A 125,039-nucleotide genomic window follows, 5' to 3' on the forward strand; every position below is an offset into this window, starting at 1 on the left:
GTGAAGGAAAATTTAAGGTAAAGGATAGAACTAGACTTCATTTTATCTGCTTTTGTTGATAGTAGGCAGTAGACTATGGAGTAAAGCAGAAGAGATGCAAAATGATTGCAGGCATGAATGTAAAATAAAATGTAGGGATAAAGAATTATCCTGAGGGATGTAATAGACAGGGCTCTTAAGTATTGGTAACGCATGAGCTGCTGAAAGAATGATATGTGTTTTGACTGTTTTGACTTCATGTTATTTTGTTAGTTGTCTAAAATTTTAAAGTATGATATGAAATTCAGGTAAAATCCTGAAAATTCAGAAAAATGGAAAGAAATATTTCTAAGCCAGAAGACAACAAAAGAAAAACAAGGACTTGCTGGAAAAACCACAATAGAAAAAGTACACTTCTTTCATGCAATTGCTTTACTCTGTTCATCATCCTTTTCTTGTTCTCTCTGGTACCGCATTGCTCTCTTTTTGGAGTTGTTAAGTCCGTCTGTTAAGTGAAATTTTAACTCTTTAAGTATAATTTTCATTGATATGCTAGTATGCTACTTTTATTTATTATCTGGAAATAGCTTCACTTCTGTCCACTTTTTGCAAAGGATTGCTTGGTAGTTGGTTTCCATTATTCGATCAGGCAAAACCATGGGGTTGACTGCAACTAAGCTTTGGCGATTCAAAGTACCATATAACATAAACATATTGATTGTGTAAAGATTTGAGTTTGGTCCTCCAGTGAGCAACTGTGAGAATAGAATTTCTGCAATGATACAACGGTAAGTTATTCAGATGATCCCCTGTTTCAATTTCTTTCAGTGAGGTGTGCATTGGACAGCCTTGTTTATTCAATAAAACTTTGTTGGCCTTCAAATTTTCATGCTCAAGTCCTCATGTTGGACGGCCTTCTCTTGTCATTCATGATGCTCAAGAAAATGCTATGATAAAGACCTTCTGAGTCATCACCATAATACAGCATAAATAGATTTATCGCAATGTAAACCACCAGCAGCCCATCACTACTCCAGACCGGAATGCTATGATGATAAAAGCTTTTCCGACACCCTTCCTTGCCTCCAGAGTTATTCTGGCATTTGCAAATGTTGCAATTTTCATCCCAGAAAACCATAAACCAAGGAGGTCCAAGAAGGACACAATGCTAAAGGTGGCATTGGCAAGAGCAGGTTTGCAATACTTGTCCTTGCTGTAGGTGCACGGCTGGCTCTTTGTGCCAAAGCCCTCCACAGAACCAAAGAAGAGGAAGATCAGGACAGTAAACACGACCACGAAAATTCCAATATACTGCTACTCCTGGAGAAGGAATGAAGTAGCTCATGTTCACAAAGACGTAAATATCACCAGTAGCATATTAAACACCGTCAACCTAAAACGAGCAGATAGACTAAACTAATTGCTCCATGGCCCAACGAAGAAGCTCTGTGCCTCTGTGCAATCAAAATTTAGACAATTTGATCATGCTACTACATCCTCACCCACCTTTTTTTTTACCTCTTCTAGCTTTCTCGTAACTACTAAAGTTTGAAGAGCATGGGTCATGAACTACAGGAAACTCGACTGTCAGATGTAACACAAGTATTAAAAATGCGTTAAGAAGCAGGCATGAATGCCTCTAAAATTACACATTCACACAAGTTGGATGCAAAAGAAAGGAAACAATGAAACGCGACAAGTATAATATCCTGAAATTGTCGAAGTCGCTGAAACAAAACACTACGAAAGGTAATCTCACTACTTCTTCTTTAACAAATTACCCTGATAAGTAATAATAATGCTGCAGTATTAACACTAAAATTCTACCTTTCCCCACTTAAACCTCACCTTCCGGGATGGCATTTTGGATTTCCGCGCACTTGAGGACCCTCTTCCTCCTCCTCCTCGATGAGATAATCGGTGTACCCTTTCTTGCCTCTACTGCTCACCGGCGCCGCGGCCTTCTCCGACGAAAGCTTCACCCTGACTACCAGAAGCACCTCCGCCATTGCCAGACCTCGCCGGCAGTCGCGAGGGTTCTAAGGGTTAACGCGCTTCGATACGTCGACGGTGCTCGTCCGTAAACGGTTTAAATAGAGAGAAGACGAGAAACGACAAAGACTAGATGTGGTCAAAGAGAGGACAAAGGAGTAAAAAATGTATTAATAAATTTGTTGAGGGGGTTAAATGGATAAATCCTCTCAACCTTATAATTTGTTAAAAGCTTTGTGACGAAGGTGCGTTGTGATTGATTGCACGGGAAGATGATGGATGGCACGTTTCAATATCTGGTTGGTTAAAGAGGAGAGGAGTAGGTTAAGCGCAGTGATCCGAGGATTTTAACGGAACAGAGGATTAAAATGAGGTAATAAATAATAACTAGAGCCACTACCAACCGTTTCCTCTGACTTAAAAAAAAGTTTAAGAGATGTTATTATAAAAAAAATTTGTTTTGATTTTACTTAATGGCTCAATTTGATTGATAGTTAAGTGGTGCATTGGCTTAGAAGAGCAGATGCTACGATAGTTTGAAATAGATCTCGATGATATCTAGTTTAGAGTTCAGAGTTCAACGATGGATATTACTTAAAGTTTACACTAGTTAGCTTATTAAATAGGCTAAAATTTGGTGAGCCTAAGTATCATTGAGGCTTGGTTTTTCGGAGCCCATATATAGCTTTAAAATAATGATGTAATAAACGGATAGAGTTTGGATAGGGTATTTTAAGATGGACGACTTGATTTGATTGATAGTTACACGGTGTATTGGCTTAAAAGAGTAGATGCGATAGTTTAGAGTAGATCTCGATAGTATTTAGTTTAGAGTTTAGAGTTCAACGATGAATATTACTTCACGTTTAAACTAGTCTACTTATTAAATGTGCTATATTTTGGTGAGATTAAGTACCGAGGTTGGGCTTTCCGAGCCCATATATAGCTTTAAAAAAATAATGTAGTAAATGGACAGAGTTTGGATAAGACTAAGCAGACGGTGGGTGTTTCTGAGAAATTCTTTTGCAGGAGTGGGACGGACGGCTGCGATGGGATCTTGGGATCATGAAGTCAGAGAAAAAGCTGACGTGGGAGACGAGAGGAGGTGATGCGTTTGTCGTCGTCACCCAGATTGCTAAATTATTTTGCATTTCCAGTTTTCAGTTTTTAATTTCTCTATTTTTTTTTTAATTTATCCACACCATTAGGTTAAATGAGTCAAATAATAGCAGAAAATAAAATTTGCACTCCTATGATTAAAAAATAATTCAAATCGTCTCCCTAACCTATATATAAATACCTGATAATTGTTAAATTTAACATTAAAAAAATTAAATTAAAATTTTCTGTTAGACAACAGCTATTTAGGAAAATATATATATATATATATATTTTTATATCAACTTTATTCACTTTATGTGTAGACATTAGAAATATTTAAAAATAAATAAATATATTGAGCAAAAATGATAAAATTTTAACGGAAAAGAAAAATACTTTATGATGAGAGAGAGAGAGAGAGGAAGAGAGGTTCTTATAATACTAAAGATATGGTTCTCTCCTTGGTGACATATATACTCGTCACATTTCTCACATCGAGAGACTAGACTAAGAGAATTTCTCTTCTCTCTTTTCTCTTTTCTTGTTGTAAAGGGAGGGAATCTAAACGTCCTACGCTTGTGCAAGCCTTTACCCTTATTTTCCTTTGGAGAAAATATACTACCTTTTAGCACGACTTAGTTGTTTTGCCGTAGATTGCCAATTAATTCTATTAGCATTATTTGCTCAAATAATGTTAGTACTCCAAGTGTATGATATTATTAGATAATTAACCAGTAATTATATTTATACGTTATGCCTTGAGACTTGCAAGACAAATACTGGACTAAAGTTTGTCCTCCGTTACAGTTAACCAAGGACTTTGCTCAAGTTCAAAGAAGGAACCACTGATAGAGGGCAAGGACATAGACTTCTTTAAATTCTTGTGAGAAATCACTGTCACAATGTATCCTTTTAGTTTAAGGATGCCACTTCTTGTGGTTGGATCGTTGGTAAGAGCATTGTGATGGTAGCAAGGAAAAGATCTCATATAATCTGCCTTTAATACTTATCACTCTAAGGAAAAATTCATTAAATGTCAACCCCTATGTCATTGTCTGATAGGACTAAAACTCATCTTATGTTCCGCATTGACTAGTAGAGCTTAGTATCTGACTCTAAGCCTAGATTAAAAAGCACTATGGAAACCTAAAAAGTAGCAGACAGGCATAGAAGCATGAAAGAAATGCATTGTTAAGTCATAGTAGAACAATGATTAATAATGTAAAGGCTACCCGAAGTAACAAAGGAGTTTTGCAACCTCACTGGAACTGAATTGAAACTATAAGAATGAGATTGAGAAACAAGAATATAAAAATCAAATTATATGGAATGGAGGGGAATCCTTTAGGAACCTAAATGCTGATTCTAACAATCAAAGCTCACAAGACAAATGCATCAGTACAGACGAAATTTCATCAAGCATCGGACCATTGTCACGCCATTCTCAAAATCATCCGGTTGCAATTTATACCTACCACAAAGTGAAGCATTCTGCTTTCATGCACCACAAAAGAAAGGGCATGAAAGAACACAATGACAACATACAGAAGGGAAGAGAGAAAGATATAATGAGAATAGATGATAGAGAAAATTTACCATTTAATGGAACTGTACCTCAACGGAAATATTTTAAATTGTTCAAAGGAACACATCAAAAATTTGGTTCCCCTTCATCCTCACTGCTTCTCGTGATTTATAAACTATATTAATTAATTGGTTAGATAGCATCACCCAAATCAAACTAATGCAACACAGATTGGCTTTACCGGTACAAAACTGCCAATGTTTGTCCTTGAATAAGAAGGCGATGTGAACCAGGATGTGGACATGAAGAAGCTTTGATTCACTTTGTCATTGGTGCATCTTACTGCCATAATCTGATGCACTAGCTTTAAGCAATCAATCTTTCACTTGCTTTATAATAAATCATTTTCTGTACATAGAACAGCATGTATGCTTGCGACATCCTCACAGTATTCTCATCAACATGTGTTATCCAAGCATCATCACATTTATACCAGTGATTGTTAAGCCTGATATAAGTTATGTAATGGCCAGCATCCAATCTGCCACTATGAGTAATCACTGCAAATACTTCAAATTCTGATGATAGCTCAGTAGCTGCATCTGAATCATCACCATCAAAGGAAAATATACGATTACCGAATCTGCTTCTCAAGATAGAGGATGACAGGTAAGGTGCCATGTCAAGAGAAAATGGAAATTGCAAAAAGCGGTTGACCTTCTTTGACATTTTCTTGATTGATGAATGCTCAAATCTTTTAATGTGAAAGCAGGTAACTAACGGAAGCCTCCTAATGGACATCTGTTTCAGGGACTCTTGCCTTTCTTTACAGCGTTGGCAGAAGAATTTTTGTTCAGAATCCAATCTCTCAGGCCTCGTGAAGCGCTCCAAACATCTCATGAGTGTAGATACTCCACAACTTAGGCTCGGCAAGTCCTTCTCCCCATTGCGTAAATGTAACTTTGATGTAGTACCATTGATAGAATTTTGGCCAGAATCCAGGTCTAACGAGATGTCCACACATGGATCATATGTGGTGGATGTGAAACCACAAATTGTGCAAGTAACATCAGATCTCAAGATACCAGAAAATACCTTATGGGCAATGCAACAGCCTCCATGGCCTATTACCAGCATAAGCGCAAGAAGTTAGAAAAGAGAACATTCATAGGGGACTAATATTCTATTTATATAAAGAATTGCCTTAGACAATAAACATCAAAAGTTAAAACCATATTAGAAGTTATACAGAGTTCAAGACATTCAATTATGTACAAAATGGAAGACAAGAAATTACAAATCTATCGTTTCAGTGTATATATGAGGAAATAATTGTGTTACAAGGTATTCTCTAACCATACCACAATATATCACCAAGGAGCTTCCAACAAATAAAAGGTCATTCACCTGCTTAATGAAAAACAAGTGCAGGAATACGAAATAATTTAACTCAAATCAGATAAAGCTGACAAATGACCTCAGATCATCTGTCTAATAGTTTATCTGATGGAAAAATCATAATAAGATTTTATCATCTTCCAGAAATAATCTGTAGATCCTAGCAAACTGCAAAAAAGGGATCATAAGACAAGTTGGTGAGTTACCAACAGAAAAAGAAAACATCATCCACAAGATAGAAAAATGTAGCAACCTTAGAGCATATTGAGATGTGTGTGTGTATATATACATACATGCATACTTATGTATGGTGACTAGGCATGATTTATCAGAAAAATCCTTTCAGAAAAATTTGAACTTGTATATATATCCATGGTTTGGCCGAGAGCAGGTCCAAAAGCAATGCTGAAACTCACTCATTCAACGCTAAAACTAATCAGACTGTGTTGGTTTCAACCCTAGTTTCGAGCCACTAGGATGAAACCAATTCTTTTTGGTTGAAAAGTTTCCTTCTTCTTAGGGGTAAAAAATGAAACCGACTGAAACTGGAAGTTTGAAACTTCTATAATACAAAGACTCTGTTAACGATGCAGGTTAATTTTTCTGATAACAGTAGAAAATCCAAAAGTTAATAGGATCAGTCGGTAAGCTCAGTCACAAAGTATTCTCTGCTGGGCAGTTAAAATACACAAAGGATCTGCAAGCTAAACGAAATGGATTAGAAAGAGCAGACTACCTGCATTCTGTGATCTTTGTCGGTCTTCCACAATGTTTTCATGGATTCGATCAAGAATGGAGATGAAGAATTCGTGTGCATCCTGTTGCTCGTAGCTTGCAAGGTTTGTTGCATGCTGCCACCAACTGTAGAGCTATCCCGTTATCAGAAGCAGAGATCATATAAAGGTACATGATCATGTAACAAGAAACAAAACATACATAGTCCAATATAATTCATAAGACAACAAGGAATCCGGGATTATGCATTCTTCTCCAATTAAATGCAAAAATGTCAACTTGGAAATCACTGTAATGCAAATTTGCAGATCAATTCATAACATCAAACTGGAAATCGGTGATATGCAAATTAGTTGGTCTTTCCTCGCAGTATTAAAACTCATAATTGCATGTCAGAAAAGAAGAGTCATTGGAACAAAACTAGATAGGAACCAGAGATGTTTTCCCTAATGTACTAAGAGATCCGTAACATTACAGATTGGCTGACGACTCCATCAAACCTCTTGTGCATATAACAAGTTGTAGTTATTGAGGAATTCTACTTTCATTTGATGCAAGCACAATTCGTTAACTCCAAGACCATTGGTCACAATCATGAATTGTAACAAGATCCTACTAATGGAAGGCATGAGTTTGAAAATTGCTGATGTCAAATCAAGACATTAAAATTCTTGGGCTTTGATAGTTCCATCTACAGAGAAAAATGTAAGAAGAAACCCAAAGGCATCACCAAAACAAACCATGAAGATAGTTCCATATTCTGTAAATAATAATAAAACCTTGAATTTGACCAGTTTAGACATGGAATCCAACTGACAATAGCATTAATCTCAAATAAGTAAACAAAAGCCTAGTTATTTTTTCCCCATAAACAGAGGTTGAATTCTCTTACAAGCCAGCACTTAAAAAATGATAACTTCCCATAGAAGCAATAGAAACAAATTAAAGTTCGTTTAAGTCACTCAGTAGTACAGTAATTATTAACCTACCAAAAGATTAACGAAAGAGCTAAACTGACCTATAGAGGAACTTGGCAGGGCTATACGGAGAGCGGTCGCCGGAGAAGACAGCCGAGTACATGGCATCAAGGTCGCAAGCCAAGCAAATCCCTGCATTGTCACCACCCCCACCCCCATCAACAATCTTCTTCTTCTTCGTTCTCTGCTTACAAACCAATCGATTATGCCGATCGCTCAAGAAGTAGTTCCGCAATGGAGGCGCGTGGAGCAGCGCCTGCAGCACCGAGTTCATAAAACAAGTATTCCCCAAATTATTCAATCCCCTAAGCCCACATGGCGGCGATTCGATTGTGATCGGGCTGGATCCGTGACACACGGCAGCTTTCTCCGCTGGATCAGGCGACCAGGGGCGGAACTCGACCCGGCGGCGGCGCCTCTTTGCTCGCGGAGGAGCGGAGGAAGAGAAGGAGTGGGAGAGGAGGACGGCGGCGTCGAATTCGGCGTCATAGATCTGGTCGTGGCAGGCGCAGCAGAAGAGCTCGGCGCGGTGGACGTCGACGGCGATCTCGTGCCCGGAGGCAGCGTGTGAAGGAGCGTGGGTGGCACAGGACACAGCGGCGCAGGATAAGCAGGCATAGAGGCGAGAGGAGGAGGAAGAGGAGGAGCAAGGAGAGCAGATGGGGATCTCTAAGGGGTCACGTAGGATCTCCGCGCGGCCGAGAGGGAGGGGGCGGAGGCAGCGGCGGAGGTGGCGGAAGGATGCGGCGGAGCGATAGGCAGCGAGGTGGGAGCACGGCGGAGGAGCGGTGGATGCCGCGGAGGAGGAGGAGGTGGAGGTAGAGGTGGAAGAAGACATGGAGGCTCGTCGGGGATTTCGAGGCGGAGGTGGTGGGAGGAGGAGGAGGAGAAAGGAGGAGGAGGAAGGGTAAAAGAATGAATTAGATCCGGACCGGAGAGAAGAGGTTGAACCGGACCGGACTTAACCCGAGGTTCGATCGCTTTGATCGTTGTTGTGTCCCGATCGAGCCGAGAAGACTCGCTTTATTAATTAGTCTTTCTCTTTTTACAGATCACCATCAATATTGTCGGTTATCGTGAATAAGGCCAACTCATATTTAATTAGGTTAGATTTATTTTCCTAATTCGAATTATAACTCGGTATGAGAGTATCCCATATTCTCATGCGTCATTAATTTCTTCTTTTTGGTTCTTTTATTTTTTTGCAAATAAGCACCTCAAAAATACTTTACACTCATTATCAAAATTATCCTTCCTTCTTCATATTTGCGAATTGACCCCTTTTTTGCAATAAGATAAGGTACAGAGGCGATAAAACCACTTTTGCAAATCGACTACTCACTCCTTCAGCCAAATAAAAGCCCAGATAGGCAAATATAAATGCACAATGAACAAAACATGTATCTTTCGGGATATTTACACAAAATAAACCCCTCTAATTTTAAAATAGTATAAATAAACCCTTATGCACATCTCTTATATTATTATATAAATTATATATTTTTTATTATACAAAAAATATGCATCTAGTTTGAAAAATTAATATATCTTGAAACAAGAATAATCTAAGAAAATTATCTACATCATCAAGCATTTAAGACAAGTACCAGAAATCAAATAAAAATTGAGGGAAAAGAATTAATGAATCCTTTTATCTGAGGTCCTTTACAAAAACAACAAGAAAAGAAAAGAAAAGAAAGACGAACCAACTTATGTTCCTCCCGAACTTCACAAAATATTAGCGAAAGAGATAAGATCGTTGCATTAACGACCACTTCGACTTCCTAATTCAAGACCAAAAATTGACTGTGTACAAAGAATTCCAATATCATTGGATTTGATTCAAACTGCTACAAACCCAAAAAGCGCGAAACTCGATCTGAAAGGTTAGCTATGACAAACCCTGCAAATACCTGTAACAAGATAAAATATAGACCATGGAAAAGCATTAGCATATGATCTATTGAGAATATGAAAAGCTAAAAGAACTGCAAACAGACCAGGAGTACAAGGGGTGCTACTGTATAGATCTTTCCATGTCACTTGTTAGTAAACTACATCGGGAAATGGAAATTATAAATCTAACTGAACATGCAAGAACCAAATTAGATACCCATTTGAAAAGAATATGATTCACCACAGGAATCTGAAGAAGCAGTAGTTATCTAGTCAGCTACGTGGCTATCCTTTTTATGATCAAAGTTATTTAGTAATTCAAAATCAAGCCAGCATTAATTTGCAGTAAGCTGAACCTGCAAGAAGGAATAGGAAATGAACCTGAAATAGATCTTGCATCAAGAAAGTTGGGCACAAAAACTAATGGACTAGGAACCTAATTAGACACCCATTAGGACGGCACTAGATTCTCTCTATTATACTACCTGATTCATCACTTCATCACATGCAAATTCATTAGGTGCAGCTAATTAAATTTGAAACAGCCGCATTTTCTTGGATAAACATGAAATCAAACTTCCAGTCAGATGCTGCATACTGTTGGACAGTGAAATTCTCCAATATGGATTCGACAAAAAATAGTTGCCTCAGAAAATATTTCACTAATGATGGAATGAAAGGTATCCTTTTATCCTTTTATATACATTTAACTCTTAGGCTTCACAGCTACATTTGTTCAAGACTGCTGAATTGATGATATCAGCTAGTAGCCGGAAGTGCTAACCTCAAGAACTACATGCAGCCAACTGCAAGAAAAAAAGCAGACTATTTCCAGTATAAAGGGGATTTAGACAAGCTTGGAGGTCTTAATGATAAAGTTTATCTTGGAGATTTCAATCCTGAAGTATAGCTTCATGCATTATTTGCAAAGCATTGTTCCATCTCATATCAACATCTTGTGATTGATGCATAACAAATGAACCCTACATGAAGCTGACAAACAAGTAATAAAATGTATAACATAATAGAATCACCTGAGTTGAACCAAGAATGTATACTGCTGAATAGTGACGACCATGAATGACCATATCAGCAACCATGGCAAGAGGTATCGTAAGGGACATGCCTAAGGTGGCGACCAATGGAGTAGTCCAAACAACACAAAGAGCCCTGTGAGTCATACAACATCTTAATTAGATGAAATATTTGCATGAAACTGTAGATATTTGAATCTGTTTCATGCATACCAGAAGTAATCTGAGAGTACACTGCCAATAAAGCCATTAGCTAGCACTACTTCATCCATTTTAGCAGAGTGCGGTATTGTGAATTTGGGCTCGATCCCTAATGCAGTCAAGGGCCACACTGAAAGAAAGGGAGAAGTAAATCATATAGAGAGTTCATAAAACTAAGATTATGAAACATCTTGGCCCATTTATACTAGCATGTTTCCGAGTGGATCATATTATGCAATTGACTGGTGCTAAATGATATCTTTGAAATGGCTACACTATACTTGTATAAATAACTGGCTGAAGATTATCAAAGAAAACAGAGGTTTTCAGTCTTTTGGAGTTACTGTAAGGGGATACAATTTGTGTCTGTAAATGTTGCATCTTTGTACCTATTTGCTGGAAGAAAATAGGACAAATATGATCAGAGGGAGAGAAAATGGTCTGGGTAGCACTATATCTAACTAAAAGGGCAAGTTTCTGATGATATATTTTGTGCAGAGAGAACTTCATTTATTAGGAAAGTAGATCAGGATATCAAAGTGGGGGGCAAGGTGGATATACATATATCCCCTAAACTATCATGTGCTGTGGGAGCAAAATGTCAGTTTGTTGCATGTATGTATCTAGAGAATAAGTCACAATTCTCTGTGTCCAAATATTTTATTGCTTAACTATATCTCATTACCTAGAGGATCAATGCTTAGTATTGCTTCACTATATCTCATTGCCTAGACAACATGAAACTCATTCACAGAAGACCTTCAGACCTTTAAGAAGTGCATATATTCAGAACGAAAAATAATTTTGATAAATGAATTTCTGATTTACTTTGTATCTGTAAAACTGCAAAAGAACGAAAGTAGCACTGATTCTAGACCAATCAATTCTATATATGTGACAGAGTAGCACAGCATGTAAAGCTGCGATAAGAACAGCATTTCCTTCTAGAATCCATTCATGCCGTCCATGACATAGACATCAATCTCCAACTCGGAATACTAATATTCCTTATGCTATTTGATAGTATAATTAACAGCTGAGCACAGAAGAAGAATATAAAGTTTTAGAGCCTTACCAAGCCACCAGAGAGCTACAAGAGTGAAAAGTCCAACATATCCAAAAAGCTTTTGAACATCAACCCTTTCTCCTTCCTCTCCTGCTAATTTTTTGAGAAGCACTGCAATGAAATCAAAAGAAGTAATTAATGCTAAACAATCTACACAATGCGCTGACCTTATCTAAAGTAAGAAAAAAATGAATGCAACAGTAAAGGTGACGACCAACCAGTAAAAAGACCATATGACATCGCAGATAGAACACCAAAGAGATCGCCAACAAGAGTCCGCTTTCCATTCCTGCAGAATATATAATTGTTGCAGTCTTGCTGAAGTTTAAATTTCACAATTGCAAAAAGTAAAGCCGGTAGAGTACTTAGATATGATCAATGGAAAAAGAAGAAATATAAGTTCCACAAGAGAGCGTAAAATTGAACAGCTTCATTGTTGAATCATAAGCAACCATATCGATTAAAGAATTATTCCAAAGTTAGCAGAATAACAAAATATATATGCGACAAGCTTACCCAGAAGAGCTTAGCTCTGACTCATCTGATGCCCAAGTCTTGCCCATAGTTGTCATAGCAACACCAGCCATACTGACCAAAACTGCAATGATTTTTGCTGCATTTATGGAGTCCTGACCCAGAAGTACTCCGATAAAGAGAGTAAAGAGTCCTGAAGTTGAAGATAGTACAGTGGTACTTGCAACACTAGTTCTTGCAAGTGCTGCATTTGATAGATACTGCATCCATCCATCACAAGAGATAAGTAAGAAGTCATATCTTGTTCGACAACTAGAAGTTGCATAATTGAGATATTCATCAATGAATATTCTAACTTCATCATGCTTAAAACATCACCAAGAAAACAAAGACATAAAAACAGTCTATAAGGATCCTTTGACACATAAAGCTTACAATTACATATTTCAAAAAATCTAGCTGCAATAGGAATATTAAGCTTCAAATGTATAGGAACTTAACACAAAAGTATGAATAACAACTGATGAGAAAAGTTGGTCTAGAAATGCTAAAAAGTAATTACAACTGAAAAATGTGTAGAATGGACAGTATCTTTCAACAGCACTCTGACCTATGTATCCAGATGAGAAATACCAATTCACATAGGATAAACAAAATAACTTCTCTCAACTAAGAAAAAATCTATGCTAGGTATATAGATATGTGACATTAGAACCAAACCTCTGTGACAAACCATATGGGGGCAAGATAGAGCGCACATTTTGCAATTTCCCAAGTGGAAAGTGCCAGATTTTCTTTCAGTAGATTAGGAACATCCTCTTCTCGTGCAGAAAGGTCTGCTTCACTGTCTTTTTTAGTTAGAGGGGTCAGTGATTCCAATTCCAACATTTTCTGCACCTCGCTGTGCTTTAAAGGAGAGTCAATTCCAGAAGAAGTTTTGTTGATCAGTTTTGAAATGCCACGACTTCTAGAATTCCTTCTGAATAATACACACAACCAATCCTTTAGAAATGCTAAAGGCAGATAAACAACCATAAGTGAGGCTCCCAAATATGTCACTGCAAAGGGCTGTTTGTAGTCTGTGAATATACCCTGTACAATAGTTGTAAAGTTAGAGATTATTTGATAAATAACCGCAAATCTGCCAATATAGGAAAGAAATGAGCTCATGAAATTTTAATAATCTATTGAGCCAGTACAATTAAACATGGGCATGATTATGATGTTGAATATGTAAAAAGGTCTCTTATGATCAGTCAAAAGAAAAGAACCATGTACTACTTGGTGATCAATCGATACAGGCTGCCAACTATATTGATGGGTTTAGGAAGAGAGAGATACTTAGAGCTCTCTAACATATGAATCTTGTGCTTATCTCATTCCATAAATCAAGCCATGCTCAATATGGTTTGGTATTTATTTATCTAAGGTATAACTGTTCACTCATTACCCAATATTCATATGTAGTTTGGCTAGTGTTTAATGTAACAAATGTTGCACAAGCAAAGCAAATTATGATCTTAATTACGGGGGGCTAACTCATAAAACCTAACTATTCTTGAATTTAGAGGGAAAGAGTATCCTTTCTTTCCTTTTTTTTTTTTTCTCTTTGGTTCTTTTCTTTGTATTGTCAATGAAATAATACAAGGTCCAAACCTAGAATGAGTTTGGAGAGAAGAGAGGAAGGGAGGAGAGGATTTTGGTCAAAGGTATATTTGCTTGATTTTTGAAAAAGGGGGCCATATCCCTATTTATACAAAGTCACCATGTATCTAGATAAATAAATAATATATAAATCTAATGACTCTAATAGTTAATTATCTTTTTCTTCTTCAGATTTGCTCCTTCTTATCCTGTTGCCTTTATTAGAATCATCAACCTCTTGGCTTGACTTCTTTTTTCTTCTCAGACAGTTCTCTGTTTACGCTTTGCCTCTCCTCCTGTTTTGTCTTCCTCTTCCTGTTCTTCAGTGACACCATCTCCTTCTAATCTATTTGGTACTTCATATTTAATGCTTCAGGTGCAGTTTAAGGCTTCAAGCAGGACAAAGTCTTTGTAATGAAATAAGTGTAAAGAATTGATGAATATACTCTTTATCCAATATTTGAGTTCTTCCCCAGCTCTCTCTCTTATTTGTCAAATCAAGTATACCACAAAATCCAAATAAGGTTAAGTTACTAAGAAAACAGGTGATATTTAGCTAACATTTTCAGCTATCTATGCCATTATCATATACCCATTTCCAATGTATCACATGTAAAGTATAGCCAATATATATACCAAAAGTTATATGGTTTCGCATATACTATAGCAATATATTTATTTACTACCACTTTTCTATCGTGCCCTATACTCATTTTATACAATTATAATTTCATTATGCTAATACTGGGTCCATTCATATTGGCATGCAGCTTGGTGTTTTCAATTCATAATCAATCAAAACTGTCATATCTAATTCCTCCAAGATTCTAACTTGAAAACAATGCCATCAAAGAGTAACAGCATTAGTGCATGAAAAAACTTTGTACTGTTGCATTAGCATTTCAAGTTCCTTGAATTCTTAACTAACTCAAAGTTTTGAATTTTAGTTTAACAGATCATCTATTTCATAGTTTGGTTCCACGAATAAGCACTAACAAGGCAACTTAGTTAACCAAATTCCTTATAGTCTTCAAAGATAAACAAATAGGCAATACATTCAAAATAAGTATGACAGATATTATTCTTTCCTCGTTGCAACTTCTGGTGACAGATGACACTCACAACTACCAATTTCATCCTTCCAAAAGCTTCACAGTCATGAGTCACTTTCAACTCCCTTTACATTATTTCCCTATTTCCACTTATTGGCACCATTCCACACATCAAGAAAGCACCCTCAAAAGAATTGACAGAAATTTAACCTAAGATTGGTGACCTGACGACAGAGATCTTCAATTTCATGCTCATACAGGCAAGAAGCAAATCTTGAGAGTTCCTCAAACAAGGCAAGAATCCCATAAAACGATTGCTTCAGCTATAGCAAGACAAATTCATCTCTCACTAGATTCACCCCCTCTCCTGAATCTAAACAAATTACCATGGCAACTCTAAATTAATCGATGAGATGTATCAAAGTTCTAAGCTTTAAACATCAGGCTGTCACCCTCGGCACGATACAGCAAAAAAATTACAACCAAAATATCAAGATTTCAAGAAGGAAAAGAAAATAAAGAAAAACAACGCACCTGCGTGACCTCGGCGGAGGTGACCCAGATCACCACAACCGCCCCAATGAGGAGCAAGCCGACCTTATACCTCCAACTCATCTCCTCCACCGATCCAAGAAGACCCGAACCAAGAAACCCCACGAAAAATCTCCCCTCCCACAGAAGACGCCCCAGAACCCAAGATCACCGAGATCGCGCCGCGACCCACCGCCGACTCCTCCCGTCCCCTCGCCGAGATCCCATTTCTCTTCTCTCCAGAGAGAGGAGAAGGGTAGATGGGGAAAAAAAAAAAGGGTCACCTTTGAATCCTTTGATCAGAGGAATTCGGTAAAGAAAACGAAGAAATTTTACCGAGCAAGCAATCGGTTCGCTCGGGGTTTTCAAGAAATTGGACGTTTTCGGTAGCAGCTAATCAAAGCTCGCATCTTTTTTAATGCTGGGGGGAATTGGAATTGTCAATGCTAATTGATGCTAAGTTTTGCTGGAGAGCGATGGCATTGTTCTCCTATCAATGCCAACCTTTACGACTAGGATGTGGGAATGATGACAATGGATATGATATTAGATTGTTTCGTTGGGCCAACTTGGCTTGTTTGGAAATGGATTTGTTAATGATTTAATCCTCTTGGAGAGCTCCTCCTAATCAAGGAGTGGTGGAAGGTCAAACATCACCTAGTCTAAGTTAATGGAAATTTACTAACAAAAAAAGAAACACTTGAAAGAGTGTTTTATATTATGTGATGTTAGTCTCACTTAACTGATAGTTACCATATAAATAATGAGTAATATTTGACTATGTATGCATAGTTATCATAATAGCCTTTTAAGTAAGTTGACCTCATTCCATTTACTTTTTGAGCATCGTTGCCTCCTCTGTTAAAGGATTTTACTGTTTAGTTTTAAAAGTAATAGAATATTTCCTATATCATTAGTTATTATCGATTTAAAATTAATCCAGGGCGGTTTTCAGCAATGAAAATAAAAAATATAAAGATGAAATAATAATTAACTATATGATCATATAGAATGTTAATAAAAAGTATGGTGTAAACTTTAATATATATATATATATATATATATAAGTGAAGGAAAATAAATTTATTTTGTTTAAAAGTAGGTTTGTTAATTAAACTCCATGAATATGGCTCACAATAATGTTAGAGTCGGTACAACAGTGCTAACAAGGGTTGGTTTTAGGTGTGGGTCAATTTAATATAGGTCGATTCTATTCTATGTATGTCAACATATTAATTATATATATATATATATATATTTGATAACTCTAATTGCGCTCTCTATATTCTCATTTTAATGTGATTGGAGCCGTATTGTTACACATCAACGTTCTAATAACAATAGAAACAGCGTGTTAGATTAGGTGTCCAATTTGGCTAGTTTGTGAATCAATTTGTTGATATTTTAATTCCATTGGAGTTCTTATTCTAGTGATTAAGAATTGGGGGAAATTAGAAACTAAACAACTATAATTTTTTATAGGAGATGGAAAGGTATTCATTATGGAGAAAGTGCAACTTCATCTATAAAATTGAAGGAGAAACAGAAGGTTTTTAAGTCATCTACTATTAGGTCGGCTTTGGTAATCAAGGCAAGCCCCACATTGATAGAGAGGGTGTTTGGAAAACTAAGCATCCATTAATTCAAAGGGAAGGCAATGAAGGTGAGATTTTGGGTACTTTTTAAGACCTACTCATAAATTAATCTCTCTTCCTATCTATCTATGCTCAAAATGCATGTCCATTGATGCATCATCCATCTCACAAGTTAAACTGCTCATCTTCTATCATTCATTATAGGATCTAATATATATAATATAATAGGAAGAAAAAAAAGAGAGAGAGAGATTTATGAGAAATATCCCACCAAATGGTTATATGTCATTTTATTATCTTTGATGTTAGTTCTTGAGTTGAAGAGAGATAATTAAACCCTATAAATTATTAGTTATTTTTTTTAATTTTATTTTAACATATTGACTCTTTCGTTTATAAAAAATAATTCTAAATGCATCTTCGGTAACACGTCAGTATGTATCAATATATATATAAATGAGTATAAATTCAAAAGATCTTAGTGCAATTATTCCTTAAAAACAAACCTCAAATATTTACTTAAGTTAATCTACTTTGCTCTCATTATTTTAAAAAACATTAAAATAGGCTCTATTGGGTAGGTTAAATTAACTCAAGGAATTTCTGACATATTAAAAGTAAAATAAAATAAAGAGGCAGAATGAAAGGTATTAAAGAAACGGATAATTTCCCCAAATACACCTCTAAACTATTATTATTATTTTTGAAGGTTCATATAATTATTTTTTTATCTTAGTTTAAGGGGATATACATGAATACTCTTCTTAATTCAAGGGGATATATATAAGTAATGAAAAAGAATTATAATTCAGAGATCTAAGTAAAATTATTTCTTTATATTTTTAATAGTCAAAGTGCTTAGAGAATCCAAAGACGATAAGACTCCATGAGACCAAGCCATTGAATGTGCCTCGGGATCCAAAAAAGCTATGATATCCGAGAAGAACGAAAGCTGGAGACTTTGGAAGAAGGATTCACTTTTTTGGATCCCGAGAGGCTAAGGAGATCAAAATAAAGTATTTGATGCATTAAAGTGATGGTAAGCTGGTCAAGCAATTTGCATGCAGAGATGGAACCCTAGAGATATAAAAATATGATATTAAAGCTAAGTTGCATCGTAATTATACATTATTAGCTCATCAGTAAAATATCTAAAAAAGAGCTCATTTTTCCTCTAATTAAAATTCGCATATAATACCATACTTTTTTAATAAAATTATGTTTTACGCTCTATATTTTTACTATTTATCAATCGTGTCCTATAATTTGACGAATATGTGCAGAAAATATATTGGGTTAGATTTGAACTAATATCGTGAGAATATCTAATTAAGTAAAAATATTTTATTCATAAAATAACTAAAATATCCTTAGTGTGACTTGGTTGATGGTATTTTTATAATTCTTTTAGTACAGTATAAAATCACATTAGTTTTTCTCCTTCCTATTTTTCAGCATGTATCTTATTACTTATTATTTATCTACGGAGGAGGAGAAGATATATTTAAAGACATGATATATATTATTAATTTATTATCTAATATCTTAAACTTTGGGTTAACGGAATATCTAATAACACTGAGTCTTAATAGAACAAGGAGAAAAAATAATCAATCTTAAACAGTTTTCATATATACCTCTATGAATAAACTAGGGATATGCCACAATAATTTAACAGGATAAAATAGTGGTCTTAATCATCTATGCTATGATAGAAATGAACATTGCTAGAATCATAGTCACAATGGAACTTAGTCTCCACATTAAATATATGCATATAGACTAATTCTAATCATAACACACTTAATGTAATTGTCCTTACAAGAAATTCTACCATATCTGCATGGGGATTATATACCTGGACCACTTGAGCTAGAAGTTGACACCAATTTCTCTAGTATTTCATGAGTGCCAATAAATGTTTCCTAAAATTCGAAATTAATTTTCAAACTTTTATTTGGTATGGGATCTTTTAATATATTAGAGTTGTATACTTTTTATTATTTCAGAGAAGTGAAAACTTAATAGCGTCTTAGTTAAACCGGCAACGTTGGAATTTAAATAACGGTACACTTATTTAATATAAAACTCCTTTTAACTATTTGAATACTATGTCACTAGTATTTAAGAGTTGTACGCTTGTTTACACTTCAAGAAAAAGAATGACAGTGCATCTCAGCTCAAGTAATGTGTGAGTTCAAAGCAAAGTAGCAATCTGGACAATGACTTCCTTAGACTTTGCTCACAATAGAAGGTTGCTGAGTACTTGCTTACCATATAAATCTTACAAATTTATAAGTACAAAAAAGAAGAAGATGAACCTTTAAAAATTATATTTTCTTATTATATAACCAGAAGAATACTTGCTCAATGCATGCTGCTGCTCAGATTATCCAATATCATAGTGAAAAAGGCCAACAAAGTTAGAACTATGTACTCTATGTTTCATGCACTACAGGACTAGTGGTTGGTGAGGTAGTGATCAAGGAAAAGAATAACATCTATCTCCAGAGCAACTACTCCAAAGCTATAGATGTCTGACTCTTTACAAGAGCCTTTCCTGTTGCATTTTATTATAGGTACCACATCTGAAGTCATATATATTAGATACTCATAAGCTACGATTTCAACCATTGCAAAGGAATCAAAGTGTTGGCATTTTTTGTGTCACCTGAACTCAGATATTCTACATACCATAATCTAGGATTTTGTACCTCTCTCTCCACCTGAGGAGCCTCTCCTTGCTGTAGAGGTGCTCATCCAGGCTTCCATTGGCCATGAACTCAGAGACCAGCAAGAGATACCTCTTCTTGAGTTACCTTCCCAATGTTTTTAATTCCAAATCTCGGGTAATTAAATCCCCAGTAGCGTGTTGTGATGTAGAATTTTTCAAGAATTTATTAAAACTATGGGTTAATAATTATCATTGTTTTTCATATATATTCTTCCAAGTTTGTAGTTTACTTATTTATCTTTATCCATATTACCTTTATTAAATCCTTTTAGGTCGGATTTGAGTAGAACCTATTTCCCTCTTAATTAATCTATCAAAACTCAAAATTAACCTCTCTTTCGTTGCATCCTCTTATTTGTGCGTCATTATTTCAAATTGCCTTCTTTAAATAAAAAACTGTATAAACTAAATTAATGCTCCAATTTTATAGTATGCTTCAAAAGCCTATATGAGTAAGACCGTGATATCATTAGTCTGAGTTGGCCCAATTGATCCATACTAATATCTGGAAGCTTGCTACTTGAGCTGGCATCTCTACCTTGTTCCTTAGCATCGAGGCCATTGACTACTGAGTTAATAAATCCCAATCAACGTAAATGTTACGTAGTCCAACCTCCTAATTAGTGTCTATCTATTTCTGTCGCTAATTTGGTTTTAAACCCAATTCTATAAAGCCAACCTTCTCGCCTAAGCAACTAACTCATCGAAATAGGTGCCACCCATGAGTCGTTCGTCTAAGTGTCTAACCTTTTTGATCGTAATCTAAGCTCAAAACAAAACTAACCCCAGAAAGTTTTCCTAAAAGAGAAAAGAAAATATTTAGTCAGCTTAGTTTACTCTTTTTTAGTACTGAGATCCAGTAGTTTGTTGTATCTGGAGATATAGTTTCCGAGTCTATCTCAAATAAGTGAACACGTGGCAGTTTGCAGGTGAACTAGCAGACAGAGATCCACGTTCAAAGTTCGAGCTCTTCATAAGAAGAAGGAAGAAGAAGAAGAAGAAGAAGAAGAAGAAGAAGAAGAAGAAGAAGAAGAAGAAGAAGAAGAAGAAGAAGAAGAAGAAGAAGAAGAAGAAGAAGGAAGAAGAAGGAAGAAGAAGATGGAAGGCATCAGTCGGTTTCCCTCCATTACGCCTCTTCTCCTCCTATTCATCCTCCTCATCCCCTTCCTTCTCTTTGATCAGAGAAGCATCCATCAATTCCAAAGCTTCTTTGAAGACTTAGCCAATAATAACACTACCGAGTCTACCTCTACTTCTGTTCCTCTACAAGACCATCAAGAGCCAAAGCTGATCCCAAATAAAAGAGTAAGTAGAATAACTAAGGATTGGCATTTCTACGACGAATTAGCTTCCATACTATTGAGTTAATTACGTGATTTACTTTTGGATAGGCAAAGACTGGTTCTATCGAAGTAGGTCTCGCCAAGGCTCGATCCAACATCCGAAGAGCGATCGCCTTGCGCAACTACTCCTCCGGCAAGGAGGAGGATTTCATCCCCAGGGGCATCGTCTACCGCAACGCCTACGCATTTCATCAGTCAGTTAAAATTAGTTCTTTCTTTTTATATCACTCTTAAAGAGTACTTAAGTTGATAAAGAACGGTAATTTTATTTTTTAATTTTACTCAGGAGTTATATTGAGATGGAGAAGAGGTTCAAGATTTGGGTGTATAAGGAAGGAGAGCCGCCGATAGTCCACGGGGGGCCGGGCGGGAACATCTACGCCATCGAAGGGCACTTCATCAGCGAGATAGAAGACGAGAGTAACACCTTCATCGCTCGCCGGCCGGAAGAAGCTCACGCCTTCTTCCTCCCTTTCAGCGTAGTTAACATCGTGGAATACGTCTACAAGCCTAACGTAAAAGACTACTGGGGGCCGTTGAAGCGCTTGATCGCCGACTACGTCGACGTCGTCGCCGAGAAGTACCCCTTCTGGAACAGAAGCAGTGGAGCTGATCACTTCATGGTTTCTTGCCATGATTGGGTAGGCGTGCTAGGATTATATTAGATTTCAAACGGAGAATATTTCTATGCTTGTTAAATTAAACTTTTTAACTCGTGGTTAAAAATCTTAGGCTCCACATCTATCAAAAGGGAAGGCCGAGCTCTACAAGAACTCAATCCGAGTAATCTGCAACGCAAACACTTCCGAAGGATTCAAGCTCAGAAAGGACGTCACCCTCCCCGAGGTGCACCTCCCGGACGGACGGCTCTCGCAGCCGGTCCGGCACAACCCCACCGCGCAACGCACCATCCTCGCCTTCTTCGCCGGCGGCTCGCACGGCTACATACGACAGATACTCCTCCGCCAGTGGAAAGGAAAGGATCAAGAAGTGGTCGTCCACGAGTACCTGCCAAAAGGCCAAGACTACAGCGAGTACATGAGCCTGGCCAAGTTCTGCCTCTGCCCCAGCGGGTACGAGGTCGCGAGTCCGAGGATCGTCGAATCGATATTCATGGGGTGCGTCCCCGTGATCATATCCGTGAACTATCCACTGCCGTTCGGAGACGTGTTGGATTGGAGTAAGTTCTCCGTGCAGATTCCGGTGGAGAGGATACCGGAGATCAAGAGTATACTCAAAGGGATACCGGAGACGAGGTATAGGACGTTGCAGAAGAGAGTGATGCAGGTGCAAAGGCATTTCGTGCTCAATAGACCGGCCAAGAGATTTGACGTGATTCATATGATAATGCACTCCATTTGGCTGAGGAGATTAAATCTTAGGTTGCCCTATTGACCTAACTAGTAGAGATTAAATCTTAGCTAGGTTGCCATTAGCTAATGATGTGAATGTGAATCAGGTAAAAATAAATTAAGCTACCCTAAATTAATTATGGAACTAGATCTCTATCAATCCGTTGTTGTGTATAGTTTCCTATGTATTTAGAAGTAAATGCTAAAGAGTAAAGTGGTTGGTAATTTGATATTATGTTAGCTAACTCAGTACATAGATGTTCTTGTTGGGAGCCGACTAACGAAAACAAGAAGAAGAAAAAAAAAACACCACAAATTAAAAACAAAACTTTCTTATTTTCAACCTAAACTCAAGAACACCATTCCATTATTTCTGGTAACATTCATCATCCTGAATATGATACTAATATTCCATCCCTAATGTGAATATTGAACAAAAATAGAAACTATATACATATGCACTACTTTAATACTCTTGTGAGTTCACAAAGGTAGGGCTTTAATTTGTTTTACTAATTTTGGGGCTCTATTTGTTGATAACAGAAAGAGATGGAGGCAAAGCATAGGGTGGGTGTTATCTGTAATTTCCTCCAACTTTAAAAAAAAACAAATAAATTATTACAAATAGTATTAGAAAGAGCGCAGGCTTGATGGCATATTTCCAAGTCAGCCGTCTCTCACCGTTGGCAAACTCGTAGATTTCCCTAAACTCCGTGGCCAGGCATTAACTCGAATCTATAGCCTTCGACCTTTTTAATTAGTTTATTAAAAATGCTTTCCTTCTCTCCCAGTCGCTCCCTCGCTTGTACATATCAAACAGCACAAATACTCTCTCTCTCTCTCTCTCTCTCTCTCTCTCTCTCTCTCCTCGAATATGTGTGTGAAACTTGCAGAAAGAACCAAATGAATACTTTAATTTAGTATAAAATACACATATACTCATATCCTTCGTCTCCTATGCTTCATTACTCCATCACAAGATGGACTGCGGCTCCTTTGAGTCATCTCACCGTTCCCTTCCCTACCTCCTCCTCGCCGCCACCTCGCTCTTCCTCCTCATCGTCTACTGCAGCGTCGCCTCGCCGCCGTTTTCCGCATCCGCAGCCTCCTCCTCCGGCCTAGTCGCCGTCCGAAAACAATCGTCCTCCAGCGTCCTCGCCGGAGTCCAGGTAGCGTCGTCTTCGTTAATTTGATTCTATCGACTCGAGAGCACAAGTGTGCAGAGTATATACATTGGATTCTAATTCCTGTGTGGATATAATACTGATCCAGAACGAAGAACAGGAGGTGGGTAAGAAGAAGAGAAGAAGAAGAGCAGAAGAAGAGCTCGCGAGGGCACGTGTCGCAATCAGAAGGGCGGCGGCGGCGGCGGCGGCAGCCGGTTCCCACCGGGGGAACGGATCGGACCATGATCCGTTTCACGGAGAAGACGTGCCCCTAGCTGCTAACGTCTACCGGAATCCCGCCGCCTTCTTCCAGTACGTACGCCTCCTACCTCATAACGCACCCAATTAATTAATTTAGTAATATTTGTTTTTCTTCGTGTAAAAAAGAAAGAAAAGTAAATAAATATTAAGGAGCTCAAAATGGCTCCTCCGAATTCGTCCGACGGGGATGAATGAGAGGATTACACGTGTGATGATTAAAAGGGTACGGTGTGGATGGACTGTTACTTTGCACGCGCATAGGCTTCCAGCATACTCTTAGCCCGGCCCAGTAGGCAATCATGGCCCTTTATGTGGTTCGAACCCTATAAATTTCACTATTTACAAAATAACTTGAATATAAGGGGTGAAATGTAAACTTTTCTACTGTCACGTTGGTGTCTTAAATCGGAGCCAAATTGGTAGTTAGATGCACTAATAATTGGATTAGGTCATGAGTTAGGTCGAATAAAATTAGTAAGAGCAGCTGGGGCAGCTTATTAGTGATAGCAACTAGTTAATTAACTCATTTCTGTGGCACTTTTATGTGAAAAATCATAGGGTATACAACCATAATTTAGAATTTAGTATAAACAAGTGAAGCTATTCTCCATGTCATTATTTGTACAATTCGTGCTGCCTTAAGTGCTACTCAAAGTTATCTTCTATGCAGTAAGAAGTCAGAGATAAAGAGCTCAACTATTATTGCAAGTTTTAATGTCCTTCCACTACATGGTTAAATTTAAATGAGAAACAAGAAAGGCAGACCACCGTAGGTCCTACTAACTCATGATTATAATCTCACTGTGGTATATTTGTTAGCAAACCTATACATCTGGAAGAGAGAGAGATAATTCTTTTATCTAAGTTGTAATTAGATTCATAATTTAATAGAAGGAAACTAATATGGGAGAGAGAGCTAGGGACTTATTTGATGAGCATTATATATAACGTCTAAGAAGCATTATGGAGCCGTTTGGCTTCATGTACTTTTAAAAAGTGTATCTAGACATATAAAGTGCAATATAAAGATCAATGTTTTTGTTTATGAATCTTATGAAATATCTTTTTGTAAGGACTAAGCTGGATTCATATGCTGTATTTTAGCATCACTTTAACCTTTAAAGGTTGGAATAAGAAGAAAGAAAGATATACAACTTTTTGTTTATATTAGTTCTCATTTAATTTAATCAGAAACAATGACAATTAAGCTCATCTTTGGTGTTAGTTAGTTGAGTTTTCGACAAAAATAGTCTTGTTTTAATTTATTTTTACCGGAATAAACTAATCTTCAAACTTATTACTAAATGTGGTCTAATTTACTATATCTCTAAAAAACGCTAAGTTAATCAGCGTTTTATCTTTAAATAAAAATGCTAGTCGGTTCAACGTTTTGTCTTGTTCTAATACGTTGAACTGATCAACTTTTTCTATATATAAATTTCTTTAACTTAAACTTCTGGCAGTTAAGAAAAAAAATTATTTTGTGACAAAAACTCTGAAACCGATTAGCGTTTTTGAAAATATTGAATAGTTTAGAGTTTGTTAGGGCTACAGTAAATTAAATCATATTTAGTAATAAATTTAATAGATAGTCTCGAAAAGAAAGATAAAAAAAGAGGTGTAGTTTGGCTAAAAACTCGTAATTAGTCAACCAAACTCAATGCGTATATCCTGCATGCATGCAGGAGCTACGTGGAGATGGAGAAGCGGTTCAAGGTCTACGTGTACGAGGAAGGCGAGCCGCCATTGGTCCACGGTGGCCCGTGCAAGAACATCTACACGACGGAGGGCCGGTTCATCGAGGAGCTCGAGCTGATGCGGCCGGGCAGAGGTGGGGTCCGCACGTGGGACCCGGACAGGGCCCACGCCTTCTTCTTGCCGTTTAGCGTGACGGAGATGGTGCACTTCATATATAAGCCCCTGAGCTACGATAAGCAGCCGTTGAAGCTATTCGTCGCCGACTACGTGAACGTCGTGGCTTCCAAGCACCCGTTTTGGAACCGCAGTGGTGGGGCTGACCATTTCATGCTCTCTTGCCACGACTGGGTAAGTCAACTATATACACTTTGTTACTTTTAATTCACCTGTGAGGTAATTAAGATAATTATACTCTGTTAATTTATTTATTATCTTACAAAAAATTCTTAAACTAAGCCAACTTTATATATAAAAAAAAAACTTGGGTCACAATAGGTCAACTTCAATCACACCACCCTCCAAGTTCGGGATTTGAATTCTCAAGCTCTTAGTTTGGGGTAGGATCTCAATATATTGTACTAGTACTCCAGCCTATTTGCTTTAAAAGATTAACCTGATAATGAACAATGATTTAAATCCTCTAATTTATGGTTTAAATTGTGTACCTTAATTACTATTTGCAAATCACTCAACATATATTTTTCTCTTAAAAGTTATCAATTATATACATCTGACAACTTAAGTTATTAGATTAGGAGGGGCATGGATTAAGACTGCATCAACGTTTACGTGTAGCATTGATGCATGAGAGTTTATAGATATATATAATATATACAGATACAACTCCCCTGTTGGTTAATAAATGTAAATCTAATTAACTATTGCTCTAATGGCAGGGCCCCGATGCCTCAGGAGGCCACCCCGCCCTCTACGCCACCTCCATCCGCGCCCTCTGTAACGCCAACACCTCGGAGGGCTTCCGCCCGTCGAAGGACGTCAGCATCCCGGAGATCAACCTCCTCACTGGCGACATCCCCCTCCAGCTCCTCTCCCCTCCCTTCGCCATCCCGGGCCTCTCCGCCCGCCCCTTCCTCGCTTTCTTCGCTGGCGGCCTCCACGGCCCCGTCCGTCGTCTCCTACTTCGCCACTTCAAGGGCCGGGACCCGGCTCACTTCCCGGTCTTCGAGTACCTCCCCCCCGGCCTCGACTACTACTCCTTCATGCTCCGTTCCCGCTTCTGCCTCTGCCCGAGCGGCTACGAGGTGGCGAGCCCGCGCGTCGTGGAGGCCATATACGCGGAGTGCGTGCCGGTGATCATATCGGAAGGGTACGCGCTACCGTTCGGGGACGTGCTGAGGTGGGAGGCGTTCTCGGTGGCCGTGGAGGTGGCGGAGGTGGCACGGCTGAGGGAGGTGTTGGAGGGGATAGGGGAGGAGGAGGTGAGGAGGTTGAGGGAGGGGGTGAGGGCGGTTAAGCGCCATTTTGTTTTCAATCAGCCAGCCGAGAGGTTCGACGTGTTTCATATGATACTGCACTCGGTTTGGCTCCGAAGGCTCAATGTTAAAATCTAGTTGATACTCATAGTTTCTTTTCTCTTCTTGCGTGGACTTTTTGTTACGATTCTCTTACTCTTTATTTATTTGAATATATGACAGAAAAGAAGAAGATTATTTCCTTCCAAAACCCATAATCTAAGTAATTTTCTCTTAAAGCTTTCTTTCATAAGATTTGCACTCTCCATAAATATAGAATAAGAAGGATTAATTTGAAAATAAAATTACTTTTATTTTTATTTTGTATATAATTAATAAGATTTTTCGTTTAAAGGAAAAAAGAAAATGACGAATCAAAATTACGGAAATAGCCCCAATCATTTCCCATCCTCGTGTTCGACTTAGCATCCATAACGGGCCTCGTTCCAACGGTCCAAATTAAGACCCGGCCCATTTTAACCCCAGAAGGCTTTAAAATGGTACGGCCTTGTAACTCCAGCATTGTAACATTATTAGGTTGGAACTGAGGTAGGTCCCACCGACACCTAAGCCCTAAGACCTCTAACTAATAAAGCTCCCCTACCTCACAATCTAAATCAATTCAAGTTTGATACTTTTAAATTAGTATATGAAAAAATATATATCTTTCTATTCGTTGAATGTGTGCTAAAATTAACAATTCTTATTGATGATATGGTCATCCTAATTCTACAAATAAACAAAAGGCTAATTTTTCCTTCTCCCCACCTTATGTTTATCTACCTTTGAAGCCCAAAACGTTGGTCCTGGTGGGCCTGGGCCTACTGTACCAGTAATGCATGCTTCGCTAGCTGGGTTGGACCATTTGTGTTGTTATAGGTTGGTACTAATCTAACTTGGGCCCATTTTATTTTCTTTTTCTTTTTCTTCTTTCTAAATAACCACCTATATTTCACCCTATTGATATAATAAATATATTTTTATCGATATTATCATAGAAGTATTAAAAATTTATCTAGTGATTTTTTTTCCTATAATTACAATTCAACCCCTACATTTTAGACGGGAGAGATGCAATGGAAAAGAGCAGGACGAACAAGACGATGATCTTATCGAGCCAACGAGCTCATTCGACACACACACCTAACTCGCACCCAAAGAGGGAAAAGAAAAGAAAAAAAGGGAATAAAATAAATAAATAAATAAATAAATAAAGAGAATAGGGAAGGATGCTAGGAGCAGGAGAGAAACGAGAGAGGAGTGTGGGTGATGAGAAACTTGGTCCGTATCATCAAAGTCGTGCAACCTCCCCACCCCCTCTCTTCCCCCAAATAACCTCACCCCACAACACACACACAGACACCGTCCTCCTCTCCGCCCCCCCCCCCCCCTCTCTCTCTCTCTCTCTCCCTCCCCATTCGCAATCTAGATGAACTCCCAATCCCGACCACATTGGCACCGTCATTAGAGATTGGGTAACACGCACCATCTTCCTATACCCCTCCCCCCAATCCGATGAAGCCCAATCATCCCCCCTCCGACCCTTCTCCTTCTTCTTCTTCCTCGTCCGACCCCGACGGAGGTGGGGCCGTCGTCATAGAGCGCCGCGGGGACCACTCCGCCGTTTGCCGGTGGTCCGTACCAGGCTTCCCCCGCATCCGATCCCACGCGCTGTACAGCCGATACTTCGACGTCGGCGGCTTCGACTGCCGCCTCATCGTCTACCCTAAAGGCGACTCCCAGGCCCTCCCTGGATACCTCTCCGTGTACCTCCAGATCGTCGACCCCAAGAGCGGCTCCTCCTCGTCGTCGTCCTCCCGCTGGGACCGCTTCGCGAGCTACCGCCTCGCCGTATCCAACCACCTCGACGACTCCAAGTCCGTCGCTCGCGAGTCCTGGCATCGCTTCTCCTCCAAGAAGAAGTCCCACGGATGGTGCGACTTCATCCCCTTCGCCTCCGTCCTCGACCCCCGCTCTGGGTTTTTGGCCTCGCCGCACGACTCCCTCCTCGTCGCCGCCGACATCCTCCTCCTCCACGAGTCCGTCTCCTTCTCCCGCGACGGCGGCGGCGGGGGGGAGCCCGACGTCCTCGGGGGAAAGTTCACCTGGAAGGTGCATAATTTCGGTCTTTTCCGGGAGATGATTCGGAACCAGAAGATCATGAGCCCGGTGTTCCCGGCAGGCGATTGCAGTTTAAGGATCAGCGTGTACCAGAGCGCCGTAGCTGGGGTGGAGTACCTTTCTATGTGTCTCGAGAGCAAGGACACCGAGAAGGCCGCGCCGGAGCGCAGCTGCTGGTGCCTGTTCCGGATGTCTGTGCTCAGCCAGCGGCCTGGGGGCAGCCATGTGCACAGGGACTCGTATGGGAGGTTCGCCGCCGAGAATAAGGGTGGGGATAATACTAGCCTAGGATGGAACGATTACATGCGGATGGCCGACTTCACGGCGGTAGATTCAGGGTTCCTCATGGATGATACCGCTGTTTTCAGTGCGTCATTCCATGTGATCAAGGAGTCGAACACCTTTAGCAAGAATCATCCTGGGAGTGGCAGCGTGGGGAGGGCAGGCGCCCGGAAGTCCGATGGGCACTTTGGTAAATTCACATGGCGGATCGAGAACTTCACAAGGCTCAAGGACCTTCTCAAGAAGAGGAAGATTACGGGGCTCTGCATTAAGAGCCGCAGGTTCCAGATTGGGAACAGGGACTGCCGCCTCATTGTTTATCCAAGGGGTAAGAACAAATGCGCAATCATCTGTTTTAGATCAATTGGAACTACTGTCTAGTGATTTACTCCATTTCTTTGTTACATTTCTATTAATTCTTATCAAACTGTGTTCTGAATTTTAGGATACTTGGGCATTGGTATAGAAACTCGATTTACTATATGACGTTATGACATATTTGTACTAGTACACTTCCATGAATTTATAGTTTAGTACATGTTCTTGGCTTTAATTTTCATATGCTTACACCAATTCATTGTTGGTCACATTACTTGGAATATACTTTCTTATCAACTTGAACATGGTGTTCAGGTATTCTTGGAGTTGGATAGGTTGTGAATGTACGAGTAATGCATTTATGTTGCATTGGAGTTTATTCAGTATTTTGATGATGTTTATTTTTTTAATCAATCCTATTTATCTTGTACTTTTGATGGTAAACAGGTCAGTCTCAGCCACCATGCCACCTCTCCGTGTTCTTGGAAGTTACGGACTCCCGAAACACAACAAGTGATTGGAGCTGTTTCGTGAGTCACCGGTTGTCAGTTATCAATCAGAAAGTGGAAGAGAAATCAGTTACCAAGGAATCTCAGAATCGCTATTCTAAGGCTGCAAAGGACTGGGGCTGGCGTGAGTTTGTGACCCTGACTAGTCTCTTCGACCAGGATGCTGGATTTCTTGTTCAGGACACTGTTGTGTTCTCTGCAGAGGTTCTTATATTGAAGGAGACTTCAATAATGCAAGAAATTAGTGACCCAGAGTCTGAAGGGTGCAGTGTGAGCCCGAGTTCTCACATTGATACCATTTGGAAGAGAGGGTCTTTTACTTGGAAGGTGGAGAATTTCTTATCTTTCAAGGAGATTATGGAGACCAGAAAAATCTTCAGCAAATTCTTTCAAGCTGGTGGTTGTGAGCTGCGAATAGGTAAATGGTGGTCTCTTTGGTTTGCCAACTTTAGTTAAATTTTTATGGCCCTGCTTTAACAAGCTCTTTATGTTTATATTCTTGGAATGCAGGTGTGTATGAGTCATTTGATACAATTTGTATATACTTGGAGAGTGATCAGTCATCCGGGAGTGACCCAGAAAAGAACTTCTGGGTTCGTTATAAAATGGCTATAGTTAATCAGAAGAATCCTGCAAAAACTGTTTGGAAAGAGTCCTCTATCTGTACAAAAACATGGAACAATTCGGTTCTCCAGTTTATGAAAGTCTCAGACATGTTGGAGTCAGACGCAGGCTTTCTTGTTCGTGACACAGTTGTTTTTATTTGTGAAATCATGGATTGCTGTCCCTGGTTTGAATTCTCTGATCTGGAGGTGAGGCAATGCAAGAAAATTTTCTAAATTATGCAGCAAGTTGAACTTGATAATGATTTTGATTAAAGAATTTAATTGCTGATGCAATCTTAACCATTGCTGTAAGTAGATCTGGTATTAAGGCCTGGTGGCACAAAATAAGCATATACCAGAATATGGTGCTTCAATCCTTTGTCAATTTTAAGTTTTAACATTTAACTGAACCATCAGACACAAAATAAGGTGCTGATAATTTTTCTTTTCTTTTTGGCTGTCTCAAGCCACCTAAATCATGTTTGTGTTGATGAATATTGATTTAGAGATTATTGTGGTTTGCAAGCAAAGTGCTGCAACTTTGCTTTCCAGATTATCATAGACCAGAATATGATGAATCCCTTCCGTCAACTGCTCTATCTGGTTCTTTTAGTTCTTTTTCTGTTGTTCTAGTTATAATGTTATAATGTCAAGGTTTACTATTACATATTTCCTACCATTCTACTTTGTGCAGTTATACTGTTATAGTCAACAAGCTTGCACAATGAGATTATTGTGTAGTTATTTAATTAACACAAGCACCACTTTGTAGTAAGTCTATCATTATTAAGATTGTTCTCTAATATCTAATCATTTCACACATTTCAATATCTATTTTGGTAAAATTTCTTTTAGTGATAATAAAAGCAGTCCTCTTCTAGATTTTTATTCCTCTTAATTGAGGGTCTCACTAGTCTGTTTTCTTATTGTTTTTTTAACCAGTTAATGATGTCCAACTCTTATACCTTCTACATCAGTTTATAGATGACCTAAGATTTGTTATCATATGTATATTGCTTACTAGCTGTTTGGTCTGCCCTAAATTCAATTTGCCTACAATTGTCCAATATTGCTGGGACTAAAGTCTTTGTTGTTTTTATTATCATTGTAGGTACGCTATTTACCTCTTGTTTAGTCTACCCTAATATTGTCTTTGCATAGGCCTTCCAAAAAAATGATACGTATCTGTCGCTTAGATCAGATATGATTTTTTAATTACGTAAAAATTTAAATATTATTTAAAAATACAGAAAATTTTAATAAAAAAGAAATGCAGGAAAACTTCTAAAAATTTAGAAAAAGATTTTATCAAAAATAAGAAAATAAAGAAGGAAAAATTATGGTGCATTAAAAATTGAAAAGAATAAGAGATTAAAAAGAGAGTGATTGAAAGAAAATCAAACAAAAGAAAAAAAAACCATGGTATAGTGAAGAAGAAGAAGAAGAAGAAGAAGAAAAGGAAGAAGTGGAAGAAATGAAAAAAAACTAAGAGAGATAAAGAAATAAATTAAAAAAATTATATATTGAAGTTCGTTAGAGTTCGCTAAAGCTACATCTCTCTGTAAGAGAAATAATAGTTATATGGTAAGGAGAGAAAAAAAGAGAGAATGAGTGTGTGTGAGAGAGAGAGGGAGGGGGGGGGTGGAGAGTTTGGATCGGGCTTGGATTGAGATCGGCCTATCCGACAAACCATGCTTGTAACTTATTGGCTTGTCTGAAAATGACTTCTGCAGGCATAACTTAAAGAGATGGATATATTAGATGAAAAACCCAGGTTTCAATAGATTTGTCATTACATGCACTTAATAAGTTACTTTATGGTGCATATTTGAGATAGCTTTTCTGTTTGAGATTGGACTTCCACCTATGATAGTTGTCCAAATGAGGGCTTTCATTTACAAGAAAATGATTTATTACTTCTTATTCTATCTTTGACATCCCATTTTGGTGGCTTTATGTTCTTAATATTAATATTCTACTTTGCTTTATAATTCATATATAATATCCAGTTCTTTCTCTGATATATGTACTCTACTTTACTTGAACCTCTTATTTAGGAATCATGCCAATTCACTCATTCGATATTGTTAATCTTAATTGGTTAGTTTAATCCTTATGAGATTGGATATTGGTTGGGCAACTCATTCTCTGCAACTTATAGCGATCCAGAATCTATTATGTTATTTCAATTTGTGGTACTTTATGGAGCACACTGTGAAAATAGCCCATAAAAAGTTTTACAAGGATCATTTAGTTTTTCGAAAAAGCAAAGGACTATGACACAAGGAATGTGTTCATAGCTCAAGGGGAATCATAAGTTTGGTCTTCTATGCTCTTAAGAGAACAACTGAAGTCGACTGGAGTTACTTGTTTTTCCTTGTGATATTCGATTGACCATTTAGTCCAAAATTTAAGGTATTCTATCAAATTTTAGGCCATCCAATTCATCCACACCATTTTGTGTGTAAGGAATCTCAGCATGTACATGTCACCTTTCTCAGCATGACATTACTCAATTCTCACTGTCTGAAGTGAAAATCTTGGTTTATCTCTCCTATCTATCTATTTGGTAAATTTGTTCATATTTGTTTTCAACTGATAGTTTCTCACATTCCTGACCTTATTAAATGTGTTCCTGTTTAGTTAGACTTTGCAAATTGCAATAGCATTGGAAATTTGAGTAAAATACTTTTTCTCCCTCTTTCATTGAAGGAAGAGAAATAACCCCTTGATAGCGTACTTCTTGCTTTCACTGGCTCACAACGAGGAAGAACATGTTCCAGAAGTTGAAATCTGAGAAAATGAATTTTGAGTATGTGATATTGGAACATGAAATGGAGGTTCAATTCCCTTGGCAATTTGGCTCGCATTTCTTCTTCTATCCTCTTCCTTTCTTTTTCTGTCATTTTGCCTTCTTTATATATGAGGGAACCAAAATTCTCATGCTGCTCTTTTTCTGTCTGCTTGAAAACTTTAGGGCAAGATAATTATTTTAATTTGGTAGGGGAACCAAGTTATTGGATAAGTCATTACGTCGTGCAAGAATATAATACTTGGAATTGCATACTGTATTATAGTGTGTTTTTTTTGGGGGGGATTGTTTGTATGATCACAAAAGTTGAATGTTTAATCGGTTATTTCAAATTCTTATATTGGAAGAATACTTGGAATTTTCTTCTTACTTGTAAAGCAGTTGCAGAGAGAGATATTCAATCTGCACCGATTTGCCTATTTTATATTTTTATTGGATTTATCTGCAGCAAAACTGACAATCTAAGAAAACATGTTGAGGATGTCTTTGAAAATATTAATCCTACCTCCAGGCACTGTTGGGTGCACAAAAGCTAAAAAGGTTATTTCATTTTCTGCATTTTTTTATGATCTTGCTGAACCTTTCAGAAAAGAGCTTCCTAATGCATTGCTTATTGTTTTTACAGACTTACTGTGGGATGGTTTGACCTTCTCTTGCTGTTGGTTTTGCATTCTGTGATGCTAATGTTATCTATAGATGTTCTCTTCTCGTCCTTTTGCTTTGAATTCTATCTACCATAATGCAATGTGCATGGTTACTTTGGCTTGTTCAACTTGATTATTGTGGTTTTATGCTTCCTAACTACTGCTAGTTCTCCGCCAAACTGACATTGGTTGTTCCATTTGGCAGGTGCTTGCTTCGGAGGATGATCAGGATGCGCTGTCAACAGACCCAGATGAACTTATTGAGTCTGACGATAGTGAAGGTATTAGTGGAGATGAGGAAGACATGTTCCGAAACATCTTGTCGAGAGCTGGCTTTCATCTTACATATGAAGAGAATCATTCTCAGCCCCAGGTTACTCTAACTGATGCTAGTGCAATTGCTGGATTTTTGACTAGTCTGCGAGTTTATCTCGATCATCCTGCTAAAGTTAAACGTATGCTTCTTCCAACCAAGCTATCTGGGAACTCAGGCAGCAAGAAAGATGTAACAAGGGGTGATTCAAACTCAGCAAGTCTGATAAGTTTGTTGATGGGTGTTAAAGTCTTGGAACAAGCTATTATTGATTTACTTCTAGATATAATGGTGGAATGCTGCCAACCTTCAGAAGGAAGACCAAGATATGATTCTTCTGAAGCAAGCTCAAAACCTTCTCCTGGTTCAAATGGAGCTAGCACTCCACCAGAGCCCATTGGCGAAAGTGAAGTTGCAGAGTGCACACGGAGTCATGTGTATGAGAGGTTGGAAACTGGAGTAGATGAAATTACTCATAGTCATGCAGTACAAAGTTCGGAGCCGAGCACAAATGACAAGACCAACATAGAACAATCTACTTTTCCTCCAGAGACCTCTGCTAGTGATCTCCAAGCCGAGGATAGTTTTGGTCGAGTTCCCAAGGTAAAATGAGTGCTTTTAATTGTCATAATGCTATAATTGGATTATTTTTTAGTATAAGCTGATTGAACACAAAAAATTTCAGACAAAATGGCCCGAACAGTCAGAGGAACTTTTAGGGTTAATTATAAATTCTTTGAGGGCACTGGACAGTGCTGTGCCACAAGGATGCCCTGAACCAAGAAGACGGCCTCAATCAGTGCAGAAGATTGCTCTTGTGTTAGATAAAGCTCCAAAAATTCTTCAGCCCGAGTTGATTGCCCTTGTGCCTAAATTGGTTGATCATTCAGAACATCCACTTGCTGCTTGTGCACTTCTAGATCACCTTCAAAAGCCAGAAGCTGAACCTTCATTGCGGTTACCGGTATTATATAGTTTTAGAAACATGCATTCCTGTGAACTATGTATGTTCATTAGATTGAAAATATTTTAGTTACATGTTGCATGGACAAAGCTGTAACATCCACTGTATTAACTTGATTTCAATGTGCATTTCTGTGTCACTGCATGGTAATTTCATCTCAATATGGATATTTCTCTATTCCAGGTTTTTGGTGCTCTAAGTCAATTAGAATTTGGAAGTGAAGTTTGGGAACGTGTTTTGGTTCAAGCTTTTGAGTTATTGACAGATTCCAATGATGAGCCCCTTGTAGCAGCCATCAGTTTTGTCTTTAAAGCTGCATCTCAATGCCAGCATCTTCCACAAGCTGTATGTTTGCATTCTTTAGTAGATTTCAGAGTTTCTTTTCAACAATTTTCAACAGACTTTAATATTCGAATTATTTTTCTGATAACTTTGCTCCTCTTCTGCAGGCCAGAGCTGTCCGCTCAAGGCTAAAAAGTCTGGGTACTGAAGTCCCACACTGTGTGCTTGATGTTTTATCTAAAACTGTACATGCTTGGGCTGACGTGGCTGAAGCTATATTAAGAGATATTGACTCTGATTGTGAGTTTGATGGAAATTGCATGCCTTCACCTTGTGGTACTTTCTCTTGCGGAGTAAATGGGTTTTCAGCTGAAGGGATGTATGCTGGCGAAGAGCAGGTTGTTCATGGATGCCATCATCTATCTGATGTTTACATATTGATAGAGATGTTGTCCATGCCTGGGTTGTTTGTCGAAGTTTCACAGGTTTTTGAGAGAGCTTTACTGCGGGGCGCTATTAGGCTCCAATCAGTTGCCATGGTATTGGAAAGACGCCATTCTCAAAGGTTAAGCGGAAAATCTAGGTCTGTTGTGGATGATTCACAGAACAAACAAGTTCTGGTAGATGGACAATTTCAACCATTGCCCATTCAGGAAGATGACTTCACATCAGTTCTTTCTCTTGGTGAGGTATTATCCCTCTCTAGGGATACCAGAGTGCAGGACTTTGTGAGGATGCTATATGCTATCATGTTTAAAATTTATGTCGAGGACCATTACAGATACAGGATACTGAAGGGGCTTGTTGAACGGGCAACAAATACTTCAGAGAGTTGTCGAGTAGTTGATATAGATATGGATGTTTTGGTATTCCTTGTTAGAGAAGAAGAAGGAATTGCTAGACCAGTCCTGAACATGATGCGGGAGGTTGCTGAAGTTGCTCAGGTTGACCGTGCAAATCTATGGCACCAAATATGTGCTATTGAGGATGAAAATATGCGTTTTCGGGAGGAAAAAGAGGAAGAGATATCCAACCTTACCCGTGAAAAAGCTGCTTTATCACAAAGACTAAGTGAATCGGAGGCGTCCACCAGCCATCTTAAGGTACTGAATTTTTTATATTAAGATGCTGGCTAAATAATGAATCAACAGATATAAAATTTTATTTGTGCCTCTAAGTTCATACCTTTCCCATTTGGCAGTCTGAATTGAAGTCTGAAACTGACCGTTTTGGTCGGGAAAAGAGAGAACTCTCTGATCAGATACTTGAGGTTGAGAATCAGATGGAATGGTTAAGATCAGAAAAGGATGAGCAAATTGCAAAGATCTCTGCCGACAAGAAGGTTCTTCAGGACCGTCTTCATGAAGCAGAGGCACAACTTTCACAGTTGAAATCACGGAAAAGGGACGAACTAAAGGTAATGTATGCTTAACTACATATGAATACATGAAATAGAAGATGACCTTGTTTGTGAGAGTACATATAAAGGATAACCATTGTAGAATATGTGCAGGAAGGTGTATCCCTTATTGTGCCAGTATGACTTAACTCTTTTTATCCAAATTGTCATAGGTTTGCACCATGGAATTAGTAATTCTAGTAGTGGTGTGGTTGCAGATATCTTTGCCCCTCCTTAACCCTGGATTGGTTAGAGCTTCATGCAGTGCCACTGCATGGCCTTCTGTGCAATGCAATATCTCTTGGTTCTTTCTCTTTGCATGAGATGAATACAACTATACAAGATTGCTTGTAGTCTGTTTGAAATTCTACTGAATCACACAAACTTATAAATCGTAGCAATGCATTGCTGAGCATGGAAAATTGTATTGCCTTCGGCTTATCTAGGTTGCATGTTCTTTCCTTATTTGCTGGTTAGCTCTTTATGGTTGTTTCCATTGTCTTGCATATTTTTCTTGCTGCTAATTTGCATCTTTTGCTAATATCCCTAATTTGTTAAGACTACAAATGGATGCTGGATAAATGGTGTAGTGATTCTGTTAGTTGATGCAGAGAGTGGTGAAGGAGAAGAATGCACTGGCTGAGAGGCTTAAGAATGCTGAAGCTGCACGAAAAAGATTTGACGAGGAACTGAAACGCTATGCCACAGAGACAGTGACTCGGGAGGAAGTAAGGCAATCGCTTGAAGATGAAGTACGGAGGCTCACACAGACAGTTGGACAAACCGAAGGAGAAAAACGAGAGAAGGAAGAACAAGTTGCTCGCTGTGAAGCATATATTGATGGAATGGAAGCAAAGTTACAAGCTTGCCAGGTTTTATTTTTACTTCCTTTAAGTTTAGGTTATACGAGGATATTCAATTTAGTTATATTTACCCTACAAATAACTGCTGCATGGTTGAATTTTCTTATGGAACTCTTTGATCATGGACTTCTTTGGAGAATCATTTATTTGGTTAGCGATGTTTTGCAGCTTCATCTTGTTTCTCAAAAAAAAGTAGAATTGTTTTTTTTAACATACCGCTATTATGATCATTTTGTTTACTTTTAGATAATTTCATTGAAATTCTGTGTACTGCTATTCATTTATGTACTAATATAGTCCTGCTGTAGAAGTCAAGAGTGAAGTTTATTTTGGTTTCTTTTATGAACTTACTGAAAGTCCTGTTTTCCGTTATGTAGCTCCATTATTTGTAGGTACCTGTATTTCTATCTAGAGCGTACCATAAAATAAAATGGGTAAACCCTAGTACAGCTAGATCCCATGCATGCGAGAGTTGTGTACTCTTTTAAGTCTTAACATGGTGTTGCTTGTACTTAATCTGGTTGCTGCTTGTTTTACTTTATGTAGCACCATCATAGTTTGGCCCTGTATTTCTTAGACCTTATTCTGTGAAAATATCAAAAAGTTTTGGACAAACTATAAATATTTAAGAGATTGACGAAGGAGTTCCAAAAATAGAAGACTACAAAAAAAAATGAGACCTAGAAATACAGTAGGTACTGGTAGTGTCCATATTGAGATTTGCTTGCTTTTAGTAGATATGAGAGTAATTTGGTCAAGTTGTTTATTTACTAAATTATTGGGTTTACAAGAATAATCAATGAACAGTGAAAAGAGCACTTTGGTAGCAAAATATAAAAATAAAATATCTGTGTAGGGCATGAAATCTCGTGCATATATGCACCTCCTACACGGCTCAACACTTACCAAATACCATGCTAGTGCTTGCTGACAACGATTCAAGAAGTATCTTGATGCTCTTCATGTCAATCCCTGCCTACACGCGTATCGATCTCTTGCTGATTCGAGAAATATTATTCGGCACGAGGATGGGTTGTGCCATGCTTGTCTTGTCAATCAACACGTATCATCTTGATGGCACAAGAATCCTTGATAGAAAGTTGTCTTCATATTTATCATACTTATATATATGTCATGCAGCCCATGCAGCCAAAATTGCAAACAAATGTTAGAGAGCGTATGATCGCATGTATGCTAAATGAATTCAACAATATAGAGAATAGAAGCAGTCATAAAGTCTTCTACTGAAAATGTAAGTAAGATTAAATTCAATTTAGCTTAAATTAACAAACAAGCGACTCTGAAGTTTTTAACTAAAAATATATGCCAAAGAGAACATTGGATCGACTACTAGACTTAGATCAATCAAGAGAGGACTAAAAGATAGGTCTAGGCTTCAAGAACTCATAAATGGCTGCAGAATTTAGGATCACAATAAGGTATAAACAGTAGCAGAATTTTGTTGGATCTCACCTGATGTGAAGGGTAGATTTGGCCTTAATCCTTGCATTTGTCTTCAACCCGGACATCAATAGTTCTTGTGCTATTGAGGGAAATTTCTCAAGACAGTAGTAAATATATGAAAATGGAGTAGAATGTAAAAGAAGATTGATAATGAACCTATAAGGATTATGAGAGGTTTGTAGAGAGGAGATAAAAGATGGAAACTCACAAGGACTGTGAGAGAGTAGTGTAGGACAAGGTTCCCAGTTTTGGTCTAATTCAAATCGGATTGACCGAAACAACCAATACATTGACTGAATTTGGTGGGGTATCAGCCGATTCGGTCCATATCAGACCATTTCAGCTAGATTTGTTGATACCCCAGGATCTTGAATGCAATGAGGATTTGTTGCTCCTCCGTGGCTAGGTTGCAGAAGACGAAGCGGATGACGACGTAGCCGGTGTGGTTGGGCTTGTGCATTTAGGTGATGTGGACAAGGTTGTGGCATGCGTAATTCTCAGAAAGGGTGAGAATACTGATGAGGAGCAAGATGTTGGGCTTGACAAAGATTGGATTGATAAAGATGAGAGTTGAAGTGAGAGAGAGAGAGAGAGAGAGAGAGAGAGAGAGAGAGAGAGAGAGAGAGAGAGAGAGAGAGAGAGAGAGAGAGAGAGAGAGTGGGAGAAAATGAGATCTTTTATTTGTGAGAGAGAGAGTGAGTAGAAGAGAAATTGAAAAGTAGTATTTTTTTAGTTTTTAGACTTCATATATAAGTAATTTATAAGTTATATTAATTTAGTCTCGGAAATGCCACTGGACTTAGTTTGATTTAGTTCAAAAGTATGTCAGCCGTCACTTCTATTTTAGGAGCACTCCTGATAAAAGAGAAAAAAGGAAGGAAAAAAAAAAGAAATTAGATTTTCTTTCTGCTTGGAAGGTTATTGAAGTTTCTTAATCGGAAGGACAGTAAGATTTGAAAACAAAGGGGGACAAAAGAGGCAACCTTTCTTCCTCAATTATTATGTTTTTGAATGTCAATTGCCTCCGACAGATGCCTAATATATTACTCATCCTTGCAATTTATTATTTTGACTATCATTCCGTTATCTAGAATCATGAGATTCTGCATATTTGTGGAAGCGTTTAGACATCTACTGGATGCATCTACATATTGGGTTACAATCTTCGTCAATCTAACCTTTTTGTGGTTACCGTTGTTTAACATCCAGTTTTGTTTTGCCCTTTTGTAATTCAGTAATTTTCTTCTGATACTCTGTTGTGTTGCAGCAATATATCCACACTCTTGAAGCTTCGCTCCAAGAAGAAATGTCCCGTCATGCCCCCCTTTATGGTGTAGGCGTGGAAGCTTTGTCAATGAAAGAGCTCGAGACACTCACACGCATTCATGAGGACGGACTTAGACAAATCCATGCGATTCAGCAAAGAAAAGGTAGCAGCAATTCCCTTGTGAGCGGGCACTCCCTCCCACAGGTCCATGGCCTATTCCCAGCAGCTCCTCCAGTGGCAGTTGGTCTGCCGTCCTCGATAATTCCCAATGGTGTAGGAATTCAAGGCAATGGGCATATGAACGGAGCGGTTGGTCCTCCATGGTTTAACCCAACCTAGAACAGAAACAAAGGTTTCTCTCCCCTCATAATCAACAATCTTATTTGCCTGGCCTTATTTTACCAGCTGCCAAGTAATCCCATATGATAGCTTTTCTCGCCCTGGTCGTTTGTGTTGCCTCGTCATTTGAATTGGTAGGACTGTCGGATTGTTGCCCGATACGAGAAAGTGTTGTCATATAAATAAGAGAGAGATATATACTCCGAGAGGATAATTTTGTAATGATTAAACATGTTCGAAATCCGATGGAGCTAGCAGTTGCAAATGAAAGCTTTGGAAATAGTATGTCATTTTGAAACAATGTAGAACTCTCTGGCTTTTGTAGCAGGTCAGGTCAGTACTCCTTACTTCCTGAATTAAAAAAATTACCTTTTCTTCCTTGGAAGAAAGAGGAGTTAGTTTATCTCTAATTACAATTGTTCTCAATTGGAAACCTCATATTGGCAATTGCCTGCGTGTAAGGTATTTTGCAATAATGAACCTAAGAGGAATATAGATCCTAATGTCTCGATTGATCTATTTGGCTAATATTCTATCTGGAAGTAATTTTTAGTTTTAAGTCTTAGCAGAGTCTTTGACTATTTTTAAGTTTGCCTCTAATATTTTCTACATATCTAATTTATTTTAAAATTTAAATATAAGATTCTGCGTATCTATATACGCTCAATTAGTGGTCAGCTAGTTATATAAAAAATTTAAATCCTCTAGAAAATTGTTTAGGAAGTCAACTAGTTATATAAAAAATTTAAATCCTTTAAAAGACTTGTTTATAAAAGGGTGAAGTATCAGAGAGAATTTGCATTTTCGACTCCCTTCTTTTCATCAAATTGTAATGTCGCAAATTAAGAAAAAGGAAGTTCTATATATCGTTGAAAAGAAGAAAAAAGAAAAGGTCAAAAATAATTTTAAAAGGGAAATGAAAAACTAACGACCGTCACCACCGTCCTTGCTGTCTCCCTGTGCCGTCCACCCCTACAACCAAGCCAGCCCATGACGCCTTCCTCCTTTTCTTTCCCTCATCCCTTCTCCATCTCTTTCCTCCTCCTCCTTCTTCTTCTCCTAGAGAAAAAGAGAGAGAGAAAAAAAAAATTAAGAGAGAGAGGAATCGAGATGACGATCCTGTACTCCTTGGTGGCTCGTGGATCGGTGGTATTGGCCGAATTCGGGACGACCCAAACGAACGCCGCCACCATCGCGCGCCAGATCTTGGAGAAGATCCCGGGGACCAACGACAGCCACGTGTCCTACTCCCAGGACCGCTACGTCTTCCACGTCAAGCGCACCGACGGGATCACCGTCCTCTGTATGGCCGACGACACCGCCGGACGTGAGCCCCTTCACTTGCCTCTATTTCCCTATTCTTCGATTTGAGTTTGGATGCTTGGTTTGTGGAAATGGGTTTTGAAATCTGAAAGATTTCCATGCTGCAATTGCGTAGATTTGGATGTAGCAGGAGGGAAACGAAGTCGGACTAGTACGTCGATTTCGATTAATGTGATGTAGTTTAGTTGAACATTTAGGAAAGGGCATATTACTGATAAGATTTGCTGAGATTAGACTGTTATGATGGTTGACTTGTGTAAACTGGCTCAATTTGGGAGCAGTACCAGGATAATCTAGGAAAAAGAGACATTATTCAGGATGATTTGAACATGTCCGATAGATGTCTTATCGTGTGTGAGTAAAGAGAAGTGATTCAATTCAGTTGAAAAGTGCTAGACCAAATAGTAACTCTTCTTATTGTCAAAGATAACCTAAGATAGAGCTAAATGGAGTAAAATAAATAAATTCATATACCAGACCCTAAGTAATGAATCAACAAGGATTACTTGCTTTTGCCATGTAAAACGAGTTGACAACTTAATATTTTACAACATCATAGTATTTATTCTCTATCTTTGCTTGATTATCCTTTATTGTTCTTTTTTTCCTGGTTTTACATGTATAAATGAGAATTAACTTAGCAGATAGAGACTTACATTTTGCAATAAAGTTCTATTGTCTCTCTTCAGAATTGTCCTTGTATCTGCAAGTTACATTTCATATGACATATTACCAGCTTCATTGAATTGCTTGTATAGGAAGAATTCCATTTGCATTTCTTGAAGATATTCATGGAAGATTTGTCAAAACATATGGTCGTGCATGTCATACGGCTCTTGCTTATGCAATGAACGAAGAATTCTCAAGGGTCTTGAGTAAACAGATGGAGTATTATTCCAGTGACCCCAATGCAGATAGGATAAATCGCCTCAAAGGTGAAATGAGTCAGGTATATTTGAAAATGCTATTGTCTTCAATTGTTGTATATGTTGACTTTCACATCCATGTTCATGAGAATTGGAAGTATTACTCCTACCTTTTCCCTATATATCTTGTACTCTTGGTGCTTTACAACCTTTACTTCTCTGATTCAAGCAGAGAAATATGTTTTTGAATAAGAAAAGCTTAAGTATTCTCTTTCAAATCTGGAGATTCTGTTGATGGTTCAGAAGCTAGGTTTGAGTTTCCAGAAGTTCCTATAGAAGATAAAAACTTAATTTTGCCACACAAGGATAATGTAAAGAATGGAAGTATCTGAGTGAAGAAGGAATTGTTAAAAGCTAGACAAGGAGTGACACATCTTTCTGCCCATGGGCTTGATTAAGTCATTAAACCCACATTGATAATGTAATTTTTTGCAATTTAGTCATCGGAAATCTGATATATATTTACCTTGCAAAACTTTAGTACTGTATCGAATATAAAATCACTTTGTTGCTTGTCTTGGTCTTTATGAGCACAAACCGGAGATGACTTCTTAATGTGCTGGCTCGATCTGCTTTATGTTTCCCATGAAGAGAATGAAAAATGTTGTGCCAAGAATGAACTAAGTATATCATTGAAATTTCCCTGTACGACCTGCACTAACCTATAGGAAGTTCCAAGCTGAGGGGTTATATATACATGATTACTAGATGTACTACAAATTTCTACATCTTTGACCAATATGAATAATGGAATATTCCTTATATCCACTTAGTCAAGTATCTTATATAATAATATAATACTTTTGTTTGCATTCTTTGGAAATATGAGCAATTGAGCATCATACATGGGAATATTTTATCTTCAAATAGTTGGACAACTTGATTTAAAATTCCTGATATAATTTTCTATTCATTTATAGGTACGCAATGTCATGATTGAAAATATTGACAAAGTCCTTGAAAGAGGAGATCGATTGGAATTGTTGGTTGATAAAACTGCACATATGCAAGGAAATACAATTCGTTTCAGAAAACAGGCCCGCCGTTTTAGGAACACGGTGTGGTGGCGGAATGTAAAGCTCGCGTATGTATTTTTCTTAATAAGTGATAATTAACAGTTTTTATGCACTTAATAATTGCATGTTCTCCTTTTGTTTTTTCTGTTTTACTCTCTTCTAAAGGTGTATTTAATTATTTTATTTTTTTCTAATCCTTTTTTGGGGCATGTTGCTTATCCTAATGGAGAGTCGATCCTTCTTTAAAATGCCTAGTTGCAGTAAGTACCAAAATGGCTTCATAATAGCAAATAAGCCATCCTTGCACACCTGAAATTCTTTTTGCTTTAATGGAAAAGAAATATACATATATATAGGTGATTTTTAGGGTCCACTTTGGACTGGTTTTCTGGGAGATTGGAGGGGTCAGTTCTTGCAGTGCCTTCGTTTTCTTCATTACAATTCAAATGAGGAAAAGGAAAACATAGTGTAGCTGAGGATAATGACCTACCTTTTTCAAAAGTTGGGAACTGAGGATCATTATCCTCTTCACGTTCTGTCATGTTTTCCTCTTTTGGCAAAGATGGAAAAGGGAGATATAGTGATCTTCCTCCATCAGATCTATAGAATGGTTTTGTAGTATTCAGATGAGCTTTAATTTTGTTATATTATTGATACCTTGACCATAAAAGTTAGTTTCGCCTCCTTTTCTTGTTTTGTTCTTTCTGGAGATTGTATCTCTTGACCTATAGTCTTATGTGTATATGTCAATGATTGTTTCTTTTTAACTACTTTACCTTAACTAGCACTAGTTGTCTTATGTTTGTTGCATCAGCTGCTGTTCATCCTTTTGTTTCGGCATCATTTCATATGGATAATATGCTTATTTTGCAGGGTTGTGTTGATTCTCCTCCTCTTGATTATAATTTATGTGGTGCTCGCATTTGTCTGCCATGGCATCACACTCCCAAGTTGTATCAGGTAAAGTGTGTGCTGTTATCCTCCTGTGGTTGTTTGATACTTCTGTCCTGGGACAAGTTTGGTAGCTTATTTGTTTTGGCTTTGTATGGGAAAATAACCGTGCCCGTTATATTATTTGTTATGCCTGCCTAATGGGGACTTGTGATTCGTATGTAATGAATCTTACATATACCATCTTATGTCTTTGTTATAACATTGTTTTGGAAAAAAAAGAGGATCTGTGGTATTGAGAGAGAAAAAAAAGGTCCTTGCCAATAAGCAGCAAAGATGACAGAAGCCTCTCTAATGGTTATTGTATTTGTTATCTTGAATGTTAACTTGGACCAGAGAAAAGGAAGAAGAAAGGAGACATGCTCATCTTCACTTGCAGTGGCACACAGCATATTTGGCTGTAGTGTAATCCAGTAATCAGCCCTGTGATTCTGTCAATCCTTTTCTTATTGTGCAATGAAAATAATCAGTGTTATGTAATCCCAAGCTAGGAGGTATATCAAGTGTTGGTCATCTTGTATCCAGCACAATAAATATGATTCACTAACATGAGTAGGTTTACTAGATAGTAGTCATGTTTATGGGCTAGAGATTCATTAAGATTGTCAAAATATGAAAATGGAACAAAGATCAGCAGGTTGAAGCAGGAAACACTATGCTGAGCATGATACAATTAGCTACATATAGCAATGTAATAAATATTATCAAAGAGACTTGATTGGGCTCTCTTTTTTTGTAAGAGAAATTTGTATATAATATCTTGTCTTCTAACAAAATTATACTTTACATCCTATATTATTATTATTTACAAATTTGAGTTCTATAGCTTAGCGAATATGTGCAGAAATTATTAGTTAAATTTAATTAAACCTTTAGATTAGTTAACTATATTAAAAAATTATAAAAAATTCTTAATTAAATCGTACTAATGTATTTTAATTATTTTAGAAGTTAAATATCTTTATTTAACTTAATATTCTCATTATATGCATAAAGGTTTTAAAAAAAAAATTAAATGAAGAGCTTAAACAAGCGCACCTGCTTATGAAAGAGTAGGGTGTTACATATAAATTTAAAAAATAAATTAAGAAAGTGCACTTGGTTAAACTAAACATGATAATTCTGTCGCCAAGTAATTGAAACAATATATTATAGTAAGCATGTATGGAAAATAACCTGATAATTATAAAATAAAATAAAACTAACCTGATAATTAAATATCCATATTTACAATCTCTTTCTAAATATGCAGTAATTCTCATTTGTGACCCTTTGCTCATGGGACGGATCCGGGTCGGATCCATTTTCAAGTGATAAAGGATTTTATCCGGTACCCGACATATTGCCAACCCTAAAGTCTAGATTCCCGGCTCCATCTAAAATAAAGCGTATTCCCATCCTTCACCTCCTTTTTATCTTGATCTCTGTCCTCGAATCTTCGTGTCGTCCTCCCTTCAGCGATCATGTCGTCCAAGCAAGGTGAGTCCTCACGTTCTCCTCTCTCTCTCGATCTCTCGATCTCTCTTGATCTCTGGATTTAGGATTCTCTCTGATCTGGTTATAGGTGGGAAGGCGAAGCCTTTGAAGCAGCCCAAGGTCGACAAGAAGGAATACGACGAGGTACTCAAAATTCGATCTTCTATGTTCCGATCCTTTCACGTATTCATTGGATCGGAGTTAGTTGGGCCTTCTGACTGTGTTTGATTTTGTGTTTATGATTGGATGTCTTGTTATTGGTCCGGACGAATTTTCTTTTGTTCCGTTGAATTGTTTTAGACTGGTTAGAGGAGGAAGGATATTTGGATTTCGAGCTTTATTTGTGCTTCAGCATTTCTTTTTTTTCATGATTTTATCTTATATTCTGGACTCCCTTGAGGTTTTTATCTAACCTAGGGCTTGAATTCGTTCTCTTTGGTGTAAAACCGTAGAAGCTATGGTGTTGATCAATATCTGAGAAAGAAAGCACCATCTTTTATTCTTTCTTTTTTAATTGGGGATTTTTTTATGATTGACAATATACCTAAGGATTAAAAGAGAGAAGATGAAATTGAAGTTTCAATGTAAATCCAACGGGAATCTGTGGAGTATATAATTTAGCATACGGGAATTTGGTCAACTATTGAATTGATTGTCAAAATAATATCTGTTGGCGAACCAAAACACCAGTAACAGACTGGTTACAAGACTTATTGAGGATAAATTTTAGCTTGAAATTAAATCAAACCTCATTTTCTATCTTTAGCTTGCTGAGCATATTGAATAGTTCTTTAAATTATTTTAATGTTATATTTGATGCTAGGAATCTCAGAAATCAAACTTTGCATATTTTTCGTAACTAGATATCATTAATCTTTTTATGTATGATAGTTTTATGCTGTGGCAGTTCCCAAAATATTAAGCTGTTTAGGCTATTATGGTGGTTTATGTTTGTAGATTTCATCTTTGAGTTTTGAACTCTAATGATTTGGTTATGTGTTTGGCTCATAAATATTAAGCTGATTGATTGGCAATTTCTTTCAAGAGAGATTTTTGAAGGGCTATTCAGTTGTGGTATTGGACTTCGTTTTTCGTATGGATATATCTTGCATTTGGAATATATCCTTTGCATAATTGAAACTGTGATAAACATGATAGGTCTTTGAAGCCATTTGGTTTATATGTTTCAAAGGCGGCCTCTTGCCTGAAATTGTCGAGGCTGGGATATCCATTACAAGATTTCACAAATATGCCTGAAATCGGCTAAGCTGGGTTATCCATTACAAGATTGCACAAATATACCTGATTATACATGCGCATTAATACTAATATGGTTTTGCTCTGATATTCCAGTTTTATATTGGTACAAACTGAAATTGCTCAGATTTGATTTTGTTCTGAAGTTTCTAATGAAGATCATCCATGTTTTTAGAGCCTGTTGGGCAAGTCTGGGATACGAATCTAGAGTATTTCAATTCTAAAGAATTTAGATGGTTGTCCAATTCATACTCTAGAAATTACTTATGGAGTAATTACTTTTATTAAATGTTTGAATATAATAGAATTAAGTAAGGCTCTATTCATTGGATTAAGAGGGATCTTAGCTGCCGGTGTTTTTTGGGAGTTCACAGGTAGGTGGGTTGTGGGTTAGAGATGATAAGTGATCTTGGAAGAAGAGAGAGCAGGGATGGCAATCACTTTTAAACTAAAATGTAAAAACTTACATTGCTAAGAGTAGGTTATTTTTTACCCCAAGATTACAAGACTTCTGGCGTGAATGTAAAGTATTTTGTTACTCTGTTTTTGTATTCAAACTGCATTTAGAATTTCTAGCGTTTTGGACCTAGTACCCAGTAACTTAGTGTTGCCAAACACCCTCTTACTGTATATTTAGCTGATGAATGCTTGATGTGAAAAGTTTAGAAATAATGGTTATATTATTTATTTACTTTTAAGTTGGAGTGCCAATTTATTTTTGTTGTTTAGCAATATATGTTATATATGTCGTAATGCTAACATCTTTCTTCTGTATGTAGACTGATCTGGCAAATATTCAGAAAAAGAAGGAAGAGGAAAAGGTGAATACAGTGACTCAGTTGAATATTTTGTAACATTGTCTCTTTCCCTTCTATTTCATTAACTGTAGGGACTTCTTTTGTTTACTAGCTTCCCTTAATTTATTTGTTTGCAAGCAGGCACTAAAGGAACTGAAGGCTAAGGCATCCCAGAAGGGAGCTTTTGGAGGTTCAGGTCTTAAGAAAAGTGGGAAGAAATAAAAATCCATGTAACCCTCTTATGATAACAGGACCAATTCTGGGCACATCTAGTCTGTTGTATTCTATAATAACCATCAAGCAACTCTTCTGAGATTGTTTGCTCTATATGTTACAAAGGTGATTTCTACTTGTGTGGTGAAGCAGATCATAATGAATACTATTAGTTCTTGATTTCAAATAGTTAACAAATGAAGCTGGCTGTCAGTTGGAAAATGGATGATGTTAGTAGTAGCATGGAAATTTTACGAGTTCCTTGATAAAATTTATATTCATATAAAGAGAAGTTCTTAGAAATTCCTGACCATTGGTTGTAATTAGAGGTTTAAGAAGCTAATTTCAAGGTTGGGAGGTTTCTAAGTTTTCTTAAATTATTTCCCATCTTAGCGGGTTAAAGTGAATCTTAAGTTGCATACCGTGGTTACAAAACAAATAATCCCGATGCCATTAAAGCTAAAGGAGTACTTAGTTGTTAAGAAAACAAGAGAGGAGAGTTTACTCTTAGATGTAGAAAATAAAATTAAAATAAAAGGAATAATTATCTTTCTTAAGAAAAGAAGTCATTTTACTGAAATCTGATCATTTTATTGAACTCTATTAATCATACTACCTATGGAGGAGAATTAAACTCACACCCTTCATTATGGGTTAATAAGATCCAACCCCAAACCGAGTTACAGTGATAGATTATTAAGACTTGATTTTTAAATAAATTTGGATTTGCTTATTAAGTGCATTGGCTAGAATTTGAAACTAATCAATTCAAGCTTAATTCTTTGGCGTAGGTTCAAAATTAACTTCAAACCAAACTTGAACAGAGCTTAGCTCTATCAAGCTCGGCTGGATTACACCCCCTGAACCAGTCGTATCTACGATTGCTCATACAATTCCATTCACAATAATAGAATTCACCGTATTAACATAGATTTATCCTTATCCACATACACAAACTTATAATACTAATTTGACTGGCAGTCACTTAATAGTTTGCAGGAATAAAGATATGCAGCATTATACCCTATATTTGTTATCATTCATATTTACATCCACATAGAAAACAAATAATCTTGTAAACAATTGAGTCCTTTTTATTGGGCTATCAAGCAAGTAGAACATCCATCTTATGCAACTAACATCCCAATATTTAGATAATGGGAAATGGATTTTATCTGCAGAGCAGGGCTGATTGCAACTAAGGTGATGAAGCAATCGACAGGCACCCTCATCCCCCCGACATTGATGGATTCGAGTTTGTGACATTTATTTACAAGCATGAGAAGACCACTCTCAGTCACATGGCGGCAGCTCCAGAGAATGATGGTCTGTAAAAGCAATCAAACCAATCTAAGCATTTTGGAAGATAATAGGATATTAGAAGTTCATTCCCAGAGTAATTACAACAGTTTGTTGTGGTTTTGATCACTATAACAGAAGCTAGTCCAAGAGAGAATATTTAGATTATCGACTTGGAATATAGGAAACATGGAAAAGGAGTATAATACCTTACGTTACCGACTTGCGCTAACAGGAATCAAGTAAATTTAAATTGTTTAACCAATTCAGAGTTACATGACAAGATGCAATTGGTGGATCCACCATCATATCTAGCTATGGGTCCTTTTGAAGTGCTTACTATTTACCACCAAATTGCACACTGTGTCACTCAAAACTTTTACAAAATGGAATTTCTTCCCTTGACTATTGCGCATCATGGCATATTGCATACAGACATACATACTCATATGCACATACTTTTGTAACTTATTATTTAATTAATCTAGATGATCAAGTTAAACCTTTCAGGAATTGGGTGTCACTAGGAAAATGAATGTCTGAACAAAGGACTTAGTTTTATCAAAATGTACAATGGAGCTTACCTTCAAATGTGGACAGCTATTTGCAATTGCATATAGAGATTCATCTGTAATAAATGTGCCACCAATGTTTAAGTGTTGTAAGGAATAAGCTCTAGAAACCTGCAGAATTAAAGAGGGATAAATGAGCAAGATGTATGGAAATAAAAGAGCAATTTGCAAAGAAAGACAGTTCCATTTTGCCACTCTTTTGCAGAACGATTTCGTAGCTTTCTTGGACCGAGATAAAAATCAGCAATGACTAACATACATTCATAAAATTCACTGCAACATGCAGCATTACATATTTAAGTTGCATTTATCCCTTAGAAGTAACAGAAGTTTCTTGTAAAGAAACGTAATATGACCTGTTCCAGTCAAGAGACGGATTCCAGATTGTAAAGGGGTCTGATTCTTCTACAATATCCTATAATAATACCAATAGGATTGACAAAGAAAGGTATCACAAGTAAGATGTCGTCTGATTCTTCATATTCATGTAGTAAAGTAAATATCTAGCTAACCTTTATAAACAGGTCACATGATTGGCACTTCTATTAGTCACCACGCTAAAAACACCACGTGTATTAGAATGACAATCAGTGAAGCTAAAAACAACAAATAAAAGAAAAACAGTAGCCACATTAAATCAAATGACTAAAGACATTGCGTTCCTTTTAAAAGTACAGAAGATTGCTGTTTTGTGCAAGTGGTGCCTATCGATGTACATCTATCAGCTATTATGCTAAATCATCTCATGCAAAACAAAACGACATGTTGCGGAAGTAGTAAAATATATGCATACTGTCAGTTTGATGCTCAAAATAGCAAATATGTTGGGGCAACAAAAGCATACATTTATTAGTCGCATAACATACATCTGGAAAGCTAATAAATCTTATACTATCCAACAAAAGTTCCTTACCAGATGAATAACACCTTTGTCAGTTATTCCAGCCATACCCCACAAAGATATAGATGTCAGATTTCCGATACATTTTGCTAGCGAGATCTTATACAGTCCTTCATCAGTTATTTGACAACCCCAACAGCTTCGAGAACTATGAAGAGAATACTATAAATTAGAAGATCCAAATATGCAGATATTTAATTGCTAAATAGGCAGAGCAGGAGTCACATATGACATGCTCTGACCCATTATAGTCGACAATAGCTTGATGTAAGCATATAAAAAGGATAAGTGTGTCAGTGAATTTCCTACAAGTTTATCGTCCAAGCACCTCCCAATAATATATGGTCAGCTTAAGCACAACTAAAAGATGAGAAGAATCTCGAAAGAAAGTACATTTTCTTTTGCAGTGGCTGCCCAGTTGATGCCTGTCCTCTAATAGTGCGGCAATACTTTCAAGAAGCGATAACTAGCATTCCTAATCAAAGTATCCTCCAAGGCATCATCAAAAGATTTAAACTGGAATTGCATCACAGAAGTTCTACGTTTCTCAAAGTAGGAATTTCAAATCCATACTACCTCGAATAAAAGCAGAACTGAAAGATACATGGACCAAGAGTGCCTCAAAGAGATATCATATAAGATTCAGAACTGTTATGTTTAGAGTTTCATTCACATCCTCTACATCTATTAGCTATAGGAACACTAAATCCAAGATCAAATTATTCCTTCCTGTGCACTTGTGCAGTTATTTGTACATTTCTGTGGAATGAACGAGCAAAGACCCTACCAAAATAAGAGCGACAACGACTGAGAACCAAACTTTTCATTCATCGTGCCTTGAACAATTAAATGCAAGTGCAAACCCTTTTTTTTTTTTTTTTTTTTTTTGCACTTTCGAGTTTGATTGCACCTAACCACAAACATCTCACAGAGAACTAACACTCAAAACTTCAATTGGCCATCAAAAAAAGTTGGATTTTAACCAATTGGCTCAAAAGCTCGAGCTTTAAGGTAAAGCACCAGCAAGGCACATCATAGCTTAACAAAATCAGAGCAACCGACGAACAAGAAACAAGCTTTTCACCATAGTACGAAAGAGTAATACTTACATATTGAGCTCCCTGAGATTAAAAGCCGCATGAACAATCCGAGCGGCGGACGCATCGTCCATCCGCTGCCCGGCGAAGCTGAGCACCTCCTTACTGGCCAGGGACTGGTCCACCCCTCGCCGCCACTTCCGGCAAACCCCACTCGCCCTTCCACCAAAACACCAGAACCAATTAGGCGACCAAAAATATCTACAATTGGAGAACAAATATTCGGGATTCAAACGGAACCATACTGAGCTAAATCCTTGAAAGAGGAGAGGAGGGAGAAGGTATAGGAGAGGAGGTCAACCGGGAGTTTCTCTATCTCGGGCTCCAGTTCCATCACCGTCGCCTTCTCGGCTTCTCCCACCTCCTCTTTCCCCATTTGATGTGGAATTAATGGGGGAAGAGTAGAGGAGTTCGGTGCGTCCAGAAGAAGAAGAAGAAGAAGAAGAAGGGGGAATTATGATACGAGAATAGAGCAAGGGAAACGGAAATATGTGGCTTTGAGTCACCAGAGGTGTCCCGATTGATCTCTTTATATAGTTAGAGCTTATCTGGGGTAACTACTTGGTAAGCGTAGTGACGGAGTTACAATATGTGGTCATCTTGCCGTCATTGTATAAACATTACACATGACAACCCGAACACGACAAATGCGCGATCCGGTGGGGGGAAAAGTACGCTGCCTGTGAAATCAAACGTGTAAAAAAAGTATACAATTTAAGAGAAATAAAGGGGCCGAAACGGAAATAAGCCAAAAAAAAAGAAGAAGTAAATTTTACATATCACTGCCTATAGTTTACCAATTTTATTATTTAGATTTTGTAACTTGACCATTATTTTTTCCTTACAAATTCTTATTTAATATCATATTATTTTAACTAATTAATGTTAACCAAATTACTAAAATAATTCTACAATTTCCTCTCACTTTATATATCTCTCAATCATTTTCCTCGAATATCTCCTCTATCTATCGTCGTCTTCTTCTCTCTCTCCTCTTTTTGTTGTTGTGTTTTCTTCTTCTTTGAAAAGAGAAAATACGATGAAAAAGACAAGGATAATTTAGGTACTTAGATTTATAACATTATTAGTGATTATCGAAAACATACATTATGCAATACCATTACACAAATACAATATCTTCTAGCCATAAGTTGTCTATGACCGAAATACCTCATCTAAAATATCTGATATCTTTATATACCCCGTTGGAAGGAAGAATGAAGAAGCTGACTTGGAAAACATTTATATGTACAATAATATTCTATTAAACACCATGTTGTCACACATTCTTATCTAAAATTCTTTTTATATGGTTCACGTACATATTATAATTAAAATACATGTTATAATTATATAAATAAAAAAGAAAATAAAAATAACTATAGAATCCCCAGGCCATAATTAGCATATAATTATAGTATAAAAATAGATAGAGTCTATTGATCTCCACACATCAAAGATAGGATACAAATGAGAAGTATATTTTTTTAGATTTAATAAGATGCTAATCCACTTGTATAGACACTTAAAGACCTATACTATCATAATCGTTGTTATCTATTTTCGAGAACATACTTAAGTAATGTACATCGAACACTAAATTATAAAACTGTCTACGACTAGAATACCTTACCTAAATTAATGATATAAAAAAAAAACACTTTTCTACGTTACATAAAGTATTCTAATTACTGACGATATTATAAGATGACTTTTGGTTGAAGAAAAATGGACTTTTATTCATGATTATCATGTAATATTATAAACCATTCATTTCTAGCGTTTGTTTGTTTGACTAATTAGCCATTTTAAATAATTCATAGCCATCACCACCATGACCAGATAATAATTATATATATAATTATAATATCCATAATTACTTTATAAATATTCTACGAATAGAATAGACGTCGTATAATCTAAATTAATTAGCATACAGAAAAATTATTAAAGATTAATAAGTCTGCCACATCGTTCTTTTTGTAAACTGTTTGTAAAAGCTACATTTTTCGGCCTATAAATTCAAGAATAATACGTGTCAAAGCAAACTTCTCAGCTCACGATCTGACCAAAACATAAACAACGCTTCTTTCCCGTCGGTCAATACCTTACTTTCTTGATTAAACTTTTCATTACGCAATGTTAGCTGTGATTCGAGTATTTATTTATAATCATATAATATATATTTCTATAATTTAAATGATAGTCAAGTGGCATGGCACGGTATAAAAAGAAGGATATTTTATAAATCACACCCTATATTTTATTTATTTTATAATTTTATATTTTATTTTATAAAAACTAATTTTTTATTTTTTATTTATAATTTTTATTTAATATTCTGATATTATTTTGATTAATTCATATGATCAAATTAGTAAAATGTTATTATTATTATTTTTCTTTCTTTTTTATATATTATAATAACGGAGGGTGTTAAATAAAAATTATTAGGGAATAGTAGAGTTCGATTATGAAAGTTTATTGGGCGTAATTTGTGAACTTCCCTAAATAAAAAAAAAAGGAAAAAAGAGGACACGTGCAGCTCCGAGCATACTGTGGGTCCATCGGACGGTCGACATATCCCGTCTGATCTGAGATCGAACGGCCCAGACGCTTCTGGAAGCAAGCTAGGGTTTCTGCCTCGGTGGCGAAGCAAACAATATAACATCGACGAGGTCGTCGCCGATAGGATTCGCGGTGCAGTCCCCCCCTGCCCTCCCAAATCCTTTCCTCTCTTCTATCTTTTATCCCCATTACTCCCAAAAACCCCAAAAAAAAAATCAGAAAAAAGAGAAAAAAAATCCACAGAAAAAAAACCTAGAAGTTCTCGATCTCTATCTATCTAGGGTTTATCGGAGGAGGAGAAGGGAAGAAAAAAGACAAAAAAAGGAAGAGGAGAAAGGTAGGGATGGCGCAGGTGCAGATGGCGGCGGCGAATAGCGGCGGTGGTGTTGGAGTAGGAGGTGGTGGTGTTGGTGTTGGGGGTCAGTTCTCGACGACGTCGCTGTACGTGGGGGACTTGGAGATCGGAGTGCACGAGGCGCAGCTGTTCGAGCTGTTCAGTGAGATCGGCCAGGTGGTCTCGGTCCGGGTTTGCCGCGACGTCAGTTCGCGACGGTCCCTCGGATACGGCTACGTCAACTACAGCAACCCCGTCGATGGTGAGTTTTGTGGGTTTTTTATCGAATGCAGGTCGATAGAAAGTGATTTTTTTTCTTCTTAGATTGCATCTGGCTCTTCGATTACGCATGTTTCTTGTCTGTCCCAATGGTATTTTGATATTATTAGAGTTTGCCCTTAGTATGAGTAACTGCGTGATCTTGGAATATGTGATGTTGGTTAGTGAGTAATGGGCAAAAGTTTGGGAGATACATTTGTTCTACAATGCGATAAATGCTACATGCGTGGCGTCGTACTTCAAATTGCTATCTGGTTTCTGGTTTTGGGTGCACCAGGAAAATTTTCCGACTTAGTTTTAGAGACTGAGCCAGTGTGTCAGATAAGCTCTTTGGCTTGCTTCCTGCTCGAGGTTGGTATTTTGTTTAACAAGCTGAGAGCAAACTGTCTTTGGATTTCTTGAGTTTGACTCAATTTCACTCCTTAAGCTAGATACATCTGGTGCCTGAACTTAGATTCTTTAGAATGGCAAAATACTAGGCTGATGTATAATTGCAACAAGAGATTGATTGTTTTAAACAATCACAGCTGCATAGCTGACATTACTATTTATTTAGACGACGCTAAATCTTTGTCTTCCTATTTTGTTGTGATTTGATAGCTGCAAGGGCGATGGATGTACTGAACTTTACTCCCATCAATAATAAGCCTATCCGTATAATGTATTCAAACCGTGATCCAAGCATCCGTAGGAGTGGGGCTGCAAATATATTTATTAAGGTACTTACATTCTGAATTATTTTTCTTCCTTTTGTCTTTGCTCATTTTATTTTCCTCTTTCCTCATTATGAACTGTTTTGAGTGACTCAACTGGTTACACTTATTGTGTTTATGCTATTTTTTTTATTTCAGAACCTGGACAAGACAATTGATAACAAGGGATTATACGACACATTTTCTGTATTTGGTAATATTCTTTCTTGCAAGGTAGCCACAGATCAATCTGGCCAGTCAAAAGGCTATGGCTTTGTTCAATTTGAGCAGGAAGAGGCAGCACAAAATGCAATAAATAAGTTAAATGGCATGCTAATGAATGATAAGCCTGTTTTTGTTGGACCTTTTCTTCGCAAGCAGGAAAGGGAAAATGCTTTTGATAAGACCAGATTTAATAATGCCTTTGTCAAAAATCTATCTGATTCCACCACAAGAGAAGATTTAATAAAGATCTTTGGTGAGTATGGGAGTATCACTAGTGCTGTAGTAATGATGGAGGCTGATGGTAAATCCAAATGCTTTGGGTTTGTCAATTTTGAGAACTCAGAGGATGCTGCTCGTGCAGTTCAGGAACTTAATGGAAAGAAATTTAATGATAAGGAGTGGTATGTTGGAAGAGCTCAGAAGAAGTCAGAAAGAGAGATGGAATTGAAAGGAAGATTTGATCAAAATATGAAGGACGCAATGGACAAATCTCAAGGACTTAACTTATACTTGAAGAATTTGGATGATAACATTGGAGATGAAAAGCTGAAGGAAATATTTTCAGACTTTGGTAAAATTACCTCATGCAAGGTATTGTGCAATTCTCTGTGAAAATATTATATTCATTTCTTCATAAATGTTCAATCTTGCTGGATAAGATTCGATTCTGCAACTTATAGGTTATGCGGGATCAAAATGGAATTAGTAAAGGATCCGGATTTGTTGCTTTCTCAACTCCTGAAGAAGCTTCCCGAGCTGTAAGTTAAATGATCTACAATGTATTGTGTTGAAAGAGGTTATCAATTGACACTTATATCATTGTTTCTTCTTTCTCTATAGCTTATGGAGATGAACGGCAAAATGATATCTGGAAAACCACTCTATGTGGCACTTGCTCAGCGTAAAGAGGAGAGAAGAGCTAGATTGCAGGTGCTTTTCTTAAACCAATTAAGTTTTAATTTAATGTGCACATTTATAAATTCTAGCCACTCTGAAATTGGCTGGAACTAACTGTTAATGAGTGCCTGTATAACATATTTTGACTTACTTACTAGAAGCTTTAATTTTTTGTGTTTACTAAATGCTCACATGCTGCTTCTATGGACATGTACTTAGCGGCAACTTGTTCATGCTTCTTTATTTACATTTTATCTTGAATTGGATAGATTATTTTTCTCTATACACTTGCCAATTCTAAAGTTTCCATTAAAATCTCCATATTCTGTTGGCAGTGTAGCTAAGAAATGGTATAATAGAATGTATATCTTGTTACATGTGTTGATATTCATTGTAAAATAAAATTCTCGTCAATCCAAAAGTTTGGACAAAGTGGTAAAATGAAAAATAAGAGAGAATGCGAATAATATGTTTTGACTATATTATAAATAGAGCCCTCTATTTGCTAAAATATATCAAACCATGCCCGACCATTTGATTAATAGATATAATTTAACTCGACTATCAAATAAACTGAATTATATGATTAATTTGGATAAAAGGATTGTTCCTAACTCTCCAAGTCCCTGTATGATTAATTTGGATGGAAGATTCATAGAACATGATAAGTAATTTTTGTATGTTGAAAGAAGCGTTTCTAGTTGTAATACAAATTACAAACTTTCTAATGCCATTTCTTCTTTTAAATCATAATTTTTCTTATGAATATTTTCAAGTTTATAATTTGTACTTCTTTGGTTTGTATATTGTGTTTCTTGATTGATTTATCCTTTATAAAAACACAACAAACTGTTTTCTATATGTACTGCTGGTTGTCTTGCTTCTTTGAGTTCCACTTGCTGACCTTCCATTTTTTTGATCTCCAGGCACAGTTTTCGCAAATGCGACCTGTACCAATGGCACCTACTGTTGCCCCTCGTGTTCCCATGTATCCTCCTGGGACTCCAGGTCTTGGACAGCAACTATTTTATGGTCAAGCTCCACCAACTCTTATTCCTCAGGTAAGTGATGCTTTATATGAATGATCTTTATTAATGAACTATCTATCATTTTGTATGTGTTATTAGGATTGAGCATAACTTGAAAGCCTTTTTGTATCTACGAATTCATATCAGTAGCTCAATATCAGGGTAGGGAACTTAAGTTCTCATAAACTTATAGTGTTCCTTTTCCAGCTCTAGGTTATTTGTTTAGAAGTCACATTTTCTTGAATTTAGCAGTGCTAGGTAGAAACTTCACATCGGCCCAACGAATTTTTTTGTATCTACGAATTCATATCAGTAGCTCAATATCAGGGTAGGGAACTTAAGTTCTCATAAACTTATAGTGTTCCTTTTCCAGCTCTAGGTTATTTGTTTAGAAGTCACATTTTCTTGAATTTAGCAGTGCTAGGTAGAAACTTCACATCGGCCCAACAGTCTTCAGGTGTTCAGCATGACAAACTCCAAAAATGTAGGTGTGGGGCAATTCTAATGTTAATATGTAATGAAAGATAGTGTATACATCTGTGCTGAAGAATGTACATATAAAATATGACATTTTGTAGAATTGATTGACATACGGTGAACGTCTTTAATATTTATAAAGTTACTATAATATGACAGGCCTGACTACTTTCCTAGTATTTGCCAATTTTCCCTAGGAAGACAGTTGAATTTCCAATCTATTTACAAGATTTAATTCTCTGAGTACGCTTTAATGAGAGTATTTCAATTTAAGTTCTCAACATAATCATTCCCTAGTGATAAGAGAGTTGCCTATGTCAAAGTGTTTTTCCTAGTTTTAGACTCCTTCCATTTTGAGAGAACTTTGTGCCCATTGGTACTTTGTGCCTGAATTTCAACTGTTGAGGTAGATATTCATAATTCATAATTCATAATTCTAATGTTGTGTGTATACTTTATGTTAATTTTTTTCCTGATTTTGGGTATGACCTCAAATTGGTTGTAGGTTTTGGAAATTTGCCAATTCTCCTGAGACTCTTCTTAAATCTGAACTGTGCTTTAGCTAAACATGTAGCTGGGGAAAAGGCTAAAAGATGGTGATTAGTACTTCCATTCTCCTTTCTATAGACCTTTTGGAACTCTCCTCCCCTGTCTCTTCTTTCTTCTGATAGAATTCTTGTTTTGATTTTTTTTTTCCACTTTATAAAGAAACGAAGTTTCACAATTGTTCAAGAAGCACAGTAGTTGTACCATATGTATGTCAAGACTGCATGGTGATATTACCTAGCTCTCCATAGTAGTATAAGTTTTGGCTGGTTTGATTTTGTATGGAAGAGCAATCTTGGCAATTTCATCCAACTTCTATATTTCTGTTTCAAGCCCAACAACCAATTGATCAGATGTTGGATGTGCTAAATTTGACCTTATTTCTGCATATCATTGAGTAGCAGGATAGACCTCGATGAGATTACTTTTATTGTTCTTTTACCTAGGTGTTTTCGATGTACTCCCAATGATAATGACAAAATAAAAAGATTATGTATGCCTGTTGCAGAAGACTATTGCTTCACTTTGTTGTCATGTTTGGTTAGATCTCAGCACTTCAGACGCATCTTATCAACATCATCCATCTGATTCAGTTGCTTAGAAATGTTGTCTTCAATTTGCCAGACTTGATCTTCTGGATAATTTGCTTCATATATTGGAAGTTATTATTGTTTAGACATGGTCCACGTCATTAGTTATAAACGTTTTAAGTGATAGTCAGTTGAATACACTGTTGAAAAGTCCACACCTTTTCCCTTCCAGCCTGGATTTGGTTTCCAGCAGCAGCTTGTTCCTGGAATGAGGCCTGGCGGTGCTCCAATGTCAAATTTCTTTCTACCATTTGTTCAACAAGGTCATCAAAGCCAACGGCCAGGGGGTCGACGGGCTGGAGCTGGTCCTGTTCAGCAAACACAGCAACCTATGCCAGCAATTCAACAACAGGTGTGCTTATCAGCTCTTTTAATCGTTTTATGCCGGTAATCCTAATTTGGTCACTGTCATGACCATACTTTGATAGGTACTAGTCTTATTTCATATAACTATGATGCTCTTTCAGTGGAAAGAGCATGTTGGTTTAAGTGTGCTTTGTCAATTGACATATCACATCAGGTCGGAGCATGTTTTGCCGCGCATTGAACCATTGTGCTTTTGCCTTTTTTTAGAACAAACAGAATTTTATTTGTAATTTTAACACATCACTTCACTCTGATTTGAAGGCTCTAGTGGTACTTGTTTCCTAAGATGTTATATAGAAGATATATGGATGCTCTCATAGTTTATCATGAGACGCCTTACAGTTATGTTGGATCCTGACTTTGCGAGTAATTTTAGAGGCTTACAATTTTTGTTCTATTATGGGCATATTGCAGATGCTTCCAAGGGGACGTGTCTACCGCTACCCACCTGGACGAAACATGCTTGATGTTCCAATGCCTGGTGTTGCTGGAGGGATGTATTCTCCATATGACATGGGAGGTTTGCCAATGCGAGATGCTGGCATGTCACAACCTATTCCAATTGGGACTTTGGCTTCAGCCCTTGCAAATGCTTCTCCTGACCAGCAAAGAACGGTCTGTTCCCTTCCCAGAAAAACAGCTTATTGTTTTAATTGATGCGCACAGCATTTGTGTTCCCTTTCCAAGCCCAATTTGGCATATGCCTTGTGCACTATGATGCCCTTTTTAAAATACAACATTCATCTGCTGTCGTACTCGTGCAGTGTCTTCTATACAATGTGTTGCAATTTGTGCATTCCAAGCACCATTCCTTCACTCGATACGTCATGCAAGCACAAATTTATCGTGCTTGATCTCATTGTCAGATGACAGTAGTAGTAGGATATAATACACAGTAACTTGCTGGTCTGATAACTAGTTTATAAGTTATATGATATATGATTAAGTGCTGATACGTTTCTTATTTTTCTTCTAGATGCTTGGTGAAAGTCTCTATCCACAAGTTGAGCAACTGGAGCGTGATCATGCAGCCAAAGTCACGGGAATGCTCCTGGAGATGGACCAGACTGAGGTGCTTCATTTGCTGGAGTCGCCTGAAGCGCTGAAAGCCAAAGTTGCAGAGGCCATGGAAGTTCTCAAGACTGTTGCTCAGCAGCAGCCAAATGCACCCAACGATCAGCTGGCTGCACTATCTTTGAATGATGGCCTAATTTCCTGAGTCCTTTTTCCCCTTTGGGTGATCAGGAATTTTATTCCCTATGGATGATTTTGCCTTAGTTTTGGATTAGGAGTTGCTACGTGTGCTAGGTTTTGCCTTAGTTTTTTGCACTACGACTCGCACGGTTTGATAGGTTTTGAGGTCAATTTAGTCTATACTATTTAGGCTTTGTGAACTAATTTATGTGACTTGAGATCATTTCTATTCACGACAATATTGTTTGGTCTCCACGTATTTAACTGCTATTTATTTTTATGCCGGGAAGTGGTGATGGATACTCGGGTGTTTTTTTTGGGATGCTGCAAGTAGGAAGTGTTCCATCTGTTTCCCCTTTTTTCTCCTGCACTGTTGTTGTCTATGCGGCTGTATCACAGGCTTGGACCTCTTCTCTCCCCTCTCCCACGATGCTGGAGCGGTGATCTGAGGTTAGTGTGCCTTAAAAACTTCTTTCCTGCTTGTTATGTTATTTGTTATGGATAAGTCTGCTATTTGACATGCTTATTTTGATCATCGAAATCATGACATAGTAAAGAATCATAGTAGATAATCAAGGGGTCAAAGTGTCAAACTTCACAATTTTTTTTTTTCACTCTTTGCATACGGCCATTTTTATTTTTCATGGAATGAATAGAACTCTTGAGGTAGGTTAACTCTGTCTTGGCTTGGGTTTTTTTTTGTTAATAGGAGGATTGACTTTGTTGTCTAGCCATTATTTGATATGTTTTCAGGCTCAAGTATTTTTGGCACTTTTGTGCAAGGGAGGATTAGTTATTTGTTCAGCTCATGTTTAGCTCGTGAATGAATGTTAAAGGATCCTTTGAATGGATGGTGTTATTATGGCTTAACAATTTCTTGCTTACCTTTTGTGTGGTTTTATCTTTTATTTTAAGATAATGTTTGATTTGTGCATAATCATTAAACGATGACAAGAGATTTATACACATTACAGTGGAAAAGGAATGGCATATGAACTTTGTTACGGAATAGTCACACTTGGCCCTCTTACTCATTTTTATATAGGCCCCTTAGTTATGTGGCATATCAACTTTTTAACTATGCAAAACTTTTGAAATGCTCATAAATTTAATCCTCCTTATAGCAAAAAAAAAAAAAAATGATGCATTGACTTATTAGATATATGCTAAGATCCATTTGGATATAAAATAAATTTGTTGCTACGTTTGTTCATACTATTCATAGATTTTAGAATGATAATTGCTGATATGGATATTCTGATCCAGAATTATCTACTAATCATGGTCATAATGAAAAGAAATTATTATTTCATTATATAAGGACATCATTAATTCATTTTATTCTTTATAGCAAGATATTATATGCACTGATTAATTATCAAATATGCTTACATTTTATTTGCAAATAGAATTAAATAGTTACTCTTTTTATACAATGCTGATATGGAAATTGACAATTTATCATTATAATTTAAGATAACAGCATTCTGCAAGTAAAATTTATCGCATTTAGGTCTATAAATTCTTTGACTCTATCATGCGTAGCAGAAAAAACTTCAATAGGTGTAGAGAAGATTTCATATATTATTGACTGCTGAGCAAGAAGTTAAGTACAGGTAAGTGTTTCTCTAGTTTTCTACATCACTGGCAAATCCTTTTTTCTTCTTTCTTTATGTTCTCTCATTTTTCGGATTGCGCATGCCTCTATATTTTTTAGGCCCGTTTGATTTCATTTGTTTTTAGATGCAGCATTTATAGTTAAATAAGAAATTAATATAAACATAAATTTTATAATTTTCTTTATCTTGGCCATCCTTATAGGATTCATAATCAAAAATTTAATTTTTATAGTACATTTTGTTTGGTTAGATATAAGTTTTTCTTTAAAAAAAAATCTAAATATATGAAGCGAAACAATTGCTTTGTATACGTGGATTATAAATTTGTTATTGTGTTAGTGATACTAATACATATGTACTTAGTTATATTGTGTTAGTAGGCGAGTACGATAACTCAGAAGCTAATTCTATAGAGACACGAGGAAAAAGATATATTCAAGGCCGATTCTTTTGTCTCGACGGAGAATAAGATGATAGGGTTATAATTTGATCATTGCCATGTATGCAAGTAAATCTGTTGAATTTTCTCCAATATATATGTAGTAGATTTGCAAGCCCATGTTAACCCTAAGAGAGGTATGGCATTAAAAATTTATGGTTGTTTCTTCACTCTAAAGTCTAAACCCTAGTTATTGGTTAGAGAATTGACTAATAAGCATTCTCTTCTCTTCCTTCTGTTATAGTCGCTTTATATTCAAAGAGCAAGGGAGAAGAGTACGAGCATTACAGCAACTTCTTTAGCATTGGTGAAGTTTTCGATTATTTTGTTGGAAAATGAGAAAAAAAAAATAACGGAGAGAATCTAATTAAGAATCTAACATAGATATCGGCAGTATTTTAGAGACTAATAATGAGAAGCCTTAATGAAGACTCTCCTCTCTTCTTTTCTTTTTCATTCTTCAACAAAATAAACAAAAAAACGTCTATCATTGCTAAAGACGTTACGTTATACTCATCATACCCAGCTAATATCTCTTGCTCTTTAAAAATGTGAAGTGACGCTAAAGAAAGTAGAAGAGTATTTATTAATTCTCATAGTATAATAATCGTCATTATTTGGCGTCTCTGTATCATTAGCTTATGAGTTGTTGTCCTCGCCGACTAGCATAATCTTGACAAGTATATCCAAATCTTCATCACTAATGTATATATATATATATATATTCAAATTTGAATTTGGAGAGAAAATAAGATGAAAGAAAAGAAAAGAAAGGAAAGGAAATGCATGATTGAAGTAAAAACAGGAAGGTAAATAAATGATCACACGAAGAATTGCATGACGGTCTCGTCCATGTACGAGCTGAAGAAGCGTGATTGGGGATTCCAAGGCAACTCCTCCCCGATGAGACGGACGGCGCGCTCCAACCTCGTCCGGCCCGTGCGATCGGCGGCCGCGATCTGGCGGAAGCGGAAGAGGAAGAGGGCGGAGGCTCTGGAGATGGCGGCGCAGAGATTTGGGAGGTGCCTTAGCGATGGAAGGTAGAGGTTGAAGGGCCACAGCAATGGCGAGAGCTGGAAGAGCGGCATCATCATCATCATGTTCATGGGTATCTTCGCCATCACTATGATATGGAGCACCATCTCTCTCTCTCTCTCTCTCTCTCTCTCTCTCTCTCTCTCTCTCTCTCTCTCTCTCTCTCTATTTGCCCCTCTTTTTTATTATTATTTGGTTCAAGAAAGAGGAGGATAAGATCGATACTAACATTAAAATCGTTTCGTATGATTTACTGCACTGGTTGTAGGAAAATCGACGGTGGTGATGTCCAGGTGGCAGAAGCTTGTTGGATGGTAAAGGAAACCGATTAATGGATGGTTGTAGTATATCCAGTAGCCTATCAATGCAGCGATGTTGTTGTCCCAAGCCACGTCCCTATCATGTAGCGACACGTGGGCACCAGGTTGGCATTTACAATTGAACTCTAGTGGAACTAGATATTCTTTTTTTTTTTAATATATATATATATATATATATAATTTCTTATTTGTTGTTATTGTGGGCAAGAGTAGAGTAGTCGATGATACATTAATAAAATTCCAAGGCCTCGTTGACTTTTTGTTTTGAGATCGGGAGTCCCGAACTGGATAGTAACCTAGTAATATGTTAATCAAATAAAATATATAAATACTCTTTTAAATTGAATCTAATTGTATCTTAATTATCAATCTTCTCTCCCTCTCCTCTCTTTTTAAGAAAATAATTATTTTTATTAGAAAAAAAAAAGAGATTTCTTTTTCACTTTGGCTTATAAAAAATAACACTGGGAAAAATATTCATACACACATAAAAAAATTTAAAAATTATTATTTAATATAATGTATTGATATGTTTAATATAAATTTAAAATGACCAACTAATGATTCTATTATAGAAATTTAATAATAAAATTTTAGTAGCATTTCCATGACACAATTTTTCCTAAAGAGTAAATACTTTTTAACTTTCTTATGGCCAATCAGAGCATATAGTTCTTTTTCTTTGAAGAAAAGTCTGCAGAGTATTATTCACTGTGAAAAAACTTATAAGAACAGAAGTACACAATAATATCCGAAGGTGATCAATCTATTACTCTTTTTATTACAGAGATATTCCCTAAATATCGGGAAAGAGATTCTTCCACCTAAAAACCAAAGCAGAAATGGCCCACTGGACATGTGTTCAATAGCCCACACATGGTGGAGAGCTATTGCAACGGATAAGTAGAGTTTTTGACCAAACTAGTCCGCTTCCAAAACTTTTTTAACGGAATAGATTACTCTTGAATTTATTTATCAAATGAGGTCTAATTTAGACTAGTTATAACAAAAACGAAGAGTTGATCGGCGTTTTTTTCTTAGGTAAAAACGATAAGGCTGATCAGTTTAGTATTTTTATCTCGTCTTAAAACGCTGATCTGTTCAGTATTTTATGTATATAAATCATTTTAACTTAGTCTTTTAGTAATTTAGGGAAAAAATTATCTGGTGATAAAAACGCTGAGCTGATTAGTATTTTTAAAAACAGTGATCAGTTCAACGTTTTTATTAGGGCTACAGTGAATTAGATCCTATTTGATAAATAAATTTAAGAATAGTCTATTTTGAGAAAAAAATAAAAAAAATAAAACTATTTTAGTCAAGAACTCCCAATAAGTACCGCTCTTGTTTTCTATTTTCTAATTTTTATGAGCCTAAAATTTAAAATTGCGCTAAATAAAAAGTCAACCCTCTTCAAAACGCAGTAAAGAAAAGCCGGAGGCTAAAGATCCAACTTAACTTGGACGGAATAATACATCCCAAACATATCTCTACCTACAATAATTTGGAAATTAGGGTATTCCTCGGCTATCCCAACAAAAATTATAATTTATAATATTTACTACAATTAGTTCACTAGCTTAATTAGCTTCACGGTAAGTGTGACTTAACTCAAAATTTGTAAACAAGGAAATCAGGTGCTTGCAGTCTTCAATAATTCTTTAATTTTAAGTCTCCGATAGCTCAACTTTTAATCAATTAGCTGAATTAGGAGTTGAAAATAAGTTTCGATTGTAATTCCTTGAAGCCCCAAGTGCCTCCATCGCATTAAAACACAAGCATTAGGAATTTTGAAAATCTCAAGATCGCCATCAATATTAATGAATTCCATTCTCAGGATTATTGGAGGTAATATTTTTATTAAGAGAGCCTTGGTAATACTCATGTTCAAGGATGCTAGCCCTTCCATTTGTATCAGATTTGGAGAAGCATGCCAACGATGACTCTGGAATAGTTTTTCCCTCTTGCTTCCTCTTCCAAAGCTTTTGCCATGCAGAAAGGATCTGGGAAAAGTGTAGATAAGAACCCTTAACTCCACCACTAGCTATCCCCTTCCTACATTGAAGATAAAATCGTCGTCGGAGAAGTTAGGAGGGCGACTAAGGGAAAGAAAGGCGAAGTCTGAGAGAGCTAGCGAACCAATTAAACTGACAGCCATGAAGAAGATGGTCGACAGTCTCCAGCTCCATGCTGCAACGTGGGCAAACTTCATCTGAAAGAGAGTGGCCGGAGATCACGCTTGGACGTGTCGATTGGACAAATAAGTTCATAGTGGCTAGATTCGTATCTTTCGTTAACAATAATAATAATAATAATAATAATAATAATAATAATAATAATACAATTGGATGGAGGGAGAGTAAACTTAAATTTGAGTTCCAACGACAACAACCACGTACAACTAGCAAGTCTGATACATACTACACTACTACGTACGTGCAGAGAAGCACGTAAACATCACACACATCGCCACAAATAACATGAGGAGTTGGAAGAGAAACTTGTTCGTCCAAACTAAAGTAAACCATCCCTTTTCACGGCGCCGGAGGCTGATTTAACGCCGAGTAGGACTTATAACCCGAGGCCCGGCTCCGGTCCCTTCCTCCATCCACCACCACCGGCGCTTCCACCTCCGGAGACATCGAATTAATTTCACTGCCCACGTGGTTCACACTGCACGGTATGTAAGTGTTCAACGGGCAATACATCGGCTTGCTCGCGAAGAACCTCGCGCAGTCCACCGGCGACCTCTGGTTCGGGAATCCGGGTATGCAATTCTTACTCACGTCCAATACTCCCTCCTTTATCAACACCCCGCAGCTATAACCCACCGATGTGAAGTAGTTGCTCGACAGCGACAGGTTCATCAGGCTGCCGCCTTTCTCTCCCAGTCTGCAGAGCACGTCCGGCACCTCGCCGTATAGGAAATTCTGGGCGAAGTTTAATTGTTCCATGCTTTTTAAGCACCCGAAGGAGAGCGGTATCGGACCGGTGAGCACGTTCGTCCCGGCGTCGAACACGGTGGCTTTTTTTAGCAGTCCGATCTCGAAGGGGAGGCAGCCGGCGAGGCGGTTGCCGAGGAAAAGGACTTCGAGGAGCGTATTGGACGTTTTACCGATGGATTTGGGGATCGGGCCGGTGAACATGTTGTTGGCGAAGGTGAGGTAGTTAGCGGGGGTGTTGCCGAGCTCGTTGGGGATGTTGCCGAAGAAGTTGTTGTTGTTGAGGAAGAGCGCCTCGGCTTTGATGCTGAAGACTCCGGGGGGGATGGTGCCGCCGTACTTGTTGAACCGAAGGTCGACGAAGGCGAGGTTGGTCAAGGGCAGGACGTTGTTGGGGAAATTGCCGGCGAGCTTGTTGTTGCTGACGTCGAGCTCGTAGAAATATTGGAGGCTGACGAGGCCGGGGACGGTGCCGGAGAAGCTGTTGGAGTTGGCGTGGAAGAGCGCGAGGTCGGGCAGCTGGTCGACGAAGCCGGAGACAGTGGGGGCGGCGAGGTGGAAACCGTTGAAATCGACGGAGGCGACGGTAGGGGTGTTCTTGAGGTTAGGCGGCGTGTCGCAGAAGAAGCCGAGGTACTTGTCCTTCCTGCAGATGTCGAAGCCCGTCCAGGTGCTGGTCACGTTGTTGGGGTCGCTGGTAATCGTGTTCTTGAAACGCTGGATCACAAAGTAGGCGCGGTAGAGTCGCATGTTCGGGAAGTCCGACGGCCGCGGTACCCGCGACGGGCTGTTCCCGCCCCCGCCACCGGCCCCACCGCCGGCCCCTCCTAAGGTGGTGCCGGTACCGGTACCGATACCACTATCGGATGCATTAGTGCTGTTATCGTCGATGCTCGACGCGAGAAGGGGGAGGAGGAGGAGGAGGGAGAAGAGGGCCACGCATTGTATTAGGAAACGCATTGTATTACCCTCAGGGGCTGAGTAGTAGTAACAATACTACTGAAGGTGTGGAATAAATAGCAACAAAAGGTTCGAGGCAAACGAAGAGAGAAGAAAAGGTATTGGTGGTTGAGGTAGGGGGGACCACTTTCTAATTCTTTTCTCCTTGTCCTTGCATACAAATGCTTTGAGACGACGAACCAGTAGAGATTTGACAAGAAGAAAGCCCTCTATACATAATTGCTGCTCTTTAACTTTTGTGCTCTTCTTTTATATAAAAAGATAGGGGATTAGATCCCAATTACACCTTTTCTTTTGAAAAAGATTGGGAATTACATTCTAATTAGCCTTTTTCTTTTCAAAAAGACGGGTTTAGGCCCCAATTATACCCTCTTTTTCTTCTTTTCACTCTTATTGCCTCGTCAGTTTCATGCTTTCAGGAAGCACTAAGCTCACCATGAGAGAATATCTACTAAAAGAAATCTCCTCGTGTTGTTGAACAGTTTGGGGACTTGACTGAAGGAAACTTGATGATATAGAGAGAGATGGGACTGGAAGTTGAAAGGATGGTTTGATCAAAATATGACACAATGGACAAATTTCAGAGACACTACTTGTACTTGATGAATTTGGATGATATGAAATGGTGACTTTTGGTAGAAAAAACCTCATGATGCAAGGTATTGTGACAATTGTATAGGCAATAGATGAGTTAGAAAGCATGATCTAAGAGAGATATTTAGAAGAGCTCCACACAAGTCATAATTAAAATAAAATATCAAACCCTAATAATTCAAAGATAGATAAGAAATATAACGTCAGATTTGAAAGACAGAAATGATCAACAAATAAACTCAGACATGCACGACCGTATATTCACTATCTTATTAGTGGTAATAGATTGTCAAAAATTTTAACATGCTTTAAAATGTATTTTGTTGAAAGAGATTATCAATTGGCACTATTATATTATTGTTTCTTCTTTTCTTTCTCTATAACTTACGGAGATGAGCGATAAAATGTTATATCCATATGCACTTAGTGGCAAGTTCTTTGTGCTTTTTTATTTACATTTTATGTTGAATTGGATAAGGTTTTTTCTTCTCTCTAAATATATGGAAATCATAATAAATGTTTCACAATTTATTGTGATTGCTTTGAGGAGGAATTTCTTTTGGTTCACTATGCCTTTGTGGCTATAAAGAATTGTCTATATAACTCCCAAGTCAATGCATGATTTGGGATGGAGGATTAGTAGACCATGACAAGTATTTTTCATTTTGTTGAAAGTAAGTGTTCATATTTTTAATACACTCTCATACGTTGCAGCCCAAGTTGTAGGGGGAGAAACCTTAATAGGATCTTTGATTGTCCTAAGATCTAAAGTTAAAAGTCATTATAATAAAACAGACTTTTCTCAGCGTTTATTTACCTATATATATACTACGAATGAATACCATTATAATATATCTCCAAGCGAGGACTTTATATTTAATAGAAAATATATGATTAGAAAATTATCATCGATATCTTTACAATAAGACTAATATTCAATATCTTCAAAAATAATTTTAAGTTACTATCTTTTTAATTAAAAATATTAAAATTATATTACACACAATAAAAATAAAACAATTTAAATAATTAATATTAGACTTATTTTAAAGATCTCGATAAGAGCATTCTAATGGTACTATTTCTGTTAAAAAAATAATTAGCAAAACTAATTATAAATAGTTAACTTCTAATTGGCATTTATATATATATATAAACAATTTTTAAAAAAATGCCAGTATAAAATGAAAAATATAGTGGCATTTTGGAAAAATGTTGCGAGAAATTTGAGAGGTCCAGATTCAGATATCGAACATTGAATATAACTAACTTATTAGCTAATAATTAGCAGTAAACCGTCTACCCTACCCGACCCGACCCGTTAACACTCTCATTCCCTCTTTTTCGTCGGTCGCCTCCACCCCCACGGCCCCACCCCCTAAACCCCGCCCATCTCCATCTCTCTCGCTCACTATCTCCGACAACTCTCCATCTCCCTCCTCATATTTTTGACCTCTCCCTCTAGTGTTCCAAATCTCTCCTCCAAACGAAACCTAACCCTAGCCTTTGCATGACGCAGTCGCCTATTTCGATCGCGGCGGAAACCGTAGCCTATTTCCAAAATCTTGCCTCGTTCCGGTACACTTAGTCATCCGTGTCTTTGTATTCCTGCTATTTTGCTCAGGGATTATGCTTTCAGATTATGGAGTATTGCATTAAGATCCGATGTTGGTTGAGCACTATCCGGTTCTATCCAATCTATTCTAACCTTAGTAATATGACATGCATTCTTTGCAATAGATAGCTAGTCACTTGTTTTTCTCAACAAACAAAAATAATGCAGCTCCTAATAGCTTGTATAGCTAGATATATTGTTTTGGCAGAATCAAACATATTTAAATTAAATATTTGTTTAGTATCTGTTTGGAGTTGCTTATATTCCTTATGCATGTAAAATTTGTTGCTTGAGAAACTTTTACCCCTTATGTTATTGTGTAAATAGTTTGCCACATTACACTTTAATTGACATGTTGCTTTAGTTTGCAGTGCAGAATTGGCATTAATGGAGGAAATGCATTACAATGATAGCCACTCAACATGAATTTTAATGAAAGCAATGTGGGTTGCATTCTCTATTGTTGTATACTGTGATGCAGAATCTGTGTAATTATAGATAGCTGCAAGCTAGATTCGAAGCATGCTGTTATATTTTCCATTGAAGTAAAAGAAATATGATGGTTGAACTCACGACAATAGAAGAAGAGTGTTATGTGAGTATCATTTTAGTATCAATTCAACATTCTGAAATACTTCATACCCAGATTTTCCTAGGCAAATATAACTGTAGGAATGCGGCTCAATTACTTGCTATGACCAATTTTGATGAAACTTTTATGACTAGTACATAACGCAGTTTAAGAACAATAGGAGCTACTTCAAGTTAATGACATGCATGACTCTAGACAGTAAGGTTTAAGACTTCATGATTATGTGTGATAGTATTTTACTTTCAGAGTTTCAGTTATCTCTCAAGAACTGGTCTGAGAGAACGAAGAACAAAAGAGTTTGATGTGAAGATTCACAGAATAGGCTCTTTGAGAATGTTGAATTGAAATTTGAATAATCTAGATATGGTGCACACACATATAGCACTGCACTCTGCTTGAGCAAACTTTTTAATTATTTAAACATAGCTTTCACGATGTCAGATCTACTGTGTTCAACGAGAAAGCTTTGACTGTGAGGAGGCATGCTAGAAAAGTATAAAGACACTATGTATTAGGTGTCAAATAAGCTTAAAAGAACTGCATGTTCATATATATTTATTCTACAAGTTCAGAAAAAAAATTGAACGTTCTTTTGGATTAAAGATGTCCTAATGAATTAAGTCCCAACATAGTTTGTTGCTTCTGTGACCAGAGGGTTCTTCCACTTATCAATACATTGTTTTAATGCTATGGTTAGACATGTGAAAAGCTTGCCACTATGGAAGGGCACAAGGTCATAAGTTGTTACAGAACTAGAATAAGCAACTAGCTATGTAAACTGAGGAAACTGTTCAATATAAGCATTGTTCCTAACTTTCTTATATTCCCTCTGATGTGCAATTTGATAGGATTTACATAACTCAAGGTCCAAGTTCTTAAAAGATGTGGATTTAATCTAGTACATACCATTTTTTTTACTTTTTTATAAGAAAAGATTTACTTTCTTACCTATCTTTTAGTTATATAATTAATTTTGCTTGTAAATTTACAGCTGAATATATATCATATTTTTTTTCTATAGATTAAACACGCCGACACTGATAAATGAAATTGAGTAATGTCGGGGATCTTAAGTATTTTTTTTTTTTTGGTTATATATTGAATATATATGTCTTCTTGTGAAGACAATTTTATTATATTTCTATTTACAGTAAAAACTTCAACAATTAGATGTTGACTAGTTTACATGATACATATTATATATTGGGCATATATATATCTTCTCGTGAGTTTTGTTATATTTTTATTTGAAGTTGTGGAAATTAAAATAACAAATTGGCTAGTTATTTTGCCATTATTCTGGCTATGTTGTTAGTCCAGTAAGTTATTCGAATTGTCAATGTATTTCTATATGCTTGCATGTTGTCGGCATATAAATCTTCTATGGAATATAAACATGTCGGGAAAAGTTCTTATGCTTTCGGTCAGCATATGTCGTCGTGTCTATATGTCGGAATATTATCTTTGTGGTATATAAATATGTTGCTCAAAGCTCTTCGTCAGTTAGTATATTTTTCCGAACATATATAAGTACTGGCCAAACAAGTTCTTACACGCCAACTAATATATTCCGTCTGGTAATTCAACTGCCGGGGAAGCATTACAATCGATGTGTATGAGCTCTAGTAGATATATCTTTTGGCATATACCAAAAGATTATTTGAACACCAGCGTAAGTTTTTCCTGGCCTTTAGACATTTTGTGGTGGCATATAAAAATGCTAGCAAAACCTAGTTTCATAATCCCCATAATACTGGGTGGGGTTTTAGCAGTAAAGAGCCCTCCTTGTCGTGAGATAGGGTTGGGGAGTCTTAGTTCAAAGGTTTATCCAAAACTTTAAGACTATTAAATTAAGGTCTAAATATATATATAAACCATTTCATATTGTGGAACTAAACACTTATACGTGAACTTTGCGCTAGTCACTAAGAATGCATGGAGATTGATCAATGACCTGGGGCCTTCTCTCGCTTTGCCTCTTCTCTCAAGTCCTAGTATTCCCCTACCTGCTTGTTCTAGCCTGCAAGGATATAACTAATAGAGCATCTCGAGTGTGGTCTTCAATATATACTTCAAGCAAAACATATTCTTCTCAGGAAAAGCCCAATGGATTGGAAGGTGACATCCCTCTCCCCAAGTATATATATTTGTCACCACCATTTGGAACACCCACCTTGTCTAGTTGCCCACGGCCTGAAGAGAGTTGTCTGTTAAATTTTGCTCCAATATTCTTCTCACTAAGTGGGCATAGATAGATAGCTCTCCTCCTCTGGCCCAGCCAATAGCAAAGTATGAGAGAACATTAAGGGTGTCAAGCATCCCGAGGGTGACAAACTTTTCATCCGGAGGGAGACTTTGTCTCCCATTTGCTGTTATTGTGAGCAAGAGTAGTTCGATCGGTTGTAAGTAGAAAACTCAAGAGAAAGTAACATCTCAGCTTGTATGGTTATTATCGAATGAATCTCGACAACCGTGCCCAAAGTATACAGCTTTGGAGTTGTATATCAATGGCCAAGTGGGTAATATTGATTCCTTTGGACGTCCAAATTGGACAAATACGTCCGTAGTGGCTAAGATTTCTTTAATTGAAGTTTGTCCCTGTCTACGTGTCTTTTGGAACACAATCAAGCTTTTTTTTTTATTATAAATAAAAAATCTAACAAAAACATTCAATCTTTTGCTTTTATTATACGGTTAATTTTGTTAATACTGAGTTATTATATAAATGAGTTAAGATATCTATAGATATAAAATGACAACGGTATGTTTGAATAAGTTTGTTTTTAGATTAAGATAAGAATAAATTAAGAATTATTATTTGAAAGTCAAATGAGGAGTATTTTATATATTTAAAACTTTTCTTTCAAAAGTAATAATAGAAGAATATCTATTCGGTTAATTATGGTAGAATTAATCGAGGATGTTTTTGATGTATTTAAAATAATAATGTAGATAAATACTTATATGGTATAGGATGTAAACAAAGAAAAATGCAGGTATTTTAGATAAATTACCCTAAGCTTTTATTTCTCTAAAACAAATACTACCATTATTCCAACGAACAATCAGATACAAGTCTTGCCCAGACGACAACACTCAACAGTAGACAGAGAAAGGAACATATTAAATATAGAAAGGAACATATTAAATATAGAAAAGAAGATCTAGTTGCACAAACCGGAAGAGATACTTAATCATCCCAACTAAAAGTTAAATAACCATCCCCATTTCACGGCGCCGGAGGCTGGTCCAAGGCCGAGTAGGACTTGTAACCCGAGGCCCGGCTCCGGTCCCTTCCTCCATCCACCACCACCGGCGCTTCTACCTCCGTTGACATCGAATCAATTCCACTGCCCTCGTAGTGCTCACTGCATGGTATGTAAGTGTTCAACGGGCAGTACATCCGCTTGCTCGCGAAGAACCTCTCGCACTCCTCCGGCGACCTCTGGTTCGGGCACCCGGGTAAGCAATTCTTCCTCACGTCCAACACTCCTCTCTTTATCAACCCCCAGCAGCTATAACCCACCGACGTGAAGTAGTTGCTCGACAGCGACAAGTTCATCAGGCTGCCGCCTTTCTCCCCAAGTTTGCAGAGCACGTCCGGCACCTCGCCGTAGAGCAAATTCTGGGCGAAGTTTAATTGTTCCATGCTTTTTAAGCACCCGTAGGAGAGCGGTATCGGCCCGGTGAGCAGGTTCGTCCCGGCGTCGAACACGGTGGCTTTTTTAAGCAGCCCGATCTCGAAGGGGAGGCAGCCGGAGAGTCGGTTGTTGAGGAAGAGGACTTCGAGGAGCGTATTACATGTTTTTCCGATGGAATTGGGGATCGGGCCGGTGAACATGTTGTTGGCGAAGGTGAGGTAGTTCGCCGGGGTGTTGCCGAGCTCGTAGGGGATGTTGCCGGAGAAGAAGTTGTTGTTGAGGAAGAGTGCTTCGGTTTTGATGTTGAAGACTCTTGGGGGGATGGTTCCTACGAATTTGTTGAAGCGAAGGTCGAGGAAGGCGAGGTTGGTCAATGGCAGGACGTTGTTGGGGAAGCAGCCGGAGAGGTTGTTGTTGCTGACGTCAAGCTCGTAGAAATATTTGAGGCCGGTGAGGTCGGGGACGGTGCTTGAGAATTTGTTGGAGTTGGCGTGGAAAAGGGCGAGGTCGGGCAGCTGGTCGATGAAGCCGGAGACATTGGGGGCGCGGATATGGTAGCCGTTGAAGTCGACGGAGGCGATGGTACGGATGCTTCTTTGGCTGGGCAGGCGGTCGCAGTAGAAGCCGACGTAGCTTTTCTTGCTGCAGATGTCGGAGCCCACCCAGGTGTTGGCCACGCAATCGGGGTCGCTGGTGATCGTGTTCTTGAAACGCTGGATCACGAAGTAGGCTTTGTAGAGGCGTATGTTCTCAAAGTCCGACGGCTGTGGGACCTGCCCGGGCGGAGTTGGGCACGGGCACGGGGTCCCGGGCGTGCCCGACGGCGGGCTGTTCCCGCCCCCGCCTATCCCGATACCGATACCGATACCAATGCTGATATCAGATGCTCTGGTGCTGTTCTCGTCGATGGCGGAGGTGAGGATAGGGAGGAGTAGGTAGAAGAGGGCCAGCAGCCATTGCATTGGAAAACGGTCTGCCATGGAAGAAGACGATCGATCGAGGTGATCTTTCTCTTTTGACATTCTCTTCCAGAAAGATCTCGATGTTAGGGGCCGGGCGGGCTGGTGGACTACTAGCTATACTATTGAAGGGGGGAGTGGAATCCATAAATAGAACTACAACTGCTGGGGCCCAGGGGCAAGAGAAAGAGAAAGAGAGAAGGAAAGAGGCCGGTGGTTGAGGTGGACCCCTGTCTCGTCGTTCTTTTGTTTTCTCCGTTGTGTTCCATTCTAAGAGACGACGAACTCGTCGGAGGGGGGGAGGGGAATGGGGGATGTGATCGATCGATCCAGAATACGATCAACTTTGCTATTTACTAAACGAGATATTAGCCATCTTAGTTCCAAGATGATTATACTATCTAACGTTAACGTTAGCTCTAGAGCTCCGAGGAATAATTTAAATTAATGTGCGTGATTCTCAAGTGGTGCTGCTGGTCTCTAATCAAGCTCAATCCTAGTTTGTTTTACAAATTTATGACATCCATCCAATTAACACAACAGCTAGTCTAGTCTGATCGTGACACGTGACGATCTTAGCAGCCTCGTTTTTCCTTACGATTCGTGCAATTATTGCCCCCAAATAAGCGTACGTAAAGTTTGTCACCTCCCCTAACTTTGCCATGCCTCCGAGGCAACTTTGGTTGAAAAGTCGACTCTCCATGCGATTAATTAGCTGCCATTGCTTTTATTTCACCCCACCTCTTGGTTAATTAACCCTAAACTAAAGTGCAAATATCTCTTCCTCTTCTTCTTCTTCCTTTTAATTTATTAAATATAAAAAAATAAATACTTTAATACTTTTTTAAAAATTATAATCTTAATCTAACGACTATAATAATCAGTTTTCATATCCTTCTAATCTTTCTATTATATTCTATTCTTGAAGATTTTAACCGTTAGATCTTTATCAGACGGTACGTAAAAAGTGCTCTATAAAATTTTAAATAATAAAAAGATAAAATAGACGTATCTATCTAGTAAAATAATGAGAAAACTCCAAACCTAATAAAAATCGGCCGACAGTTTTATCACGTTCGTGTCCAAGGAAGGAAGGATTCACGGGCGAGCTTAAGAACACTTTTCCAACTAAGTTAGTTGACGTGCATGGAGAAATGACAAAAGATCTCTGTGCCATGCAATGAATGGATGGATGATGACAAAGGAGGAAGAATTATGAAGTCGAGTGGAGAGTCACGCCAATCCTCTAGGCTATCTCTTGAGCAAGGTCAGTGATGGGAGATATTATATGTGTATTAATTATATCTACACTTGTACGAAGAGGACCACTGGAGATTAATTAATTAATTAATTAATTTGCATGTTGTATACTTATAAAGTCTCATAGTTATTTGTCGTACGTGTATATCTATCTATATACAGAAGCTATATATATTCGTATGGGTATCTTGAGAATTAATAAATTGCAAACCATGATGGAACGAATAATATAATATTTTGCATGATAAAGCTAATATTATTGAGAAAATTTTATTAGATTAAGACTTTGAAATATTTATAATACTTCCTAGAAGATTAACATTAATTACCGCACGCTATTAATATAATAAAATATAGAAAAAATAAAAGCATAAATAAGCAATCTCAAACACAAATTAATTTAATATGAAAAAAATACCAAACTAAGTGAAAAAAATTCACCTAACGGATATCTACAAATCAATATATAATAACTGTGCTCTCTAGACTCAATAATGCACCGTTTTACATTTCGGTTTTCTACACTATTGATATTCGAGGTTGATTCTTCAACCTCAATGACTTCGTTATCGAAACGTAATTTTTCAGATCTAATATAAATATAATGTATAAAAACTTGATTCGGCATATTCTATCTAAAGCCATCGTAGATTTATGAATATATTCCCAAAAGAAATAAAAATGCTACCCGTTATTAATTGGGTTAATTAACCCTTATATATCTCTTTCAAATATGACTTAACTTAGAATCTTAAATTTTGATCCCATTTGAATTTGTGTTCGAGCATCACTGTTAACATCTACCATTCTCAAAAATATAATCTCTGTATTTGAGAATATTCTTAATCATATTTGAATACCTTACTAAAAACTTATGTTTTGATTTAATTTCCTTCGTCAATATTCAAAGATTCTACACATTGTCGACCAAGTTGCTAACTAATGATGGACTCATGAAACAAATAGTGGAATTGGAATCTGGCCCAAGTAAGCATATGGGTGCATGAGGATGGAAAATAGTTTTTCCCAAGTGGATCAGTCATGAAGACTTTCCCATTGACTCATGGAAGAGGGTCCACTTTGCAAATGCTCTCATATTAATGTGCTTTTATTGTAAACTTCTCATCAATTGTGGCCTTCTCCTGTTAAACTTTGACTTGGCCCATTTAGACTTTATAATTTTAAATTTAAAAAAGTAAAAGAATTCAGATATAAATATTCTAATTTTACATGTGATGGTAGAATATATAATTCAACATAATCCACGCTAGATCAGATCTATGATCAATAGTGCCCAACGACCTTAAAAAAGAACTCCGAGTTGCAAGTATACATTCATTTCATCTTCTTTGATCTCCTTCTTCTCCTCCTCCATGTCGATCCAAGGCCATCTTCTCGAGGTCACAGGCAAGCATCCATTACCAACTCTTGTAATCAACTCTAATTTTCTCGTTGGCTGTCTAATAACAAAAACTAGCTTCCACCATCTCGATCTTCGTCAGTCGTTGGGTGCTCTAAACTGAGAGACACCGAGTGGATATCACGGCAGGATCCCTTCGTCTCCCTCGACTACGCCACTACCAAGTTCCGCACTCGCACTTGCACTGGCGAGTATATATACTTAATTGCATCTCCTACTTGATTCTTGAACTCTTACAATTTGAATACATGGTGTGTTGATTGTTCTTGGTAATTATAGATGGAGGCAAGAACCCCTCCTTCCAGGAGAAGACCGTCGTCCCGCTCGTCGAAGGACTCCGCGAGATCGCCGTCTCCGTCTGGAATAGCAACACCATCGTCCACGACAACTTCATCGGCGGCGGCAGGTAACAGAACCAGCGATCGATGTATCTTATAATGCAACTGAGAGTTATACTCATTCTTGATCAGGATTCAACTACAAAAGGTTCTCGGCCAAGGCTACGATGACTCCTCCTGGCCCCTGCAAACAAAATCCGGCAAGTAAGAGATCATAAATTGAGATTAATATTTTCAATTATTTTAATTTAATTTTTTGGTATCAAATAGGTATGCTGGGGAAGTGAAGCTCATCATGTACTACTCAAACGCAGCCAAACAAGTAGCTAACTCTCTTCTTCCGTTATATACATGGGTTAATTGGATAATTTACAAACATTAACGTTGTCTCGTTTTTTATTTCCGAAGAAACCGGCGAAGACTGCGGCGCCGATGAGCTACGCTGCTCCGGCCGCGCCTGCATACAGTCCGGCAGCGTACTATGCTCCTCAGCCTTACTACAATGGCCCTTCGAAGTCGATAGCAGCTCCCCCAGATCCAACTTATCCGGCAAGTTATCCACCTGCAGGATATCCTACTGTCGAGCATGTAGCATATCCTCCTCCAATGCTACAGCAAACATATCCGGCCCCGTCGTACCAACCAACCCAAACTTATCCACCTGTTACTTATCCGACCCAGGTTTATCCTCCTGCACCACCACCTTATTCACAACCCTGCTATCCACCAGGTAATTATAAATAAATAAAACTACGTACGTACTTATCCTGTTCTTGTCTGGTAGAGCGATGGATAGATGGATAATGAGACTTTTGGATGTACATGCAGCAGCGGCGCCTTATCCAGGAATTTATCCACCACCCCCATATTGAAGAAATGATATCGGTCGGAAGAATTCACCGTCGGACAAAGCCCCTTTTGGATTTCAATGTTCCTTTTTAAAAAGCTCTGCTTGTATTACTCAGCTAAACTGATTTATTAAGTAAACATCTTTTTATTTTTTATATCTAATCAAATTTATTCTTTAAAAAATTAAGACTAAAAAATCGACTTCGATACTTAGCCTTAAAGCAAACAAGGTTAGAAGTCGTGTACTTTAAACAGTTTTAGATTAGTCTTTAGACCGCGTCCAAATAACTAAAATACATCATGTTTATAAGGCAAAATAGAAGTGGTTTTTTTTTATCTAATTTTTATTTAATTCATCTTCATACTCTTTCGAGATGTGATTTAACCACTAAACTTCATAAAATAAATTAAATTTAATAATATTTATCGTATAGTTGATACAATCTAAAAACATATGAGTGGAAAAGTAAGATAAGAAAATGTGTAAGTATTTTTTGAAGATAAACAAATATTTATATAAAAATATTTTTTTATTTATAAAAAATTAGAAATAGAGGGAATTTAGCTTACCATTCAGTTTTAGACGTTATTTGAGTGTGTCGATTAACTTGAACGAAAAAACTAACTGTCTCACTTTAATTGTAAGTATATTGAAATACATGAAGGTAATGTGATTCTGAGCATAAGTACAGAGATAAACTATTTTTAAAATCTTGACTTTTTCTATAAGCCTAGTGGGTCTCCATAAAAATATATGACCCATTTTGACCTAGTGATTAACTCAATTATCAGTCTTTTACTAAGGAAATTATGTAGCATGTTATTAGCTATGAGAAAATTAATTGGATCGATAAAGTAGATCCAACTCCGTCGTACTACTAGTAATTGAATCTATGTTGATATGAAGTTGTACTTTGCCTAGATCACTGTTCTTTTGGGGCTATTGTGGCCCAATTGATGATTGTGGTAACTTACATGGCCGTCGGCCATAGAAGAGGTGGTCCCCTCGATGTCGATCGTCATGGTCGACCAACTCCTGGCTTTGCGCACTCACCTCAACTTATCTTTTTAACTTTATACTATCTTTTTAACTTTAAAATCGTCTCATATATTAAAATATCACGCTTATTTTTCCGATCGAGCTAATTTAATTTATATTCAGATACGGGTACGGGCAAACAGGTCCCGTACCCGTATCCGAGTATGTATTTAGATACGTAGCCGGAGCATTGGGAATAAAAATAAATTAATTTTAATTACTGGATATGGCCGGATAAAGCTCGACATACGACGAGATGCATTTTTAAGTTTATTGGTTCTATATTGGATCGGTTAAATGGTTAAATCCGTTTAATTCTTTAACCCGTTAAGCCTGTATAAGTGATTGGTGGAAGATAAAAGTGGGGATGATCGATCGATCGATTCGATTCTTTAACCCACCGTGCCCTAGCTTCCTTCCTCCCTAGACGACGGCCGTCCCTCGACACCGACGATTACTTCCTCCATCGATGCCGGCAGCTTCTTAGGAGGTATCAATCCTTCCACCCCCTCGATATTTCTTCTTTATCCTCTCCAACACCAGACCAACACCTGTATCAATCCCAAGCTGGCGGGCTTCTTAGAAGCAATTTTCTTTTATGTTTTCTTTCACTGAGTTGATCGATTCATATGCTTTGGATTTTTTTTTGCTCTGTTTTGTTTTCTCCTGTAATGCCCAAGACTACATAAATATTGTCCTCTCTGTTTTGTTTTCTTCTGTTCATAGTATGATATTGTTAGATTTTAGATAGTAGAGATATGTGAGTGCTTACTAAAATAAAAACAATGTTTTGATGTCATATTACTTTATATAAATAAAAAATGCTTTTGTAAATCTGTAGCAATGACTATTCTAGTCTCATTTTGTCCTTGTCATCATTTGGTGGCATCATGAACTTATCTGGTGTATGCATTATCTAAAGATGTAACTTGGTTTTTCCTATGAACTTTTAGAGCAATCAACAATATTCTTAATTTCTTTCTTAGCATCTTTCAATCCACCGTATATAAATCTCATTGATGACTTTCTTTCACCATCAACAATTCGAAGCAACTTCATCAAGGGAGTGAAAATTTGAACCGCTAATGGCACTTGCTTCCAAAATTGATTATTAAGAATAACAGAGCAAGCTCTCTTTCATCAAGTTATGTAAATTGATTATTAAGAATAACCGCTAATGGCACTTGACTTACTGCTTACTTGCTCCAAGTAAAAAGTTAATTACTGATTTACTGTACAGATTACAGAATCAGTAAGACAGTAACTACCAACTAAATGACAATTAGTAATTAGTAATTAAAATTTAAAAACAGCAATACATTGGTAATTTGTAATTAGTTAATAAATAAATAGTTAAATCACTAAACAAATGTTTCATTTCTAATCAACAGCCATTTACTTAATTAGCATTAAGCAATTCACTGTCAAATTCAGTAATCTTAATTCAAGATTATAATGCAAAACTGTGGGAATTTTTTTTAATGCCAAACGAGAGTGGGGGACTGAGAAATGGAGCCATAGGTGGAAGAAATTGGGACTGGGGGAGAGAGAGTTTTACTATATATATATATAATGGTTATCAGTTAGTCAATCGGATTCGATCCATTAAACTGAATCCGATCCGTTTCCAACCCGATAGTACTTAATAAGCTGGGCTGAACCGCCCAGCTTGCGATGGCACCCAGGTGGCCCCTCTAGACTGCAATGAGCTGCCTAGACAGCCTAACCAGCCCTTGAGGTAGGCCGCCTTTTCCCAACGCCTGACCGGATGGTGGGGCGGTCGGTGTGCCACCCGCCATGGCGGTCATCTAGGTCACCTTTTAAAAACACTGGTTGTATTCCCATATCCTGTATTCATATCTGTGCTTTATAAGTTTGAGGTATATTCAGAGAAGCGATGGAGAGATATTTGCCATTAGAATTAAATTGTAGCATTTAAGTAATTTAATCTGCATGCGTTGCTCTAATGGTCATTGCAATGTTTTGTTCTTTTTCCCCCAGGATATTTGGTTCTTGGAAGTGCTGGTTTTCATGGGTTTATCTAATTTAAGGTGAGTTTTTCTCGTTTGCTTTTAATCATCTTTGGATGTTTGAAATAGACTAATTTGCTGATGTCAACCTTGATCTTTGTCTATATTTTGATATTTGCATATTTTTATCCCTAAAAATGTATCATTTATGCTCATACTGTGTTCACAGCATATTTGTTGTATTTCTGGTGACTAATCTTTACCTTTAAACTTTTACTGATATGTTCGCAATAAGTCCTATATTGTGTATATCATCTTGCATGCAGAATTGCAGATAGAATCCTGTCATTGAGAACCATAGAGCATGTAATAGATCATTCTATGCTACATATCTTGATAATACTTTCTATGTTTCTGTTTTTCCAATCATGCACCTGACTCCTGACAATTTGTGTTCCTGGTCGAATTTTTTTTATCAATAGTATGGCAGTAGCAAACAATAGAAGATCAATCTTCTATCTTTCTTATAAGTTAAATTGATCTATTACTCCTTTTAATTTGTCCTTTCTTATTACTTCACCTTTTACTTCCATGTAGGAAAAATGAAAAATGGCTAGATTTATTTCTAGTTCTCATTCACCAAAAAGTAAGCTCTAAGGTCCACATAAACATCAATCTACATGGCCCCTGATCTTTATATCTGTGTCTCATCAATTTCATCATAACATCATAACCTGCAGAGAGAAGCAAGAAGTCTTGCCCTTAGATTGTACTATTTGGAACAAACTGTTTCTGTTGCCTATTGAACATTTATAATTATTATAACATTTTAATTTAGTTTATTAGTCCCTACATCTTTTGGAGGTATTATTCTTTTTTGCAAGTACTGATTAGGCATATGCGAGGTTCCTTAATTTATAATTTATCCATTTTCAGGCCTGGAAATGAAACAAAAGAACCCAAAAGCTTTATGACCCAACATGAAAGAAAAGTTAAGCTGTCCAAGGGTAAGTTTGCCTATCATTTGCGTCAGCATTATATTTCCTGTTTTCTACCATATAAAAGTGTTGCTATCTGTATTTCTTGCGTATTGTTTGTTAAATATGGAGTATGATTAATGGCTTGAAGCAAATATAAGAAGTTATGAAGATCTTAAGTTGGAAAATGCATTACTATGACATTCTGGTAATAAGATAATATATTCTAACATGAAAAATACTAGGAAAATTGTATTCCTTTTGTGCTTTAATCTTATGGCCAGTTATATTTTGAGTAGAGCTGACTAGCTCCTTGAGAGTTGAGACCTTGTTGAAGTTTCATCTCCAGGTCCATGTATTTTTTCTCCCTCTATCTAGTTTTGAGAAGATTTTTGACACTTGATAAGTATATTTAATTTTCTTTTCTAGAGCATGGTTGCTGACAGAAGATTTGGAAGGTTGCTTCTTGGAATGGTTCTCTCCTCTACTTGATAGGTCCATCATTAGGCAATAGGATCTCTCCTTTTTGTCCAACATCAATTGTTGTTGCAGTCAAGGTCCCTTGAGACTATCGGGCCACCGCTTCATAAAATTCCAAAATTAATCATATTGTCACAACAATATTTCATTAGGTAATTGTATTGAGTCACTCTACTGCGATGCTGCAAAAGAATGTGATGCTTCATCCTGACTTCTTAGAATCAATATAGAGTATGGAAGAATTTCATTTCCTCATTTGTCAATCACCAACTATTATATCACAGCACTACCAGTTAGCAATAGCTTTTGTAGCATAATCTTACCATCTCATCAAACACATGAAACAATAGGCTGAATGTATATGATAAGTTCAGGAGGCATTTAGGAGATAGATAGCTTAAGATGATATGGTTATCAACAATGCATAAACTTTAAGACTATAATGTCAACATCTAGGGCATAGGAGAAGAAAAGAAGCAAATATAACAGGATATAACCGCACCTTCTAACAGAAATAAAGAGAAAAGAAATATGTTGAAATTGTCTATTATGAGGAAGTGTTCGATGCTGATTTTCTTTAGCCATTTATTTCGGATGTTAGCCAGCAATGACTGATTGACCCATATTCTTGTTTCTTTCAGAAGTTAAAGCTGCTACAGTAGCATTAAATGCTAAAAAGGCAATCAACAAGGTGCTGATACTCTTTTCCTTCTCATTTGTTTTACTTTTCTTTTTTGCAATTAATAGTCAATTTTTTTTTGTGCATGAAAGTTTGTAGTGTTTCACCCATAATAGCAATAATAACAATAGTTTAGTTTCATTTATTTGTGATTGGTCTGGCCCAGTTTGTGATAATTTTTTTTTCACTGACAATTGTACAAGTAATTCATTTTGCATTAGTGCTTCCATGTAAAAAATGACTTTGTTGCCTTCATTTTGTGGGGTTTGGGTTTAGTACATATATTTTGGATGGATTGTTATCCATTTATGTCTTGTTGGTAGAAAGATATGTACTGCTAGAGTAATGATGCAACTTTTGTCATTTGGAATTCAGATCACTTTTCACAGCTAATTTTTTGTACAATGCATTTCTTGATCACAATCTGCCTAAGTGTGCTGGTGAGTGATTGTTTGGCATTATTAACTGTATTTGCCACATGTGGACAAGCTGCTTGTCATTTAAAGCATCAGATGATTCAGATCTTTAACTCTTATGAATAAATACATATTAAGTTCATAGAAGAATAGTAGGGCAAATTGGGATTAATCAAATGTAATTGTCAATAAGTGGGTTATTGCAGCCACATATTATGGGGAGATTATTTTGAATCCTACATTGCCAACATGAGTTATAATGGATTGTTAAGGAAAACCTCCTTGAATTACCCTCTTGAAGCAAACTACTGTTGAATTATAAATTCTTAATTTCTATTTTTGCTGTATTTATTGTCCTTGGCTTATAGTAATTGATATCTTTTCATCAGAAAAAGGTACTACGGAGCCGGCAGAGGAAGCTGAAGCGATATGATCTGTCATCCCTCTCCAAGTTTCTTCCAGAATTGGATGCCCCAAAGCAGTGCTCTACTACTGAAATCTTAAAGATAAACTGCAAGTCTAGGCAAAAGCTAGTGTAATTGTTCTTAAACCCTGCCTCTTCAGTTACTTATTTTATTTTTTCTTTCATTCATCTTCAGCTGTTGATGTTGGCTCTGGCTTATAGGATGAGGGAGGGTGCACGTTTGCAGGCCTTGCTGAATAATCCTTCCATTGTGATCGATCCCATCTCCGCCATTCATCAACATCTACTGAGAACTCAGTCTCCACCTGATAACCAACAATCCAAGAAAAATAGGAAAAAGGGCAAAAGAGGGAAGAAGGCATCCAGCATTCAATCAATGGATATCTGATCTCTTGCCCAACGAAGAATGCATCACAAATTTTGTGCAGCGAAATATAAAGGGCAAGGCAAAATCTGCCTGCCATTGCAGCTAGCTGTATGCCAGTGGTTAGTTTTTATTTAAGTTTGGTTGTTCTCTCTTTAGTTAGTTTGGTCACATGATCTTTTTCCATGATGTCTCCTTTTCCTTTTGTTTCTTTCCCCTGGTATTTTCATATTGTTCTGTACAACAATGTAGATGCAAGTGATACTACATTTTTACAAAAGCAGAAGAAAGAGCATTAGGTTGTGATGTCTGGTCTTATTACATGCTACATATATATATTTGTTCTATGTTCGTCAACGTGTATGATAATAATGTGGGAGAGACCACCTCTTTTGCAAAGCCTTGCAGACACAAATATAACAACAAAAGAGAAAAAATATATATATATAAAGAGAGTAAATATACGGATATAAGGACTAGGATATAAACCTAAGAACGACTTATCCCCTCTCGTATCTAATACTTCCACCAATATTTTAGGCGGAGTTGGTACGTTTTAATTAAAGTATGTTACACTTAACAGGCTTGGCAAGCCTTAAAGTTTAGAGCATGTCTTCGGCGAAGCAGAGCTCATGAATGATTAATAAAGAAAAGAAAAGAAAAAATAAGTTAGTTACACCCAACCCAACGATTTTAATATTAATTATGATCTTAAAAGAACCAAATAAATAAACGACGACTACCAACCAAATAAATAAACGACGACTACCGATCGTCAAGCAGATGGAGACGGAAATGGAGATCTCAAATGGAGGAGATCACAAATCAATCGAGCCTCCGATGACTACGACCGAGAAGCAAATCTTTATCCTCTCCGGTCAGAGTAACATGGCCGGGCGCGGCGGCGTCCGGCCTGACCACCACCACCACAACCACCGCTACTGGGACGGCGTCGTCCCCACGGAGTGCGACCCTAACCCCGCCATCCTCCGCCTCTCCGCCGGCAACCACTGGGAGCTCGCTCGCGACCCCCTCCATGCCGACATCGACACCTCCAAGACTTGCGGCGTTGGCCCCGGCATGCCCTTCGCCAACGCCCTCCTCCCCCACCTCCTCTCCCCCTCCTCTTCCTCGTCCTCCCCAGCTCTCATCGGCCTCGTCCCCTGCGCCGTCGGCGGTACCGCCATCAAAGAATGGGAGCGTGGGTCTTTTCTCTACAATCAGATGCTGCGAAGAGCGAGAGAGAGCTGTAGCAATGGCAGTGGGGAACTGAAGGCGGTGTTGTGGTATCAAGGAGAAAGCGATACAACCTCCGCTCACGTCGCGGAGGCGTATGGATCCAATATGGAAAAGTTAATCCACGATGTGCGATCGGATCTTGGTTCCCCCCAATTGCCTTTCATCCAGGTAAGTTATTAACTTTTTACTCTGATCTGATAAGTATCTGTTCGAATGCTTGAGGACTAATTCAAAAAAACAAAAAATGTTGTAGTTTTCATATGGATTAGCAATACAAAACCATCTATTGCACTTTGATATCGGACAATTGAAACATGGATACCAAGATTAGTCAAGCCAGTCTTGTTCAATCGCAACATTTTAGGTTTCTACTGGCAGATTGTTCACATAAATGGGTAGGTTTAGATTGCTTTGGCTCATCAAGAAGGCATCTACTTAAAACTACTAATCTAGCTGGTCGTTTTAGCTAACTGTTTGCAAGAATTTAAGTTGTTGATTCCTGGGCAACGTTTACATATGGAATTTGGAGATGATTCCCATTTAGTCCACAAAGTGTGAGTATCTGCTTTAGAATATGATTTCCAGAAATAACTATTGGATTTTTATGATGGTTAAGTTCATTGCTTGGACTATAGAAGCTCGACATTTTTCATAATTGTTACTTCGCCAGTTCCTACTCCGCCCACTTCTCAAACTCATGGAATGTATTATAGGAATAGTTGCACTAAACCCCCTCGGCCTCAACTATAGTCAGTTATCACTCTCTAAACTTTCATATTACAAAATGCTCCTGTAACTATGGATTAAAACAATATACATTAAGGTAGGCATCATTAAACTTTAGTCTATAGAACTTGAAAAAAAAAAACAATATTCCCTCACAATAGCAAGCATTCATTCCTTCTCACCAATTATTTAATCATTACCATCTCTTACCCCTTTCTGCAGTAATTGCCCTAAACCTCTCCTTCCGATCGATCTTATCTTGCATATTACTTCTCTTTCATAGGCATACTAAATTATGGAGTTTGGGATAGAGGGGCAGTGGAAGAATTGACATGAATAGCGAGTTTGAGAGATAAGGAAACAAGGAGGTGGGAGAGGGCCTTAAATTGTGGTTTTGTACAGAGAGGATGGAAACTAAAGAAGGGAAAAGGATGGCAGTGAGGGTAGTTCCAAGATACGTAATGTTCCAAGGTGTGGCTTCTTCCATGAAAGAGCATTTTGATACATTCCCAAGGTGAGTCGGGTCAGTGCGACGTCAATAAATTCAGTCAAAAGGTTTGAATCAGACTAACAGGTAGGCAAAGTATATATTGATATGTGTTTATAGTTGAATAATTGTCAGACCAATTTTTTTTCAGAGAACACCTACACTTGAATGTCATGGTCGTGTCAAGCAAGGGTTTTCTGAAACAATTATTTTAGTTCTGGTTATTCAGTTGGCATATAGCGATGCATTCAATTTTATTTTCTGTTGCTTTTCTGTTAAATACCTCATGTCTAGTCATACAATTTGGAATGTTTTACCTTGTAGTCAGCTTTTGTTCTCTTGACATATCTTCCATATTGTGATGCTTATTTTTGAATCAAGAAACATTAAACATTCTCATAGCTTATATATCTCTTTGGAATGCTGAATCATTGTCATTCATATTCTTGTTTTTATTCCTGACTAGCAATCTATTCGATCTTATCAAGCGCCTTGTGATTGTGCAGGTTGCTCTTGCCTCAGGGGATAAGCCACATATAGAAACAGTGAGAAAGGCTCAATTAGGGATTGACTTACCAAATGTTGTCTGCGTGGATGCTATGGGATTATCACTAAATGCAGATCACTTGCACCTTACAACTGAATCGCAAGTGAAGCTTGGCGACATGCTTGCACAAGCATATATCGATCACTTTTTGACATGATAGACAAGATACAATGATTCGAGAAGAATTTTGCGTGATTGTTTTTCTCATTCTTGTACTTTAAATGCAAAGTTTGTGCTGCCTATGCAATAAAGTTCTATACCTGTGCTTGAAGCTTGATATATATATTTGTTGAAAAGAAGTGCTTATGGAATAATGGAACACTTATCTGAAGGCTCAACTCCTGTAATTCTCTCTGTAGGTTAAATTCCACAGCCCTTCCGGAGAGCATTGCTACCATCAAGGAAGGAAGGTGTCTCTCCTCTCTCCCGTCTCCTCTAATGTAGAAGAATTAAAATAGATATTCCTTCATATCACCACAAGGTTTGATATGTTTGAGCTCCTTTGGTTGCCTTATGGTTAAGGTTATTAGTATATGTATTAACTGATGGTGTTTTTGATGTCCTTCGTGGCAGACAGAACTGTTAATACATAGTAAGTTAAAGACTTTTATTTAAGCTCTTTCATGTGGTTATCTCTTTGCTAATAGTATAAGATGCAATATAGAGAGCTTGAAGTATTTTTCTCAAATAAAATTCCCTAATAAATAAAAAAATCAGACTATAATATTATAATGCCAAAGGTAAGTAAACATTTATACTCTCTCTTATAATCTTTGTTAATCCTCTCCATCTTCTCTTTCACCCAATTTTTCTCCTCTCTTATTATTAATCTCTCTCAACTTCTCTCCTCCTTCCTGTACTTACACAAGCCTAATACTGATAGTAAGTTTTACGGTGACCAAACTTTATACCTTGTCCAATTATACGTGGGCAGAAATTAATTTTGTGAAATTAAATTATTTACTAATGGTGTAATATTTTTTAAGGCTATGATAGATCAAACGTCTTAGTTTCATATTATATCTAAGTCATAGTTTAAAAGTGGAATATTATTCACTTTTCACCCATTGAACTAATATTCTTTTTTATAATAACTCTAACTTATTTTAGTACATAATAACTTTTTAAATTACTTTTTCCATTAAGAAGTCGTTATTTACCTTAAAAAAAAATAGAGATCATTATAGAAAAAGGTAATATATATATATATATATATATATTTATATATATATAACGGTGTCCAGTGGCACTCTATCGGCCACAAGCATTCGACCACTAACTTCAAACCATCCTTCGTCGCACTTCCCTCACCGTAGCAAAATGGCGTTGGCCTCCTCTTCTTCCCTCCCCGCCATTTCCCAATCCCAGAGAGCCCTCCCTCTCGTAGCAACAAAGAGGACCCCCTTCCATATCCCATCACCAAGGAATCCAGAGCTGAGACGCGTGACCTTAACTCCCCCTTCCGAGGTAGCCACGAAGTGGAGGACCCGGATCTCCTTCTTCCCCTCCTTCATCAAGAAGAGAGGAAAGAGCAGGGAGCAGCTCAAGGAGGAGCTCCTAGATGCCATCGCGCCCCTCGACCGCGGGGCCGAGGCCTCGCCCGAAGACCAAGAAAGAGTCGATCAGGTCTTTGTTCCCCTCCACCATCTAATTACCTTATTCTTCTTCTTCTTCTTCTTCTATTTTTTCCTTTAAATAGTGGTAATATTAGGCTGAAATTATTAATGGACTCGAGCCCACTTATTGGATGTTTCATACTTGATGTTATGGTAATCGATTTCAGCTTTAACTTGGTTTGAGAATCATGTGCTTTAGCGAGTAAAATTCTTTGCTGTCTGTAGATTGTTCTTTTTTAGCATCATTGCACAGAGAAGTGGCTTTCACGCTAGAAAATTCGCATTTTTAATGCAGGTTAGAAGCCTTCTTATAAGGTATATCAGGGCAGCCATACTTTATTCAAATTCTCTCATACTATTTTGTAGTATACTATTAGCTTAGTAATATTTCTTTCATCTCTATTTGTGCTTTAATTTTTAATTCATCAGATTGCACGTGAACTAGAAGAAGTTAATTCAATTAAGGAGCCGCTCAAATCCAATTTGCTTAATGGAAAGTGGGAGCTTCTATATACAACTTCAAGATCAATTCTGCAACCTCAGGTTCTATATCACTTCTTTTCTTGAGGGACTATGTGCGGGTTTTGTGTTACATATACCACATACGAATATAAATTATAACGAATCATTTGTTTGATCTGCTTTAGTTTTCTTTCTGTTCTCCTTTAGGCTGTTTGATCATAATGATCGTTATAAAATTCCAGTTCCTCTATTAACCTCTGTTTGATCATAGTGCAATTAATGACTATGTTAAAACACAATACATCTATTACTTTGTTGCTTTGTCATATAACTAGCAAGTTAATGACCTATCTGCTGTAAGAAAGAACTAATATAAAAGAAATCATTTTCAAGATATCTGAACCAGCATTGTAAGAATTTGCTGAGATAGACAGGTAGCTTATTTTTGCGAGTAGTGGATCCTGCCCTAAATCATCTGTTTGTTTTTATAAGCTAACAATGGTTTTAGAATCTTCTAAACTCAAAGCAGAGACACCCACAATGCTTAATTGCCATTTTACAACTTTCCAAATACTGCCTATAATGAAAGGACCTAATCGGCAATGACATAAGATGCACATATTTATTTCACTTGAATTTAGGAGAACTTTACTTATAGGTTGTAGTAGATTATTACATGAGTAAGTTTGACTAGATGTTTGTAGTGAATTTTATGGCAAACGTTTGTAGTTTGATTATATAACCACACGAGTAAGTTTAACCCTTCCATTGGTTTTATTTTTGTTCTTTGATCTTACACATACTATGATAATTGACATTATCTTAACTATGGCAGAGGCCTAAATTCTTACGTCCCAATGGAAAGATATACCAGGCCATCAATGCTGATACGTTACGAGCGCAAAATATGGAGACCTGGCCTTACTTTAACCAAGTAATTCTCAGTGCAACTAGAACCTTTATGTTGCTTTAGTTTTCCCTATTGTGGTTATGGTATCTCATTTTTTAAGAATTAAAAAGAGGTCTTTTACTATATTTTTTGCTTTAATTATCTAAGTACAAAGTAATAGCCTGGACAATCTGTGGATCAATTAATTGGGATAACCTACTGGCAACAAATTCCTCAGTAAGAGAGCATGTGATCCTTAGTGTTTAAATTGTTCTAAATGTGACAAATAAATGTGAATGTCTTTTCTCCAGTATCTTCAAGTTCTTGTAGAAATACTTCTGTGTCACATAACTTCAGAGAAATATTGTTGAATTATTAGGCTATGACCATTAAAGATAGGTATATGTAGCATAAAGCAAAATTCTTTCGGTCCTGAGTTCCTAACAGAAATAGATGTACAAGGACATTTTGTTACTGCAGATGCACTCTCATTTTTCTTATTACCTTAACTTGAATTTCTTAGTTATGTAGGATGCTCTTCTGAAGCTTGCTATTCAACTTTTTAGATCACTTTTGCAGGTAACAGCCAACTTAGAACCTCTCAGTGCTAGGAGAGTGGCAGTTGGATTTGATACTTTCAAGATACTTGGTTTGGTATGGCATGTAGTTTTTTTTTTCAGTGATAATCTATTTTATAAGTCCAATTTCCATATGTCGGTAGTAATGATGAAATTACCTAAAGCACATAAAATAGTATTTGGTGGTTACACTTCTACTTCCATTGATACTACATGCACATATCTTTGTATGGGTATGCATTCAAGAGGAAGACATGTTAATATAGATAAGTGATACTTTCTCCTCCTGTAGCTTCTCCATATAGTATCTGACCCTGGAGTTAATGAAGTGTTGTTAACATTGCGCTCTAAAATCTCTTATCTGAAACATGGGATCTGCAAGACTGAAGAAAGATTTCTCGGAAGTGTTGAAAGATCTTATGATCAGCTGAAAACATGATGTCGGCTCTCTGGAGACTGGTCCAGATTTGCTAAGCAAGCAATCGGAGCAACAAAAAGCTAAATTCTGTAAGGCCTAATCAGCAGGCTTACACCCAATATCTCTGGTGTAGTTTGGAATGCAGCTTGAAATCATGTAATCATGACCAATACTCAAATAATTCCTCTAGAAAAGTGGTAGTCATGGATTTATGCAGACCCCAAAAGAAATTGACTCATTTTTCTGTTCTATTCCCTTCCCTGGTCAATACACTCTATCCAAGTCCCATGCTCATTGTCAAATTAGACGCATGAAACCATGAAGAATTCCAGAGGTAAGTGTGTTATTATATATAAGTGATGCAAAAAAGTGAAAAACCTAATATAGTCTACCATAGAGAGAATATATCAAGTATTCACAAGCTGAGCTCAAATTGAAACTGTGCCACGTAGTAAGCTTTATGGAGTCACCTTCTCATTGATTTATTTCAGTCATCAGGGATATGAGTATCAGTAAAGATGGTTGTGTCATTGTAATTTTTAACCTGTAGAACTTTACACATATTGGTTGCTTATTGGAGCTTAAGTGTGCCCCTTGAAACATTCTTGTTGCTAAATCTTTCCTGTTGGATATTGGAGAAGATGTTTCTTCCTCATATTCTCAACTCGTACGAGCATCTCCAATTGGTCTTATCAAGCCATTATTTATCACCATAAATTTGATCCCATGCAAATTGTATATTTAGTATGCAAGCAGTCAAATGCAGTAAAAAAACTCATCTGATGCATTCCTATATTCCTTTTGTTTTAGAAATCTAAAATTTTCTGCTTTTCTAAACTCTTGTTCATTTTTTCTCTGTTGTATTTGCCAATAGATTCCTATAAAAGCACCTGAAAGAGCTCGCGGCGAACTAGAAATCACTTATCTGGATGAAGAGATACGGTAAGCTTATATATCCTCCATTCATTCTCGTATCATTCTCTCATGTAAGATGATGTGGTATCTTAGACAAAATTGACTTCCCTTAATTAGTGGCACATGCTAGTTTTTTCACCCTTTGATAGTTCATTATAACTCATAAGTGAGATGATCTTGATATTTTTCCACTTGTCATTAGATCACTGATGTGAAAAATCCATTTCTGGTTGACAGGGTTTCCAGGGGTGACAAAGGAAATTTGTTTATATTGAAGATGATCGATCCATCATACAGGGTGCCGCTGCAATAGTACAAAGTTTTTGAGAAAATAATAGTAAAAGCTAAAAGTTCAATGCGTGTAACAATTTCATTCTCTGGGGTTTAGTCTTGTATATCTCTGGAAAATTGCCTTGTAATCTGGAGGTACTGCATGTAAATAACATCGACACTCTATTTTTTTTTTCATAAGTAATTCTATTACTTAATATATAAAAAAAACCCCAAAGAAATTGAATAATTTCCCACTGTGCTTTTAATTTGCATTTATCCTTAAATCTCTTTGTAAATTGCATTGTGATGCTCATGGTTGACGTGCAGAAAATGGTTATACTTGATGGACGATAGATTACAGATTACCAAAGTTTACTTATGACATGCTTCTAATTCAGTTCTAATGAGAGTTTCTAATGATTTGCTGCTAGATTTGTTTCACAAATTTCTAAATATCAATCTTTGATTTACTCTTATTCATACTGCTAGAGGTATGATCAACTATATATAATTATGCATATAATTTATATACTAAGTATATTATATAAATAATTTTCTTAATTATATGCTGAATAATAGCATGATATCAATTTTGTGTTAATTATTTATACCTGGCTATGACCCAACCCATTTATAATCTTAAGCAGCTTCAATTTAGCCATTTACTCGAAAACGATAATTGAATATTTTACTTCTTTTTTTTACCTCTAGCGTTGAGATTCGTGCTCTCGAGCCCCTGCGACTTTTCGATATTGTTCATCTTACCGTTGCACGAGCGGCAATCTGCGGCATTTCAAATTGCTTTCGACTATCCCCAGCCCTCCTCACCTCTTCCACACCACCACCTCCTCACCGATGCCGCCCACGAATCAAACCCTAGAAGACGAGAGCAGTAAACCCTAAACCTACGCCTCTGCAGAGATGCCGTTTCGATCCGCCGCCGATGGATCGGAGGGCTAACCTTCCGCCTCCCCCGTCGACCACCAATCGCAGCTGTCCGATCCCGTCCGCCGCCGACTTCAATCACACAACTACCACCTCTTCTTCCTCCTCCTCCTTCTCCTCTTCATCTCTCTCGCCGCCCGGTTTGCTCCGCCATGTTCATGCCGCATTCAAGCGCCACAGATCTATCGGTAAGACCGGGCCATCATATTCTTTGATTCCTCTTCGATTTGGTGGAACATAGCCGTTTCTTGCCATTTATTTGGTTAAATATCGTTGCTTTATGTTGCTTTTTTCTGGAATTGGAAGGTCTGAGGTGAAAAGGAGATTAGGGTTTTGGTGTTTCTTAGTATTGAGATCTGTTACAGGTACAATGCAGTCTTACTTCCCACGAGCGAGCCGGGTTTTGGTTTCTCAGAAAGAGCAGTCGTCGAAGAGCACTGGCTCTATCTCTTCAATCACCGGTAAGATGGTAAACCAGTCCGAAGCAGTAAAATTGCCAGATGTGGGATGTGATCAGAAGAAAGATGGTGCAGATGAGTCGTCTATTACTCCTCCTTCGATTTCTGGGACTATAACTGCCGCCCGTGACCAAAACATGGGCTTGCAGAAGGGGGACTACGAAATGATCGTAGACAGAGAGAAGTCGTCTTTGGAAGTTCTGTCATCTCGGTTGGGATCCCCTCATGTCTTGACTAGTAATGATCTTAAGAAGGGCCAAGCTTATTCAGTTGGCGATGCGCACCTGACTTTTCAGAGTAAGCAGCACAGCTTTTCTAGATTATATGATTATTTAAGTGATACCTTTGTCTTTCTTAGGTTCTCATTATGCAGGTGATAATGCACGGTTGACCATTGATAGTATAAAAGACGACATGTCATCTTATCTGCATTCTCTTGCATTGACAGAAGGGGAGGGTCATTTGGCAAATCGGGCAGCAAATGATCAGGAACAAAAGCAGCAGGATCCTGGGAGCATGGAAGTCTTTGGTTCCAGGATAAAGTTAGAAGGGGCTAATTTATTTGAGAGTAGGGGAGAACAGTTCCATAATCAGCAACATTTGGAGCCAATGACTCGGTGTTCCGTTGTGAGCTCATCAGGGGTGACTACTTTGTCAGTCCATTCAGGTCCAACTTGTCAAAGCACACGGGCTCCTCAAGGTGGGCAGACTGCATTTCCAACTCAGATGTCATCATGCACTATAGATTCCGCTTCAGCTATTCCAGATCATGCCTCTCGAAAAGGACGAGATAGTGCCATTATAGATGGTGATTGGCATCAGGAACACCAACAGGCTCCTAATTTGAATGAAGGAATCAAGGAGAGAGCAGTTTCTGACAATGCCAGCTACCTAACATCTCAAATACCATCCACAAATAACAATTCAAGCTTGGATCAGGGTCTCCCTCAATCTAACAGAGCAGATAAGGCTCCCCGTAAGAAGAAATATGATCCTGATGTGTTCTTCAAAGTGAATGGGAAACTCTATCAAAAGCTCGGTAAAATAGGAAGTGGAGGCAGTAGTGAAGTTCATAAAGTTATATCCTCAGAATGCATGATATATGCGCTGAAAAAGATTAAACTTAAAGGCCGTGATTATCCAACAGCCTATGGTTTTTGTCAAGAAATTGAGTATTTGAACAAGTTGAAGGGAAAGGGGAATATTATTCAGCTTGTTGATTACGAGGTACAAGCTTTAAAAACAATCAATCTATTACTATACCTAATGCTTGCATTCAAACACTACTTAGCTAATCCACCTTCTTCTTCTTTACAATGATACCGTTTGTTATGATTATAGATTATGGACTAAATTCAGATTATTTGATGGATTGAGTCTATTATATTATGGATGTTATTTTCTTTTAGTAGTTCTTCACATGGTTGGCTTGGTGATAATTTAATATTCTTGAAAAAGTTGTAGGCCTTTGTTGTTAACCATGCTGAAAATGATGCCCATATATGTTTGTATTCAAACTGTTGAATAAATTGCATTGATAATCTAATAAGAAATTCTCATAATAGGAGGAGAAGAAAGAGGTAACCAAGTACAATATGAAAACATGACGCCATAGAATTGCTCAACTCTCTCATTATTCTACTTATACATTACCGATTACTCCAGGAGCACAATCTGACTTGAGACTGATGATCATGTTGACTTGTAAACAAGTTGATTAATATAATTTTGTTTCCTGCAAAAGATTATTTAATGACCAAATTCCTCAGTAAGCAATTGCAATTAGATATACTTGGGTTTTCTACTTTTCTTGTACAACAGACATGGATAAGATTTGATGAATTGTTTCATATGATTATGAGTCTTATGATGGGATCACGGGATTGTTAAAGCATAAAATGAAAACCTTGTGACTGACTAGTTGGATTGCTTTTTAATGTAACCATTGAGATTTATTTGACTAGAATGAACCCAGTTGACAAATTTACGCAAATGGTAACCTCTGGATTCATATTTTTTGATCCAATCAAGCAAATTCCTTGATTAATATTTATTAGTAAAGATATGCTGAAAGGACTAGCTCTTTTACTAGGAAGTTGGGTACTTTTCCTTATTATCTTTTGACATTATCCAAGTAAAAATATTTCATTGTTGTAATTTGATATTGCTGTAAGTTAACGATATAAATAAAAGAGTTTCTAAGGGGCATCTATATGTTGCTAACTCCTCATTGCATCTACTGGAGGAATCTATGTAAAGCTGTTTAATGTGACCTATATGCTTCTAGACTTGTAGTATCTTCGAATTAATATTGCCAAATATAATAAAAGGTACTGAGTCATTATTTGATATCTTGTTTTATCTCGATCTTTTTGTGTCATTGATTCATTGGAATATCCATGAATACAAAATGCAAAAGACTTGTATACTAAGCTGTCATTCTCTTTGCACTCATTGCTATTTGCATTTGCAGATATTTTTTTAATGGAATGCTATATTGACCTAAAATCTGTTGACATCACTTGCCAGGTAACAGATAAAAGTTTGCTTCAAGAAGGATCCCCAATGATAAAGGATGGAAGAATTAAAGATGATCATTACATTTACATGGTACTTGAATATGGAGAAATTGATCTAGCTCACATGCTTGCACATAAATGGAAGGAGATGAGTAATATAAGTTTGGAAATAAATGAGAACTGGTTACGATTTTACTGGCAGGTAATCATATCTTTAATAAAGTCCACCATTTTCTGCTTTTCACAGTCAAGTGACGATTCCTCTGGTCTAGTTGACAGCATATTCCTAGACCTGAAAATGGTACTTGAATGGTCTGTCTTTATATGTCCACATTGTATGTTCCATATTAGCTTCAGAAAGCAGATCCTCCAGCTGTACTCTTTAAGAAATGCTAATTATTTGCAAAATGAAACAATACCATCATGGACAAACAAAGAAGATAAATTTACTTTATTGGTGAAAAATGATTGCAAGCTTTTATGAGTTTGAATTTCTCAGTTGTTAGATTTCTTACTCTTATGCTTGTTATCATACATAATTGAAATTATATCTTTATAAGGTCAGAAACTAGATCTATAAACTTAGGGAGTATTTGGTTGTTAGAAAGTGAGGAACGAAAGTACTGCTCTTTTAGAATTTCTCTACTTCTAATGTTCGATTGCAAAAATAAATTTAAAAAATGACTTATTAACTTATAAAAAATAGCTTCATTTTATCTTTTTGACTTCCATTTTTGAAAGAAGAGTCATTTCATTTAAATCTATTTTCTAGTAACTAAATGCACCCTTACTATTAGTAAATTGTAATCTTAAAGTGTTCTTTCAAATTTAATATATTATTATGCATCCGTCATGTTGCTTTCATGAATTGAAGTTAATTCATGTTAATTGCATATAATTTTCTTGATTTCAAGTAAGCCATTGAACTTTATTAGTGCCTTAGTTTGACTAGGTTTAGAATTGTGTCTGATCATGTCAATATTTAGTTGTCTGAGATTCCTTTTCCACAAAATCCATTCAATATTGGGTTAAGATGAGAAGACCAGACTATTTGTTCTATGGAGGTTTGGTTGCGCCTCAGGTAGACGTCTGCCGATTAAGGATGGATACATTGTTGCATTCAATTGGGCTTTGACCAATAACTAGATCATTTCGATCATGAAAAGCGAGATTCTTCAATTAGAACCTCTGCTCATGAGGAGTGACCATGAAATTGATCCAGAAACTTAATGAGGGGCAAAAGCTTAAAAGATACTATATAACCAACTGATACGAGTACAATATCTGGAAGGTGGTTTCTTTTGGATTTAACTTTAATTAGTTTATCTACATTTTTACTAATTTCTGTTCTAGACTGTCTTAACTTAGGAAGGAGGCTAGTTGATATTAGTTTTCATAGCTGCACGATTCTCAGTAATCACTATTGTCTTAACTTTGTCCACCTAGAAAGAATTTCTCTTCGCATATCTGAAATTTTGAAGCAACATGTGGTTTGAGTTCCCTTTCCTTCACAAGGCAGTTTAGCATCAACAGGATCACTATTCATTCAAAACAAAAGGAACCATCTTGGGACCTCGTGCCCGCAAAGTTGAGTTGTTTTGTTAGATCTTATGCTAATACTTTAGCATGCAAGGTTGGTTATTGGATCTTATTATCTTAATCTCACGTTATTTTACATGTACAATTTCTAAAGTCCAAACAATTTAATTTGGCTGTAAGCTTTTCCTCCTTGTACCAAGTGATCATGGTATGAGCATAGTAAAACAATAGGTGTAAAGTTCCATTGATCTCCTATCTTCACTTTCCTTACTCTTAATGTCTATTTCTACTGCAGCAAATGCTTGAAGCTGTTAACACCATACATGAGGAGCGTATTGTGCATTCTGATTTGAAGCCTGCCAACTTTTTGCTGGTCAGGGGCTCGTTAAAACTTATTGACTTTGGTATTGCAAAAGCTATATTGAGTGATACAACAAACATCCAGCGTGATGCGCAGGTGATCACGGGTCATCTTTTCCGTAGATGTTGCCTTTATTTGAAATTAGTAGTTGAATCAAATAATGTTATGGGGATGGAGGCTTTTCATAGGCAGAGAGTGATTTTTTCCATGATTGACTGCAGGTGGGAACACTAAACTACATGTCCCCCGAGGCATTTATGTGCAATGAACATGACGCGAATGGGAACACTATTAAGTGTGGACGCCCATCAGATATCTGGTCTCTTGGCTGTATTCTTTACCAGATGGTGTATGGTAAGACACCATTTTCGGAGTACAAGACCTTTTGGGCCAAGTTTAAGGTTGTAACAGATAGAAACCATGAAATAGTTTATCAACCAGTCTCCAATCCGTGGCTCATCGATCTGATGCAAAGATGTCTTGCATGGGATCGCAATGAAAGGTGGAGGATTCCTCAGCTACTTCAACACCCATTTCTTGTTCCTCGGGTGCCACGAGAACTGGCACTCGTCGACGACGGCCATCCCCGTAAATTGCTCCTGGATAGGATTGGAATTCATTGGAATCATCCTGAAGTGTCTAGGTTGTGTTCTCAGCTTCATGAAGTCATAGACAAGCTTGAGAAGGCACAAAATGTTGGAAGTAGTAAAATGGAGCAAAATGTTTTTGAATCTGTATATCATGTAATAGACAAATGATATCTAGACATCAAGGAATACTATCAATGGACATGGTTCACCGTGGATAGGAAGCTAGAGACAGGAGCTTCCTGTCGTAACATACCTACTACCTTAAAATGCAATGGTTGCTTGCTGGGCCTGCCATTTCCTATGTATGATAAGTGTTACCAGGTAACATATCCTGCTTGTTTTGCCAATATGATTGATGCTGTACCTTCTTCATCATCTGCAAATTTTACCTCTAAATTACTGTCATAGATAGGTTATGCTCCTAGAGGAATCTGATACTAATTTTCTAGCCATTTCACCACTCCACTGCAAACCGTCAATGCTGGTACCAAGTCCAAGTGAAGCTAGAACGAATCAGCTGTCATGCTGAAAGAGATTGATCACCCTAATTGTCCAGCCCAATAAGCCAACTAGGCTACTAGGATTAAAGGTATAAATCGAGGTATACTTATTATTATTTATTTCTAAATGCATTCTGCTTGCCTAATTTATCTCAAGTATTACTGTGTCTAACAAAAGAATTATCTTACTCATAATTATCGAATGGGACACTATTTTCAAATACTATTTTTTAGATGCGCTCGACTTGTAATGTAACATGGCTATAAATCTAAAATTTTCTGTGTTATTATCAGGTTCTAAAGCGTTAACGTTGTCCAATCAGATCAATGGCATTGCATTCATTTTCACTTTTTTTTTATAAAGATCATGTGCTAGAGCTACAATCTATAGGCTAAATCTATAGTCATTAGAGGCGAAAACGAATCGAATATAGATCTGATAGGGCTTGACCCACGTTTAGATTTATATGATTCATAATTTAGTCTGTATAAATAGATATAGATCGAATAATTTTCGAATATAGAATTAAATCTTAAACGAATAAAGATTAAATTTTAAATAAATTATGACATTTCTTTAGGACACAATTTACACAATATTAAAAAGTTTTTTTTTTTAAATCTTCCAAGTCAAATACATAAAGTTAGCAAAATTAATCTTTACAAATAATACAGAAACTCATCATTAGTAATAACGTAATCTGAATAAGCAAACTAAAACTATAATTATTTAAGAAATATGTAATAAAAATATATTTGATATTAGTATCCATATTTAAAAAATTATACCCGATTTGTATTCGTATTCATATCCGAGTTTTATGTAAAAAAAAAATCCATATCTGATCAATATCTAAAGTTTTTCTAAAAATCCTACCAACTTTTTAATCTATATCTCGATTTTGTTTGCAAAAATTCTACCCATATAAAATCTCGACATGCAAGTTCTCTCAGGTATTTCACCGGCTATATCTGAGTTAAGTAAAAAAAAATTTATCCTAATCAGATTGAATAGCGGGTCGGACTAATTTTCACCCTTAATAGTCACCCAATAAATATTCTATCAAAATATTAACCTTGGTTTCAATGGCACAGCATGGTTTACTTTTCAATTTTCTATTGTCTCAAGGAGGCTAATCAGTATGCCCTTTGGCTAGTCAACTTAGGTTAAATCCCAAGAATCTTCTTCAGTTTGGGCCTTCTCTATGCCTTCTGCTCTTTATTAGAAATTGTGTACAGGGATATTTTAGGTATCTACCCAAATAACTGAAGTGTCTATGGACTAATTATCCAAACAAAAAAAGGAAATCAGATAACTTGGAAGTATTTTAGGTATCTAATACATTGCCTTTTTAACAAATATTAGTAGTTTAGTACAGAGGATACCAGAGCGGAATTTACCATTTTACCCACGCGTGAGTGAAGGCAACACAACAGTACGACACTACTTCCCGTTTCCAAAATCTAATGTCGACCCCACCACCTCACCTCCCCGCATTCCAACCTCGTACAGCTCCGGCCGCCTGTTTCTCCTTCCGCCGCGTGTCCTTCGTCGACCATGGGGAGTTTTCCCTTGACCTTGTCCAAACCATCCACCCGGCTCCCGACACGTGCCAGTTTCGGCACCCGACCGGAGCGGACCCGGACCGATGAGAAAGTACCGGAGGAACTATTTCCGCACGAGCCGGCAACTGGGTCCGACCCGTATAAACCGGATCCGCATCCGCTCAACGACGCGCAAACCGACACGGCCATGCGTTAGTGGGGTCAGCATCGACGTTACATGGACGGAGCCAATGATTTCCACTCACACCCGGTTCCTCGAAGTAACCCACTCGATGACCACCGTCTGATTAGATACTCGAGCAGATCTGACGCTAGAGAACCCGCGCCACGTTTCCCATCTGGGTGGGGTCCGCCTTCTGGTTACTCTGTAGTTTTCTTAAAGACCGCCCATCTTGACCGCAAAGTAAATGGTAGGTTCAGACCGCGTGGTGGTATAAATATTTCGGAAAATTTGCATTTTGCAACCTGCCTTTTCCTCTATTCTTAGTTTACATCTTGCAAACCATAATATTTACGTAAAGAATACTATAATTAATTAAACTTAACTAAAATCTTAAGTTAATTGATTGCACTTAAACAATCTTACACAGTTGAAAATAACTTAATTAAATACCCTACCAATCTAAAATACCAAACCTAACCTGAACATTAATTCTTTTAAGTTACTCAGAGACGATGCCTTTAATCTTACCCAAACATTTTTGCACATATTTCGTACAAAGGAGATGTTAAATGATTTGAAAATATTGAAAATGATGAAAAGGTAGGGTGTTAAATACAAATTTCTTTATTAAATTTCTTTTTCTTTGGAGTTAATGGGATGATGAGATCACAACGTGGGAGTGGTTTAGGCGTAACGAACAACACTACTTATTTTTGATTAATTTAAGACCGTTGTTACGGATACCAACAGAAAGATAGAAGGAAAAGAAAGCACCTTTGATAGCTACATGTAGGTTAAATTGCAGTTCTATCGGTTGAAAAAACACAAGGTTAATTGTTGTTCAATGTGGCTTAATTTGCATTTCTACCCCTAATTTTAGGAAGAGTTTACTTTATGAATAAGATTAATTTTAGATTAGTTATATCTCTTTATTATTATTCTTAAAATAAGATATTTATTTTAGAAATAATTATTCTTACGTTCACTTGTATTCTAGAGTGAGTGCAATAATTACCTTTGATATAATATAAAGCGTAGGAAGATATGAAAAAATATATATATTATTTTTTATAAGATTATCATGAATATCTTTTAATTTGATATGAAATAAGTTGATGTGATAGATATCGATGACAAATTAATATTTATGTTAGTGTGTGGTATAGATGTAATTTTGATGAATAGTATTTGTATTATAGAACGAGGTTATTGTGATGTTTAGCTGTTATTCTAAAATAATGAGTTATATTTTAAAATAAGAAAAAAATTATTCCTTAAGTGAACAAGTATTTAATATTTTATATATACTAAATTTATAAAAATAAAAGGGCTAAATGGCCAAAGCAACAAGCTTTGGTTTTATAAGGAATAGTGGACTGCTTAGTAATTGGTAGATATTTTATATAGAAAAGTATTTCATAATGTAATTTTTTTTGTAAAAATTAGTAGCACAATTTCTATCTTTGTGGCAAGAAAAATATAGACGGTTTGATAAAGATTGAGGGAGAATGTTCTAATGTTTGAAGTTGTTCAATTCTAAACTTGTTTGAACAACTCTAGTAATATTCTAGATTGAATTTGGGATAGAAAGAGAAGATTAGATACTCGAATGAATTTTAAAAATTTAAAATTGTTTGAACATCCTTAATCAAATTTCTTACGATAAGAAATGGAGTTTATATATTTGAATTCTTTGAAATGAATTTCGAATATTTAAACTATTGTTCAAATATGTCCGAATGAATTTCTCAAGACAAGAATTAGAGTTTAGATATTCGAATTCGTTCAAACATTATTTGTGCACTCGAGGCTACTTCAAGCATCTTCAAAAGAATTTATCTATTAAGCTCTGTATTAAATTCAAATATCACACAAAAGAGCATGTGGTCAAATCCGATTTATGGCTTAAAGTCCTATTTTTAAAGGTTTATATAAAGAAAGTCCAGAGAGAAATATGACACAATTTCATAGGCTAAAAAGACTTTTGGACAATATTGAAAAGAAGAGAGGAGTGCGGAAGTATGTGGTCTTAATCAAATCCTAATAAGTCCTTATGGATTGAGCGTCACATCTTGTTAGAGTTTTACCGGATTGAAAATTATAATTGATGGTGTTTTTTCTTTTTGATTATTGAAAATGCTAAAAACTATATATGAGCTAGACAAAAGACAACCCTTCCTTAATACAGAGACCTTTAAATCTCATCAAATTTTAGCTAATATACTTAAGTCACATAGTCTATGCTTTAAGTTGTGTGTATTGCTGAATTATTGTGCTGAACTAAACGTGTTTAAGCTATCGCTCCAAGTGGCCATGCTATTGAGCTACTCTTTTAAACCATCGTACTGCCTAGCTATCAAATGAGTCATTGAGTCAAAGCCGCCACAAGCCATTAGAATGCTAAATAATTTTCTCTATAAAAATTATTTAGAGTTGGAGTTGATTCTACGACCACCTTAATTATATGGGAGATACCTACAAACTTTACAATAGTTGATTAGTCATTTGATAATGTCTCAAAGATAATAAAAATGGGCACCAAGGTGAAAAATGACATACTAAGGGCGAGTCAAATAAAACTCTACTAAAATGGTCGTAGGTAACAACACTCGGTTTATAAGTATTTCTAATTATTATTTTTATAGTACTTAGTTTAATCCCACAGAGGAGATCCCATATTATTTTTTAAACCTTTATTTTATAAAGAGCTTTTTCATGTTAATTTATTGTGCTTATATGGTTGTCATCATCTAATCCTTGCTTGGCATTCTAATTGTGGTACATCTTCTAATAAGTAATTATGAATGTTCAACATGATTTCTGAAAAGGAAAATGCTTAGAGTCCATTATAAGCATTCTTTCATATACTATGAATTTATAGGATGCCTATAAAGTAGTGGTATAATTAACTCAATAATTTAACTACTAACTACTTTTCATGCTTATTAATATTTAGCACCTTCATATCTACTGCACTTCTATATCTGCCATGTAGAATATCTTCCACCTCTAGCTTAAAATCAACTAGTGCTCTACATTCAACTATTTTTATTTGACAATAAATTAATTACAAGAAGCACATGAAGCATGCCTACTTGACCATTAATTATCCAAACCATCAACTTAGGTGTATATACTACATATTATAAGGCTCTAAGTAAAAGAATCCAAAATATAATATATAGCAATAAACTACAATCACTTGCTACAAATTAGCGATGGCTAATCAGCTTTAGAGAATGGCATCGTTAAATGGATAATATTTTGAACTATATATATATATAACCTTATTGCGGGTGTGACATGCACGTAGCATATTCCGTCCCGGAAATCGTGCAGGCACGTCACCGGCCGCGTCGAACGCTCCGCCACCACAACTCGAGGGAGGGCCTTTGCAGCGGATCCCAAGCCCCAATCCCAACTAAGAGGATTATTATTTTTAAATATTTTTTGAGATGACACCCGACGTGATATTTATTTATTTATTTATTTATGTATTATCCGTAGTAGTGGATGTTTGGGCAAAATTTAATCTATTTAATATTTCGAATCCTCATTTATGTGTGACATTTTCTTTACACCTATTAATACGTACCATATTCTTATTCATAGAGAGCAGGACTTGATCTGCAAATATTAAGAATGTAGGGGTCTTAAATGTAAAATTGTCCCAGGATCAAGAGAGACGCCTTAGAAACCCACGCGGCCTCCCCGACAGACCTCCTGCCACGTGTGACCAGCCTTTGACCAAACATCCAGCTGGCACTCGCAGCGCCGGGGACAAATGGCCACTGTGGGGGCGGCGTTCGGGCGCGGTCCGGTTATCTCCCCGCAACCGCATGCGATCCTTCTCCATCACTTCACCACCCACCTCCTCCTCTCTGTGGGTCCCTCCCCCCCCCCCCCCCCCAAGCAAGAGATTACCACGAACAACCACCCCCCATCCCAAAAGGGAATCAAACGCAACCCCGACGCGATGACGTGGCAAACGAAACCTTTCCAGAAATAGCACGTCTACTGCTGAGCGGAAGAAGGCATCGGAATGGAATAATATGAGATCCGAGTCCCATCTTGTTAGGCTTTTGATTGGATTCGTGACGTGGCGGGATTCCTCCCCTCCCTGCGTACTGGGTTGGGATTTGGGCCGTCGTTGCCATCGTAGTGGATTAGCTAACAAGATAACAAAAATTATGGGTCCTATTTTGCATAAATTTGCTAGACGGCAGAAGAAAATTATACGCACATATGACCAACGCAAATTTAGTAGGACCCTTTTAGCCCTGCTCTTTTGACTCTATCCGGTCGTTTCTGGATGAAGAACAACAATCTTTTTTACTCTCTTTCTCTTTCTTTTTTTCTTTAATTTTTATTTTTAGCTGGCGTTTTAATTAAGAAAAAGTACGTGAATATTGCAAGGACCGGTACCAAACTCTCTCCTGCACTGTGAGCCTGCCCCCATATAAATATACAAGCGAGAAGTACACTTTACACCCTACGATTTCATGAATTTATGATTCACATTCATTTCGTAGTATTTATATTTGTCAGAATCAATCCCTGAAAGTATTCTGGCCTCATGTACCATTTTATGGGAGTTGTGAGGGGCTTGAAATGTAAATATTGGAAAAAATTAAAAAAAAATTAAAAGGTGTGAAGTAATTTTAAGAAATTGTTTTCCTAAAAGTCAATTGCAAAATAGATTATTTCCCAGGGGTTAAAAGGTAAAAGAAAAAGGACCCGGCTAATACATCCGTGGGGGGTGGTTTATTTTGAAAAACGAAGTAAACAACCGCACCCTTTTTATCTCATTTGTTTAAGCGCGTCCGCTTCCTTCTTAATACTCGCCTCAAAGCGGCGGCGGTCGTTGTTGTTAATGGAGCCGCGACTCCTATTCCGAGGCTATATCAAAACCGCCGCCGATATCGTCGGTCACGTCGACTGATCCTTCTCTTTCTCGCCCGAACTCGGTGCCGATATCACGTGCGTCGCGATCTCGGCTCCGACTCTCCCGCCTCGATCCGTTTCCGTTTCCCGATTCCCGTTTCTCCTGTCCTCCCCTCTTCTTCCTCCCATCTCCCTCCCTCCCTTCCTGATGCATCCCTTTTGCTGCGCCTCCCCCGTCCCCGTCTCCCCGGCCGCCGCCGCCGCCGCCGCTGCAGCCGCCACGGGAATCCTCTCTCCGATGCCTCCGCCGCCGCCTCCTCCTCCTCCGCCGCCGCATCCAGTCCGATCCAACTCCACTTCCTCCGCCGCCGCCGCCGGCAACCAGAACAACGGCCGCCTCCGCGAGTTATCGGTGTCTCTTCGGCCTTCCTTCCACGAGGGGCTCCTCCACAGCGACGTCAAGCTCAACGAGATCGTAGGCAACGGCATCTCCGGGATCCTCAACAAATGGGTTAACTACGGCAAGGGTTGGCGCCCGAGGTGGTTCGTCCTACAGGATGGAGTCCTCTCCTATTACAAGATCCACGGCCCTGATCGCATCGAGGTCACCGTCGAGACTGAAAAGGGATCCAAGGTCATCGGCGAGGAGTCCGCCCGCCGCATATCCCGCTCTAAGAACGGTCACGCCCATTTCCCCCCTCGCAAACCCATCGGCGAGGTCCACCTCAAGGTACATAGATCTCGATTTTCTGGAATTGATTGATTTGATCGCGAAATGTTATTCCTTTCTTGCATTTGTTCTTTCTTCTCTAGGTTTCGTCGATTAGGGAGAGTAGATCGGACGACAAGAGGTTTTCGATCTTTACCGGGACGAAAAGATTGCATCTGAGGGCGGAGACGAGGGATGACCGGGGCAAATGGATGGAGGCACTGCAGGCGGTGAAGGAGATGTATCCGAGGATGTCGAATAGTGAGTTGATGGCGCCGGTGGACAGCGTGGTGGTGTCGACCGAGCGGCTGAGGCAGCGACTGCAGGAAGATGGGGTCAGCGAGGCAGCGATCCTAGACAGCGAGCAGATCATGCGGAGTGAGTTCGCTGCGCTGCAGAACCAACTCATGTTCCTCAAACAGAAACATGCACTCCTTCTTGACACCCTCCGCCAGTTAGAGGTATACAATTGATCTGATTAAATTCTACGAACTTGATTTAGTTTGGTCGTTGATGTGATAACAGTATGTTCATGCTTTAATCTTCCAACCTCTAGGGTTGGGTAAGATGTTACAATTTTGGTATACAATAAATTACTTTAACTCTGGATTTCAGAATCTATATTCTTATAGCAATTCATTTAAGCATCTATCTTGACTTATAGGAGGGAAATGGGGCTATTACTCTTTTGCTTCAAAGCATTCTTTGGATGATTATCTTTTGCTTCAGATATCTCTTGAAGTAACCATAATATGTAATGGAGTAAACTATTCAATATTGTTCTTAGATAAAAAATTTCTTTAGATTATGTACATGAGATTGTAGGAAATGCTGTCAATGGCCAAAAAAGGCCTTTGGGTCTCGTTTGCTCTGGGAATAAAGCTCAATCTAGACTAGCTATTCTTATTTTCACTTCTAACCTAAAATAAAAGGGTAATAATTACCGTTGATGTGATGTAAAGTGAATGTATACAAGGAAAAAATATGTTATCTTTCATAAAAATTATAAATATACTCTTTAATTCGATATAAAGTAGAATGAGATGGACTACTGAAGAACCATACTCTATGTATGCAATGCATACATCCATAAATGCATTATCCTTCTATATGTATGCAATTCCTTATAGGGTGTCGCTAGGTGTCCAATGCTTGAGAGGTAGCCATGCAATGCCTGAGAGGAGCCATGCAATACTCGAGAGGTCACTGCGAGGTATAAAATGCTTGAGAGGTCATCATAGATGTGCAATGCTTGAGAGGTCGCCACAAGGTGTGCAATGCTTGGGAGAGCGCCACAAGGTGTGCAATGCTTGAGAGGTCGCCGCGAGGTGTGCAATCAAAGGAGGAGCCAAACTTCACTTTTAGAGTAGGCCAGATAATATATCCAATCTATAATATTAAATTATTGGTTTTAGTTGAAAAAATATTATTCAAATTTAGGCTTCGTTTGGTTGTGCATAAGATTTTTTGAAGGATGAATTTATGCACACTTTTTAAATGTAAATTAGGTATATTTATAACTTTACTTTTATTTTGGTGTTTGGTTGTAAAATATAATAATTACCTTAAATAAGTTTATGAAAATTTTTATGTTTAATTATTAAACTGTGAATAAGTATGTTAACTATAATAGAAATCTTACACAGAAACATATATAATTTTATCGTATTCCTCTATCTGTGATAAGATTTTGTTTATAACATATCATGAGACTTGTTTTATGCAAGCTTTGACTAAAATATACATTGTCATTTGGTTGCAAAATATATTTAAGGAAGACCTAATTCACAAATAAATACTCCTTATGCACGAACTAAACGCCATTTTAAAATTTAGGGCATGGCCCCCATCTATGTGTGCAATTCTTGAGAGGTAGCTATGGAATGCTTAAGAGGTCGTCGTAAGTGTGCAATATTTGAGAAATTGACACTAAGTGTGCAATGCTTGAAAACTAGCCACTCGATGCTTGAGAAGTCGCCAATTCATGTGCAATGATTTATCATAACCATGCTATATATTTTATCTACGACCATTAAAACTTTAAACCCCTTTCTCTTGTATGTGGCTCCATCTATGTGTGCAATACCTGAGAGATAGCTATGGAATGCTTAAGAGGTCATCGTAAGTGTGCAATATTTGAGAAATTGACGCTAAGTGTGCAATGCTTGAAAACTAGCCACTCGATGCTTGAGAAGTCGCCAATTCGTGTGCAATGATTTATCATAACCATGCTATATATTTTATCTATGACCATTAAAACTTTAAACCCAATTTTTGCATGTTATTCCTGTTATTTCTAAAAGATGGTTAAGAAATATCATCGTCTGTTGTGACCATTGGAATTACTATTTTGTCCTATAAACTTGATGTTTCACATGCTATATTCGTTTTATCTAAAACATGGTTGAGAAATATTAACAATAATTTTGACGTTTAAAATTACTATTCTGCCCTTTAAACTTGCTTTTCAATATTACACACGTTTTCTTTAAAATATGGTTAAGAAATATTAACACCCATTTTACCAGCTAAAGTTACTATATTGCCCTTTAAACCTCATTTTCACATGTTATACCCATCTTCTTTAAAACATGGTTAGCAAATATTAAAACCATGTTTTTTTTAAACATGAAAAAACTAGAGTAAAAAATGAGAGGTGGGTGGTAGCAAAGAGAAAATTGATCAAGAACTTTTGGTTTGTTGAATGAGATCGGTGGGAGGAGAGAGAAGTTTTAAAATAACTTTAGTCAAATCAAGGGTAAAATAGTAATTGAGTTTATGTATGATATAAGATTTAACTTTGATGAATAGTATTTGTAATCTAAAATAAAACTAATCTGATAATTACTCGACATTCTAGATTGAAGTGTCTAGAATAGGAAAAAATATATTCTTGAAGTGAATGAGGGTTTGATGAGTTAAGACAAGTGACTTACATTTTCATGTGCTATATCAAAATGTATACACTAGTTATTCTTAGATCAGAGCAAATTTTCTCATGCTCCGTGAGAGACCTACATTCTGTACTGGTACTGATATATCTTATTGTCAACTGATGCTTTTAAATTATCTTCTACTTTGGAATGCTTCTCTTGAATTTGACATTCTCTGCTGATGAATGTTGTACTTCATTGCCTTGATGTGTAGACAGAAAAGGTCGATTTGGAGAATACCCTCGTTGACGAAAGCCAAAGAGAATCAAAAGAGTATGGATTTGCTTCTAGAACAAGGCATGAGAAATATAGTGGTATGATAAATGGTAGAATGGTTTGTCACATCCATCTACTCTAATTCTCGTCTGATACTGCTCTTCGTGATGGTTCTATGTGCTCAGCTTTCTCCTTGAGTAGCTAAAACTTTTAACAATTATTATTTTGATCTTCGTCTTCAGCTTTTAAACTTGCTTTATTCTTACTGTTTAGTATCTTGCATTGACCTAAAACACCATAACCTTTCAGCAGTTGACCTGTTGATAACCATTGAATCTTGTTAAGAGAATATCTTCCTAAGTTATTTTACACTTTTGATCCACATATTTGCCCCCACAGTTCGACTTTGGTTGGTTGTAGAAGTGCCCTCATGTTTTTTTACAAAATTTAGGTGCATATTCTAGGCATCATATTAATTATTTGGTAGCTTGTTTTTTTGTTTTACTGTTTGACATTTCATATATCTTTGCAACTCAGTTTCACTTATCCGAAGTATATGGTCAGTGAATTGCACCACCAGTTCGTTTTGTGTATTCGACTGAAGTTTTACTCTTCTTTTTTAGTTGTAAAGTGCTATGCAGAAGACTCTTGACCGTTAATTGGGTTTTAGAGTCAACCCAGGAAGTAAGTCTTACTCTGAAGATTGACTTATTATTGTTCTCTATAGTTGTTTCAGTTCTCAAGCTTTGAATTTTGAACAGATTCTTAAGTTGTCAATATACGGTTGAACTATTCTAGCATTTCGTTTCTCTTGAATGTCGGGATTTACTTGCTTTCTTTGCAGCACTTCTTTTTAGTTTCAACTGTTAATATCCTTTGAAGCCAACACTTATTTAGCTTTACCTTTTTCCCTACCTTTGCTTAAATTGCTAACTATATCTATTTTACATTGTCAATTTGTGCATCAATGCTTTTCAGAAGGAAGTGCTAGTGAATCATCAGATGATAATGAAATGCAAGATGCTGCTGAAGAGGAGACTGATGAGGAAGACAATACATATTTTGACACGAGAGATTTTCTCTCCTCAAGTTCTTTCAAAAGCAGTGGATCTGACTTTCATAGATCTGAAATTGATTCTGGTGATGAGGAACAATATCCTGTTGATGGAATTGATTCCTCTATGATGTCTGTGGGTACTAGCTATCCATATGTAAGGAGACGCAAAAAGTTGCCAGATCCAGTCGAGAAAGAGAAGGGAGTAAGTCTTTGGTCAATGATTAAGGACAATATAGGAAAAGATCTCACTAAAGTTTGTCTCCCCGTCTACTTCAATGAACCTATCTCATCTTTACAAAAATGCTTTGAAGATCTTGAATATTCCTACCTTATAGACCGCGCATATGAATGGGGAAGAAGAGTAAGTTCTTGAAAAATATGTTTAATTTTAAATTTATCGTTAAATTTCAATTAGTGATCACCATAGTATATTTAGATCTCCTTCTTTTTAACATTACTACTACTATTTATGCTTCCTTTCATCTTTTGTAAATATTATGCTGGCATCTTGAAAGCTGCTTCATTCCTCAATCTCACTGGAGGTTTTACGTTAGTTAATAGCTTGTCAAATATCCAACCATGAATATTTCATAGAAATATTTAAATTTATTATATGACACTGATTGGCTTATGGATTCAGATTCAAGTGGTGAGCTTATTGAAAAGTCACTAGATGACTTTTACAAGTTAATTTGCTGCACAATGGGTTTGTGCCCATAGGACATTAATATGGCACATATTATTGGCATGATGCGAGCTGACATATTCAGCATTGTTGGCAGGCCTTCAGTATTCATACTCACATGTGTGCCAAGGATGGCCATGCCTGTTGGAAATAGTATATTCCATGTCAGTCCATGGAGGCATGGAATCATAAGCCATGCCACTAGGAACGAAGCAGCCTTTTCGACCAGTTAGAGGCATTCCACAATTGTCAATAGCCTTGTAGAGGTTTGGCAGCCATCGAAGTATGGAACACCTCCTAAAGGTGATCCACCATGGACTATTCGTCTCTATCGGTCACTCCTCTTTCTATCCGGAAAAGAAGAGAAGGGAGAGAAAGAAATAGAAAATTAACTCTACCTTTGAGTATCTAAACTTTTAATATTTAGTTTCTAAACATATGTGCTTGAGAAATCTTTAATGTTTGATGTTTTGAACCTCGATCTATCTTATTTGCAGCTGTCTAGTTAAGTTGATGTTAAGGATTGATGGAATCTGAAGTTCCTTGTTTTTTTTTTTTCGGAACAAAAGCACAACAAGCTCAATTTCATTACAAAATCAAAATGACCAATCAATCCAGGAGATTACTATCATTCTGGTAGCCTACTACCACAACACACAACCACACAATATTATCTACAAAACACCTGCAACCATCACAACCCTCATCAACCAGCACTAGCAAGTGGGCAACTAATAAAAACAACTAACATACACACACAGCAGTGCATTTTATATAAGTACAATGATGGAATCTGAGGTACATATATTGTATAGTGTTATTCCAGTATCTTGGTTAAGCATTAGAGGCTGCAATATCAAATTATTGGTCAATATTGTAAATGATCTTTAGCATATGCAACCTATTTTTCTTATATTACAGCATGCAAAGTAATTGTAATGATTGATAACACATGCTATTTCCTATCTTCATTAATATGATGTTATTGGCCAGAAATATTTCTGTCTGAAGTTTGAAATATGTGTTGTATTATTGGTGAATGAGAGACACCAGCATAAGAATGTTTAGGGACCAAATCTGCTGGGGTCATACATTTGGTCCTATATACTCTCGGTGGTATTATGTAGATCTTAAACTGGTCTGTGTAACTTTGGCATACATTCTTTCTTTTTTTCCTCTCCTTTTATTGAATATAGGGGCTGTTCATCTCCTCTTCCCTCTATTGCATGACTACTCCTGGCCCTCTACTTATGTTTTTTCACCCCTTCCTATCATATGGGTTATGGTCCATCTCATCCTTTTTTTATCACTCTCATTTGCCCTAGTTTTACTCGGTTGTCTTATATTTATCATTATATGTTGCATGGCCTATTGTGTTCAATAAAGTAATCGACCCAAAAACTGAAGTCAAAATGTTGCATCCTTTGTATAATAAGTAAATTCTTTTTCAAAATTAATTCGTTTTACAATTATTTGTTAGATATGTATAGTCTATGAGTATCTATGAAGAAATGCATTGTTCTTATCATGGATCCCAAAATCGGATAAGCCGATCGGATCCCAATTAGACCAGTTTCGGCCGGTATCGGCTAGTTTCGGTCGTATCGACTGGAAATAACAATGTCGGCTGAAATTAATTTTTTTAAAGATTCATATCAAATCTAAAATACATCTAACCTAGGAGACATTATTATTTGATGTCATCAACTACTTTATTTTTTATTTTTTAGTTTTTAGTTTTTATCTCTCACATACACTCTCCTTTCACTCTCACACTTCACCGAGTTCATTTGGCGGCCGTTTCGATGAACCCTTTTGGCTAGTCTACACTTTAGTGAACTCAGATGAATTTTTTTTTTTTTAAAAAAAAATTTCTTCTTTCTCATCCACTTTTTAACTCTTCTTTTCTTATTGCTATAGAACAATAGCGAAGAGATATATCTCTCTTTATGTCTTTGACTAGTCTACACTTTGGTGAACTCAGATGAGTTTTTTTTACTTCTTTCTTACCTACTTTTTAACTTCTCTTTTCTTACGCTTATAGAACAATAGTGATAAGATATCTCTCTCTTCGTGTTGTCTGCAGTAATAGTTTGAGTATAAAAATATGTTTATTTCAAGTAGAATTTCATTATAGTTTTGAGTGTGTTTTTTCTTTAGTTTTTAAAGTTCTTATGTGATTAATTTTTATTTCTTATTTTTTTATTACTTTTAATAAATTTTTAGAAATGTTTCTGCACTTTAAATAATATTTAGAATTTTATGCAATTAAAAATAGCCTGATCTGATACGAGCGGCCAATACGATAGATATAACCGATACGTATTGTTTTTTTTAACGGCTGATTCCGATCCCAAAACCGAGTTTCAAAACCTTGGTTCTTATAAGTTGCCTGTTGTGCATTAATTTCTCTACAGCGAAATTTCTTTTCCATCAATACGTAGTGCAGGCATGAACTAACACCTGTTATAATTTGGTGGCCCCTTTTAGGGAAATAGTCTTATGAGGATTCTCTGTGTTGCTGCATTTGCTGTTTCTGGATATGCATCAACTGAAGGCAGAAGCTGCAAGCCTTTTAATCCACTTCTAGGGGAGACATATGAAGCAGATTATCCAGACAAAGGCCTTCGTTTTTTCTCGGAGAAGGTTTGTTTAATACATGAATTGGCATGATATATGCCATTCTATTATGGAAATTAGCCTGTCTTGTGCAAACTTATTCTTACTTTTATAATCTCAAGTCTTGCTTCAAACAATTTGTAAAGCTTATTTAGTTGGTTGCCATGACTTGGAGAATACCATATTCTTTTTTTAGTTTTAAAATAGATGAATTCATGTCTTTTACTGTTTCAGTTTGTACAATCATATTTTTTAGCAATGGTTTGTTGAAAAGCTGAGCGTGTAGTATCCAACTTATTAATGGCATACCAGTAGTCAATGTTTAGTAAAGAGAGATTTAGGAACTAATACATTTTTATTATGTTTTCACCTTTTCACTCAGTTTCCCTCTTTCTGATACTTGACATATGAACGTAGTAGTTATACCTTGTTATAGGATCATGATAGCTTTATGTGATAATGAAGTTTAATGCATAAATACCTAAAAGGGTGTAATTTTGTTGCTTTTCATGTATAGTTCAACAGGGACAGATTGATGAGGACTTAGGTATCACGGTTGAAATGGAGAAATAACTTATTCCTATGTGGTTGATGTGTAGCCATAAAATATTGCAGGAAAATTCTATTGTAAGAACACTCTTGTTTTACAGACTAGAACTGGATATGTGTTGGTAGAAAAATAGAAGGCTTTTCTATCAGTCGCAAGTTGGAAGTAGGACCTAGAAAACAAAAGTTGCATGTGACTCAATTGAGATGGCATGGACATGTCTAATGGAGGTTCAATAGAGTTTATTGTATTTAAATGGTGATCTAATTCAAGTAGGTGTTTTGAGAGCATAGAGGAGAAAAAGGCTTGAAGTTGTAGTTAAAACAGTCATGATGTCACTTGTGATTCGTTTCATTATGCACTTGTGATTTTTTGTGTGACTCACAAGTTAAGAGTAGGACCTAGAAAACAAAGATTGTATGTAATTCATAAATTCAATTGTGATGGTCTGTACATGTCCCACTGTCGCTCTCCTTATGTTTGTTTTTTTAAGTCTATAAATTTGACAAAACTCAGTCATTTAGCCTCCATCTATGGTGTCTAACTGTCCGTTAAATATTCCTTTTACAGAAGTCAAGGATGTTACATGACTTCATGGTATCCTAGTTTATGGTTCCGCCTATGCATGCTAGAGCAAAGATCAGTATTACTTCCCTGTATGCTATTTGCTGTTCTGCTCTAATGCGTATATAATGCATATTATTTTTGCAAAATTTGAATATCGGTGGAAAGGGTACTATGCAAAATAAAAAGTTGCAAGAAAATAATTAAGATGTAAGAGTTTGTTTTCTCTACACAGGTCAGCCATCACCCCATGATTGTCGCATGCCATTGTGTGGGTAATGGGTGGAAGTTCTGGGGAGACAGTAATTTAAAGAGCAAGTTTTGGGGCCGTTCGATTCAGCTTGACCCTGTTGGTGTTCTGACACTCGAGTTTGATGATGGTGAAGTTTTCCAGTGGAGCAAGGTATTTGACCTGGCTTACATCCTTACCGTGATTTTTGATGTTTTCAAAGTTTATACTTGAGGCGTGCTATTTCAGGTGACAACGTCCATTTACAACCTTATATTGGGTAAACTTTATTGTGATCATTATGGTACTATGCGCATACAAGGTAATCGTGAGTACTCATGCAAGCTGAAGTTCAAGGAGCAGTCAATCATTGATCGGAACCCCCATCAGGTATTGACTTTGTTTTCTTTCCTATCCTCATTTATCTTAGCTAGGCCTGGTAATCATCTATTCTCTTTCTCCCATATTTTCTCCAATCATTTTTAATTGTTTTCCAGTCATGTTGCATTAATTAAAGATATTGCAGATCATGTACTTCTCATGTCTACTATTGTATCATTTATTCCTCCTACCCAAATAATAATGTATCCAATTATTATGGTTCATATACTACAATGGACAAAGACTTTAGTTTTTCTTTTCTGAACTTGAAACAGTTGTTTTGAATGAACCTAGTTATGACGAGAGAATTTTCTTGTCGAGAGAAGGTTGTAGAAGTTTGCTCCACTCTATATTGGAGCCTTGATAGGAATGGATATAGCATGAGTTCATTCTGTTGCATTTCTCAATAAGTGATTTTTCAGTGATATGTAACATTCTAGGTTTCTAACTACGTTATGGTAAAAGTGTTAGTTAAGTTAGTTACCTTACAAAACCTTCATTCTTTTTGATGATTTAGCAATATGCACAAAGACTTTTAAGTGTGCTATTTTTCTTTCCTCTGATTATGTTTGTAAATGACTTCACATAAATATATACTTTTAGTTTTTAATCATAGGTGTGTATTATTGATGAAGTTGCCTCCATTTCTACATGTCTCAGACTCTCAGTTATAAGTGATATGTGCAGGTGCAAGGCATAGTTCAAGATCGGAATGGTAAAACAGTTGCAACACTTTTTGGAAAATGGGATGAAAGCATGCATTATGTGAATGGAGATTGCATGGGAAAAGGCAAAGGGTCTGAACCTTTTTCTGAGGCCTGTTTGCTGTGGAAGCGTAGTAAACCATCTAGGAACCCCACTAGATACAATCTCACAAGTTTTGCAATTGCATTAAATGAACTCATCCCTGGATTGAAGGTGAGAACTACTGAATTTTGTGCCAGATCTCTTTTCTTTCTTCAGGATTTCAGTTAGTGTCAAATGCTCTGTATTGATGATTCTATTGTTGATATTGTGAAATTGATAAGCAGGAAAAGTTGCCACCTACAGATTCAAGACTAAGACCTGATCAGAGGTGCTTGGAGAATGGTGAATATGAAAGAGCAAATGCAGAGAAGTTGAGACTAGAACAGAGACAGCGGCAGGTTACTTCTTAATATTTGTTAAATTCTTTGAAAGTTTTCTCCTAGTGATCTTGACTAACATCGGTACATGGACTGATTCTACCAATGGTAACATGGATGGTTTGCATATATTACACCTCTCTTCTTTGGTTTTACCCATCCTAAAAATTGTGATCTTCCAGCTCTAGTAAGGATTTCAGAAAGACAGGCATTAATCACACAATTACTGCAGTTATATAGTTACAGTCCACTTATCAGTAGGAAACATCATATGCTTACTTTTATATAGATAATCCTTGCTAAGTCAGGTGTCTGATTTTTCTTCCTCATGCTGTTGCCAAATTTATGTTTCTGCTATTTCACTCATTTTATTTAGTGATCATAGAGATATCTTGGTTGCTTTCGGCCTCCTCTAATTTGTCCAGTAACTCCATCTGCAGGCAAGGAAGATGCAGGAAAGGGGCTGGAAGCCTCAATGGTTTGCAAAAGATAAAGGAAGCGATACATACCGTTATATAGGTGGTTACTGGGAAGCTAGGGAAAAGAACAAGTGGGATGGCTGTCCTGATATCTTTGGACAAATTCCTAGTGATCAAATGACAACTGACTAGATTTAGTAGATGTCAGTCTTCTATCTTTTTTTTCCTTCTTTTTTTACCCTTTCTCCTTATTTTTCGTTTCCTTTCATCTTTTTCTTTAGGATCCTCTGATTATAGTTCTTGTGCTCGCCATTCTCGAGCACTCAAATCGCTGTGTGGCTTGTTATCGAAGGAGGTAGTATTTTTACAATTGTTTTCTTACAGAAAAGAATGCTGCTCTCTTCCCTTAAGCAGATTGTTCATAGAGATGTCCCAAAAAGTAAAGAGTTGACGAAAGGAAAAGTTGAAATATTTATCATGGAAGAGTTGGTTCTTTTTTGTATTCTTTTTTTTTATTTCTTTCTTTGAACATGGTTACAATGCTTGCATAAACTTATCAATGGTAATTCAGTTGCTTCTCTCCCAAGGCATATATCTGCTGAGAAAGATCATTTGGTTCATCAAGCTTGATTGAATCATGGGGTTAGATTTAGAGATCTGGAGATGTCAACAAATGGAAACTGTTTGTTCCATAGAGTGATTGATTATTTCAGGGAAAAGTGCAGAGCCAATTATATTAGAGCAACAAATGTACAAGAGAGCCAAAGCTTACAAATGTTTGAGAATTGCTCCAAAGAAATAGCACTCTTGATAGGGGAAGAGCAGGTGTGATAGCTTTGAAAGGTAAGATGATGTTGTTTCGTTCCAAGCAAATATCTCTAGCCCAAAGTATCTCCAGCAATCCGAATAGCCTAAGCCACAACAAACCTTTGAGGGAAGTGGAGTTTTCCAGATCATTGAGGCTAGAAACTCTCTGTCCTAAAAAATGAAGCAAGTTGTAGAATGATTTAACTAAGAAGATGCCATTCTTTAAGAACCGCCAAAAGATCTGACTGGCGAGACCCTCCGTGGCCGCTGGGTGTGCCCATCGATAGATATCCATCCTATCTATCGGATCAGAAACTTTTCCAAGCTCTAGAACTAAGAGAAAAGGAGGCCCTGCAAGAGAAAACTATCCTGGATCTTGAGAACTCTTAAACCCTTCTCCTCTAGGGAGGCACTCATCTTTCATAGCAGAAATTTTAAGATAAGGTCCCACCACAAGGAAGTATCGTTGTCCCAAAGTAGCTTTCACTGCCACTTCTCCAAAGCGTCGAGTTTAAGCACTGTGAGGCCACCTTGATCTTTTGATTTACAAGCCCGCCCCCAGTTCACAAGGCAGTTGAAGCCCATTGTCTCATGTCTTCTTCGCCGTAGGAAGACTCTTATAATGTTGTCCAGTCTTTTTCTATTTTTTTTTTTTTAAATCATTCATGAGCTTGAATGCTAATTATGGACTGCACAAAATACCAATCCTCCATAGATATAAAAGCACTTAGATCTCACAAAGTTTTAGCTAATATAATAAGTTGTCTAGTTTATATTTCAAATCATATACATTGCCAAATAATTACTTCGAATTAAACACCGTCAAGACCTGCTTCAAATCGTTACGTTGCCGAACTGCTCTTCGAAGCCAACCACACTATCAAGCCATCGATTGAGTCGAACCATTGAGTTAAGCTACTAAACCATCAAACAACTTTCTCCACAATAATTATTTGGGGTCGGAGTTGAATTCATAATCTTCAAAAATAACTATCTAACTCTACTATAGTGTTATTTCTAATGTTGTCAAGAGGGTGCAAAGGGCGGCCAGAAAACATAAAAGAAATAGGAAGTCAAGGCTGATAGAGCTAGCCCACCTCCAATAGATAGGGTCAGCTCCCCAACCTTTGTTCTTTTATCAAACTTGTCTTCTCCGATCTTTGAGAGACAGACCCAAGATCTAAAGGAAAGTGCATAGCTAAGGAGAAAGGCCCAATAGGCCTATCTTGGCCCAATGATGACTTTGGCCCAACCGTCTAAAGAGATGTTCGAAGAGTAAAGCATGCTAAAATTATGAGCAGGTCATCCCTATTCCCTGACAGTGATCTTAATATCTCTGAAGAGATAAGGCTGAAAAACCCACTTGATTTCCTCTTCTTCAAAGGGCCCATCAAGCCTTGTCACTTACTAGTCCAGTTCTGTTCTGGGCCCATTTCACCTTACAATTTTTTTTAAGAAAACTAAAATGATTTAAGGTTGTCATGTTGGCAGCTTACCTCTTGATCATTGATTAAGATCAAAGAGATAAAAATTCTTACTCTGACGTCAGTTTGAAAACCTGTGAAAAAAACTCATTAGTGTTTGCAATCAACCTTCAAGCAGCCAAGTTTTCCTCATCCTCTCTGTTGCCAAACAACTTCTTTAGGGAAAATTTTGCAGTGATAGGGAATGGAATATGATTTGGGGCAATTGTTGTAAAGGCCCAATAACATTTTGGGCCGGGCCAGATTTTAGTAGAAATAACTGAAGAAGATTGTCAAAAAAATATATCAATTTCTTTTTCACATATTTAACTATTGCGGAAATTTTCTATGGTGCAAAATCCAAAACCCAATCCTTTGAGATCTAACATGAAAGGATTGATTGATGTTATGAGACACAAAAATTAAAAATTAAAAAAATAAATAAAATAGAAGAGAGAGAGAGAGAGAGAGAGAGAGATGAGTAGCTAAGGTGGTCATAATTGTCCTTAGACTCCTCCTCTTCGTCCTCCTTATCCCAACTCTTTGCCACTCAAATCAATCAATTCGACTTCCATCCATCAGCCATGGCGGCGGCAAGCAGCAGTGGAGAAAGCACTAATAACAACATTCGCTGGCTCTTAAATCCTCCCCCAAATCCCAACACGTGTATGCGTGTGTCACCTAAAGTTATCATTATATCCCACAACCTATAATGATGCATTACACTACATTACATTACATATTTACATGCGGTGTTTGGTCCTACTTCCACCTCTCCTCTGACCCCTCTCATCTTCTGTCTCCCGACTGGACCAACCTCTTAGTTTTTTCCTTTTATTTATGTTAGAGGGAGAATAATTCAGCTGCCTTCTTATTTGTTTTCGGATTGATGAGTTGGGTTTCAATAATAACATCTCTAATTAGATACAACCACTTAGCCAAAAAAAGAAGAAGAAGAGGGGATTAATGTTAGTTATTGAGTATTAATTTTCCAACTGAGAGATTTGGTAAATGGTACAACCAACCAAGTGGAAAGTGGGGGCGTAGGAGTCATCGGAGGGACGGTTGTTGTCGGTGGTTTGGTGGCATCTGATGGGCAAAGAGGTAATTAACTCTGAGAGAGAGAGAGAGAGAGAGAAGGTGGTGGCATTTAATGGATGTCGACGTATTGAGATGTATGTGTTCATGTGCTCTCCCTCGCTGCATTCACTTCAAGAATTTCTTCATGCCAAACATGACTATGGTCACAAGCATGGCATCTGGGAAATAAATTGGATTTAGATATGGGATTCAAAATGGAAAAGAAGAAGAAGAAGAAGAAGAAGATGAAGAAGAAGATGATGATGATGATGATGATGTTGATGATAACGTCACACAATTCATCTTTGGTCCATAAATGAACTGCATATCCTTTAAGGGACTTTTAAATGTTCATATCCTTCATGAGAAAGGGCTTTTGTACAATAACTACATATCCATCATTCAAAGTTTTTGTAAGAGTTCACTCACTCACTCACTCACTCACTCACAGGACAGGTAGCAACTTAATGATAATATGATTATCATTAACTTACTGTGACTTGTATAAACTTAATATTGCCTATATGTAAGAGGATAGGGACAACTGTGTCTCTAGGAGGGGACTAGACCATCGGTCTATTGGCTAATAAAATAAGAATAATATAAAAAGAATTTTGTTGTTGTTTGTAATAGATTAACCTTTCTTTGCTCTATAGGTGAAAGCTAGGATGATGGTGGGTTTTCCTACTTCCCTAGCTCTACTACTCAAAGCAAGGCCTGCGGTTTTGCATGCATGGAAGAGACCTGCAAGTGAGGACATATGGCAAGAAGAAGAAAAGGATCGAAGCACATGAACAGCAACTCATGCAGCAGCAGCAGCAGCAGCAGAAGCAGCTGCTCACAAATATAGTCCTGTAACCCCCACCAGACAAAGGCCGAGGGCGTCTTTGAGCCTACCACTGAACCATACAAATAGAGAGGTGGCTGTAGCTGTCTATAGTTCCTTTGTCAAGAGGTTTAATAAGGGAATTGGAGTCTACCCCGAAGTGAGAAAAACCAAGTCACAGGGCTAAAGAAATAGAGCAGTGTTCAAGAGTTTAAAGCCTTCGCCTGCGCATACACATTAATTTGGTTGCCGCATTTGTTCAAACACCTGCAAGAACCGCAATTCTAGGTTGTTTCTAACCGGTTCAAATATAGAAGGCACAGAGAGAGACAGTCGACTGG

At 37.2% G+C, this 125,039-nt stretch overlaps 16 protein-coding genes across 18 annotated transcripts; 11 read left to right on the forward strand and 5 right to left on the reverse strand.

Annotated features, from left to right (window-relative positions):
• Window positions 1-4,508: 4,508 nt before the first annotated feature.
• On the reverse strand, window positions 4,509-8,699 carry LOC140775092 (ubiquitin C-terminal hydrolase 22-like). Its single transcript, XM_073118350.1, has 3 exons — window positions 7,749-8,699; window positions 6,732-6,856; window positions 4,509-5,721 (listed from the first exon to the last, which is right to left on the reverse strand). Exons 1-3 carry the CDS (start codon window positions 8,543-8,545, stop codon window positions 4,964-4,966), a joined length of 1,680 nt encoding a protein of 559 aa, XP_072974451.1. The 5' UTR covers window positions 8,546-8,699; the 3' UTR covers window positions 4,509-4,963.
• A 613-nt stretch (window positions 8,700-9,312) lies between these two features.
• LOC140775024 (uncharacterized vacuolar membrane protein YML018C) lies at window positions 9,313-16,141 on the reverse strand. Its single transcript, XM_073118244.1, has 8 exons — window positions 15,609-16,141; window positions 13,099-13,470; window positions 12,421-12,638; window positions 12,123-12,193; window positions 11,914-12,015; window positions 10,851-10,968; window positions 10,638-10,773; window positions 9,313-9,620 (listed from the first exon to the last, which is right to left on the reverse strand). The coding sequence occupies exons 1-8, from the start codon at window positions 15,687-15,689 to the stop codon at window positions 9,558-9,560; spliced, it is 1,161 nt and encodes a 386-aa protein (XP_072974345.1). The 5' UTR covers window positions 15,690-16,141; the 3' UTR covers window positions 9,313-9,557.
• Window positions 16,142-20,969: 4,828 nt separating this feature from the next.
• Window positions 20,970-22,848, forward strand: LOC140774421 (probable glycosyltransferase At5g20260). The gene is made up of 4 exons (XM_073117418.1): window positions 20,970-21,239; window positions 21,326-21,471; window positions 21,564-21,918; window positions 22,010-22,848. The coding sequence occupies exons 1-4, from the start codon at window positions 21,033-21,035 to the stop codon at window positions 22,670-22,672; spliced, it is 1,371 nt and encodes a 456-aa protein (XP_072973519.1). The 5' UTR covers window positions 20,970-21,032; the 3' UTR covers window positions 22,673-22,848.
• Window positions 22,849-23,622: 774 nt separating this feature from the next.
• Window positions 23,623-27,325, forward strand: LOC140773021 (probable glycosyltransferase At5g25310). Its single transcript, XM_073115333.1, has 4 exons — window positions 23,623-23,798; window positions 23,902-24,107; window positions 25,742-26,102; window positions 26,651-27,325. The coding sequence occupies exons 3-4, from the start codon at window positions 25,755-25,757 to the stop codon at window positions 27,323-27,325; spliced, it is 1,023 nt and encodes a 340-aa protein (XP_072971434.1). The 5' UTR covers window positions 23,623-23,798; window positions 23,902-24,107; window positions 25,742-25,754.
• A 1,282-nt stretch (window positions 27,326-28,607) lies between these two features.
• Window positions 28,608-41,818, forward strand: LOC140773020 (uncharacterized). Of its 2 annotated transcripts, none has more exons than XM_073115331.1 (10): window positions 28,608-29,957; window positions 30,395-30,874; window positions 30,967-31,268; window positions 34,723-35,433; window positions 35,516-35,794; window positions 35,978-36,139; window positions 36,244-37,179; window positions 37,278-37,493; window positions 38,078-38,347; window positions 41,070-41,818. In XM_073115331.1, the coding sequence occupies exons 1-10, from the start codon at window positions 28,742-28,744 to the stop codon at window positions 41,406-41,408; spliced, it is 4,911 nt and encodes a 1,636-aa protein (XP_072971432.1). In that variant the 5' UTR covers window positions 28,608-28,741; the 3' UTR covers window positions 41,409-41,818. The 2 variants fall into 2 exon arrangements, with proteins under 2 accessions (XP_072971432.1, XP_072971433.1); XM_073115332.1 differs by having other exon boundaries at window positions 38,087-38,347.
• Window positions 41,819-42,384: 566 nt separating this feature from the next.
• LOC140773568 (vesicle-associated membrane protein 711-like) lies at window positions 42,385-49,569 on the forward strand. The gene is made up of 7 exons (XM_073116190.1): window positions 42,385-42,735; window positions 43,490-43,680; window positions 44,578-44,741; window positions 45,547-47,103; window positions 47,189-47,244; window positions 49,137-49,178; window positions 49,296-49,569. Exons 1-4 carry the CDS (start codon window positions 42,399-42,401, stop codon window positions 45,635-45,637), a joined length of 783 nt encoding a protein of 260 aa, XP_072972291.1. The 5' UTR covers window positions 42,385-42,398; the 3' UTR covers window positions 45,638-47,103; window positions 47,189-47,244; window positions 49,137-49,178; window positions 49,296-49,569.
• Window positions 49,570-50,271: 702 nt separating this feature from the next.
• Window positions 50,272-53,717, reverse strand: LOC140774219 (F-box protein At5g67140). The gene is made up of 5 exons (XM_073117123.1): window positions 53,482-53,717; window positions 53,249-53,395; window positions 52,152-52,287; window positions 51,251-51,349; window positions 50,272-50,695 (listed from the first exon to the last, which is right to left on the reverse strand). Exons 1-5 carry the CDS (start codon window positions 53,610-53,612, stop codon window positions 50,495-50,497), a joined length of 714 nt encoding a protein of 237 aa, XP_072973224.1. The 5' UTR covers window positions 53,613-53,717; the 3' UTR covers window positions 50,272-50,494.
• Window positions 53,718-55,924: 2,207 nt separating this feature from the next.
• LOC140773395 (polyadenylate-binding protein 2-like) lies at window positions 55,925-62,734 on the forward strand. Its single transcript, XM_073115924.1, has 9 exons — window positions 55,925-56,400; window positions 57,018-57,136; window positions 57,269-57,925; window positions 58,015-58,092; window positions 58,175-58,264; window positions 59,158-59,292; window positions 61,045-61,224; window positions 61,653-61,853; window positions 62,215-62,734. The coding sequence occupies exons 1-9, from the start codon at window positions 56,148-56,150 to the stop codon at window positions 62,455-62,457; spliced, it is 1,956 nt and encodes a 651-aa protein (XP_072972025.1). The 5' UTR covers window positions 55,925-56,147; the 3' UTR covers window positions 62,458-62,734.
• Window positions 62,735-68,143: 5,409 nt separating this feature from the next.
• LOC140774797 (uncharacterized protein At4g06744-like) lies at window positions 68,144-69,777 on the reverse strand. Its single transcript, XM_073117924.1, has one exon. It carries the CDS (start codon window positions 69,745-69,747, stop codon window positions 68,380-68,382), a length of 1,368 nt encoding a protein of 455 aa, XP_072974025.1. The 5' UTR covers window positions 69,748-69,777; the 3' UTR covers window positions 68,144-68,379.
• Window positions 69,778-75,569: 5,792 nt separating this feature from the next.
• Window positions 75,570-77,277, reverse strand: LOC140774978 (uncharacterized protein At4g06744-like). The gene has a single exon (XM_073118185.1). The coding sequence runs from the start codon at window positions 77,209-77,211 to the stop codon at window positions 75,778-75,780; it is 1,434 nt and encodes a 477-aa protein (XP_072974286.1). The 5' UTR covers window positions 77,212-77,277; the 3' UTR covers window positions 75,570-75,777.
• A 2,408-nt stretch (window positions 77,278-79,685) lies between these two features.
• On the forward strand, window positions 79,686-81,181 carry LOC140774396 (uncharacterized). The gene is made up of 7 exons (XM_073117385.1): window positions 79,686-79,815; window positions 79,911-80,015; window positions 80,108-80,234; window positions 80,299-80,370; window positions 80,437-80,488; window positions 80,575-80,896; window positions 80,995-81,181. The coding sequence occupies exons 1-7, from the start codon at window positions 79,782-79,784 to the stop codon at window positions 81,036-81,038; spliced, it is 756 nt and encodes a 251-aa protein (XP_072973486.1). The 5' UTR covers window positions 79,686-79,781; the 3' UTR covers window positions 81,039-81,181.
• Window positions 81,182-82,392: 1,211 nt separating this feature from the next.
• Window positions 82,393-87,721, forward strand: LOC140774021 (uncharacterized). Its single transcript, XM_073116840.1, has 6 exons — window positions 82,393-82,544; window positions 84,056-84,105; window positions 84,961-85,031; window positions 86,123-86,172; window positions 86,966-87,111; window positions 87,202-87,721. Exons 2-6 carry the CDS (start codon window positions 84,086-84,088, stop codon window positions 87,386-87,388), a joined length of 474 nt encoding a protein of 157 aa, XP_072972941.1. The 5' UTR covers window positions 82,393-82,544; window positions 84,056-84,085; the 3' UTR covers window positions 87,389-87,721.
• A 382-nt stretch (window positions 87,722-88,103) lies between these two features.
• On the forward strand, window positions 88,104-90,642 carry LOC140774020 (probable carbohydrate esterase At4g34215). The gene is made up of 2 exons (XM_073116839.1): window positions 88,104-88,771; window positions 90,323-90,642. The coding sequence occupies exons 1-2, from the start codon at window positions 88,148-88,150 to the stop codon at window positions 90,518-90,520; spliced, it is 822 nt and encodes a 273-aa protein (XP_072972940.1). The 5' UTR covers window positions 88,104-88,147; the 3' UTR covers window positions 90,521-90,642.
• A 972-nt stretch (window positions 90,643-91,614) lies between these two features.
• On the forward strand, window positions 91,615-95,736 carry LOC140772842 (probable plastid-lipid-associated protein 4, chloroplastic). Its single transcript, XM_073115056.1, has 6 exons — window positions 91,615-91,989; window positions 92,409-92,522; window positions 93,277-93,375; window positions 93,910-93,984; window positions 95,201-95,268; window positions 95,479-95,736. Exons 1-6 carry the CDS (start codon window positions 91,684-91,686, stop codon window positions 95,552-95,554), a joined length of 738 nt encoding a protein of 245 aa, XP_072971157.1. The 5' UTR covers window positions 91,615-91,683; the 3' UTR covers window positions 95,555-95,736.
• Window positions 95,737-96,274: 538 nt separating this feature from the next.
• On the forward strand, window positions 96,275-102,273 carry LOC140772952 (serine/threonine-protein kinase MPS1). Of its 2 annotated transcripts, none has more exons than XM_073115217.1 (6): window positions 96,275-96,647; window positions 96,825-97,214; window positions 97,291-98,144; window positions 99,447-99,638; window positions 101,271-101,432; window positions 101,558-102,273. In XM_073115217.1, exons 1-6 carry the CDS (start codon window positions 96,458-96,460, stop codon window positions 102,092-102,094), a joined length of 2,325 nt encoding a protein of 774 aa, XP_072971318.1. In that variant the 5' UTR covers window positions 96,275-96,457; the 3' UTR covers window positions 102,095-102,273. The 2 variants fall into 2 exon arrangements, with proteins under 2 accessions (XP_072971318.1, XP_072971319.1); XM_073115218.1 differs by having other exon boundaries at window positions 97,366-98,144.
• A 6,685-nt stretch (window positions 102,274-108,958) lies between these two features.
• On the forward strand, window positions 108,959-121,108 carry LOC140773053 (oxysterol-binding protein-related protein 1C-like). Its single transcript, XM_073115391.1, has 10 exons — window positions 108,959-109,769; window positions 109,853-110,209; window positions 112,896-112,995; window positions 113,876-114,315; window positions 117,130-117,285; window positions 118,605-118,772; window positions 118,848-118,988; window positions 119,667-119,897; window positions 120,011-120,124; window positions 120,544-121,108. Exons 1-10 carry the CDS (start codon window positions 109,248-109,250, stop codon window positions 120,712-120,714), a joined length of 2,400 nt encoding a protein of 799 aa, XP_072971492.1. The 5' UTR covers window positions 108,959-109,247; the 3' UTR covers window positions 120,715-121,108.
• The last annotated feature ends 3,931 nt before the right edge of the window (window positions 121,109-125,039 follow it).

This window comes from Typha angustifolia, chromosome 13, assembly GCF_048772165.1.
Source record: "Typha angustifolia cultivar Huaian chromosome 13, ASM4877216v1, whole genome shotgun sequence".
Lineage (NCBI taxonomy): Eukaryota > Viridiplantae > Streptophyta > Magnoliopsida > Poales > Typhaceae > Typha > Typha angustifolia.

Excerpts from the sequence above, each read along its gene's own strand:
- LOC140775092 (XM_073118350.1), bottom strand. The coding sequence starts at position 8,545 with ATGTCTTCTTCCACCTCTACCTCCACCTCCTCCTCCTCCGCGGCATCC. Across the intron at positions 6,857-7,748 it reads CCTGCCAAGTTCCTCTATAG|TTGGTGGCAGCATGCAACAA; the intron begins GTCAGTTTAGCT and ends ATAGCTCTACAG. Across the intron at positions 5,722-6,731 it reads ACAAAGATCACAGAATGCAG|GCCATGGAGGCTGTTGCATT; the intron begins GTAGTCTGCTCT and ends TGCTGGTAATAG.
- LOC140775024 (XM_073118244.1), bottom strand. The coding sequence starts at position 15,689 with ATGAGTTGGAGGTATAAGGTCGGCTTGCTCCTCATTGGGGCGGTTGTG. Across the intron at positions 12,639-13,098 it reads CCATATGGTTTGTCACAGAG|TATCTATCAAATGCAGCACT; the intron begins GTTTGGTTCTAA and ends GGATGGATGCAG. Across the intron at positions 10,774-10,850 it reads GTACTCTCAGATTACTTCTG|GGCTCTTTGTGTTGTTTGGA; the intron begins GTATGCATGAAA and ends TATGACTCACAG.
- LOC140774421 (XM_073117418.1), top strand. The coding sequence starts at position 21,033 with ATGGAAGGCATCAGTCGGTTTCCCTCCATTACGCCTCTTCTCCTCCTA. Across the intron at positions 21,472-21,563 it reads AACGCCTACGCATTTCATCA|GAGTTATATTGAGATGGAGA; the intron begins GTCAGTTAAAAT and ends AATTTTACTCAG. Across the intron at positions 21,919-22,009 it reads TGGTTTCTTGCCATGATTGG|GCTCCACATCTATCAAAAGG; the intron begins GTAGGCGTGCTA and ends TAAAAATCTTAG.
- LOC140773021 (XM_073115333.1), top strand. The coding sequence starts at position 25,755 with ATGGAGAAGCGGTTCAAGGTCTACGTGTACGAGGAAGGCGAGCCGCCA. Across the intron at positions 26,103-26,650 it reads TGCTCTCTTGCCACGACTGG|GGCCCCGATGCCTCAGGAGG; the intron begins GTAAGTCAACTA and ends CTCTAATGGCAG.
- LOC140773020 (XM_073115331.1), top strand. The coding sequence starts at position 28,742 with ATGAAGCCCAATCATCCCCCCTCCGACCCTTCTCCTTCTTCTTCTTCC. Across the intron at positions 31,269-34,722 it reads TTGAATTCTCTGATCTGGAG|GTGCTTGCTTCGGAGGATGA; the intron begins GTGAGGCAATGC and ends TCCATTTGGCAG. Across the intron at positions 35,795-35,977 it reads AACCTTCATTGCGGTTACCG|GTTTTTGGTGCTCTAAGTCA; the intron begins GTATTATATAGT and ends TCTCTATTCCAG.
- LOC140773568 (XM_073116190.1), top strand. The coding sequence starts at position 42,399 with ATGACGCCTTCCTCCTTTTCTTTCCCTCATCCCTTCTCCATCTCTTTC. Across the intron at positions 43,681-44,577 it reads TCAAAGGTGAAATGAGTCAG|GTACGCAATGTCATGATTGA; the intron begins GTATATTTGAAA and ends ATTCATTTATAG. Across the intron at positions 44,742-45,546 it reads TGGCGGAATGTAAAGCTCGC|GGTTGTGTTGATTCTCCTCC; the intron begins GTATGTATTTTT and ends CTTATTTTGCAG.
- LOC140774219 (XM_073117123.1), bottom strand. The coding sequence starts at position 53,612 with ATGGGGAAAGAGGAGGTGGGAGAAGCCGAGAAGGCGACGGTGATGGAA. Across the intron at positions 53,396-53,481 it reads TCTTTCAAGGATTTAGCTCA|GGCGAGTGGGGTTTGCCGGA; the intron begins GTATGGTTCCGT and ends TTTTGGTGGAAG. Across the intron at positions 52,288-53,248 it reads AATCTCAGGGAGCTCAATAT|TTCTCGAAGCTGTTGGGGTT; the intron begins GTAAGTATTACT and ends TTCTCTTCATAG.
- LOC140773395 (XM_073115924.1), top strand. The coding sequence starts at position 56,148 with ATGGCGCAGGTGCAGATGGCGGCGGCGAATAGCGGCGGTGGTGTTGGA. Across the intron at positions 58,265-59,157 it reads AGAGAAGAGCTAGATTGCAG|GCACAGTTTTCGCAAATGCG; the intron begins GTGCTTTTCTTA and ends TTTGATCTCCAG. Across the intron at positions 61,854-62,214 it reads CTCCTGACCAGCAAAGAACG|ATGCTTGGTGAAAGTCTCTA; the intron begins GTCTGTTCCCTT and ends TTTTTCTTCTAG.
- LOC140774797 (XM_073117924.1), bottom strand. The coding sequence starts at position 69,747 with ATGCGTTTCCTAATACAATGCGTGGCCCTCTTCTCCCTCCTCCTCCTC.
- LOC140774978 (XM_073118185.1), bottom strand. The coding sequence starts at position 77,211 with ATGTCAAAAGAGAAAGATCACCTCGATCGATCGTCTTCTTCCATGGCA.
- LOC140774396 (XM_073117385.1), top strand. The coding sequence starts at position 79,782 with ATGTCGATCCAAGGCCATCTTCTCGAGGTCACAG. Across the intron at positions 80,016-80,107 it reads CCGCACTCGCACTTGCACTG|ATGGAGGCAAGAACCCCTCC; the intron begins GCGAGTATATAT and ends TGGTAATTATAG. Across the intron at positions 80,371-80,436 it reads CTGCAAACAAAATCCGGCAA|GTATGCTGGGGAAGTGAAGC; the intron begins GTAAGAGATCAT and ends GGTATCAAATAG.
- LOC140774021 (XM_073116840.1), top strand. The coding sequence starts at position 84,086 with ATGGGTTTATCTAATTTAAG. Across the intron at positions 85,032-86,122 it reads AAAAGTTAAGCTGTCCAAGG|AAGTTAAAGCTGCTACAGTA; the intron begins GTAAGTTTGCCT and ends TGTTTCTTTCAG. Across the intron at positions 86,173-86,965 it reads CTAAAAAGGCAATCAACAAG|AAAAAGGTACTACGGAGCCG; the intron begins GTGCTGATACTC and ends TCTTTTCATCAG.
- LOC140774020 (XM_073116839.1), top strand. The coding sequence starts at position 88,148 with ATGGAGACGGAAATGGAGATCTCAAATGGAGGAGATCACAAATCAATC. Across the intron at positions 88,772-90,322 it reads CCCAATTGCCTTTCATCCAG|GTTGCTCTTGCCTCAGGGGA; the intron begins GTAAGTTATTAA and ends GTGATTGTGCAG.
- LOC140772842 (XM_073115056.1), top strand. The coding sequence starts at position 91,684 with ATGGCGTTGGCCTCCTCTTCTTCCCTCCCCGCCATTTCCCAATCCCAG. Across the intron at positions 92,523-93,276 it reads GATCAATTCTGCAACCTCAG|AGGCCTAAATTCTTACGTCC; the intron begins GTTCTATATCAC and ends TAACTATGGCAG. Across the intron at positions 95,269-95,478 it reads TATCTGGATGAAGAGATACG|GGTTTCCAGGGGTGACAAAG; the intron begins GTAAGCTTATAT and ends TCTGGTTGACAG.
- LOC140772952 (XM_073115217.1), top strand. The coding sequence starts at position 96,458 with ATGGATCGGAGGGCTAACCTTCCGCCTCCCCCGTCGACCACCAATCGC. Across the intron at positions 98,145-99,446 it reads TTCAGCTTGTTGATTACGAG|GTAACAGATAAAAGTTTGCT; the intron begins GTACAAGCTTTA and ends ATCACTTGCCAG. Across the intron at positions 99,639-101,270 it reads GGTTACGATTTTACTGGCAG|CAAATGCTTGAAGCTGTTAA; the intron begins GTAATCATATCT and ends TTTCTACTGCAG.
- LOC140773053 (XM_073115391.1), top strand. The coding sequence starts at position 109,248 with ATGCATCCCTTTTGCTGCGCCTCCCCCGTCCCCGTCTCCCCGGCCGCC. Across the intron at positions 109,770-109,852 it reads TCGGCGAGGTCCACCTCAAG|GTTTCGTCGATTAGGGAGAG; the intron begins GTACATAGATCT and ends TTTCTTCTCTAG. Across the intron at positions 110,210-112,895 it reads ACACCCTCCGCCAGTTAGAG|ACAGAAAAGGTCGATTTGGA; the intron begins GTATACAATTGA and ends CTTGATGTGTAG.